The sequence below is a fragment of the Pantherophis guttatus genome, chromosome 5 (assembly GCF_059756535.1).
Source record: "Pantherophis guttatus breed Tessera chromosome 5, ASM5975653v1, whole genome shotgun sequence".
In the NCBI taxonomy this organism is placed as follows: domain Eukaryota; kingdom Metazoa; phylum Chordata; class Lepidosauria; order Squamata; family Colubridae; genus Pantherophis; species Pantherophis guttatus.
In genome coordinates, this window is record NC_142067.1 from 650,185 (window position 1) to 772,080 (window position 121,896).

The 121,896-nt window shown below is 48.0% G+C and overlaps 17 protein-coding genes, 2 non-coding genes and 1 pseudogene across 20 annotated transcripts in view; 11 read left to right on the forward strand and 9 right to left on the reverse strand.

Moving 5' to 3' along the window:
- CDCA8 (cell division cycle associated 8) overlaps positions 1-2,431 on the reverse strand; it is a 5,905-nt gene extending 3,474 nt beyond the window's left edge. The window contains exons 1-5 of one of the 2 annotated variants that reach the window (XM_060682678.2): positions 2,080-2,431; positions 1,863-1,991; positions 1,728-1,768; positions 1,527-1,602; positions 321-445 (exon numbers count right to left, since the gene is read on the reverse strand). In XM_060682678.2, the coding sequence (XP_060538661.1) occupies positions 321-445; positions 1,527-1,602; positions 1,728-1,768; positions 1,863-1,991; positions 2,080-2,179 (471 nt within the window). In that variant the 5' untranslated portion in view covers positions 2,180-2,431. The remainder of the gene's footprint in view (positions 1-320; positions 446-1,526; positions 1,603-1,727; positions 1,769-1,862; positions 1,992-2,079) is intronic. The other variant, XM_060682679.2, reaches the window with a different exon arrangement.
- Positions 2,432-6,668: 4,237 nt separating this feature from the next.
- LOC117656765 (hemoglobin subunit beta-1) lies at positions 6,669-8,472 on the forward strand. Its single transcript, XM_034404934.3, has 3 exons — positions 6,669-7,483; positions 7,584-7,806; positions 8,242-8,472. Exons 1-3 carry the CDS (start codon positions 7,392-7,394, stop codon positions 8,368-8,370), a joined length of 444 nt encoding a protein of 147 aa, XP_034260825.1. The 5' UTR covers positions 6,669-7,391; the 3' UTR covers positions 8,371-8,472.
- A 9,316-nt stretch (positions 8,473-17,788) lies between these two features.
- On the forward strand, positions 17,789-19,548 carry LOC117656766 (hemoglobin subunit beta-2). Its single transcript, XM_034404935.2, has 3 exons — positions 17,789-18,535; positions 18,646-18,868; positions 19,323-19,548. Exons 1-3 carry the CDS (start codon positions 18,444-18,446, stop codon positions 19,449-19,451), a joined length of 444 nt encoding a protein of 147 aa, XP_034260826.1. The 5' UTR covers positions 17,789-18,443; the 3' UTR covers positions 19,452-19,548.
- A 7,050-nt stretch (positions 19,549-26,598) lies between these two features.
- Positions 26,599-27,555, forward strand: LOC117656763 (olfactory receptor 51G1-like). Its single transcript, XM_034404932.3, has one exon. The coding sequence runs from the start codon at positions 26,605-26,607 to the stop codon at positions 27,553-27,555; it is 951 nt and encodes a 316-aa protein (XP_034260823.3). The 5' UTR covers positions 26,599-26,604.
- Positions 27,556-30,495: 2,940 nt separating this feature from the next.
- LOC117656764 (olfactory receptor 51I2-like) lies at positions 30,496-31,419 on the forward strand. The gene has a single exon (XM_034404933.3). It carries the CDS (start codon positions 30,502-30,504, stop codon positions 31,417-31,419), a length of 918 nt encoding a protein of 305 aa, XP_034260824.3. The 5' UTR covers positions 30,496-30,501.
- A 16,343-nt stretch (positions 31,420-47,762) lies between these two features.
- Positions 47,763-53,160, reverse strand: LOC117676457 (ubiquilin-1-like). Its single transcript, XM_034435936.3, has one exon. The coding sequence runs from the start codon at positions 49,620-49,622 to the stop codon at positions 47,829-47,831; it is 1,794 nt and encodes a 597-aa protein (XP_034291827.2). The 5' UTR covers positions 49,623-53,160; the 3' UTR covers positions 47,763-47,828.
- LOC117676460 (ubiquilin-1-like) lies at positions 51,350-53,160 on the reverse strand. Its single transcript, XM_034435938.3, has one exon. It carries the CDS (start codon positions 52,965-52,967, stop codon positions 51,612-51,614), a length of 1,356 nt encoding a protein of 451 aa, XP_034291829.2. The 5' UTR covers positions 52,968-53,160; the 3' UTR covers positions 51,350-51,611.
- Positions 53,161-55,261: 2,101 nt separating this feature from the next.
- LOC117676458 (ubiquilin-1-like) lies at positions 55,262-57,123 on the reverse strand. Its single transcript, XM_034435937.3, has one exon. It carries the CDS (start codon positions 56,891-56,893, stop codon positions 55,385-55,387), a length of 1,509 nt encoding a protein of 502 aa, XP_034291828.2. The 5' UTR covers positions 56,894-57,123; the 3' UTR covers positions 55,262-55,384.
- On the reverse strand, positions 55,262-62,781 carry LOC117676461 (olfactory receptor 52B2-like). The gene is made up of 3 exons (XM_034435945.3): positions 62,684-62,781; positions 61,444-61,655; positions 55,262-60,772 (listed from the first exon to the last, which is right to left on the reverse strand). The coding sequence occupies exon 3, from the start codon at positions 60,736-60,738 to the stop codon at positions 59,785-59,787; it is 954 nt and encodes a 317-aa protein (XP_034291836.1). The 5' UTR covers positions 60,739-60,772; positions 61,444-61,655; positions 62,684-62,781; the 3' UTR covers positions 55,262-59,784.
- A 4,279-nt stretch (positions 62,782-67,060) lies between these two features.
- LOC117676476 (olfactory receptor 52P1-like) lies at positions 67,061-68,834 on the forward strand. Its single transcript, XM_034435959.2, has one exon. It carries the CDS (start codon positions 67,118-67,120, stop codon positions 68,078-68,080), a length of 963 nt encoding a protein of 320 aa, XP_034291850.2. The 5' UTR covers positions 67,061-67,117; the 3' UTR covers positions 68,081-68,834.
- A 3,023-nt stretch (positions 68,835-71,857) lies between these two features.
- On the forward strand, positions 71,858-72,808 carry LOC117676475 (olfactory receptor 51V1-like). The gene has a single exon (XM_034435958.1). It carries the CDS (start codon positions 71,858-71,860, stop codon positions 72,806-72,808), a length of 951 nt encoding a protein of 316 aa, XP_034291849.1.
- Positions 72,809-77,834: 5,026 nt separating this feature from the next.
- On the forward strand, positions 77,835-78,771 carry LOC117676474 (olfactory receptor 52P1-like; annotated as a pseudogene).
- Positions 78,772-79,694: 923 nt separating this feature from the next.
- Positions 79,695-82,599, reverse strand: LOC117676456 (small ribosomal subunit protein uS17). Its single transcript, XM_034435935.3, has 6 exons — positions 82,503-82,599; positions 82,160-82,351; positions 81,924-82,055; positions 81,765-81,840; positions 80,904-81,033; positions 79,695-79,862 (listed from the first exon to the last, which is right to left on the reverse strand). The coding sequence occupies exons 2-6, from the start codon at positions 82,172-82,174 to the stop codon at positions 79,739-79,741; spliced, it is 477 nt and encodes a 158-aa protein (XP_034291826.1). The 5' UTR covers positions 82,175-82,351; positions 82,503-82,599; the 3' UTR covers positions 79,695-79,738.
- On the reverse strand, positions 80,390-80,484 carry LOC117676478 (small nucleolar RNA SNORD35). The gene has a single exon (XR_004594425.1). It is a non-coding gene; the product is annotated as a small nucleolar RNA SNORD35 (small nucleolar RNA).
- On the reverse strand, positions 81,130-81,216 carry LOC117676477 (small nucleolar RNA SNORD35). The gene has a single exon (XR_004594424.1). It is a non-coding gene; the product is annotated as a small nucleolar RNA SNORD35 (small nucleolar RNA).
- A 2,034-nt stretch (positions 82,600-84,633) lies between the features above and the next one.
- LOC148113268 (olfactory receptor 52P1-like) lies at positions 84,634-85,584 on the reverse strand. Its single transcript, XM_034435934.2, has one exon. The coding sequence runs from the start codon at positions 85,582-85,584 to the stop codon at positions 84,634-84,636; it is 951 nt and encodes a 316-aa protein (XP_034291825.2).
- A 9,893-nt stretch (positions 85,585-95,477) lies between these two features.
- LOC117676473 (olfactory receptor 52P1-like) lies at positions 95,478-96,523 on the forward strand. Its single transcript, XM_034435957.2, has one exon. It carries the CDS (start codon positions 95,528-95,530, stop codon positions 96,521-96,523), a length of 996 nt encoding a protein of 331 aa, XP_034291848.2. The 5' UTR covers positions 95,478-95,527.
- A 6,037-nt stretch (positions 96,524-102,560) lies between these two features.
- LOC117676415 (olfactory receptor 51G2-like) lies at positions 102,561-106,472 on the forward strand. Its single transcript, XM_034435867.3, has 2 exons — positions 102,561-102,757; positions 105,158-106,472. The coding sequence occupies exon 2, from the start codon at positions 105,284-105,286 to the stop codon at positions 106,280-106,282; it is 999 nt and encodes a 332-aa protein (XP_034291758.1). The 5' UTR covers positions 102,561-102,757; positions 105,158-105,283; the 3' UTR covers positions 106,283-106,472.
- Positions 106,473-110,152: 3,680 nt separating this feature from the next.
- LOC117676414 (olfactory receptor 51G2-like) lies at positions 110,153-111,526 on the forward strand. The gene has a single exon (XM_034435866.2). The coding sequence runs from the start codon at positions 110,153-110,155 to the stop codon at positions 111,125-111,127; it is 975 nt and encodes a 324-aa protein (XP_034291757.2). The 3' UTR covers positions 111,128-111,526.
- A 3,923-nt stretch (positions 111,527-115,449) lies between these two features.
- LOC117676453 (olfactory receptor 51H1-like) lies at positions 115,450-120,700 on the forward strand. The gene is made up of 3 exons (XM_087895658.1): positions 115,450-115,525; positions 115,937-116,094; positions 117,990-120,700. The coding sequence occupies exon 3, from the start codon at positions 118,363-118,365 to the stop codon at positions 119,356-119,358; it is 996 nt and encodes a 331-aa protein (XP_087751784.1). The 5' UTR covers positions 115,450-115,525; positions 115,937-116,094; positions 117,990-118,362; the 3' UTR covers positions 119,359-120,700.
- Positions 120,701-121,896: the final 1,196 nt, after the last annotated feature.

Below are 121,896 nucleotides of genomic sequence, written 5' to 3' on the forward strand. Positions count from 1 at the left end.
CTCTTCTTTGTGGCATCCCTCAAATACTGGAAGGCTGGTATCATGCCACCCCTAATCCTTCTTTTCTCTAGATTAGCCATACCCAAATCTGCAGCCATTCATTTTACAATTTTAATGCCTATTAACGTTCGTCCCTGGAAGTGCAGGGGACTTAGTAGAGAAAGATCCATTCTCAGGCAGAATCTTTCAAGCCCCCCCCTCCCCCCAGCTGCCTGCTTTGTTAAGGCAGAAACAGCACTCAAGCGGCAGGGATCTAGAGGGGAGTCACCACAGGGCCCTTTGGCCAAGGTGGAGGTCCCCGGAAGGACAGAGAGCCTTACCTTCCCCGGCTTCTGGGGTGCCACCTCTGGATCCACAGCCGCCTGGTTCTCCTGCCTGGATTTCTTGCCTGCGGGCAGCAGAGACGTCTCCATCTCTTCATCGATGGTCTCAATGGCCTGCTTGGCTGTGGGAGGAAGACGGATTCTTGGAGGAAGGGAGGGGAGCAAGAGATGCAGGCTGATGCAGGGAGGCAACCTTGAAATGCTCGGTTCCCAGCAGCAGCATCACAGCTGCCTTGGCGACGTAACATTTCTCTTTATTAAGGCAATGCAAGTAGTCCTTGACTTACAGCCATTCATTTAGTGACCATTTGAAGTTCGACAGCACTGAAAAAAGGGGACTTATGGCCGCTTTTCTCACTTATGACCGTTGCAGTATCCCTACGGTCACATAATCCAAATTTGGATGATTGGCAACCGGTTCATATTTATGACGGTCAGTGTCCTGGGACCACGTGATCCTCTTTTTGGAACCTTCTGGCCATCAAAACCAAGGTGGTCTATACTGCCAATTGAACAACTGCAGTGATTCCCGTAACAACTGTGCCAGGAAAAGCCATAAAGTGGGACAAAGTTCACTTAACAGCTGTCTCGGCAACAGAAATTTTGGGCTGTTGTGATCGTAAGTCGAGGACTACCTGTAACTTTTTCTTGAAGGACGGGGAAGTAACTTGAAGCTTGTTAATTATGACTATTGATGCTTATATCACCTATTACCTATGCAAATGTATGACTGTATCAGAAGACATGCATGTGTATGTATACACAGGCACATGCATACATACATACATACATATATATATATACGCATCAGAAGCCCTGAGGGCAGGTGGACCAAGGCAGTCATAGAATGGATCCCGCTTGATAAGAGAGGCCTAAAACAAGATGGACATCAGCAAGTATTGCTGGCCCAAGAACAAGGGAAGCCCAGGACTGCCTGGGTTGGAACCATGCAGGAGGGGCCTTCCTCCTCCAGTGGTCAGACAGTGGCTGGGATGATGATGATGATGCATGGCTGCACCAACCTCTCCCCCTCCCCTGAAATGTATAAATGTCAGTGCATGTTTTGCCTGGGAGAGCCCCTCCCTCCCCTCCGGCTGAGTAAGCATCGCAGGGGAGCCTGGCTTCGGGGTCCCGCGCTCGATTCCACAGCTGGGCGCCGTGAGGGCATCAGGCGGGCTCTCTTCCCCGCCCCCCCCCTCTGACCTTTCTTGGCGGTCCGGAAGGGCGTCCGGATGGCCCTGGAGGCCAGCAGGGTGATCTCCGCGATGTCCACCTCGCTCTGCAGGGGAGGCAAGGAGGCCGGGCAGATCTCAGAAGGGGGGGAGGCGGCCCCACTCGCCCCCCCCCACAGCCCAGCCCTCCTCCTCCTCCCCCCTCCCCTCGACCCCCGGGCTACTCACTGACCGAGGCCACCTGCTCCAGGGCCTTGTCGCTGCCTCCGAGGGCTGCAAGGGGGAGCAGAGGAGGGGGGATTAGCTGGGGGTGGGTGGGGGGGTTGGGGGGCGCGAGGCGGGCGGGGGGGGGGTTGTCGAGACCTACCCAGGAAGGCGACCCAGTTCATCTTGCGCAGCGCCAGCGGCAGCCGCAGCACCTCCATGTTGCTCAGGTTCTCCACGTCCTTCTTCAGGCTCTCGCCCGCCGCCCGCACCTGCGCCAGCCGCGCTCGCACTGCAAGAGGCGCTCCGGTCAAAGGCCGGCCCCGGACCCCCCCCCTCGCCCCCCCTCCCCTCCCCCTCCCTCCCTCCCTCCGCCTCACCCTCGCGGTCGAAGTCCTTCAGGAAGGCGTCCACCCGCTTGTTCAGCGCCGAGGCCTTCGGGGCGCCCCGGGCCGTCGGCCGCCTCTTGCCCTGCGCCATGGCGGGAGTGGAGCCGGAGGGAGGGAAGGTGAGGGCGGCGGTTCAAACTTGGCGCGCGCCCCGCCCGGCCAATCAGGAGGAGGCGCGCTCCGCCGCTCCCGGCCTGCCCCGCGCGCGAGAGGGGCGTGGCCGAGAGCCTCCTCCTCCTCCTGCCGCGTAGGCCCCGCCCCTCGCCCCGCCCAGCGGTGTTTTGCACGCCCCACGGGGGGTGGGGGTGGGGGCTCCCGGGGCGGGGCTTCTTCCAGGGTCTCTGCCTGGGCTGCGCTCGCGCTCAGGCGCCCCCGCCCCTCGCCCCCCCCTCCTCCTCCCTCCTCCTCCTCCGGCCAAGCGGGGCTCCGGCTCTTCCCCGGGCTTTCCGCCAAGGAGCCAGCAGAGCGGCGGGGCTGGGGGTTGGGGGGGAGGGGAGGGGCCAGAAGGGACCCTGGAGGTCTTCTAGTCCCGCCCGGGGCCCCTGAGTTCAAGCCGCTCTGCTGGGACAGCTGCGAATCGGCTCCCCTGCCCCCCCGAGCCCCCCCCCGCGAAGCCCCCGAGAGGGCAGCCTGGCATGCTGGCTCCAGGCAGAGCAGGGAGGGCTGCCCCACTTCCCCCCCTTACCCCCCCTCCCCCCACGTCTGGGCAGAGGGGCAGAAGCCCCGGGTGGGCCCTCTGCCCCCGGCTTCCCATCCCTGCCGCTCTTGGGGCAACAAGGCTCTCTGGAGGGAAGGGCTCCCTGGGCTTGGACATCCCCCCCCCCCCCGGGGCCTGGCCTTCTCTGGAGCTTGTCAGGCGCTTGCAGACCTGGGCCTGGTGCTGAAGTGGGCGATGCCAGGGACCGGCTACCCTTATCAGAGCCTGGCAGCCTCTTGCCTCCTCGCCCCCTCCGATCTTGTCCAACCCAGCTTTGCATCCCTTGAGGCGTTCTAAGTCCCCTTGCCCAGTAACCATAACCATAAGCCTACATTTCCATCTCAGAACAGAGGGGGTCCTCAAGTTACCACCACAATGGAGCCCTAAATTTATATTGCTAAGTGAAACATTTGTCTAGAGACCCTAGAGCTGCCACAAAGAAGAGGGGGGGTGTGTGTGTCAAATTATTCTCCAACGCACCTGAAGGCAGGACAAGAAGCAACGGATGGAAATTGTAACCAAGCAGAGACGCAACCTGGAATTGAAGAGAAACTTCCTAACAAGTGGGGACAATTAACCAGTGGAACAGCTTGCCACCAGAAGTTGTAGGTTCTTCATCACTGGAGGTTTTTAAGAAGAGACTGGACAGGCATTTGTCTGAAATGGTATAGGCTCTCCTGCTTGAGCAGGGGGCTGGACTAGAAGACCTCCAAGGTCCCTTCCAGCTCTATTCTGATTCTAAAATGAGTTTTGCTCCATTGAATGACTTCTTGTCACACTGACTCAGTATGTGGTTAAGTTAGCCAATAGTCCACATTGAGTTTGCTGGCCAGGTTGTTGCAAAAAGTGATCACATGGCCACTGTGGCCATCATAAATATGCCAAGCTTGCCAAGCATCCGAATTTTGACTATGTGACCATAGGGATATTGCAATGGTCATAAGTGTGAAATGTGCATCCTTCTGACAAGCAAAGTCAATGGAGGAAGCCAGATTCACTTAACAACCGTGTTACTCACTTTGCTATGTTTCACATAGCAAGAGAAATTTTGGCCTCAATCGTGGTCGTAATTGGTCCTTGTGGTCAAGGACTAGTAAAAAGGAAGAACAATGGAAAATCGTGTAAGCAGAAGAGAATATTAGAACAACAAAGTGAACGACGATGAAGGGACATAAACGGGAATAATGACATCGATATAATGACCGAGACTGTTTGGAGGCTGCTCCAGCAAGTGGCTCCGCCCTTTTAAGACGCTCGCTCGATTAACCGCTCTTTCCGGCTTTGCACAATTCACTAGAATGTGACCTAGAATCCGTGGCTCCTTAGTTAAGTCCGAAGGGGCTTCCGGATGGCTCAGCTCAAGGAAAGCGTAGGCGTCAGGGCTAGCAAATGATCCACGGGGTCACCACCACCACCACCGTCATTATTGCAACATTTTTTATACTGTAGTGGTGTAAAAGGGACATAACACATTATATTGTTGTGATCCATTGGTATCCATACGTGTTGAGGAAAGACTGTTAGCACTCTTAATAGTTTGAACCATGCAGGATACAAAAAAAGGATTATCCATCTTAGTTAATAAAAGTAGGATTATTTAGTTTTTTCAGCCAAAATAGAATGCAATACAACTTTCAATAGTTCATTTAGTGACTGTTGGAAGTTACAAAGGCACTGAAGGAAGTGACTTATGACAATTCTTCACACTTATGACAGTCACATGATCAAAACTGAGATGCTTGGCACCTGATTCTTACTTAATAATGGTTGCTGTGTCCTGGGATCATGTGATCTGTTTTTGCCACCTGACAAGCAAAATCCATGGGGAATCCAGATTCACTTAACAACCATGTTACTAACTTAAAAAACGCAATGGTTCATTTAACAAAGGTGGCAAGAAAAGTCATAAAATGGGGCAAAATTCACATAACAAATGTCTCACTTAACAACATAAATTTTGGGCTCAATTATGGTCATAACTCGAGGACTACCTCTACTAAATAACTGCTGCAGATTTCACTAAAGTATTTGTTATACAGCACAATAAAGCTGTCAGTCTTAAGCTGATTACCCGGTATTAAAATCTCCAGAGCATATTGAAAAAGAAAAGAGAAGTTAAAGCAAATTTGACTGCAATTAAAGTATCAATAGATGAAAAAAGGAGGAAAAAGAAAAAAAACCTATGCGGTTTCTGACTTACTTCCTTTTTGTGTTTTTTACTCATTCAGTTTTTATAAACATTTGTACCCCTTAGAAGTCAACCATTCTTGCTTAAATTTGGTTAAAGTTCTGTTGTCATTCCTGCATGTTCTCCAAATTAACTTCCCAGTCACATATTTTCTAAACTGTGTCTTTCAACATTGGGCAAAATTTACCACAAACAAAATGAATTTAAGTTAAGGATGAAAATAGAAATGTGAAAAAAGACAAAAGAAGGCGATTTCCAATCAATAAAAATAATCTTCCATGGCATTTCCAACATTTATTACTTTATAATTTATCTCATTTATTATTGATGGAATTGCATACTCTCTCTAGAGTATTTTGTACCCCTTTTGTTAGGTTTCGTGTAAATTTTATATATTATAGTCCATAATTCTTAGCAGAATAACAGAATCAGAGTTAGAAGGGACCTTGGAGGTCTTCTAGTCCAGCCTGCTCAGTCAGGAGACCCTCTACCATATCAGACAAATGGTTGTCTAATCTCTTCTTGAATACCTGCAGTGATGGAGCACCCGCAACTCTTGGGGACAAGGCGTTCCATTTATTTATTGTTCTCACTGTCAGGAAGGTTCTCCTTAGTTCCAGGCTGCTTCTCTCCGTGGTTGGTTTCCATCCGTTGTTTCTTCTCCTGCCTTCGGGGCTTTGGAGGACAGATTGACCCTCTCTTTGTAGCAACCCCTCAAATATTGGATGACTGCTATCATTATCGCCCTGGTCCTTCTCTTCATTAGACTAGTTCCCTTACCATTCATCTGAAAATTTAGCCTCCAGGCCTTTTATCATCTCCAGAGGGCTCTTCTCTGCACTTTTTCGAGAGGTCAGTGTCTTTGTATTGTGGCCACCAAAAGTTGGATGGGGAATTCTAGGTTTGGGCTCATCATTGCAGTATAAAACAGCACTAATGCTCATGTGATCTTGAAACAAATGGAGTCTCTGCCCCCATTTTATTTGTGAAGATGCTATTACAATATCTTGACACGAGAATATTTGTATGACAATGGAAGGATCTGCATTTCAAGGACTTCAACCAATTTGTTTTTTAAAAAAAACTTTCCAAATTATGAAGATAGGCTGGAACATCCCCTCCCATAGCATTTGCAAAATATCATGCCTCGTGGGGCATGGCAAGAGGGTCTTTGTGCCCTCCAGCCCCTCCCCCTCATCAGGCATCCTTGCTATTCCACTCTAAGAATCCCCAGCACTGAGCAAAACTCAGGCCTCCCCCTCATCCCCCTTCAGGTCTAGTGCTTTGTGGCAGCGGCTGCCTAGACAATCCTAGACCTTGTGCAAGATGCAATGAAGAAGGGATTGAGCTATTCTTAAAGGGCAAGAAAACTAGAAGTAAGGAGGAATTTCCTGACAGTGAGAACAATCAAGCAGAGGAACCTCCTGAAGTTGTGGGGGCTCCATCACTGGAGGTTTTCAAGAAGAGACTGGACAGGCACTTGTCAGAAATGGTCTAAGGTCTCCTGCGTGAGCTGGGGGTTGGACTAGAAGACCTCTGAGGCCCCTTGTTATTCTGTTATGCCTCCCTACTTGCCCCCTCCCCCCCCAGAAGTGGGTCTCATGGCTTTTGCTTCCTGACTCATCAAGTGGTCGATGATGCCCAGAAATGGGCTGGGCAGCTGAAGCACATCTGAAGCCAGTGGAGCCAAAGGCTGAGGTGGTCAGGAGGACCCTGGAGATGAAGACCCTCCTTTCACTGGCTGGCTACTATACTGCCTTTGATAGGAGCTCCCCTTCCCTCAGTTTCCCTTACTGATGCAACATCTTTTTCTTCAATGGTGTTTTTCCTATTTGGGCCTAAAAGACGATTTCACCCACCATAAACCCCCTTTCAGGCAGAAGGCTGGGTTGAGGGGGCACCCTAAGGGCCACCCTGAACAGGACCTCCCCACCCCAGTGGCTCCCTGGCATGGACCCTGAACCTTCACCCCATCCCACAACACCCCTCTTGGGCCAGGGAAGCACAGGAGGAAGGAGCAGGGACCCTCTCTGCGGTGGGGAAGGGGACCGCAGCTGACCGAGGGGAGGGCGGCTTTCCCACGAGCCCTGCAGAGCCCACCAACAGCCAAGTTGCAGGTGAGTTTTCTGGAAACCGCCCCCGGGTCTGCTGGGGACTCCCAACGTCCCCGCTCAGCCAGCCCCAAGGAAGCCCCGAGCCCTGGGCGGCCTGGCCAAAAGAGGAGGGCCCGCGCCGCCATGCCCCCGGCAGCTATCTTGGGCTCCGGCTGGCCCGGCAGGGCCACACCCGGCGGGCTCCCCCGCCCCCCGGGCTCCTTTCCCGGCAGGCAGGGTATAAAAGGCCGCCCCGGAGCCGGTTCCGCAGCGTTGGGCGCTTCCCTTCCTTCTGTCCCGAGAACAGCACCCACAGCCGCCCGTCATGGTGCACTGGAGCGCCGAGGAGAAGAGCGCCATCACCTCCGTCTGGAGCAAGGTGGACGTGCCGGCCATCGGCGCCGAGGCCCTCTGCAGGTGAGCCCCGCGGAGGGGAGCGGGCGAGGGCAGGGGCGGGAGGGCGGCGGGCGCTGCCCTTCTGCCTGTCGGGCGCTGACCGTCCCCTCGCCCGCTCCAGGCTGCTGATCGTCTACCCCTGGACCCAGCGCTTCTTCACCAGCTTCGGCAACCTAAGCAACGCGGCGGCCATCCAGAGCAATGCGCAGGTCAAGGCCCACGGCAAGAAGGTCTTCACCGCCTTCGGGGACGCCGTCAAGAACCCCGAGGGCGTCAAGGACACCTTCGCCAAGCTGAGCGAGCTGCACTGCGACAAGCTGCACGTGGACCCCGTCAACTTCAAGGTGGGGCGGCCCCTCCCGGCAGGGCTTCCCCGGGGGGCGGGAGGGGTAGAGGGCCGCTCCCTCCTAGCGCTGCGGAGGGTCCCTCGTTGGGGCACGAAGCGTCTGCAGGAAAAGCGCCCAGCTCAGAGGCCCCCAGGCCCCCTCCAGGCCTCCGAGACCCACCCAAGCCCCCTCCCCAGCCTTTCCAGGGGGCCCTGGGGATTCGTGGCCGCATGCAAAGACGGAGGTCGCGGCCGAGGAAAGGGGCTCCTCGGCGCAGGAGGAGACTTCGGATACCCAGCGGGCAAAGGCGGCTTTCTTCCGCACCCCCTCCCCCTTCATTCCTTCCTCGAGCTCTTTTTGCGGGGGGGGCACTGCGTCTGGCCGGGCCCAGAGCCCCCCCTCCCCCCCCGCCAACCAGCCCAGGTATAACATGGGCGCCTCTTTCTCTTGCAGCTGCTGGGCCAAATCCTGATCACAGTGCTGGCGACCCACTTCGGGAAGGAATTCACCCCGCACGTCCAGGCCTGTTACCAGAAGCTGGTGTCGGTGGTGGCCCACGCCTTGGCCCACCGGTACCACTAGGCCTCCTCCGCAGCGGCTGCGCCCGCCCTTCGTCCCCTCCGACGGGGCCACTCCAGACCCCCGACCTGCTCAGACAATAAAAGTCACCGTTTGCAGACTGAACTGACTCCGTCCGTGGCTTTGGGGCGGGGGGGGGTGGGGGCAATAGCCGAGGGGCGGCGGTAGGGGGGGAGAGAAGCGGCCGGGATCTCCCGCTTGCTGGGGCGGCGCGAGGAGGGCCTGAGAAGGAAAAGCCGGTGGGAGCGGGTCGTCCTCGGAAGGGAAGCGAGCGGAGGAGGGGTCGTTAGAGGTGTCATTCCACCCCCTTCTCTCTTTCTAAGTAACTGAGGCTGCCGGGCCCCTGCCGCACACGAAGCCGTCGGGGAAGGGTGAAGCAGGGAAGACCCGCCGCCGGCTTCTCTTCGTGCCTCCGTGGCCCCCTCCCGCCCTCGGTGCAGCGGCTGCGCCTCTCCCTGCCCGGCCCGCTGCCTGAGCTGAGTTGGGGAGGGGGCCCTTCCCGACCCCGAGGCTGCCGGCTGCCTCCCTTCTGAGCGAGGGGGGCTCGGTGGGGCCGCTGGAAAGGGAGAGTTTCCGGGAAGGGAATCTGAACAGGGACACTTTCCCCCAGCTGCGGGGTGGGGGGCTCGGGCTCCTCTTCCTGGACAGGCCGGCTGGGGGTCAGTTGCACCTGATTGGATATATAGGGAAAAGCCGGTCCAAGGGAAGAGCCGAACCACAATGGGCCGCTTCCTCTGGAGGCTTTTGAGAGGAAACTGGGAGATGTCGTTGGTTGGGTTGCAGTTTGCAGAGGGCTGGACTAGATGACCCTTGTGGTCATTTCCACTCCACCGTCCCATGATCCTATGTTCTGGGGGGGAGTATAAACGTGGAGGAATTGCCCCCCCCCCCGATCATCCAAGACAGGGATCGGCCCCTGGGAGCGAGTTCAGAAGACGGAGCAGAGCCTGGAAACCATCCACGGGAAGATGCTGAAGGGATCCGGCCTGTTTGGAAGGCAGAGGAGGTGGGGGGAGGGGACAGCAGCCTTCAAAAGGCTTTGGAGACCCCCACAGAAGGCGGAGGGGGCTTGTTCTCCATGGGCCCAGAAGGCAGGGGCAGAACCAGTGGGCGAGAAAGGCAGGGAAGGAGATTTGGGCTGGGGATCAGGAGTCACTTTGGCCCAATCTTGCTCTCTCAGCCCAGCCCACCTCACAGGGTTGTTGTTATGGGAAAATAGGAGGGAAGGAGGAGTATTGTGTGTATTTGCTGCCTAGACTTAGTTATAAAAATAATAAAGGTGGGATATAAAAAGAAACTTCCTGACTGGAGAAGCTGTCAGCCTGCGGTCCGAGCAGCCGCACAATGCAATGAGTTGGGAGTTTCCCAGCAGGTCCTGCGTGGTCATTGGTGAGATGTTCTAGTGTGGGGCATCCCAAACTTCATTGACCAAACCACTTATAACAGAATCACAGAGTCTGAAGGGACCTTGGAGGTCTTCTAGTCCAACCCCCTGCTCAAGCAGGAGACCCTAGACCCGTGATGGCGAACCTATGGCACACATGCCAGAGGTGACACGCAGTGCCCTCTCTGATGGCATGCAAGCCTTCGCCCCAGTTCAGCTCTGCTGCGCATGCGCTCGTGCCTCCCACCGGCTACCTGGTCTTCGGGTCTCTGCCGCGCATGTGCTGGGGTGGGGTACATGCAGGGGGGTACATGTGGGAGGTGCATGTGCATGCGAGGGGGAGGGTTTGGGCGTCCACACATTCATTCGCGCGCATGCGCACTTTGGGCACTTGGTCTGGAAAAGGTTAGCCATCCCTGCCCTTGACCATTCCAGATAAGTAACTCTTCCTAAAAACCTCCAGTGATGGAGCATTAGCAACTTCTGGAGAGAAGCCCTTCCACAGGTTAATGGTTCTGTCAGGAAATTTCTCCTTAATGCTAATTGGTGTTCTCCTTCAAAAGTTTCCATCAGAAACTTATACGTTTCTTTAAAAAGTTTTTTTTTTTAATCAGAAAGTCCTTTTTACCCAAGAAACATAAAATGCTCTAAATTCTTTAAATATCTCTCTTCTGATTGGTTGTGAGTTTGTGTGTGGTAAGTTACTCAGGTTTTGGAAGCCCCAATGCAGTGGATTCTGCACTAAGGAGGATTGGACTAAATAATCCCTAGGGTTAATTCAACGTTCACGATTTTACGTGGAATATGGAACATGAATATGCTTCAGCTGGTGAACAGGATTCAGAAAACAAGCGGTGCCTCAGATTCTGCTGTAGGATTTCTTAAGCAAACACACACACCCCTCCATGTCATTTTTGAAGCAGCAAAGAAGGGCAGAATGCAGGACTTTCATTTTCAGGATAATACAACCAAAGATGGAATAAAGTTTCCCCCCCAACCCTAACCCTCACTCCTCATCCCTTCTTGCACTGCCAGAGGCCCCCAGAAAGGGGGGGGGCAGGGCCTCTGCATGGACCCATTTCCTAGGCTCAGCCAACACATCAACAGGTTCAGCTCAAACAGGCTACGTCCACCCAAGATTGTAAGCCATAAAATCAAACCAAGATACTTCACCCCAACATGAACCCAACATAGCCAGTGATGACCTAATTGGGTCATGAAAAATCTGCAAGAAAACCACCCAGCTCAGAGAGCACCCAGGACCCCACACTCCTCCTCCCCCCTCCCCCCTGCAAACCCAGTTCCCTTCTAGCACGGAGGATGTTCCCTAGTTGGGTCATGAAATGCCTGTAAGAAAACAGCCAAGGTCAGAGAGCCTCAAGGACCCCCCAGTTCAACCCTGAGCTCCATGTATTCTTTTTTTTTTTGAATTTTTTTTTTTTTACAGTATATACAAACATACATAAATAAAACCATCTTCAATTGCAAACAGTGTGTCGGTTGGTTACAAGTCTTTTGTGCCTCTTTACCAAATTCATAGCTTACAATTTACAGTGTCCCTAAATTCTCATATCATCGACCTAATATATATCTATATATTATTACCCTCAATCATTTATTTGATTATGACTATTTCTTCTCTCATTATTATTCAAAATATTCTTAAATTTGAGTTAATTTTTATTATAACATTCATTTCATCCTCCTAAATCTGTCTACTAATACATCTTTATATTTTATTTCACATAGTTCAATTCTTGTATTGTGCAGAGCTCTACCATATTTCATTTCCATATTTTTTTTATCCATTGATAAAATAGGTCCCATATCATAGTATTGTTTATCTTCTTGTTCTCTAATTTCAAATGTCAATTTACTCATTTCAGCACATTCCATTATTTTCTTAATATCTTCATCCTGAGTTGGTATTTTTTCATTTTTCCAATTTTTAGCAAACACAATTCTAGCCGTTGTTAATACATTAACAATCAAATATCTCAACTCTCTATTATATATTTCAGGTACAATCCCCAATAAAAAAATCTCTGGTTTAAAATCTATGTGTTTTTTTCTCATTTATTCCAATCATGTGTGGATTCTAGTCCAGTATCTTTTAGCTCCTACACATGTCCACCACAGATGGTATATGAATCTGGTATCTGCTGGCATTTCCAACATTTTTCGGATTTATTCTTGAACATTCTGTCTATCCTCGTCGGGGGTAGATGCCACCTGTAAAACATTTTATACAAATTTTCTTTGTATACAGTTGACATTGTCATTTTATAATTTTTCGACCATAATTTTTGCCATTTCTCTAAGTCAATTCCATATCCAAAGTTTTTCCCTATGCAATCATTGTTTCTTTAACTTGGCCTGGCCTAACTCTCCCTTTTAAATTTTTAAATCATTTAATCTGTTTTACAAATTGGGTGTTTTAAATTTGTTTTCGGCCAAAATATTTAATAATTTTAATGGACTTTTAATGTTTGTATTATCTGTATTTTATCTTGGCTGTTCACCACCCTGAGTCCTCCGGGAGTAGGGCGGTATAGAAATTTGATAAATAAATAAATAAATAATAATTCTAGCTTGACCTCTAATAAATGTCCATATAGTTTTTTAATTATGTTTTCATCAATACCTGTTAAAATTTTATCTAAATTAGTCAAATTATTATAAAAACCTTCTGTCTTAAAGTCTTTATCATATCTAGACTGTATTTGCAAATAGGAAAACCAATTCATCTTTATATCTTGTTCTTCTAATTCTTGCATAGATTTAAGTTCACCCTTTTCACTCAATAATTCACTATATCTAACAATTTGTTCCTTTCTAAACGTTATTGAATATGAGAATGCTTCAATAGTTGATAACCAGACTGGAATTTTTAAATAATATTGTCTTCTGATCTTCTCCCAGTTTAGTAGCAAAGCCTCATGTATAAAATGTCGTCTAAAATACCCCTGTGTTTTTGTTCCCTTGTACCATACAAAAGCGTGCCATCCCAACAACAAATCGGCTCCATGTACTCTTTTCCATGGATAGCCAGTCTCGCCCCCCCTTCCCCTCCCTCACTGCCCCATGGGAAAGGGATGCTTGACTGCGTGGGCCCTTGGCAACAGGGTCTGTCATTGGCAGCCTCTCTGCCCAGCCTGCCAGCTGCCCCCTTTATCGCCACCAAGGAGCTCTTCTGCCCAGGCCTATCGGAGGCAGCAGGCCTGACTCAGCTGTGACTCAGCAGAAGAGGAGCCCGGGCACTTCTGCTGAGTCATCCCCCCTCCCTGCCGCTCTGAGCTGAACCAGCCTTTGCGAGGAGGTGAATCCTTGGCTTCCCCAAAGGGCCCATCCGCCAGACACACAAACGCAACCCTCTGCCTGCCCTCTGCCCAGGGAACACTGGGGAGCCGGTCACTCCTCCTGCCCATCCGTTGGAGCAAGGAGAGCTGCTGGCTGCTGCTCGTCCCCCAGAGGATGGCGAAGTTGGGCCACCCTTCCTCCACCCTTGCACCATTGGCCAAGGGTCTCCCCCCACCCCCTTTGCTCCCTCTCCTAGCCAGAGTTCCCAGGGAAGGATCCCTGGCTGAAAGTGGGGGTGCTGATGGCTAGTCCAGCCTTTCCAGAGGATCCCCAGTGGGGAGAGGATGCTTGCATAAGACCCCAAAGAAGATTGCAGAGGAGGGAAAGGGGGGGAAGTGCCAGCCTTGTGAGGTAGACCAGACTCTCCCCAACCCCTTTACAGTGGAAGAAACTAGGGAGGGTCCCTTCTTAGTTGCTTTGCCCATCCCAAATTCTTGCTGTGGGCTTAGCTGCCTTTTATCTGAGGTCTTTCCCCCAGACTGTTACAGGAGGTCCCTCTGGGTGGGCTTGGCAGGGTTCATCAGAAGGAGCCCTCTCCAAGAAGCCTGCTTATGCTTTGAGCCCTCTCTTGTGGCCCTGGGCCTGGAGGGGCTGGTCCCCAGGAAGTCTGGACAGAGCAGCAAACTCCCCCCACCGTGGAGAGGCTTTTCAAAGCAGACGTGGCGAGGTAGCTCCAACTGACCTTCTCTGGAAGTCACTACCAGAGGGGTTTGGGTGGGGAGAAGGGTTCCCTGGTATGAAAAGGGCCATCTCGTTCATCTGGAACTGAGTCTAACCTTGGAAGTTCAGAGGGAGACATTTCCAGGAGAAAATTTTAATTGAGCAATTCCTCACCTTTTATATGACTCCCCAGTCGACAATCCTGAGGGCTTCCTCCTCTGTAGGACACCAACTGTGAAAACCCCGAGGGCCACCAGCCCCAAGGCTTCAAAGGGAGAGAGGCCAGCCTCCTTGAAGGGGTGACTAACTCTGGCGGTTGCTGGAAAGCTAAGGGAGTCCAGGCCTGGTCAGTGATGGAAAAGAGACACCTTGGAGACTCCAGGCTGTGGGTTGGGCAAGACTTCCCAGAAGAAGCTGGCCACTGTCATACCACTACCCCAAAGGTCCATGGGGCTTTATTTTCAAAAGGGGCTGGAGAACCCCTGGCTCCCAGGCCTCTTTATCGTGATGGAGTTTGTTCCCCATGGAATCCCAGCCAGTTTCTTCACATGTGTGGAAGCAAAAAGATACTGGGCAAAAATTTGTATGTGGCTGGAGAAGATGACTCAACATTGATTTAAAACTGGAATTGTTCCTGTTGGGGATTTTACCGGGAATTTATAGTAAAGAAACTGTATATTTGATTATTCATGTAATAACCACACCTAGAATTGTATTTGTACAAAATTGGAAAAGCGAAGAAATCCCTATAGATGAAAAAGTGATCAAGAAAATATTAGAATGTGCGGAAATGAACAGATAAACACTTGCAATTCAAGAAAAGGAAGAATCAGGTTATATGGGAGTTATTTTATCAATGGTTAGAGAATAATTATGAAAAATTTTATAATGTATTGTAAAAATAGGTAAGTAAAGAAATGTTAGGTTTATGTTATTTTATCAGTATTATTATTATTTATAAGAATGAATGTAAGAAATGAATATGGTGGTAAGTTTAGTTGTTAAGACACAAATAATTTTATACTCAGACGTCACACTGTTTAATGTAAGATGGAATGTTTGTATTAAAAGAAAAATTTAAAAATTTAAAAAAAAACAAAAGGAATCCCAGCCAGTTGCTGGAGGACCAGCGTGGTTCTGCTTCTCAGCTTCCCAGGAGGCACCTACCTACCTGCCTCCTCCACCCAACCCATCCTTGGGGCCCTGCAGAGCCCAGGCAACCCCAGAGGTGACCCATGCTTTTGCAAATTGTCCTGGATTCTCCTGGGGCCATTATTAATTATTGTTTGTTTAGCGTATGGCGAGCACATAACAGAGGGGAAATAAAGATATACATACAATCCACGTAATTACATAAGAAACTGCTCTGGGTGTAGGGCAGTGGCCTCCTTCCTCGATGTTCAATTCAGCTCTCCAGGCCTCTGGCATTGCTTCGTGCAGATCTTCCAGGAAACCAGGGAACGCAAACTGTGGGCAACCTTGCACAATGTGTTTAATAGTTGGCATATCAGCATCACAATCGCAACAAGGGGAATCTTTCCATCTTCCCCATTGACACAGGGCAGGAGTTTTCTTCCAGTACCACACCAAATTCTCTTCCATTTCGAGCAGACACAGCGAGGCAGTGCCTCTCCAGGTGTCCTCTGGACAGGCACATGCCAATGAGTTGATGCCCAAGGAAGAGAAGGGCCTTGGGAGATGCCTTGCACCCTTTTGCCAAGGGGCCTCAGTGCCCCCAGCTTGGGGGGCTCAGAGAGTGGAAACAGACTGGGAGAGGGGGGCCTGGCCTGGCCTGGCTGCCTCCTTGGGGCCCCTGGGGACCCCTGCTGATTCAAAATGCCTATTTTCAAAATGGACCCCTACATAGAATCAGAATCACGTGACGTATTAGTGCTGCTTTATAAAGCCTTCGTAAGGCCACACCTGGAATCCTGCATGCAGTTTTGGTCCCCACATCACAAAAGAGACGTTGAGACTTTGGAAAAAGGCAGAGGAGAGCAACTAAGACGATTAAAGGCCTGGAGACTAAAACATATGAAGAACAGTTGCAGGATTTGGGTATGGCTACTCTCGAGAAAAGCAGGACCAGGACTGACGTGATAGCAGTATTCCAGTATTTGAGGGGCTGCCCCAAAGAAGAGTGGGGGTCCACCTATTTTCCAAAGCACCAGAAGGCAGGACAAGAAATCACGGGTGGAAACTAATCAAGGAGAGAAGCAACTTGGAATTAGGAGAAACTTCCTGACAATAAACAGTGGAACAGTTTCCCTCCAGAAGTTGTGGGTGCTTCATCACTGGAGGTTTTTAAGACTGGACAGCCACCTGTCTGAAATGGGGTAGGGTCTCCTGCTCGAGCAGGGGGGTTGGACTAGAAGGTCCCTTCCAGCTCTGTTCTGATTCTGGTTCCTTCAGCCTGACTTCAGAGGCCCCTCTCCTCAATAGGAGCTGCTCTTATCACCTTCCCCAGTGAGGGTGGGGGGAGCTATCAGGGGACTGACTGACTATGCCCAGGCCCGGCTGGCTGAAGCAGAGCTGGTCCCGAGAGATAGACCAGGCCAAACACAGCAGTGCTCAGGCTGCCCCTCCCCCCCCCCCCCCGGCACACCCAAGGCCTGCTGGTGGGAGAGATAGCTCTGCCCCACCTCCGAAGCCGAGGAGAGGTTGATGGCTAGCAGGACAGGGAAGGGACCCGAGGCAGATTGAACCCAGATTCAGGGGTGGGGAGCAGAGGCAGAATTAGGGGTGGGGCTGGCTTGCAGTCAGCCAGTGAGGTAAACTCTGAAATCCTTGGTGGAATCAATCCCTCAGAGAGTCCTCCTGCCCCTGCCCCAAATTCCTCACTGCTTAGAGACAGGAATCCCTCTTCTAAAGCCTGAGTTCTGACTAGGACCCACAGAATAGGCGGGGAAGCCCCTCAAGGCCCTTTCTGGAGGCTCCAAACTAACACTGTGAGATGATGGCTTCCCACACTCCCTGTTCAACAGGATGCGCAATGCACATCCTACCCACAACAACCACCCTGTGGAGTAGGCTAGTCCCTTGCCCTCCCTCTGGGGGAGCTGCAGGGACTGCCCCAGACTGGCTTTGCTGCTCCCTTGAGCTGATGGCTCTGACATTTGGACTCCTCTGTCTGGGGAGGGCAGAAGCCCCGGCCTCATCATAATATTCCTCACAAATATTGACAGGTGGTCACCCACTTACAACCACAATTGAGCCCAACATTTATGTCGCTAAGCAAGACAATTGTTAAGTCAGTTTTGCCCCATTTTACGACTTTTCTTGCCACAGTTGTTAAGTGAATCTGGCTTCCCCATGGACTTTGCGTGTGGGAAGGTTGCAAAAGCGCATCACATGACTCTGGGACACACTGCGACCGTCATAAACATGTGTCAGTTGCCAAGCATGACCCTGGGGATGCTGCAATGGTCATAAGTGTGAAAAACGACTGTGCCACTTTTTCAGTGGCGTAAGAGCTCACTAAGCAACCTGTTGTAATTCGAGGACTACCTGTATATCCGTTCAGACGAAACTGTTTGCTGCCCATCTCTGCAAACCCTCCTCCAGCTTCACCCTCTCCCATTTCTCAAAAGGGGAATTGGGGAAGGGTTTCTCTGCCGCTGACCGGGGTGGGGAGGTACCTGCTCGCGGCTGCCTGTTCTCCCCCCACCCCTCCAAGGGTAGCTGCGGGCTCCCCGCGTGTCAGAAGGAAGCCAGAGGCGCCGCCGCTTCCCCGCAGGGCCCAAAGAACTCCCGAGAAGCGGGGGGGGGGGGAGGCTGCGCAGCCCGAAAAGGGGTCACCGAAGCTCCTTGACGAACCCAAGCGGTGTGGGGGGGGATTTGCCCCTCGGCTCTCACTCATCCTAGATGCCCTCCCAGTCAGCCCCCTAAATGGCGGGCAAGTCAGTGTCCTATAGTGGCGGAGAGTTCCATCGATGCCTGACGCTAAACTCCTCGGGCTTCTTCGCCCCCCCCCTCTCCCCCTTCCCCAGCTCTGGCAAATGTTGAACAACCCGCTGTAGAAACGTTTGGTGGGGCAGCTAAGAAGGCTCCCTGTGTCCCCCCCCCACCCCCGATTATGATGGGACAGAAGTGAAGTTTGGGCTTCAGCCCCCCCCCCCCCCCGCTAAAAGTGGCCGGAGGGTCTTCAAACTTGGCAACTTGGAGGGCTGCGGACTTCAACTCATCGCCCTTTGTAGCCCCCGCCCCGGCTGAGGGAAGGACATCGCCCCCCGACCTCCCGGGCCCGGTCCGGAAAGCGCCGGCCTCTCTCTGGCGGCGGGACTGTTCCAGGCTGCGGCCTCGGCCGGGGTGCCCCCCGCACCCCTCCCGCCAGGCCAGCAGCCTCCCCGGACGGTCTCCCAGGAGCGGACCTGGGCGGCCACGGGGCTTAGAGCCGGACGCGGAGCCGGCCCGGACACGCGCCCAGCCGCTGAAGTGCGGCCGCGGTGCGAGGTGCCCGTCCAGGCTACGGGGGCGCCCCCTCCCCAGCAGAGCGAGCCGGAGGGAGATAAGGAGCTGCGGGCAGGAGAGGCGGCGGGCGCGGGCGAGGCCCGATCCGGGTAGGCGGGGCTGCCGGGCGCAGGCTATAAAAGTCGTCCCCGCGGTCGAGGCTCAGCTCCCTCCGTCCTTCTCGCGAACAGCCTCTCGAGCGCTCCCTCCTCCAGCAGCCAGCATGGTGCACTGGTCGGCCGAAGAGAAGCAGCTGATCACCTCCCTTTGGGCCAAGGTGGACGTGGCCGAAGTCGGCGGTGCCACTCTCGGGAAGTAAGAGCTGCTCAAGACTGGCAGGGCCGGGGGGGGGGCCTGGGGCGGGGACCCCGTGCCCATCTCCTCCTCCTCCTCCTCCTCCCCTTCCTCTCCCTCTCTCCTGGCAGACTGCTGGTGGTGTACCCCTGGACCCAGCGGTTCTTCGCCCACTTCGGGAACCTCTCTGGCCCCAGCGCCATCTGCGCCAACCCCCAGGTCAAGGCCCACGGGAAGAAGGTGCTGACCTCCTTCGCAGAGGCCATCAAGCACCTGGACAACGTCAAGGAGACCTTCGCCAAGCTGAGCGAGCTGCACTGCGACAAGCTGCACGTGGACCCCGAGAACTTCAGGGTGAGGTGGACCCCCTCCCTCCCTCCCTCCCTCCCAGGCTGGGCAAGGGCCCCTGCTGGGCACCTCAAGACTGGCTGGGCAGCCTTTTCCAGCCGGGTCCTGCCTGAGAGCTCTGAAATGATGGCAATGAGTCCTGTTTTTGAGCAGGAATCAGCAAAAGTCTCCTTGCTTCCCAGGAGAGGGACAGGTGTCCAGACACAGGACTGACCTGGGTCACATGGACAATTGACCCTCCTTCCTGGCCTTTTGGGGCAGCCCAGGAGGGAAAGAGGGAACATCTCAGCGTCTCCTTTCTTCTTTCTGTGCTTGGTGGGGAAACTCCTTTCTAGTCTGCTCCACTTGGGGATGGGGGTGGTGGTGTCAGGGCGGGGGTGGGTGGGGTGGGCAGAGATGTCAGAAAAGACTCCTCTTGCAGCAGCCTTCAGTATCCCCCCCCCTTTTTTTTCTCTTCCAGCTTCTGGGCAACATCCTCATTATTGTCCTGGCCGGCCACCATGGGAAAGAGTTCACCCCCTCCTGCCACGCTGCCTTTCAGAAGCTGACCGGTGTGGTGGCCCATTCCTTGAGCCGCCGGTACCACTAGGCCTCCCAGTGGGCATAGCAGCTGCCTGCGCCCCCTTGCCACATCTGGAGCCCCTCCTCACCCACCGATGATGCAATAAAAGTCCTCTTCAGAACAAGCAGAGTGGCACGTTTTTGTGGTCCTGGAAGGGAGAATGAGGGGTTTGGGTCACCCCAATGAAGCACAGTAGAGGGACGGAGGGAAAGGAATAGGATTTGTTTGGGGTGAAGTTGGGGCTGCAGAAAAACAGGTCCTGCCATTGGCCAAGTTTCTTGGGTCTCTCACCATTCTGCTGTTGCTGAGGGAGCCATCCTTCTTTTGCTGGGGGTGGGGGGCTGTCTCTAGAGCCCCCACCCTCTTCCATCTCAGGCTTTGTTGGTAAGGAAATAGGACTTCTCTTCAGCCCAGAAACGGGGTGTGTGTGTGTGTGTGTGTGTGTGTTGGGGAAGCCTTATTCAGAAGCCAATCAGCTTTCACACAGAAATCTAACTGGGTCCCTGAATTAACTTTTGCAAAGGGGGGGGAGCGCACAATACATTGACACAACTTGCTAAATTCTCATTTCCCCCCCCCCCATCTCCCAATATTCACCAAATGTAGCTCATGTGTGCTGGGTGACCTTCAGGAAAAGCTCTGAATATTCTGGCACGAGGCGGGGGGGAGGGGCAGGGGGGAGATCATGCTTGTTAGCCAACCTGCCCTGCCCCAAGTCCAGCGAGGAACGGAGCAGGTTGCCATTCCAGACAGGGGCACTGCTCAAAGCCCACCAACTCCCTTCTCAAGCCCTCGTGGGGGGGGGGGTTCAGAGGTCTCCCCATGGCTGGACCCAGGTACAGCAGTCTTGCATTTCAGAAGCCTTTTGTTTATTTATTAGATGCAACTCAACCCTGGGGGAGGGGGCTCCCAAACAACAATGCAGCAATAGCAACAACGTGCAAGATTCTGTTCATGTAGCCTTAGAAGGATGTAGATTTTAACTCATCCAGCCGTGGTTCCTTTCTGGTTTGCCTGGAAGGGCTGAGAGCTATAAAGAAATGAAATGTTTAGGTATTCTGATAGGGAACGGAGAGGTGAAATTTGGTAGAAAGAAAATATTGGCTCTGGAAAAAGTCAAGGCTCCCAAAGCAAAGAAGGAAGCGCTTGATTTAATCCAGAGTTAGGAGAAGGGAGACCATCCAGTGGGGTATTTAGCCAAGGAGCCACGACCAGCAGAAGCCAAGCAACTCTGAATAGGGAGCCTTGAAATGGGCCCTCGATGCCCTCACAGTATATGGCTGTGGCTGGGAATTCCCAGTTAGATAGACCATCAGGCATCGGTCTGGACAATGCGGACGACAGACAAGGATCCTCAAATTCTCTGGTGGCGCCTATCATTACAACCCAACAAGTTTGTTATCCTGCACAGAACAGGGAGACAAAACATCCTTGCAGATTTTCTATTCCATCAGGGACAAAAAGAGAGGATTCCCTCTCCCACAGAGAGGGACTCCTCAGGGTGCCTTCGGCCAGGCAATGTCAGCTGGTGACCCCCAGCGGGAGGGCCTTCTCTGTGGCAGCACCTGTCCTTTGGAACAACCTGCCCCGGAGATACGTAGGATCCCAGATCTCCATGCTTTTTGCCGTGCCCTTAAAACTTTTTTATTTCATCAAGCTGGGCTGGCTTGACCCCCCCCTTAGATATTTTTAATTATTAATTGTTTTTAGTTGGGGTGTTTTAAATTTTATATTGGGCCAAAACTTGTTTAATTCTTTTAAAATTAATCTTAAATCCTGGACATAAACTGCTTCAACTCCTACCCTCAAAACGACGCTATAGAGCACTGCACACCAGAACAACTAGACACAAGGACAGTTTTTTCCCCGAACGCCAGCACTCTGCTAAACAAATAATTCCCTCAACACTGTCAAACTAGTTACTAAGTCTGCACTACTATTAATCTTCTCATCGCTCCCACCACCCATCTCCTCCCACTTACGACTGTAACCTTGTTGCTGGTATCCTTAATATTTATATTGACTGTTTCCCTATGACTATCATTAAGTGTTGTACCTTATGATTCTTGACGAATATATCTTTTATGTACACCAAGAGCGTATGGACTAAGACAATTTCCTTGTGTATCCAATCACACTTGGCCAATAAAGAATTCTATTCTATTCTATTCTATTCTATTCTATTCTATTCTATTCTATTCTATTCTATTCTATTCTATTCTATTCTATTCTATTCTATTCTATTCTATAAGATTGAAATAGGTATAAACTTATTAGTAACAGGAAGACTGTAGAACAAATAGGAAGAAAAAGAGAAGCAAGTACAGAATTAGCATTCATTTAGAAATAAGGACTAGGAACTACATTTTCTGCAATTAAAGAGTTTTTGATTAATTAAACAATTAAACAGTTTGTGATCTCCTGCCATCAGCTCCCAAAGGTCGGGATGCACCGAGCAGTCCCAGCTGTTGGCTCTGGGCAACTCAGGGGCAGGTCCTGGCCTGGGGGAGGCCTCCCCTGAGGAGGTTTGTGTCCTCTAAAGGGATCCAGGCTGCTATGCCTCTGAGCAAGGCTGTTTGGGTGGGGGGAGCCTTCTGGGGACGAGGAGTGGTGATGACAGCCAGAAGTAGCTCTGCAGAATACATGTGTGAGGTAAGAATGAGTGTGAGGTTGCATGGAAGATGGTTCTCGTAGAAGTCACTCTCTTCACAGGACTCAGGGAGCCGTTCCTCCTTTTTCTTCGGCTGGCTCCGAATTCATGGCTCAGTCAGCCTGGCGGGTCTCAAATACCTGTGACAGGAAGGCGAAGAAGGAGATTGAGGGCTTCTCCTAACCAGTTTGCATGGGGATGAGTTGGTCACTGAAGAAACAGCCTCAAAACTCCATCGTGGTGGGGAAGTGGTATGTGTGTGTGTGTGTGTGTGTGTGTGTGTGTGTGTGTGTGTGTGTGCGCGCGTATGTGTGTGTGTGTGTGTGACTGTTTATATACAAGTGATTTGTGCTGTCAATGTTGGTGGGAATGTTGTTTTCTCCTTGGTGGTTCCTTGATTAGGCTGTTGTTTACTGAATTGGTAGTTCTATAAAGGGGTATAATTTGCTGCTTGGTGTTCATCTCTGCTTATCTGGGTATTGATTGCTAGCTAAGTGGCACTTTGATCTTTTTGTTTCCTTTTTGATTTTGGTACGTAGATGGCATTTATCTCTATGTGTCTGTTGATGGCTGGTATGTCTGAGTGGCAGGTCTGCAGGAATTCTCCAGCCCTTTTGGACTTGGCTTGGACTAGGATGTCGTGCAATTAAGGCATTTTTGTTGTGTCTTCTGACTGCTGGTTAATAACCGTGACTGCTGTGCTGTGGTGGCAGAAATTCTGAGCCATTTTTTTAAATTTTTGTTTCAACCTGGAGCAAATCTCTCCCCCTCTCCTTTGGGCTGGTTTCAATTTCCCCTGATGGGAAAACAGGGCTGTTTTTCACTCTGTCTCATGCAGCAACAACACCATGAATTTCTAGGGGTGGGGTGGGGGGGTGTTGCCTGGAATGAGGAGGAGCTGCCATATTTGCTGCTGCACCAGCTGGGGCTTGAACTAGGCACCGTGAGGTTCCCTCCAAGCCCAGGTCCAGCTTCTGTTTGTGGCTGGGGGTGGGGAGAGGCAAGTGGGACCCTACAGAGATTGCTCTGCTTAGGAATGCCCCAGGAATTGGCTGCCCCTTGGCCAGGTGCCCCTGATTCCTTTTAAAGCCCACCTGATTTGATCGATCCAGACTCAAGAGAGACACAAAGGACTCTGGGCCGGGGGTTTCCTTTATACCTCCCCAGAAGGGGTAGGGAGGCTGAGAAAAGCATTTTATGAAAGTGAGGTACAGGAAGTCCTCGACTTACGGCCTTAATTGAGCCCAAGATTTCTGCTGCCAATGAACCATTTGTTTAGTGGGGGGGGGAGGGCTGAAGGTTGAATGTTAGCCCCTCCTTCCTCTCAAGGACTCACAAGTGAAGTCAAAACTAGACATGTGTCCCAGGTTAGTGGTGCAGGATCCAATCTGAGTCAGTCTCTGGGGCCAAAGGTTTACCCCTCCAAGTTTTTGGGCTCATGCTGGAGCCCATCCTCAGGGAGGTTCTGTCTCTGCAGGAAGGGTGCCCTGAGCTGTTCCACATGTTTCATTTATTGGTTCCTGGTTATGTGTACCTTTTAGGTGTTAATTAGGGTTTTGATGACTGGCTATTGTTGATTGTTGTTTCCTTGTGCCATTGTGCCCTCGACTCCTAAGTACTGGATAGGCTGGTGGTACATCAGCACTCCTTTTGACTGACAGGGGCCCATTTCCCAGGCTTCAATTATTTCCCTGGCTATTTTTGTCCTTGCTCAGCCAACAATCTTAGCAACTGCAAAATTGAATGCATGTCCTTGTTCATTGCAATAGGAGGCTACCAATGAGTATAAATATAATAAAATGCTTGGAATAGCCCACTGCACATATTCTGGAGAGACCAAAGTTCCCTGATGATGGACTCCAGCATGAGCCCGAAAGCTTGGAAGAATAAACTTTTGGTTCTGGTGACTGACTCAGATTGGACCCTGCATCTGATGCTCAAGCGATGGTCCATCAACAATAATTGTAGCAGGTCATCTTGCCTTGCCTTGCCTTGCCTTGTTTCGCAGACAGGACCAAACATCCAGCAACACAGACTCCATGTTAATTGTTAATATATTTTTTTTGAATCAAGTTTTATTAATTCCCCCCCTCCACATTCACCTGCTTATAAACTTATACAATCTATCTTATTAACATACATTTTACTCAGTTACAATTTTTGCCATAATCTTCTTTTTCCATTTTTTGATCATATCTTAAAATTTCTATGCTTATTTGTATAAACAACATCTTTATTCGCCCTCAAATTCTAATTTCTCTGTTTTTACTCATATTTGTTCTCTTTTATTTTTTAATAATTCATTCTTTATCGTAGTGCATTTACACATGTTCGGGGTTGCCTTTCTTCCATTTCATCTTTTTTATTGTACAGCAATCTTTCTTCTCAATCTCTTCCATCTCCCTCCCTTCTTTCCTTCCTACTTTCTTCTTCCCTCCTCTACTCCTCCTTCCCTCCTTCCCCTTCCTTTCTCCCTCTCCTCCTCTCTTTCTCCCTATCTAACCCTCTCTCCTACTTTTATTTCCCCTCCCTTCCTTCCTCCCCTCTTTCCTTTCTTCCCATTCCTCTCTCTCCTTTTCCCTCCCTTCCCTCCCTCTACTCCTCTTTCATCTCTCTCTATTGCTGTATTCATTTTTAGTTTACTATTTTCCACTATGGTGTCCAGGCAACCCCGACTTTTTTTAAAATATATTTCTCAAAATTTCCCTTTTTAATTATTAACAATGTATTTCAACTTATTCCATTTTTATCTTAATCCTTTGCTAGGACAGCCTTCCAACCCTTAATCTGTTTTACTTTTAATGATATCTTTCTTCTATTTTACTTCTTGCGTATATTGCTTTATTCTTACTTACATCATTTACTAACATTTCAATTTTATTCAATGTTATCTTTCAATTTTCCACCTTAATTTCAATTAATTCTTTTGTTACTATTATTTCTCTCGAATTTGTACATTCTCCGACAACAAAACATATAATCCATTCTGTCTTTCACATTGCATCTACTGATCTATTTTTCATTAAATAGCGTATTTTTTCTTTTTTACTTACTCACATTTCATTTTATCCTTACTTATATCCCTTTTACAATAATCTATATCTTCCTTCTAAATTGCATCTTTTAATCTCTCCACAATTCCATTTCTTGACACTTTCCTCCCTTTCTCCCATTCCCTTGCCTTCTTCTTCTTTTTCTTATATTTCCCTTTCTGCCTCTTTTCTTTAATTTTAACTCTTTTAATTTTCCCTCTCAATATTTCCCCATTTCTTTCTCTTCTCTTCCTTTTTGAGATGTATTCCCCCTTATCCATTTTTATTCTGTCACTGTTAATCCCAGTGTAATCATCTGTATCTTCATTTTCATTTATTTCTGTTTCAATATTGTCTCCTTATTTCTCTTGCTTCTTATTCATATTTCCTCTTTCCTGTTTTTGCATTCTAACCAATCCTCTGCTTCTTTATTTCCCTTAAACACTTCTCTTATCTTTTGAAACATCTCCCTTTAATATCTCATACTCATCCTCCCAATTCTCCATGTTATCTATTTAAAAGGCAAGGATTTTTAAATTTATTATTTTTCTTTGCACATAATTGCACATAATTCAAATTCAAAGTCCATGTAGTGTCTCTTTTTTCTTTCTTTTTTTCTTTCCAGATAGTGCCCAATTCAGATGTTCATTTGAGCCATTCCAATTTCAGTCTTTGTTCTTTCTACTCCTCTTGCAATCTCATTCCAGTTGTTTAAACAAAACACTCCTACAGTACTTTCTCACGGTGATTTAAATAAGTTTAGTACAATACTTTCTTTTCACCAGCAGATGTCTCTCTCCAATTGACAAATCCTCCAGCCACAAAGTATCCATTTGTAAATCCACAAAAATGATTATTTCCTCTTCTCCAAATTAAATCCTTTTTGTTGTTTAAAGAATACTTCTCTGTCTCCTTTTTTCTTGTCGTTTTAATTTCTTCCGAATCCAGTTTTAAGTCCAGGTGGAAGGTTCCTTTCAGGGCTTTAGTTTTAAAGTTCCTCATTTGTTTTTTCTTCCTCCACTTAAATTTCTGAGTGCCAATTACCTGCTAATTAGCCGTTGGGACTTCTTTCAAGCTTTTAAAAGTTTTTTCTTCTTACCTGTGAGTTGGCCAATTACTAACCTGGTAACAATACTCTGTTCAATCTCCACTCCTGCTCATATCTTAATCTGGTTGCCCCAGTTTATAACGGTCATAATGGCCGCCTCCGCACCCCCACCCCCCACCCCACCCCCCAGGTCAAAGAGCTGTCTCCAACCTTCCGAGGAACTTGCCTGCTCCTCTTTGGTCTCTCAAGATGCCTCTCTCTCTCCCCCGTCCCTCCAAGACGGTTCCGGTCCGAAGATTCCCTGACAGCGGTTTGTCTGGCTGGGTTTTCACGTAGCTCATCGGAGCTTCGCTATTTCCCAGCCAGTATCGCCACAACGCTTCTGGTCTCTCCATGTTAATTGTTAATTTTCATGTACCCGCAGGTGCTGGAGGGGAAAGAAAGACACTCATGGCCCCCCTCAGAAACCAGAGTTCCACCTCTCCTACCTTCTTCCTGGTCGGCATCCGAGGACTGGAGGCCACAAGCCCCTGGATCTCCCTCCCTTTCTGCTTCCTCTATGCCATTGCCATCTTGGGAAACAGTGCTGTTCTCCTTGCGATTGTGAAGAACCACAACTTACACAAACCCATGTACCTCTTCCTCTCCATGCTGGCGGTGAGTGAGCTGGGGGTGTCCCTCTCCACCCTCCCCACCGTGCTGGGCGTCTTCCTCTTCGGTGTCCGGGAGATTGGCCTTGACGCTTGCCTCAGCCAGATGTTCTTCATCCACTGCTTCTCCATCATGGACTCGGGGGTGCTCTGGGCCATGGCCCTTGACCGCTTCATTGCCATCTACAACCCGCTGCAGTATGCCACCCTCCTGACTGCCGACCGGATTGCCAGGATAGGCTCGGGGATTACTTTGAGGAGTGCTATTTTGATGATCCCATTGGTGTTTCTTTTAAGAAGGCTTCCGTTTTGCAAATCCAAATCCCACCTGCTTGCTCACCCCTATTGCCTGCACCCCAATTTAATCCGGATCCCGTGTGCAGATACTACACTCAATAACAGAGCTGGCCTCTTTGTTGTCGTCATCACGTTTGGGATCGATTCCCTGTGCATTGTCTTGTCTTATGTCCTGATTTTTAGGACCGTCCTGAGCATCAGCTCAAGAGATGGTCGCCTGAAGGCCCTCAACACCTGTGTGTCCCACATCTGTGCAGTGGTGGTTTACTACACGCCAATGATTGGTCTCTCCATGGTACACCGATTCAGCAAGCACGCCTCCCCTCTGGTGCACTCCCTCCTGGCCCACATCTACCTCCTGGTTCCTCCAGCCCTCAACCCCATCATCTACAGCATCAAAACCAAGGAGATCCGGAAGACTCTCTCCAAATTTCTGACTTGCAAAAAACCCTGATGTTACCAATAAAGGAGAATATTTGTAGCTTTAGGATTGAGATGAGGGGTCCTTGGTGCTCCGTGAGCTTGGTGGCTTTCTGGCAGACCTTCCGTGAGCCAAACTAGGGAAACATTACCAAACATTACCAAAATTACCAAAACCAAAACCAAAAACATCACTTGGTTTCTTCCTACTAAATTTTAACTGCTTTTGGATGCATCACTGAACTCTTTGCCCTGCAATGTCAGGACTGAGGGGTCCTGGGGGCTCTCTGAGCTTGCTGGTTTTCTTGCAGACGCCTCATTTCCCCAACTAGATAATTCTATGGGACTAGCCCTGATGATGTTACCTAGAGGTGCTTTTTCAAGAGGCAACTGGATTTTCTTTGTTTCTCCTTGAAGACGTTTCGCTTCTCATCCAAGAAGGTTCTTCAGTTCTGACTGAATGGTGGGGGATGGAAGGATTTAGATTCCTTGCATTCATTAGCGCTCTCTCTGAGAGTCATTGAGGCCACTTGGAGGGTTATCTGTGCCCCCCAAGTCCCCCGAATCAGAGTGCAAATGGGTGTGGAACCTTCTTGGAACTGCTAAAAGGACCATATTGTAAACAGGAGACAGGTGGTGTCCTATTCCTCCTCCTCTGGTGAGAGAGGGCCATTCAGTTTTTGGGAGTTTACAGAGATTTATTTATTTTATTCGTTTATTAATTTCCTAGACTGTATATCTCTCCTTTAAGGAGACTCTGAGTGGCTTACAAATTATTGAAACAAGTGAAACATAATTAAAAGGTTAAAGCAAACCAACATTAAAACATTTCAAACCGTGCTAAAATTTATTTTAGTTACTCTTTAAAAAGCCACAGATTCCTTGTAACTCATTTTATCCGTACAGTTTATGTTGCTTAGTGGATCTGTGCTCACAAGTGACCTTTGTAGGGATCTTTGAGGATCAGGAGGAGCAGAAATGGGGTCATTGATGAAGATGTTGAAGAGTACTGGGCCTAAAACAGAGCCCTGGGGTACTCCACTGCATACTTCCCTCCATGTAGATGCAGTTCCATTGAGGACTCCGCGTTGAGTGCAGTTGGTCAGCCAGTTACGAATCCAAATGGTGGTAATGCTGTCTAACCCACATTTTTCAAAGCCTTTGAACACCCAAGGTGACATTAAAAATTAGAGAAGATTCTGGGGACAAGAAGCCAAGTTATTATTCCATGGTGGCAAAAGCCAGGACTCACCAAGGTCCTGATGCAACAATTCCAATTTTATTGAAAGCAGAAGCTTTCACAAGAAGCTATCGATGGAGAAGGTGGCCCACCACTAAAGGTGTGGGCTGTTCTCCCAGGCCTTGGACGAGACTGACTGGAGCCCCTTGTGAGTTGTGTAGATATATGTTACTGTGGGGTGTGTGTGTGTGTGTGTGTGTGTGTGTGTGTGTGTGTATATAAACTCCTGCCATGCACTCTTTAAGGGGCTGCCTTTAAAGGCTACTCAGGAATTACAACTGGTCTGGGAACAGCTGTATGGAATTAAAGGTAAGACCCCAAAAGCAATAATCAAGGCTCACTGCAATACAGGTAGTCCTCGACTTACCACAATTGAATCCAAAATTTCTGTTGCTAAGTGAGAAATTTGTTAAGTGAGTTTTGCCCCATTTTACGACTTTTCTTGCCACGCTTGTTCAGTGAATCACTGCAGCTGTTAAATTAGTCACACGGTTGTTAAGCGAGTCTGGCTTCCCCATTGACTTTGCTCATTAGAAGGTTGCAAAAGGGGATCATGTGACTCCGGGACACTGCGACCGTCATAAATACGAGTCAGTTGCCAAGTGGCTGAGCTTTGATCATGTGACTACGGGAATGCTTCATAAGTGTGAAAAACGGTCATATAAGTTACTTTTTCAGTGCCTTTGTAACTTAGACCAGTCACTCAATGAACTGTTGTAAGTGGAGAATACATATTTATTTATTCAAGAGGAATTGCCTTCAGAAAATAATAGGAGGGATTTCTAAAGACAGAAAGATGCACTCAGATATCTCAAAGGCTGCAGATGTCCTTCCTCCTCCTCCCTCTCCTCCTTCCCCCTCCCTCCCTCTTCTGGGAATCCCAAGAAAGCTTCATAAACATCAGGGACGCCATCCGCCCATGCTGGATTTCTTCCTGCTGACCAAGGCTTCCCATACAGGTGGGTCTTCTTATACTTTTACCTGGCCTTCCTCTTCATCTCGCAGAGCCCACTGCTGGCTCCTTGCAGACTTGAGATTCTGGGCTCCGGCTGACTTGGGGAGGAGGCTGTACTGAGGAATCCCCAGTGAAGCCCAGCCTGCCTGGAGGGCAAGGCTGCCTCTTTGGGAAGGGCGGGTGAGCAAGCGTGGGGCTGAGATGACCCACCAGCAGAAGAGCCTCTGTCAGCCGAACGGCTCTCCTGTCCTCCGAGCACATTGGGCTCCTCAGGAATTCAGAGAGCGGCTGCCCAAAACCATTGGGAAGAAACGGTTTCCCGAAAGGGAGGATGGCACCAGGGCACCAAAAGAGATCTACCTGCCCGTAGTCCTTCTCTCCAGCTCCATGTTTGGGCAAGGAGATGCTGGATGAGGACAACCAGATTTCTGGTCCCACCAAGCAGCCACAATGCCCCCTCTTGCCCATTCCTCCTGACTGGCATGCAGGGATGGCAGGCAAGAAACAATTAGGGTGCTACCTCTTTCTGCCACCACTGTGCCATCTTTGTCATGGGAAATCCTGGCTTCCTTTGTTTCCACAGACTTTACGCTCCAAAGTCCCCGTGAAGAAACACCGGTAGCCACAGAGAACCGTAGCCTGCTCTCTCCCCTTGGCTCAGCTCCTGGGTAGGACCAGAGCACCAGAAACCTGGTCTCTCCATGCTCATTGTTAATTTTCATGTACCCGCAGGTGCTGGAGGGGGGAGAAAGACACTCATGGCCCCCCTCAGAAACCAGAGTGCCATGTCTCCCACCTTCTTCCTGGTCGGCATCCGAGGACTGGAGGCCACAAGCCCCTGGATCTCCCTCCCTTTCTGCTTCCTCTATGCCATTGCCATCTTGGGAAACAGTGCTGTTCTCCTTGCGATTGTGAAGAACCACAACTTACACAAACCCATGTACCTCTTCCTCTCCATGCTGGCGGTGAGCGAGCTGGGGGTGTCCCTCTCCACCCTCCCCACCGTGCTGGGCGTCTTCCTCTTCGGTGTCCGGGAGATTGGCCTTGACGCTTGCCTCAGCCAGATGTTCTTCATCCACTGCTTCTCCATCATGGACTCGGGGGTGCTCTGGGCCATGGCCCTTGACCGCTTCATCGCCATCTACAACCCGCTGCAGTATGCCACCCTCCTGACTGCCAACCGTATCGCCCTGATAGGCTCGGGCATTGCAGTGAAAAGCATCGTCTTGCTTGTCCCACTGCCTCTTCTCATGAGGAAGCTGCCCTTCTGTGGGGCCAACGTGCTGGCTCACCCCTACTGCCTGCACCCCAACCTGATTCGGCTCCCGTGTGTGGACACAACCCTCAACAGCCTTTATGGTCTTTTTGTCTTGCTGTGCAGTTTTGGCCTGGATTCCCTCTTTATCGTCTTGTCCTATGCCCTGATCCTTAAGACGGTCCTGCGCATCAGCTCGAGAGAAGGTCGCCTGAAGGCCCTCAACACCTGCGTCTCCCACATCTCTGCAGTGGTGGTTTACTACACCCCAATGATTGGTCTCTCCATGGTGTATAGATTTGGCCGCCATGCATCCCCTCTGGTGCGCTCCCTCCTGGCCCACATCTACCTCCTGGTTCCTCCGCTACTCAACCCCATCATCTACAGCATCAAAACAAAAGAAATACTCAAGGCTTTGGGCAAACTCTTTTCACCAAAGACTACCTAAGAGGGAGGAGCAGGGAGGAGAGTCAGCGTGGTCTGGCTGCTGTGTTGTAGCCTCTCTCCCTCTCTCTCCTTGAATGCCAGAACAGAAGGTGAGCTTGAAGAGAGGCCTTCGGTGGTCCAGAAGGGACAATTAGTCAAGTTGGCCTCCTGAACTCTGGAACTCCGAGGCAAAAGGGATCAAAGGCAATTCTGCAGAATGTAAATTATGTGGACTCTTCCTCACAGGCCAGGCAGGGTCAGGATTAGGTAAGGAAGCCCCGAGTCGAAGAACTGGGGGCTTATGGGTAGGGTGGGGCAGTGGGAGGAGAATTGGAAATAGGAAGACACCAAAGAGCTGGGCAAGGGAGAAAGAAGGATGTGAAAGAAATCAGGACATAAAAGAGCTCATGTGACAATCTTCCTGGGTTGATTGCATTAAGCAGCATCTTTTGCAAAAGAACTATTTATGATCCTATATTATTGACTTGTATAAAAGACCAGGTCCACATGTGAAGGTCCAATTAAACTGGCTTATTGCTAAAACGCCTATGCACAGGAATCTTCTCAACTCAGGTCAGAGACCTGTTTGGAGTTAGAAAGGGGTCAACGAAACTCAAGGGAGGTTGGGCCTAGTTCGCTTGTGGCTACATAGGGATTCTGGGCTAATGCCTCTTACGATTCTGCCCCAGGTTCTGCCAGCCCTTCTGCTACAATTATCTGTTTGTAAAATATTTTTTTAAAATAATTTATATTTTATTTTTTAAGACAGGCAAACATTTAATACATCAATCCTCCCTTCCTTGTGACGCCCCAGTGTTATCTTCTAGGCTTCTTTTCCATCTTCGGTAAGTTTATTCTATCTTCATATTCATCCAAACCATTCTAACATTTCATTTCTAAATCAATATTATAACCATCATTTGTACATAATTATAGTATCAATCATTTATATCTCTTTTCCAACCAACTATAAAAATAATTCCATGTTTTAAAATATTCTGATTCCTGTTTATCTTTAATCATCAAAGTTGATCTATTCATTTCTGCACAGTCTAAAAATTTTTTTATTACTTCTTCTTCCAAAGATATTTTCTCTGATTTCCAATTTTGAGCATACACAATTCTTGTAGCTGTTATTACATGTATAATCAAATATACATTTCCCTTACTATTTTTTTCTGGAAAGATACCCAGTAGGAACAATTCTGGTTTAAATTCAATACATTGCTGTATCATTTCTTCCATCCAGATTTTAATCTTGTACCAGTAATTTTTTGCTTTGGGACAAGTCCATCACATATGGTAGTAAGATCCTGGTGTTTGATGACATTTCCAGCATTTAGCTGATTTATCTTTAAACATTTTTGCTAATTTCTCCTGTGGCATATGCCATCTATAAAACATCTTATATTGATTTTTCTTATATGTTGTGGACATTGTTAATTTATAGTTCCTTTTCCATAGTTGTTGCCATTTTTCAAATTCAATTGAATAACCAAAATTTCTACCCCAGGCAATTATCGTTTCTTTTACTTGCTCCTCCTCCAATTCAATATACAACAAAAAATTATTAAATTTTTTTGTTAAGTTTTCCTCTGTTCCCATGAGTATCTTATCCAGTTCAGTCTTCTCCATATAAAAACCATATAGTTTAGCATCTTTTTCATATCTTGCTCTTATTTGCATATACATGTACCAATCTATCTCAATTCCCTGTTGTTCCAATTCTCGTTTCTCTTTCAGTTCCCACTTATCTGTTAATAACTCATTATATCTGACAATATTTCCAGAATTAAAGACATTTGGGTGTATCAAAGCTTCTGTTATTGATAACCATGTTGGTATTTTCACATAAAATTTATCTCTAACCTTCTCCCAGACCAATAACAATGCATTTCTTATATAATCAAATTAAAAAAAAAAAATGTCTATGAAAATATGTGTGTATCTTACTTCTACCATGCCATCAAAAGGCATGCCATCCCAGTTGTAAATCATACCCTTCCAGTGTTGACAACCTTGTGTTTCTTAATTCAATCCATTCTTTCAATCATGTCAATGTTTCTGCTTGGTAATATAATTCCCTATTTGGTAAACCAAATCCCCCTCGTAATCTCCTGTCTTGCAACATTCTTAAACTTATTCTTACTTTTTTCCTTTGCCATATAAATTTCCTCATGACCTTATTAAGATATTGAAAGTAAGTCTTTTCAATTTTTATTGGCACAGTTTTGGAATAAGAATAATAGTCTTGGTAATATATTCATCTTTATCAATGCAATCCGACCCATAAGTGATAGTTGAAGATTCTTCCATTTTTCCAAGTCTTTTTCAATTTGTTGCTTTAACTTGTAGTAGTTTTCTTCTTTTATTGTTGCACATTTTGAAGTTAAGTATACTCTCAAGTGTTTCACTTTTTTCACCGCTTGTATGTCTAGATTTTCTTTTATCTCTCTATTTCGTTTTTCTGTTGTATTCTTCACCAAAATTTTTGTTTCATCTTTGTTTATTTTCAAACCAGATACTTTCCCATAACCTTCTATCTGTTCCAGTCATTTAGGGCCTGTTATTTGCGGTTCCTCTGTGTCAGATGTAAATGCCTTATTCCCTAATGTGTAAATAATGTATATATGGGATATCAGGGGTTAACTTATTCTTTGTTTCTTAATGTATTCATAATTCACCACTCCTACTCTTGGCTCCACCCTTTGTATATATAAGGAGCCACCTTCGCCATTTTCCTTGCTTCTATCTGTGAATATTCAGTGAATATAGAATGCCTACTATAATTAAAGAGAAATATATTTGAATCTCTAACTCTAAATATTATTATTGAGTCTGATCCTAAAAATATTGCAACAAACTGGTAGCAGAGGATGGTTAATTGACTCAATAAATAACTAAAAATGTCTAAGAAAGATAGGCCCAACACCAGGGCCTACAGCAAAGAAATAGAAACTGAACAAGAAATAATCAACGAATCCACAAACGCGATTTCGAGAGAATCCGAAGAATACACCACTGAAGAAGAAGAACTAATAAATGAAAATGATGGCCAGGAAGAAATCGAAATAGAAAATAACGAACTCAGGTCAGAGATACTAAAGATTTTAAAAAGCCAGAAGAATGATGAAAGCCTCATCGCGAACCTCCAAGAAATGCTGAAGAACAGCGGAGCAGCGAGAGAGAAAAACATCGCTAAAGAGAAACCCAAAGACCAAAAAACTGTGAGTGATGTGACTACAGAGAAAGTCGTTATGAAAAAGAAAAGATGTGATCCCGCGCGAAATTTTGAATGGCAGCCATCTTGGTTTCAACAAGCCTCCAAAGTGAGCGAAGCAGAGCCAATCAAAATGCTCAGTTCAAAATTTCTGGCGCCAAAAACGTTATCAGACAACGAAAGTGAAAAGGAGGATTCAAACTCTTCGGAAGAGCCAGAATCAGAAAATGAAAACGACTTAACGAAATCCCAAGTAAAGTCAGCAATGAAGACGCTTTTTGCCGCATTCGGGCCAAAATTAAAAATTTCCAAAGCGCCAACGAAGAAGCAAGCGAACAAGCCGATGCTTCAAGACCTGCACGCTCCCATCCTGACTTCGAGAATGACGACGCCCGAGCCCAGAGAGCCATGTCGATTCCGCCCTACACCGCAGACCGAAGCAAGTGCCAACGCACCCAAAAGAAAGAAAAGAACAGCCGCCGCCATCAGAACTCCTAAGACCGAGCCAGAGACCGACTCGTCTGAAGAGGAACGGAGCGAGCGAGCTGCAATGGAGAGAACCTTCCACGACGACGTCAAAGAAGAAATGAACAACGCGCATGTGCGAAACTACGTAGACGGTCCGGAAAGACTTGAACTGGCCAGAGAACCGCGCAGACTCGTTGCGAGCATTCCCATGCCGTTTTGCAATTTTCTACACTTGCGAGACCACGGACTGCCTCAGGTTGTAAGTAATGGACAAAATAATGTGGGTAACTTACCCAGTGACTTCCCAAAACTTAGAGTTGATGGCATTAATTTACAAGAATGGTATCAACAGCTCCAGGTTGTCTTTATGAAAGAAAATTTACTATTCTTTATCACTAGTCCCCCAAGAAGACCTTGGACTTTAAAAATAGATTGTTTACACCATAAGGCATTTTTCTTAATAATATCTAGCGTGTCTCCTGCAATGTATCATAGCATCAAACCAAACCTAACTGTTTCAGAAATAATTCAATGCATGTTTAATTTGTTTCACAGCGATAGTGTAGCTACCACCACAAGAATGTCTAAGGACTTCTTTTCTTCCAGAGTAAAACCAGGGGTTTCCATAAGTGAGCATTTAATATCTTTAAACAAAATAAGAGCTGAGCTGCATTTGAGGGGGGAAGTGATTTCAGATCAAACAATGAAAAGTGTTATTATCAACTCACTTGATTCATCATGGGATAGTTTTATGTCACACTTAGACACCATCAATCTAGGATATTTGTCAATAGAAAGTCTATCTAACAAATTGATAGCAGAAGACAATTCAAGAAAAAATCGTTATAGCAATCACACAGAACACAAACCTTTTAGGAAGGTAGCTTTCCAAGAAAAATATAATGAAACCCTTAAATGCCACAATTGTGGGTCCAGAGAACACAATAGAAGAGATTGCCCCAAAATCTCAAAAGAAAGACATAGGTCAGAATATAGGAATAAATACAATTATAGACAGTCTTCCACAGACAGACATAAATATAGAAGCCCACCAAATTACAGAGAAAATAGAGGGGGCAGAGAAAATTCAAAAGAGAGAAAATCTGGTTCACTGAATGGACTAAATAAACAAGATAGCACCAAAACGCAACCAAATGAGAACAATAATTGGCTTATTGATTCTGGAGCAACTAATCACACCACTAATAACAAAAATATATTGTCTTCATTTACAGAAGATAAGTTTGTAATAAAAGTAGCTAACCAAGAAAAAGTTCAAGTACTAGGCAGAGGGAATGTGACCTTGCCTGGTCTAGGAAAAATAGAGGGGGTATTGTTAATACCAGAAATACCTCATAACATACTAAGTGTCATAAAATTAAGCAGAGATTCTGACATCAATATAGTTTTCTCAAAGGGAAAAGCAACTTTAGAGAAGAATAAAACTAATGTAGGCACTGTGATGATTAAAGGAGGCCTACCCTATCTGATAACAAAAGAAAGATGGTTACATAACATTGATTCAAATATGGAAGATTGCATTGAGGCAGATGATGAAAATATTAGTAACAGTGACAATGATGAATGTAAAATATCTCATGGTCACACAGATACACACAATGAGAAGAAACCAAAAATAGGTAAACCAATACATGACGAGTGTGCTCATATCTTACATAGGAAGTTAGGACATGCAAGTTTTCCTGTAGTACAAAAAATGATTGAACACACAGAAGGTGTCAAAATAAAAAATTGTGAAAATTATTTGGAATGCTCAGTATGTAAATCTACTAAATTAAAAACTAGTCCCAGGCCAAAAAAATCCACCAGATCAACTAACAAAATTTTTGACTTAGTACACATGGACTTAGTTGGTCCATTAACTCCATCAATCACTTATAGAAAACGTTACTTCCTAACAATAGTAGACGATTATAGTCGCTATGGTTTTGTTTACACATTAAAACACAAGGATGAAACCTTTCAAAAATTTAAGGAATTTTATAAACGCATAGAAACACAACATAATATCAGAATAAAACAAATTATGACAGATAGGGGATGTGAATTCATGTCTAAGGAATTCTCCCAATGGTTAAAGGATAGAGGAATGTTACATTACACATCTAGTCCATTTTCTGCGTTCCAAAACGGGATTGCAGAGAGAAAGAATTCCACATTACAAACCATGATTAGATGCACATTAGAGGATGCTGGTTTAGGCAAACAATTTTGGTCAGAAGCCCTACATTATTCAAATTACACTCAAAATAGAACCTGGTCCAGTATTGTGAATAAGACACCATATGAGGTGATGTATAATAGGAAACCAAAATTAGCACACATGCACATATTTGGGGTCACTGCAGACGTACACATACCCAAACAATTGAGGAGAAAGGGAGAAAACGTATCCAGAAGATTAAGATTTATGGGATATGAAACTGGCACCAAAGGGTACAGATTCATTGATAATAATAATAAATTTATAGTTTCCAGAACAGCTGTGTTCCATGAACAGGCCAACTGGTCTAAATTACATCTTAATGAAATATTTCCGAATAAATGCAAGGATACCAAATCTCGTGAGGAAGGGACGATAGAAAATCAAAATATTAACAGAAGCAAAAACAAAACCAAAACATGGACAAATAGTAAACACAAAATAAAGACAGACACATTAACAAAAAAGGAAGCAAGATATTTGCATGACTACCATAGCAAACCAGAAAGAACTATTAGGAACAACAGAAATCAAATACCAAATAAATACAAAGATTACATAATGCATATGGATGGTGAACAAATAACACCTAATACATATGAGGAAGTATTAAAACTACCTCGTGAAGAAAAAGAAAAATGGGAACTAGCTATGAAAAAAGAGATGGAGAGCTTACAAGGATTAAATGTATTCACACCTGTGATTGCACCCAAAGATAAAACAATTATTGGTACCAGGTGGATTTATAAAATTAAGAATCTAGAAGGAGGCAATACCTTATACAAAGCTAGATTGGTTGCACAAGGTTATGCACAAAAATATCCGGAGGACTATACTGACACATACTCCCCCACAGTAAGAACAGAGAGTGTTAAAACAGCTCTAGTAGTAGCATCCACACTCAATCTTGATGTATTCCAATATGACATACAGACTGCGTACCTACACGCAAAACTAGATAAGGAGATATACGTAAGAGCACCTCACAGTCAATACACTAATAAAAATGAAATTTGGCTATTGAACAAGAGCTTATACGGATTAAAGCAATCTGGCAAAAGATGGTACGATTGCTTGGTAAAAGTACTTAAAACCATGGATTTCAACGCTACCACTGCTGATAACTGTTTCTTTGTCAAAAAGAGTGATGATCACGTTGAGTTTGTATTGATCTACGTAGATGATATTTTATATATAGGAAAACACAGAGAGAGAAGAGAAATCTTTGTAAACAAGTTAAATGAACATTTCTCGTTGAAATCTCTAGGTAAAATAAACAAATACCTTGGTGTACAAATTAACAAAACTAGAAAGGGTTTCAAACTTACTCAGAAAGATAAGATTATTGAACTTCTAAACAAATGTAATTTAAACAATGCCAAACCCTGTGACACTCCTATGCAAACTGATTTCCTTAGAAATACTGATGAATCTTCCCCTGAATTCAAGGATAATACATTCTATAGATCAGTAATAGGTTCACTTCTTTATATATCTAATTGGACCAGACCAGATATTGCATTACCACTCAATTTATTATCAAGGCACGTTAGTAAACCAACAATGTATCACTGGGAAGCTGTCAAAAGAATTTTAAGATATCTGAAAAGTACATTGGACTTTTGTCTAGTATTAGAGCCTAGTGATAACAAAGAACCAAGACTTACATGTTACGCAGATGCGGATTGGGCTGGAGATACATCATGCAGAAAAAGTACCTCTGGTTATATTTTTCTGTTAAATGACTGTCCAGTTTACTGGTACACTGGTAAACAAGAATTGGTAGCCACTTCAACCACAGAAGCGGAGTATGTTTGTTTATCCAAAGCTGCAAATAACCTTGTATGGTTTAATGATTTAATTTCAGATGTTTGGAAAAAACCTGCTTTGCCTTTTGTTATGCATGAAGACAATAAAGCAGCCATTGAAATATCTAGATCCGATGCCATTGGACAAAGATCCAGGCATATAGATATAAAATTTAAGCATGTGAGACAATTGTCCCAAGATGGATTTATCAAAGCAGTACATTGCGATACCTCTGAACAATTGGCTGACATATTGACGAAGCCTTTACCTTCTAAACAGCACAAATACTTAACTTCCAGATTGTATGTATTATATTGTCCTGAATCTGAATGTAATTGGTGTTGTATAGCGAACCGGCATTTAGAGGGGGATTTGTCAGATGTAAATGCCTTATTCCCTAATGTGTAAATAATGTATATATGGGATATCAGGGGTTAACTTATTCTTTGTTTCTTAATGTATTCATAATTCACCACTCCTACTCTTGGCTCCACCCTTTGTATATATAAGGAGCCACCTTCGCCATTTTCCTTGCTTCTATCTGTGAATATTCAGTGAATATAGAATGCCTACTATAATTAAAGAGAAATATATTTGAATCTCTAACTCTAAATATTATTATTGAGTCTGATCCTAAAAATATTGCAACACTCTGTTTGTAAAATATGTGGGGGAAATCAGAATAACAGAGTTGGAAGGAACTTGGGGGTCTTCTAGTCCACCCCCCTGCTCAAGCGGGAAACCCTGGACCATTTCAGACAAATCCTTGTCTAGCCTCTTCTTAAAAGCCTCCAGTGTTGGACCACCCACCACTTCTGAAGGGAAGCTGTTCCGTTGGTTGTTTTCACTGTCAGGGAATTCCTCCTCAATTCTAGGTTGGATCTCTTCTTGAAGAGTTTCCATCTGTTGTTTCTTGTCTTGCCTTCAGGTGTTGACCCCCTCTCCTGTGACAGCCCCTCAAAGATTGGGAAACTGCTGTCACGTCAACCTTAGTCCTTCTTTTCACTAGATTAGATAAACCCAATTCCTGAAACCATTCTTCATCTATTTTAGCCTCCAGCCTCCTAATCATCTTTGTTGCTCTTCTCTGCACTTTTTCCAGAGTCTCAACATCTTTTCTATAATATGGTGACCAAAACTGGGTGCACTATTCCAGGTGTGGTCTTACTAAGGATTTATAAAGCGGTACTAATATTTCAGGTGATTTTGATTCTATGTGTCTGTGTATTAGTTATTGTTTTTTTGCTGTGATTGCAAACTACTAGCTCATGTTTAAGTGATCATCCACTAGGACTCCAAGGTCCCTCTCACAGTTACTGTTTGTTCTGCCTCAGCTACAGACCACGAAGAACGCAGCACACACGAAGTCTGTGCAAACCTTAGTTTACTAATTAAGGACTACTAATGAGCTTTCTTAGTAGTTGTTAGAACACAAGTACAGTTTAAATCAGTCTTTTCTGAACAAGGGCTGTTAATTTAACTTCATTAACAGCCGACAAGAGTCCAAGGAATAATAACTCAATTCTGAGGCACAGTCTTTCAGATAACCGTAATCTTACTGTGGTTGGCAGAATGCCCAGAAGCAATTTGCAGGAAAAATGACGAGAGAAGCAAGAGCCAATCAGACATTTCTGGAGTCAATACGTGAAGGAATATGAATGAAGTTGTTTCCTGCAAATTGCCTCAGTTGTTGTCATTCCTTAAATAGGCTAGGGGAGTGGCCAATTGGCCCCAAGCCTTACTCTCGAGGAGACCTCCTCCTGAGGAACCACTTCTGCCTTTTGGAAGCTCTGCAAGCCCGTGCATCAAAAAGAGACGCCTCTTCTTTGTCCTCTTCACTTAAAGGAGCTTCTGGAGGTTCTGAAGGCCCTGGCTGAGTCCCCACCTCTGGCACCACATCTTCTCCAGCCTCCTCATTGTCTGACTCAAGTGCCAGCTGCACAGGCCGCTGGCAGGCCACAACAGTGTTTTTGAGACAGGTTTTGCCTAATCTCTATTTGTACCTTGATTTTCTTCTGCCTAAATGTAAAATCTTGCTTTTCTCCACATTGAATTTCATTTCATTGGATAGGAACCATTGCTCAAGTCTGTCAAGATCTTTTTGGATCCTGAACTTGTCTTCTGGGCTGTTGGTTATTCCTGCCAGCTTAGTATCATCTGAAAATTTGATGCATTCCCCTTCTGTTCCCTCATCTAAGTCATTTATGAAGATATTAAAGAGTACTAGGCCTAAGACAGAGCCTTGGGGTGCCCCACTGCTTACTTCCCTCCATGTAGGCATAGTACCGTTAAGGACTACTCATAGAGTATGTTTTGTCAGCCAGTTACAAATCCATCTGGTGGTCTTAATATTTATATGTATGTTCGGGGTTGCCTTTCTTCCATTTCCTCTCTTTTGTTATACAGCAATCTTTCTTCTCCGTCTCTTCCATCTCCCTCTCCTCCTTCCTTCTTACTTTCTCCCTCCTCTCCTACTCCTTACTATTTCCCCTTCCTTTCTCCTCCTCTTCCTTTCTTCCTCCCTAACTAACCCTCTCTCCTACTCTAATTTCCCCTCTCTTCCTTCCTCCCCTCTCTTCTATCCCTCTCTCTCCTTCCTCTTCTCTCCCATCTCTCTACTTCTTTCATGTTTCCCTATTGCTGTATACATTTTCAATTTAATATTTTCCACTATGGTGTCCAGGCAACCCCTGGAACCCCTAAAGAAGGAATTGTTAATAAATAAAAGAGAATAAATGTGAACAAGTAGGAAAATTAAAATTTGAGAGCGAATGAAGATGTTGTTTATACAAATAAGCATAGAAATATTGAGATATGAATTAAAGAAAAAATAGGGCAAAAAGGGAAGATTTTGGCAAAATTGTAATTGAGTAAAATGTATTTGAACTTGAAAAATTATATAAGATAAGATATGGCCAATTCTCTGTTCAAAAAAAAGATGCGGGTGAATGTGGGGGGAAAATTCAATAAAACATGATTCAAAAAACAAAACAAAACAAATCCATCTGGTGGTGATGCTGTCTATCCCAAATTTTTCTAGCTTACCAAGAAGTAAGTTGTGGTCTACTTTGTCAATGCCTTACTGAAATCCAAGTATACTAGGCCCACTGCATTTCGCTGGTCCACAAAGAGCGTTCTTTATTGTCCCCAGTCTTGAAAAGAGGTAGGCAATGACTTGGTTGCCTGAAAGGCTTCTGTCTTTACCTGAGCTGAGTAGAAATCTCAGAAAGAGGGTGGAACTAGGGAAGACTAGGGGAGCCAGGTGGAGTCTCCGTGGATGTTTCAAGGTTGTCTTCTGTCTCCACCAGCTCCTGAGAACTCAGTCCTTCCTTTAGGTTTGCATTAGGCTGGCCAGGTAGCACCTGCAGATCCTGAGAGTGAGCTATTGGCGCCTGTGAGACTGGAGACTCTGGGGGTTCTTCATCTTGCAAGAAAGAGATGGGCCTCTCTGGGCTGGCATTTGGCGCTTCAGGTAAGCCCTCAGTCTGGCTGCTTTCTAAACTAAAATCCACTTGGGTCCCCTTTGACACCTTCTCTAGACGGAGAACGTTCCCCTCTTCCACAGCACCTCTCTGGTGGTTGACCTTGCCCATCTCCTGAGGCCTGGTCTGCAGCTGCCGAGGGACCCAGGGGTCCGGCAGAGGCGTTCTGTTCTCTATTCTGGGGGGAAGAACGGCCTGGTTTGAAGCTGGACCCTGTGTGGCAAAAGGATTTTCATGCTGTTCTTCCATTGCACTCCAGATGGGCTCCTCAATCTCCTTATACATGCGTTGCAAGATGTTATAGCCTCCTGGGAAACTTTCAATGTTCCTCAGGATCCGGTCACAATGTCTGTCCATTTCCTGCTTGACTTCTGGCTTTCGGATGTACCTGATTATTTCTCCCACGATCTTCGGATTGCTCAGCAGCTGGCCAATGCTGGCGTTTTCTTTAGCAAGTTGGATTAAGGAAGGGCTAGTTTCGATAGTGCGCCTCAGCATTCTTTCCTCGAGTTCATCCTGGACCTCTGGACTGGAGAGGACCTGGCGGATGTCCACAAACAACTGGCGGAAGGACTGCAGATCATCCAGCATGTCCGCATCAAGGCTGATGTCTAGGGTGATGGTGCCCGCCAGTCGTGGAAGCTTCTTATAGGTGACCATCATCTTAGTTAAGCCACTGAGGCTCAACAGTCTGCCAAACTGTGGAGTCTCTTGAGCAAATGTTTTCAGATCTGGGTTCTCTGACAAGAACTGGGCCATCTCCTTTGTGTTGGCGAGGATGTTCTGAACAAAAGGTTTCTCCAGAACCTCAGCGACCACCCTGCCACTAAACTCCTCCTCTTTCTCGTCTCTTGATTGCATCACTCTCAGACTGACCAGGCTGGAGACTCCCAGGACGAAGGCGGCTGTTAGAGGGTTGCACTCCTTGGAGAGCAGACTCTGAACGGTGGCGCTTTGCAGCACCTGGAACATGAGTTCTGGATGATGCTGGAAGTGCTGAGGCAACTCACTAAAAATGTCTAGCAGGGTCAGCAGGTCTCTCCTGAGGCTTCTCAGCAATGGTCGCAAGTTAATCCCTCCAGAAGACTCGGAGGCACCAGCAGCTGGGTCAGGAGCACTACAGCTTGGGGCTACGGAGTCTGTTTGCAGGGCATGGTTGGGTCTGAGTTCTGGCCTTTTCACCACCACATGCACTGTGTCCCCATTTTGGATGCCATGCTGAAGAAAAGTGTCCTGGTCTTTCAATATTTTCCCCGCAAATATCAGAAGCATCTGTTCCTTGCTGACCAAGAAATGGCGTCCGGCCTCATTCTTGAGCTCCGCAATGGTTCTCTTCTCATCTACCAGGCAGTCCTGTGTTTCCCCCGAGCTTTTCAAAGTCACCCTTATGAGTTTGGGTTCACTGGTGCTCTCCACAGGGCTGGCACTGGGGTCATTGCTCATGGCTGGGGTGCCACCACCGGTCCATTCCTAGCAAAAGGGCAGGCAAGGCCAGGGGGTCCTGGGGAGGCTCCCAGATGCTTTGCCCTGCCTTCCGAGAGCCCCGAGCCCCTTCAGCAGGCATGCCTTCCCCTGGCCTCGCTCCCAACCCAGTCGCCAGCTCTCTTCTTTCCCCCAGGAATGTTCACCCTGCTCCCCCAAATCCACTGTGGCATCATGGCCGTGACATCACAGTCCTGAAATGACAGCGGTGCCTGGGGGTCTCCCAGATGGCCTTTCAAAGCACCCTCTGCCCCCAGGCCCTTGAAGGACAACCACCCCAGACGCTCCTGAGGCTCATTTGGGGAAGTGACAGAGAAGAGGATCCCGGAGGGTAAGAAAGAAAGTGCCCCCTCGTTTGGGTATTTCCCCCATGTTCGCATTGTGTTCTGCTTCATTGCAGGATCTGTTTGCTTCCGTCCTGGCCCTGTTCAGTTCTCACAAAAGAGATTTAAGCCAGGGGTTTCTTGGCAACATTAAGGCTTGTGGACTTCAATTCCCAGAATTCCCCAGCCAGCATGGCCACAAGTCCACAAGTCCTAAAGTTGCCAAGTCTGGAGACTCCTGGTTTAGATCACGAGGAGGGTTTTTCTCAGCCTGCTTGTTGCAATCCTGGCACTGCTTGGACAACATTTAGGGTCTCCTGCTTGAGCAGGGGGTTGGACTAGAAGGCCTCCAAGGTCCCTTCCAGCTCTGATTAGGGTGGAGATCATGAAGCTGGCTCCTGTACCTAGGAGTGGACTAGAACTAGTTCTCCCCACTCCTAGTTGATTAAAACCAGCAGACCAAGGAAGGAGACCAGCTGAAAATGGGAGGAAAGGCTTGTGACCATGAAGTCCAGAAGGCAAAGTGGCCACTGCATGTAGGCTGGCATGCGGGACAAACTCTTCAGACAGAACAAGACGATGGCAACCTTGCCAGGTTGTGGAAATTGCCAACTTGTGAGCCTTCTGTCACAACCCAGCCCAGGAGTCAGATTCTGAACTATTTGTTTATTTAGTTATAATACAATATATAAGATAAAATAAAATATCAAATTAAGATAAAACCATAATGAAATCGTCATAATATAGCACCATAGAGTCTCAATGGGACGGATGTGATGGTTCTTTACCTAAGGAAGCTAACCTTCTGGTGTGGCTGCTGTGAGATTGTCCCAGGTGCCTTATTTCCTTGCATGACCCAAACTTTCATGACCCAAACTAGGTAACATCATCAGTGCGAGTGAGGATGACGCCAGTACTGATGATATCATGAAACACCTGCAAGAAAACAACCAAGCTCAGAGAGCACTAAGGATCCCACCCTCCTCCTCCTCTTCCTCCTCCTCCTCCTCCTCCCTTCTAGCACTGATGATGATGAAGTGTCTACAAGGAAGCCACCAAGCTCAGAGAGGACCAAGGACCCCACAATTCAACCCTGAGCTACAAATATTCTCCTTTGCTGCTACTTTCATAGTTCTCGTAACATACTCGACTCTCACTTCCATGTGATGAAGGGAGCAGGAACAAGCTCTGTTACCGCTGGCTTTTATTTACCACTGGCTCTCTGGCACTACTTTCCCATCTTAAAGTTTTATTTATTTGTTGGTCTGTTTATTTGTTCAATTGCTATATCTGCCTGTCTCGGTCAATGATTCTGTGTAGTTTACAATTCACACACACAAATACTAAATAGATTTTAAAACAATAAAAATGCTAAAAACATCCAGATATGTATCTTCTACATAGGAACAAGATGCCAGTTAGCAGTGCAGCCAAAATTTGTACCATCCATTTATTTTATTAAGCATTTTACCAACATGTGCATAAATTCATCTACTTCTTTCAGTTTTTCACTCTTTAAATATATCTTATGATTGCTGAATTTTCCTTCTCAAATGCAACTATTTTGGCTTTTGATACATTACTATTCAGATGCATGTTCCTAATTGCATCATACTATTCAGACTAACAGGCAATCTTCAGCCTTGCTATTTTCCAACCTCCTGACACCACAGCAGCCTCCCTTTTAATTCCACCTGTAATGTTTGTTTCAATTCCACTATTTGACATATCACAATCATTCCCATATAAATCCCCATGACCCCCCTTTCCCACACTTCAGCTTCACCCCAGCTGAGTTCATCACTTTTATTTTCGGTGGTTGGAGTGCAGCATTGCAGGCTGACTCTGCCCACTGCCAGGAGTTCGATCCTCACCAGCTCAAGATGGACTCAGCCTTCTGTCCTTCCAAGGTTGGTAAAATGAGGATCCAGATTGTTGGGGGCAAGAGGCTGACTTTGTAAACTGCTTAGAGAGAGGTCTATAAAGCACTATGAAGGGGTATATATCAAACTCCTGGCAGTGGGCAGTCAGTCTGCAATACTGCATTCTAACCACTGTGCCACCACGGCTCCTAACTGCTGTGGAAGTCAAGCATTTCCTTGCAAGCCAATCGAAAAGATTAAAGGAAAAATGGCTGGCTTGAGACCTTAAGAAGGGGATCCATTCTTTGGAACCTACAGTTTTCTACTCCTCCCCCCAAATGGGCAACTGATGATGCTTAAAGACAAATGCTTTGGGCAAGAAACTGATAAAAGGTTGGAGCTGAGCCCACATCTCAAAATGTTGTTTGCCCTCACAAAATACCAAAACCACACTGCTCCCAGAAATGCATCCACACATGCTCACCTAAGCAACACAAAGAGAGACTTTCTGTCTTTTTCTTTTAACCACCCTATAATCCCTTGCACTGGGGTGAAGATGGGGTGACTGAACAGAGCTAGAGTGTTTACTGGCCAGATGCCCTTCTGACGCCTACGTGGAGTTCACAGCAGACAATTGCTCATTGTGTCCAGAGAAAGAAATATCTGCTGCTACTTAGGATTAAACTCACAGTCTCCTGATCGTGAGGTGAGAGCTCCATCTCTAAGCCATGCACAGCTCATCAACACAGACATTAAACACCTACAAAATTCTGGTAGAACCTCAAGCAAAATATAAGCGATAGCAAACAAGCAAAATATAAACCATGGTAATCAGGATGCTACCAGAAAGAGAGAGGGGGAGAGGGAGAGAGACAGAAAAAGACAGAGAGAGACAGAGAGGGAGGGAGGGAGGCAGAAACAGAGAGGAAGGGAGGGAAAGAGAGACACAGAGAGAGAGACAAAGAGGGAGGGAGGGAGACAGAGAGAGACAGAGACAGACAAGGAGGAAGGGAAAGAGACAGAGACAGAGACAGAGGATGGAGGAAGAAAGAGACACAGAGATAGAGAGACAGAGACAGAAAGAGAGAGAGGCAGAGAGAGAGAGAGGCAGAGAGAGGGAGGGAGGGAGAGACAGAGAAAGAGATTTGTTGCTGCGTCCTGATTATTTTTTGCATTGTTTGTCTCTGTGGCTGGAGATGCTACCGAACACAACCAGGGGCTGCATCTTCCTGGCAGCCCTGGAAAGGAGAGAACCGTGGTGGCTGGAGGCCGTCCCTTGGCTTTGCAGCAAGCAGATTCCCACCTAAAAATGCTGCTTTTCAAACATTCAAAACCTGGAGGGGCCAAGAGATGGCAGTGGGCTCTGACGGGATCCACTTTGGGAGGCTGAAGGGAGCAGCCCATCTGCCAGTAAAGCTCTGCCTGTCCCGGCCGTGCCAGGAGAGCCATGTCGCTGCCCAGGGTTTCAACCGGAGGAAAGGAGCACCAAAGGCAGTTTATATCCACCATGCTGACTTTAGTGTGTCAGATGACCCTACAAGAGGCAAAGGTAAATCTGTAGCTAGGATGCACGAGAGTTTGTTAGCTTTTCAATTGCCAAACTGATATCTCCTTCTGTGTCCATTAGAGCCTGAAGGTTCAGTTCCTGGTTGGGGAAGCCCATTGCTCTGAGCTGCTCCAACTGGATCTGGTAAAGGGCCTCTGGAGCTTGCTGTTCCATGTCTTCCTCTTCCTCCTCCTCCTCCTCCTTTTCTTCATCATCTGCTTTGGACGCGTTGCTCTCCAGCTCCAAGCTTTCTTCGATGGAGATGAAGCTTTCTGCTTCGGAAGACGGGCTGTCCCCCTCCTCAGAGTCTTCCATGCTTTCTAGGTCAACATCGGGGTCTGTCAAAGCTTGCAGGAAATCGGGGACTTCCCTGGTGAGAATCAGCAGGCTCATTTGCAACTGGAGGAGAGCCTGGACCGCTCGGGGGTTGGTCAGCAGCAGGGCAGAGGCTGACTTGGCCACTTTGGACGGGAGCTGCTGTGCCCACTCCTGAGGCGGAGGCCCCTCATTCCTCATCGGGGAGTTGCAGTGACTGAGGAACGTCTGAGTGGGGCCGTTAGGCTTCGTGAGGGCGTTGGAGATGTTCTGCATGAATTCCAGGTTGTCTGTGAGCTGATGAACCATGTTTTGGATGCTTTCCGTCTTGCTAGGTCCTGGCCGGACTCCGGGGCCCAACGCTAGCAGGATGTAACCTTGCTCAGCGCCATTACCAGCATTGCTGATGTCACCGTTACATATGTTGTCACCACCGCTGCTATTCGGTTGGGGTGCCCAGGGGTTCGGCAGGGGTTCCCTGTTCTCTGTCCGAGAGAGGGGGCTGATCCCCCCAGGGGAAGGTTTGGTGTCTGAGAGAGGAAACGAACTGCCCTGGAACTGGGCCTGCACCGCGTTCAGCATTGGTACCTCGATGTCGTTGTACAGCTGTTGCAAGGCACTGTAACCCCCCGGGGTGCTCTCCAGGTTGCTCAGGGCTCGGTCGTGGTTCCTGATGATCTCATCCATGACGGCCGGGCTGGTGGCCACATCAATCATTTCCCGCAGGAATTCGGAGTTGTTGAGGATGTGGTTGATCTCGGGGTTCTGTTCGGCCAGCTGCTGCATCTGAGGCACAGACATGATCATCTGCCTGACCTGTTCGGTGTCCCCAAAAAGGTTCTGCACAAAGGGGTGCTGCATCACTTCAATGATGAGTTCCTGCCGGGTCGCATCCTGCTCCTGGGCTTCACTGACAAAGTCAGAAACGTCTTGGGCATTTAAGTCCAGCACATTCATGCCGGTGACCCCGATGAGGAAGCCCAGGAGAAGCGGGTTGCTGTTCAAGGCAGGGGCATCCAGGTTCAGCGTAACCATCTGGAGCAGAAGGTTCTCCATGGTCTGGGCCACAATTTCGTGGCAGGAGGCCATCAGGTCTTCAGGCTGGTTGCTCCAATCCGAAAGGTCCAGACTGTGTTCCGAGGAGATCTCTCGAGTGGCTGGCATTGGCGGGAAGGCGGTGGGCGCAGCTGGATTGTCTCCTGGGCTGCCCGAGGGCTTCCTCTGGGACTTGATGAAGAGATGGACTTTGGATCCATCGCCAATCTTGCGCTGCACGAGTGTATCCTGGTCACTGAGAATCTCACCAGCAAAGATGAGGGACAGCTGCTCAGGGGGTGTCTTGAAGCGGTCAGCGATCAGTTTCTTGAACTCTTGGACGCGGGTGCTCTCGGCCACCTCAAATTGCTCCTTGCGCTTGAGGGTCTTGACAGTGACTCTGATGACCCGGCTTCTATGGTTCGTAGTGGCCCCGGGTGCTCTTTTGCTCTCGGACATGGCCGCTCAGAGGCTGCGGCCACGGTCTGGATGGTGAGGAAGGCCCTTGTGAAGAGAGCAGAGGCTGAGGGAGAAAGAGGAGGGAAGCAGGAAGTCTCTTTCCAGTGAGGCGGCGGTGCTTGTGAGGAGGTGGGAAGGGGCCAGTGGTCTCCTGCCCCCTTGTGTCTCAGCACCAGCCAAGGCCAGAGCACACATACCAGCGAGATGTTGCCCTTCTCTTCAGTGGCTCACAACCTGGCAGGTTCCTTCATTTTCCTTTTCTCCCCTCTGCTGCTGCCCTGGGCATTTCTTCTCCCTGAACTTGGCTGGACTGTGATCTCACTGCTGACCTCACAGAGATCTGTGACACAGTTGGTGGACCACATCTCCAGGGGTTTTGCCCTCATGAAGTTTGGCCATCATCCTCCCCCTATGCAGGGTGGAGTCCGCTCTTGGGCACTTTGCTACTCTGGTCTTGCACCACACAACCCCCTGATATCACAGATTCACGGATGACTTTGGGAAGGACCTTGCCTCTCTTTCCAATCACTTATAACCAACAAAGGAGAATATTTCGAGCAGGGTTGAAATGAGGGCTCCTTGGTGCTCTTAGAGCTTGGTTGTTTTCTTGCAGAGGTTTCATTACCCAAACTAGGGAACATCACCAGTGCTAATGCTTTTTTGCAGGCATTTCATGACCCAGTTAGGTAACATCTTCAGTGCTAGAAGGGAGTGGGGTTTGCTCTCAGTTTGCACTCTGCTATCTAGCACTGGTGACGTTCCCTAATTCGGTGATGAAGTGTCTGCAAGAAAACCACCAAGGACCCTGCAATTCAACCCTGAGCTCCAAATATTCTCTTCTAATGACACATTTATTTTATTGATGATAAATTTTATTGATGATGCCCAGCCTGAACTGCCTTCTCTTGCCCTTTGGGGCACAAGAGACTATGCCCACTCCCTCCTCGGTGTGATCTTTGAAGGCTGCTCATGTGTCTCCCCTCAGTCTCTTCTGCAGGCCAAACATCTCCAAACCTCCTAGGTCTCTTCCAGCTCCTTTACCTCCTGGAACTGGCTTGGGGGAGGGGGGAGCGGTAATGGCTTGGGGCTTCACCAAAGGGACAAAGCAGCTGGTCCCTGCCAAACTCTCCAAGAGAGCATGGAGTGTATGCTCCTTTCAAGAGTGATTGATTGAATGATTGATTTGCTCATTCCATTTGGATGCCATGGGATGCCAACCAACTTGAGTTGCTCCTGCAGTTTTTCTTCCAGAAGGGAATCATTTGGGGCCTCCTAGAAAACCATCATTGCAGATTCCTCCCCACATTCTGCTCTGAAGTTCCTCTGCGGCCTCAAGGGAAGAACCCGTCTGCTTCTCTCCCCACCTACCCACCCACCCCGCTCTGGAGGAGGAGGAGGAGGATGTCTCAGCAAGGTTCTGCCAATCCATGCCTGGTGCCACTCCCTCAATTCCTGAGGCCCAGCTGGTGCTTGGGCTGAGCCTTCCAGAGTACAGCATAGAATTCAGGCCCCAAACCCAGCCTGAGTGTCCCCACTACATTCTCCTGGGGCAGCCAATGCTGACCGTGGGAATGGAATACACCCCTCCCCCCAGCTCTGAACAGCCATGGGGCTTCCTCTTCCCAAAGTGGCCATCAATGGCCAATGAGTCATTCAGGCCGGAGCTACTGAGTAGCCTTTTAGTGTAAGACTCTGACCTGGTGGGAATGAGCAGGCAGGAAGGCTGCTTGTCTTTCAGTTTTGGTTTATAACGTGGAGCGGATGTTGAAGAACATGTGGCAGGAATGTCACCCCCAGCGCAGAGGAGATCTCCTGGTTTCCCTCTGACTTCCTGGAACTGCTTCTTCTGGTTCCCAGCAGGCCAGCTGTGTGGGAATGGTGCCTCTCCAACTTGCACCCGGGGCTGCCAATCTGACCTTGGAGTTGGCGCAGCCCCTGCCTTCCTGGGAGAAGATGTGAGGCCCACCCAAGAGAGGAGGCGTCATGCCTCTACTCCAAAGCAGCCGGTTCTTCTTCTGAGGGAGAGCCGGTGGCCATGGCTCCCGTCGCAGACGTGTGCCCCAGCCCCTTCAAGCGCAGCAAGAACCAGGGGATGAGCACTGGGGCTTCCTCCATCAGCATCTGCAGGCCCTGCTCCATCTGCACCCAGGCCTGGATGGCCTTGGGGTTGGACAAGGCCGCCACCATCTCTGGCCTCTGCATCTGCCGATAGAAGTTTTGCAGCTGCTGCTGGACGTGGTCCTGGCGGGCGGCCTGCATCCCTTCAGAGGCCAGCAGCGCATTCTGCATGAGGGAGAGCATCACGCGCTGGGTGTAGGCGTTGCAGAGGTTTACAATCAGGGCCTGGATCCCCCCTACGTTACCTGCTCCTGCCCCAGGGTTGGGCCCAAGGCTGGACAGGGAAGGCCCGAGAGGACCAGGAAGACTGCTGAAGAGGCCACTTTCTTCATTGCTCGAGTTGTTGGTGCAAAACCTCCCGTAGCTGTTGGAGATGGGGAAAGAGTTGGAGCACGGGGAGCCTCCTCCCTCTCCACCCCTGGCCTTGTGTTCTGGACAAGGGTTCCTGGCCAGGGTGACATAAGGGCTAGGGGTGGCAAGGGGGTCCTGGCCTGCATTCAGCCCTGGCTCCTGAACCTCACTGTTGAGTTGCCTCAAGGGGTTGTCTCCACCGGGAGTGTTGCTCTGAACACTAATCAGGAGTGACTCTGGATTCTTCAGGTCCTGTTCCACGTCAGGGTTCTTTGCGAGGTCCATAATTTCTCTCATCTTGTCCAAGATCACCCGCATGATGCCCATGTTGTTCAGGATGTGGCAGATGGCAGGGAACTGCTGAGACAGTTGCTGGATCTCTGGGTTGGCCAAGATCAGCTGCCGTACCTTCTGAACAACCATCTCTGAGGTTGGCATCTGGTGCCACTCCAGAGGCCCCCAAGAACCCTGGGAGATTGGTGCCAGGGCGCAGCTTGAGGTCCTGGGCATGTAGGATGACTGAGTAGAGTCTTCTGGGCCACTCTTCAGGGATCGGATGACCAGGTGGACAGTCATCCCATCACTGATCCCACACTGCTGGAGGGTGCGCTGGTCCTTCAAGATCCTCCCGAAGAAGACCAACACCAACTGGTGTGTCTTACACTTGAAGTGCTTCGAAAGTTCCTCCTTGAACTGCCGGATGGTCGTTTCCTGAGGCAGCGCAAACTGGGCACTGCCCTTGGGAGATTTCGCAGTGACACAGATAAAGTTGGGGTTGGAGGCCAGGCCGGGGCAGGCATGGGGGCTGCCTTCTTGGTGCCTGTTCATGGTCTCCATGGTGCATGGAGGAGGAAGAGGAGGAGAAGGGGCCTGCATAGAAGAAACACGCCAGAGATCTCTCACCTTGCTGAACAAAAGGAATGTGTTGGTGTCAAGTCTCCAAGATGGATGGACTTTCTCTGATGGGAGGAGAACCGGCACCCTGAAAACAAAGCATGGGTGGGTGTCAAGAGCCCCTCCCAGGCCTCCGTTTCTCCCCCTCCTCTTAGTTTCCTTCCCTCCTTCTTGCTGAGCCAAGGAGCTGCTCCCTCCATTATCCCAGCCAGGTGGGGGCGTCACTGTGACATCACCCAATGTCACCCCATGGCCAAGCTGGTCAAAAGAGCACCCAGGAGCCGGTCTGGGGCCCTGAGCTGATTTGCAAGGCCAAGCCCTCTTCCCTCAGGCAAGGCCGCCTCACCTTCTGCTCTGCAAGGAGCCGCTTCTTGGGTTGGAGGGTGCAGGAAATGGGGGGGGGGTTCTCGAGGTTGAGGAGGGTATCTTTTATCTCTCCAGAAGCTAGAATACAACTGGTTGCCCAGATCTGCCATCCCATAATAGGCTGGATGATAGGCTTCCCAGAGGGAGGAACCTTAGAGCGATGCTTAGAATGCAGCATTGGAGGCTGACTCTGCCCACAGTCAGGAGTTCAGTACTGACTGGCTCAAGGTTGACACAGCTTTCCATCCTTCTGAGGTCGGTAAAATGAGGGCCCAGATTGTTGAGGGCAAGAGACTGACTCTGTAAACCACTCCAAGAGTGGCGTATACCGTGTTTCCCTGAAAATAAGACCCTGTCTTATATTTTTTTGAACCCCGAAATAAATGCTTGGCCTTATTTTCGCAGAGGTCTTATTATTTTGAGGTGCATGGAGCAAGATGCGGCTCCTCTTGCCGTCTTACCTGATTTCCAGCTCTGCATTTAAATATTTTCGGGGAGGGCTTATTTTCAGGGGGGAGGCTTATTTTAGCACATGCGCTCAAAAGCCCGATTGGGCTTATTATCAGGGAATGTCTTATTTTCAGGGAAACAAGGTAAGTCTAAGTGCTATTGCTATGGCTATTTGGGTTGTCCTGCCTTCTTCCAGCCTCTTCCAAGCATGCCACCAGAATTATGTATGGTGCTCCACAGGCACTGGAAATTGGCATGTCACAATATTGGCAGTTTAGTTTTTATTCCCTTTTCTAGTAGTTCCTGCAAGTAATCTGAAGCCATATCATTCTATAGCCTCCCAGAGTCACTTGTTTGAGTTGGACAGCTATAGAAATGGAATGAATGAATGAATGAATGAATGAATGAATGAATGAATGAATGAATGAATGAACGATTAAATAAACAAATGGTGCTTAACTACTCTTTGATACATACAGTACTTTGCTAAGCCCAAGTAGGTCAACCATGTTATGACTTATGACTCCCTCACAACATGCTGGATATTAAATCTTAAATCTAGTGTGTTATTATGTGAGCTTAGCCACCAGCTTTACACAACCTCAAGATTGCTGTGTCCAGCTATCTAAAAGGGGGATTTTTATCTCCGAACTTGGAAAGAGCTCTCTTGGATGGATTTGCTCAGCTGTGGGGAGCAGAAGGACTTGGCCCACCCAGGGGTCCTCGGAGGCTTTGCCAAGTAGAGTCTGCACAAATCCTGCGGTTTCATCCGTCCACCGTCAAACAGGAGAGACAGAATGAAATAAAGTGGCTAAGGAACCTCCCCCACCCCGCTGTTGGCAGTGGTCCAACTCCATTCATGCCACTGTGGGGTTTTACATGGGTTGATGGATGCTTCCTTCTGCAACTGTGGACTGGGATGTCTACCATGACAATGGTCTCCTGTGGACCGGGTGCAGTTATGATCCATCACGAAACCAGTGGCCACCAGTGCAGACCATTGCAGTGTCTATGGAGGTTCTCAGTCGTCCAGGCCATGGTTGTCCCAAGGGGGCTTTTCCAAAAGGCAACTGGACTTTCTTGGGCTTTTTTTTTTGCTTGAAAACGTTTCGCTTATCAACCAAGAAGCGTCTTCAGAACCGAAGAAATGGATGAGAAGCGAAACATTTTAAAGGAAAACAATCCAGAAAGCCCAGGTGCCTTTTGGAAAAGCCCCCTTGGGATGACTCTTGCAGTGGCTTCCAGTGACTCATTGCAAGAGATGGGAGCATGGAAGAAGATGAGGGGGTTGCATCCCCCATGGAAGGTTGCCAGCCCAGCCCCAGATTTCTCTTCTTAGGAAAAAGGGCCAAACTCCCCGAATGTTGTTAGAGGTTTTGACCCCCTTCCCAAGAAGTGAATCCAACCTTAAGGACTAGAGGCCCAGGGCAGGGCCCAACCACAGGCAACAGGAGACGTGGTGAAAGATTTAAAGCTTTTAATCAGAAACCATGAAATCCATTCCTTTATGAAGCTCTAGCATCCGCCCAGAAGCTGCCCCCGAAGGGCCCCATCCACTCTGCCAAGGGCTCAGCCCCGGCACTTCAGAGCTTGTATGTCTGCTGCTTCGAAGGGGGTTGTTGTGTCGAGCAGCCCCGCAGACGGACACTGAGTGGGGGGCTGCAGAAGAAGTCATCCGCCGCCAGGCTCTGCCAGATCTCAGGAGCAGAGAAGTCCTCCTCATCCCCTGGGACAGGTGGGGGGACAATATCACAGAGAGAGGTGATGGAATACGATCTCCGGGCAGGACGCTCTGATCGGCCGCATCTCTCTGCCACCGGCTCATCGGTCGCCAAGGCCTGCAATCTCTGCTGAATTTCCATCAGCCCCCGGATCTCTTTAGGGCTCCAGCTTGCCAGAAGGAGATCTGTGTTTTGAATCTGCTGCAAGAGTGCCAGAATCTGCTCCCGGGAGCTTCTGGATCCAGCCATGTACCTCTGGGCAGCTTTGCCCACCACGTCTGAGCTGAGACCCTGACCGGTGGGGTTTCTGGAGGGGCTGCTCGCCATGCTCTGCATGAGGTGCTTGATGATCTGGTGGAACAGGGTCTTCACCGCTGCGGAGGCCAGCTGGCCCGTCTCCCCTCGCAAGTTACCACTTTCCCCTCTGCTGTGGTCATTGCCAGCAGCCATGCCAACGTTCTGGCCACTAGCCCTCGGGGGCCAGAGTTTGGGGGAAGGCAGCTGCTGCCTGACCCACCCAGACTTCTCGCCCTGGTCAAAGGAGGGCTGGTGGCCTCCTAGAGCTCCCGGCCAGACGGTGGGGGCCGATCTCTTAGGGAGGGCCTTCTGCAGCAGGCCCTGCACCTTGGTCAGCACATCCTGCAAGGCCGTGTTGCCGTCTCCACTGGGGACACTCCCGGGACACGGCTGAGCCTGGGGTGGGGATTTAATGATTTCCCGCACAGCCGCCGGGTTCCTGGCCAGCTCCAACAACAACCTCATGCCTTCAGGAGAGCTGAAGACGTGGCTGATCTCGGGGGCCCTCTGAATCACCTGCCGTATCTGAGGGCTCTTGGTGGCCAGCTTCTTCATCAGGTCGGGGCTCGAGAGTTTGCTCTGGATGAAGGGGTTCTCTAGAAGCTGCAGCATCAGGTCAGGGTTGGACATCAGCTGGTTCTGGAATTCTGTGAAATTGGCCGTGTTCAGGCCCAGACTGGCCGTCAGCTCCCGCAAACCATCACTCGTGAAAGTGCCATTCCTGGGGGCTTTGGGGTCTGGTCCCAGGTCAGCTGGAAGGGTGGGCACCTGCTGGGGTGGACACGCTTGTTGGGATCGGACGACGACGTAGACGGCAGCGTTGCTGTCCAGGTGGATCCCATGCTGGGCGAGGGACTTGTGGTCTTTTAAGATCCTTCCAGTGTAGACCAGCACGATTTGGGAAGGAGAAGAGGACAAGTGCCGGGCTACATGCTCCTTGAATTCCCTCACCAGCATGTCCTTGTGGACCAAAAACTCTTCCTTCTGCCAGGGCGTCTTCACAATTATCCGGACAACTTGTGGCTCTTTGGTGGATCTGAAGTCAACTCCTGGAATGACCTGGCTTTCAACCATAATGCCCCCAAGTTTTGCTTCTCTCTTCTGGGAAAAGAATGAAGGCCAAGCGGGTAGCAAGCAGGGCCAAGAGGTCTCCCTCGGCTGTGGCTGGTCAGAGTCAGAGTGCGCTGCTCATCCCAGCCCAAAGTGCCCCTGCCCGGCTTCCTCACTCTGCCCACATGCAAGCTAGAGTTCTCCTCTTCTACCTGTGCCTCCCACCCACCCACAGATGCACCACGCCAACCTTCTGATGCAGAATCCGTTGTCTGTGATGTCATTGTTGAGGCCACTGGCTGGACCTCTGCCTGGCCTTCTAGGCTGTCCAGGGGGCAGTTCTGTGGGCAGGGACCTCTCCCAGGGCCAACCTATGCAAGCCACAGGTGGCATCCCAGCACAAAGTTCCTTGCCTCAGAAGACAACTCAACAGTTGCACGTCCTGCAGCTTCTTCCCACAACTGGCGCTGGGCAGGAAATGGAGTGGAACGGTCACAAGCTCAATGCAGTGCACAACTATGGAAGTTTCCCCTCAACCGCCAGCAGTCTGGCCTCCCTCCCTTCACTAAAGAGCCCCACAGTTCACCCCCCATTAACAATGTCCTCAAGCAAGAGCCCCTTGCTGAAGTTGGAGTGACAACTGATGCCGCGGCAGCCAAACCCCTCAGCTCTCTCCAGCATGGTGCCTTCTACGCTTTATAAAGCCTTCGTGAGGCCACACCTGGAATGCTGCATCCCGTTTTGGTCACATCACACAAAAGACATTGAGGCTTTGGGAAAAAGTGCAGAGAACAAGAACTAGGACGATCAAGGGCCTGGAGACTAAAGCACATGAAGGACGGTTGCAGGAATTGGGGATGGCCAGTCTAGAGAAAAGAAGGACTGGGAGGACATGATAGCAGCCTTCCAGTATTTGAGGGGCTGCCGCAGAGAAGAGGGGATCAACTTATTCTCCAAAGGACCAGAAGGCAGGACAAGAATCAATGGTTGGAAACTGATCAAGGAAAAAAGCAACCTAGAACTGAACTTTCTTGACAGTGAGGACAATTAACCAGTGGAACTGCTTGCCTCCAGAAGTTGTGGCTGCTCCAACACTGGAGGTTTTTAAGACGAGACTGGACAGCCATTTGTCTCAAATTGTATAGGGTCTCCTATTTGAGCAGGGGGTTGGACTAGAAGACCTCCAAGGTCCCTTCCAGATATATTCTGATTGAGTGATCTAGATATGCTGGAGTCCCACACCGTCCCCCACCATCTCTGGCTGGCAGGACCCCCAGCCAGAAACAAGCAGATCCAGAAAGTTCTCGCCTCCTGGGCTAAAAGTTCTTTTTCGCTTGTGGCTGAAAGGAGCCCAGTTGTCCTCCTTTACTAGTCCTGGGTGTTGCTGACAAGACATACGCCTGGAAGCTGCCTGGCAAATGGGATTTAAATTCTCCCAACAGCCACCCAGGGACTTCCTCGGCTTCAGCCCCCAAAGCTTTCGTGCCTCTGCTGTGGGCTTTCCTCCAGCCAGAGGCCTTCGTGCCAGCTCTGGCAGTGCCCAGCTGTGCAATCTAGGCCAAACGTTGCCAAGGGTTAGGGTTAGGGTTACATCCCCCAGCCCAGGCCTCAGCCAACTGCTGGCAAGGCTTCTGGCACAAGAAGCAGCTAGCACCCCCTGCCCCGGCCTCAGCAGGCAGGTGCCATAGAACGTAGAATCCTGGGGCTGGAAGAGACCCTGGAGGTCTTCTACTCCAACCCCCTGATCAATCAGGGACCTTAGACCATCCCAGTCAAATGGTTATCCAGTCTATTTCTGAAAATTTGCAGTGTTGAAGCAGCCCCAACCCCAGGAGGGAAGCTGTTCCGTTGTCAGGAAATTCCTCCTTAAATTCCAGTCTGGATCTCTTTTTAATGATTTTCCACCTACTGCTTTTTGTCCTGCCCTCAGGTGCTCTGGAGAATGAGTAGATCCCCTCTTCTCTGTCACAGGAGGTGACTTGGAGGCTCCCCAAGGACGAGGTTTGGGCAGCATCTCCCCCCAGGAGAGAGTCCGGCTTTCTCAGCCCCTCCCTCTGCTCTTTCCCCAGCCTCTCCCGCAAAATGTGCTACTGAATGTCCATCTGAAGCAGGACAAGGGGACACAGGGACGTCAGCCAGTTGGGCACAGAGGTTGGCCTGGGGCAAAACAAGGGAGTCTCTGGCATTCTCATGGTGGGCCCCAATTCACCTACTTCCCCCTTGTGGTTCTGGGGGAGGGGTGTCCCCTTGGCCACTTGAGCAGGTTTTTGTGCTCACATCAGTCCAGCAGCCCCCACTTTCATGCAAGACAAAACCTCTGTTGGCTGAGCAACCCAGGGCAGGAGCCCATCGCCAGAGTTTAGGATGTGCCCAGCCCCCTCCCCAAATGCTTTCAAGAAAAGACCACCCAATGGGGCGGAAGCAAAAAGGCCCAGCCCATCCAAATCCTCTCCAGGGACAGCTTCAAGGAGGAGACCAGACGGGGTACCCATCTACCCTCACCCCCTGGCAGCCAAAGAAGCACCAGTTGTGGAAGAGTCCAGAAGAACCCTGGATTGAACAGGGCCCCACTTGTCCAGCACTCTGGGTCTCAGAGAGGCCAATCAGAGAGATCCGGAGAGTCCACAAGCGGCACAGGAGAAGGGCAGCTGACCGCAATACTCCTTCTGACTCCAGGGAAAAGGCTCCTCACCAGGGAAGGACAGGCAAGGAGGGGGCAGCTTGAATAGATCTGTAGCCACATTGACCAAGGAAGAAGGCGTTTTCCCCAGGGGAGAAGAGACAGAAGAGTAACCACCTCACAAGAATTCTTGCTTCCTCTGACCTGGGGGTCCATCTCCTTCCCCTAAGAAGGAGGCAGCTCTCATCCTGTAGCAACCTACAACCCAAGTCCTCCATTGGAGTTTGTTCGGGGCTTAGAAGCAGGTCCTCCCCATCTGTGAGAGCACATGGATGACCCTCTCCCGGATTGGCTTTGTTCGGACTCCGTAGACAATGGGGTTGAGCATGGGCGGCACGATCACGTAGAGGTCGGCCAACAAGATATGGATCCAACTAGGGATGTTGTGGCCAAAGCGATGGGTGAGGAAGGAAAAGAAGGCTGGCATGTAGAACATGAGGATGACCGAGATGTGGGAGCCACAGGTACGGAGAGCTTTGCGCCGGGCTTCCTTGCAGGGCAGCTGGAAGACAGCCCGGAGGATCAAGGCGTAGGAGGCAGCGATCAGTACCACATCAACACCAGAGGACAGGAGGGTAGTTGTGAAGCCATACCAGATGTTGACGGTGATGTCCCCACAAGCCAGGCGGGCGATGCCCATGTGCTCGCAGTAGGTGTGTGGCATTGTGCTGTGGCCACAGTAGGGCAGCCTCTTCAGGAGGAAGATGGGGGGAAACATGATTGCCAGACCCCTGACGGTGGCGGCGATGGCCACCTTGCCTATTGCGGAAGGCGTGAGAATGGTCATGTAGCGCAGTGGGTCACAAACAGCGACGTAACGGTCAAAGGCCATGGCCAGGAGAATGGTGGACTCCGCGATGAAGCTGAAGTGGGTGAAGAACATCTGGGCAATGCAGGCATCAAATGAAATCTTCCTGGATCCAAACCAGAAGATGGCCAGCATCTCCGGCACCGTGGAGGTGGACAGCATGAGGTCAGCTACTGCCAGCATGGCCAAGAAGAGGTACATGGGCTGGTGGAGGCTGCGCTCTGTGGCGATGAGAAAGAGGAGAAAGGCATTCCCCGTCAGGGCCACCACATACATCAGGCAGAAGGGGACAGAGATCCAGATGTGAGATTCCTCCATGCCCGGGATTCCCGTCAGGACGAAGGTTATGGGGTCAAAGCTGCTGTCGTTAAGGGCAGCCATGTGGGGGCAGCTTTGTCCAATGGGATCCTGGCTCCTGGACAGGGAAGACAAAATGAGAATCCCAGCATCAGCCCTCTTGGCCAACCATCTCAGGAAGTGAGCGGTCCTTGCTTTTTTTCTTGCAGACGTCTCATGACCCTAAGGACAGCAAATAGCCTCTTGACTAGCACTGATGATGTGACCTAGTTAGGGTAAGAAAACAAGCAAGCTTAGACACCACCAAGGACCCCTCATTTCAACCCTGAGCTACAAATATTCTCCTTTATTGGCATCTCAAGAAGTTCTGAGCAAGAGGACCCCCAGCCAGGACTGGTGAGAAGAACAGGAGGAGGAGGAGGAGGAGGAGGAGGGGGGGGAGGAGGGGGAGGAGGAAAGGGAAGATAGATGACCTCCTCACATGGTCTGGAGCAGAAGCGTCTCCAAGTTCTCCACCTCTTCAGTTTCACGTTTCAGTCTGGGTTCTCCCTTCAGCTGCTTCTCTGATTCCCTTTCTCGGGGTTGTGGAACGAGCTCTCCTCCTGGAAGGGCCCAATCCAGACCCTGTCCTGGACCCCCACTGGTGGGCGCATCAACCTCCTTTGGCTCAGAGCCGCAGCTGACCTCTTAGAGGCCCGGTGGACTCGCCAAGGAGAGGTCTCACCCACCTCTTCCCCTCCCTCCCTGCCCACCCAGCCTCAGTCCCCCTATTGCACTGCTTTCTCCTACCTGTGGACAGCTCCTGCTCCACCCTTCCTGGCTGGCTCCCCCGCCTTCAGCGCACGCCGGAGGACCCCGCTTGCTGGCCCGGGCTCCCTCTGGGGCTGCTGGGGCTGCCTTTCCCAAGCGCCTGGGTGCCACCTTCCCTCTTTCTCCTCCCGGCAGCAACTGGGTGTCCGTCCGGCTGAATCTCTCGGCTTCCGCTGTGGCTTTCCTGCACCCTGTAGTCAGGACATGGTGGAAATGGCTGTGGCTGTTGTGGCTGTTGCTTCTCTAAAAATGCACCCACGACCCTCCTGCTCTCTGCACCTTGCAAGGAGCTAAGCCAGACCCCACCTCAACCTGCTAAGAAGCAGCTGGCATCGTGCAAGGTGCCCAGTGAGGGAAGCTCATCCTACCCGCTGGAAGGTAGAAAGGCTGAGCCGGTAGGAATTCCACTCTGCAAGATTCAGAAATGATTAACCAGGTCGTTAGGGGGTCGCCCCAGGCTGTTCCAGACCCATTTGGGAAACGCGTCCAGGGACACACACACGCACACACACACACCCTCCCAGAATTAAGAGGCTCTGCCAAAGTAAACTCATTACATCTTTCTCTCCCTCCGCCCCCCCCTTTAAGATACGTCCTTGGCTTAGTTGAGCTGCAGATTGTGGGAATGCAGCCTTAGCGCCTTCCCTGACCCGGGTAAGGGTGACAGAGAGCCAAAGGCTGCCCGCCCGCCGCCTGCAACGTCTCCCTGCTGCTGGAGGCCAACTCGGGATGTCAGCCGACTCTGGATCCCCGCTGGACGGACAGAGGGTCCTCCAGCGGCAGCCAAAAGCCCCTTTCCGTGCTCCCTTCCCTTCCCTTCCCTTCCCTCCAAGCCCGCTGCCCGCTCCTTCTTGGCCGGATCCCCGTCCGAGGCAGCTGAAAAGCCGTCCAGTGACCGCGCAGCCGGCGCGGATCTCTGCTCACCGAAAGGATCGCGCCTCCCCCAACCCTCCGGCCAGGCTCAAGTCCCGAGTCCGGCGCCATCCCGTCTGCGCACAGCTCCGCCGCCCGGGGGTCTCATATGGGGCGCCGCCGGACGCTGCGGGACTTCCACCCCACCCGGGCAAAGGGAGCCCTCCCCGGGCCCGCTCCAGGTCAAGGCTCCGTTGCCGGAGCGCCGCCGCCCCTCGGGCGTGGCCGGGGGAGCTGCCTGCCCGATCCCGGGCGCCCGGTCGGCGGACAGGTGAGGCGGGCGGGGTCCCCGGCGGGGTCGGCTCACCGGTGGCTTCGAGGCGCCTCCGTGCTCCGTGCGTTTGCACTCGGGGCAGCTCCTCGGGAAGGCTCCGGCCACCTCGGGAAGGGAGCCGCTATTATTGCCCGCCGCCTCCCCGCCTGGGAACCCACCCCGCATCCGCCCAGAGCCCCCGGGGACCGTTAACCATTAACCAGGGCTGCGCTGCTTCCCGGCTGGCTGGCTAAGTTTTATTATATCCTAAAATATTGGCTCCGCTTCCTATCTGCAGAGCAGCTAACAAGAGGCTGAAAAGGAAGGAAGGAAAGCTGAGCCATGAAGACCTTTGGGCAGAGAAGATGCTGAAGGGAAGGGAAATAAGGAGAAGACCTTCCAGGCCCTTGTGGCAAAGAGCCGGTCAATGGGTGGAAGAGGTCAAAAGCAGAGCCGAGGAAACACCCCCATCCCAAAGCTCTGCCTGGAAAAGACTAAGAAACTGGGCTCACAGAGCACCCTAAACTCTAAGCGCAGGTTAACATACACAACTCAACAGTGTTGCTTGATGGTGAGATAGGTAGCATATCAAAAAACCAATTAATAAAATAACCTGGGATGTTCCAACCAATAAACCGTAAGACAGTGGGATCCTTGGTGCTCTCTGAACTGGCTGGTTTTCCTGCAGACATTTTATTACCCAAACTCTCATCAGCACTGACGATGTTCCCTAGTTGGGCCATGAAACACCTGCAAGAAAACCACCCAGCTCAGAGAGCACCAAGGACCCCTCAGAGGGAGAGAGGGAGAGGGAGAGGGAGAGGGGGAGAGGGGGAGAGGGGGAGGGGGAGAGGAAGAGGGAGAGGGAGGGGGAGAGACAGACCCCTCAGTTCAACCCTGAGCTGCAAATATTCACTTCTATAAGGTGGAGGCTGCTGTCTGCACCAAACTGGTTGGCAAAGATGGAGAAGCTGAGACATCAAGCAGGATGCTGAGGATGAAGATGACATTTATTTCCCACCCATCTCATATCTGACTCTGAGTGACCAATGAAGATAGAAGCTTCACAGATGGGGTTGAATGTAACAGAGGACATTCCGAACTCTGTTAACTCCAGAAGTCAAGAGAGGCATGATCAAGCCTTCCAGATGTTGAGCATGATAACTTCATAAGCAACCCTGGGGACAGCCCTCTGGTCACGGATGGGGAGAAACGAGGTCCCAGAAGGGCCCCTGGAGAAGGAGAGTCACAGGCGCCCTTAGACATCCTGTTCTGGTGATTGTGGCGGCTCCTCCCTTTGCTTTCTGTGAAGGTTTCACGGTGCAGCGACTGAAGGCCACGGCTGCTTCAGCTACAAAAGCAAAACAGAAGCTTTGGCCACTTGAGAAGCACTTGAGATGTTCTCTTATTTCATGGAATCCATGTTGGAAGTTAAATTCAGAGTCGCTCAAACTGCAAGATGGATGGCAAATAAATTTGATAATAATAACACAGGCACCTACCACATAATACCCCAGACTTAACATCTGCCAATGAAAAGAACCAAAAAAAACAAAACAAAGTCTGAATAGTGGACGTGGCAATACCTGGAGACAGCAGAAGAGAAAAGAAAGAATATAATACAAAGACCTGCAAATAGAGATAGAACGACTGTGTCAAAGGCAAGCAAGGGTAGAACCGATCGTGATAGATGCCTTGGAAAAGGCTCTGGAAAAAAAACCCTTTTCTTTTGGGCTTAATGGATAAAGAACTTGAAAAAAATCTGGAACTTTAAAGTTGCATATGCTGACAGCATCAGAAATACTCCATGCACAAGAATGGAAGGCTACTCTGATTCCCACAATGGATGAAGGGAGTTAGCAGAGATGGCTAAATTGGCTACTTTGATTAAAGAAAAGAACACAATTACTTTTGTGTTTACTTGGAAACCGCTTTTGGACTGGAAAAAAATGAAACTTTGACTTTGGGTTTTGCTAATTACAATAGATAGGTTCGTTGTTATAGAAAGTTATCTTATGATTTATGATGATTGTATTATTTATTTATTTATTTATTTATTTATTTATCTATTTATCTATTTATCTATTTATTTATTTATTTATTTATTTATTTATTTATTTATTTATTTATTTATTTATTTATTTATTTATTTATTTATTGGTTCGATTTATATGCCACCCTTCTCCGGAGACTCAGGGTGGCTTACAATGCGTTAAGCAATAGCCTTCATACTTTTGTATACACCTGTTTAGTAGGGCTTTCGGGCCCCCCTAAGCGGTGTTCTTTTTTATACAAAGTCAGCTTATTGCCCCCACAATCCGGGTCCTCATTTTACCTACCTCTGAAAGGATGGAAGGCTGAGTCAACCTTGAGCCTGGTGAGATTTGAACTCGCAGTAATTGCAGGCAGCTGGCAGCTAAGTGCTACTTAACAGCACCACCAAGGCTCTTTATGATAATGATTTATCACTTACTGCTTGTATGTACACTGAGAGCATATGCCTCAAGACAAATTCCTTGTGTGCCCAAACACACTTGGCCAATAAAAAATTCTATTCTATTCTATTCTATTCTATTCTATTCTATTCTATTCTATTCTATTCTATTCTATTCTATTCCACTCGGTTTCCAAAACCTGAGAATGTAACCCAGAGAAGGGGATGGTTTCCTTGTCCCGACCAAGATCATATTTTCTCTTCCACTATTTCCTTTCTTTAAAATTCAATGGAGCCAAAGGAACGCTAGTTTGCCAGTGTTTTGCAATCACACCTCCAGGGACTAACAGAAAAAGTCTGGATCCATGTGGTGCCTGAGGAGATGGCTTCCAGTCCACCCATGTGCCCAACTGCTCCCTCCGTGCCAGTCTGCAGAGGCTCCTGCCCTCACTGGGCCGACTTCAGGGCTGGCAAATACTGCAGGGAGAGCTCTTCCCTTTCTCCCAGAGTGGAAGACTTAAAAAAGCAACAAGGAACCAGAAAAGGGCAGAGCTTGAATTCCAGGCAAGGATTTCGCTTGGTCTGTTCAAGACAATAAAGAATTCTTTCTCATGGAAGGCGCAACACTTGTGCTACACAAGAGGGACCTGCAGGATGCATGACACCCCACTCTAAAGGACCCCACAAAGCTGTCTCTGCCTGGTGAGTGTTCAAGCCCAAGAGATGCAGAAATTCAAGCATCCTGTTAGCTAACATAGTTGGCTTCCTGGTTCAGTTTCTAAATTGGCAGCCAACATTTGTCTGCTTTTTCAGGGGATTGGAGGCTAAAATATATGAGAATGGTTGCAGGAATTGGGTACGTCTGGTTTAATGAAAAGAAGGACTAGGGGAGACATGATAGCACTGTTCCAATAGTTGAGGGGCTGCCATAGAGAAGAGGGGGACTACCTGTTCTCCAAAGCACCTGAAGGCAGGACAAGAAACAGAGGATGGAAACTAATCAAGGAGAGAAGCAACCTGGAATTGAGGAGAAACTTCCAAACAGTGAGAACAATCTACCAGTGGAACGGCTTCAGAGGTTGTAGCTGTTCCATCACTGGAGGACAACCATTTGTCTGGAATGGCATAGGGCTTCCTGCTTGAGCAGGGGTTGGACTAGGAGACCTCCAAGGTCCCTTCCAATTCAGTTATTCTATTATTCACTTCTGAAGTTGCCCCTTTAATCCCCACCCCTCCCAAAGCACATGGCTGCCACTGTGAGACCAGAGCTGCCCACTTCTTTTGAAGCTCTTCCAAGCTTCTGCTGGAGAGGATTTTTTTTTACAGGACCAGCAGTCCCTAGTTTAGCCTAGCCCTAGAACAAGATTTGCATGGTATCCTCGGAGGCTGAGACTGAGAAGGTTTCCTGCAGAAGGGCCCTTGGTGCTCTCTGGGCTTGGTAGTTTTCTTGCAGGCTTGTTGCTTGTTTTCAGCGATAGATTACAACTTAGCTAGTGTGGGTAATGAAACGTCTTCAAGAAAACAACTAAGCTCAGAGAGCATCAAGGACGTCACTGTTCTCCTCCTTCTCCTTCTCCTTCTCCTTCTCCTTCTCCTTCTCCTTCTCCTTCTCCTTCTCCTTCTCCTTCTCCTTCTCCTCCACTGTGCAAACCCCACATCTTCCTAGCACTGGATAATGTTACCTAGTTTGATAATGAAACATCTGCAAGAAAATAACCAAGCTCAGAGAGCACCCTCATTTCAATCCTGAGCTACAAAGATTCTTGGTTTCCTGCAGCTCTAAGCTTCCTCATCTAACAGCTTACTTTCTCAAGTAAAAGCCACCCACAACCAGGCACCACATAAACACTACACATCGCTCAGTGCATACATCCTGGAGGGAGAGAAGTTCCCCAAGGAGGGGCTCCAATGCAAGTCTGAAAGCTTGGAAGACTAAACCTCTGGTCCCAATGACCAACTTCATCGTCCATCTCTTTCTCTGTTTTAATTGACAGGTGCTATGATCTTCAGTGAAGCTGGTGGCCAAAGTGATGGGTGCATCTTGCATGATCTGAATGATGGGCAATCTGACATACTCCTGGTCCTTTATTTTTGTGTTGCAAGGCATCCCAGGGCTGGAGGCATACCACCTGTGGTTCTCAGTGGCAGTGTGCACTGGCTATGTGATCATCATTGCTGGGAATTCTATCATTTTATTAGTCATAGTATCAGAACCAGCCCTCCACAGGCCCATGTACTACTTCCTCTGCATGCTTTCCACTATTGACTTAGCAGCCACTACCTCTACATTGCCCAAGATGCTTTCCATCTTCTGGTTCCAGGCTGGGGAGATCCAGTTTAATACCTGTTTGACCCAGATGTTCTTCATCCATGCTTTGTGCATGATGGAGTCAGCGGTGCTGTTGGCCATGGCCATAGATCGTTACGTGGCCATCTGCTTCCCTCTCAGATACAACTCTTTCTTCACCGGCTCCCTAGCTGCCAAGATGGAGGTAGCAGCTGTTGTCAGGGGGACCCTACTGATGTGCCCATGTCCTTTCCTGATCAAAAGACTGTCCTTCTGTCAGACAAATGTTATCCACCACACCTACTGTGAGCACATGGCTGTGGTGAAGTTGGCCTGTGGAGACACCAGAATCAACAGTGTTTATGGGCTAAGTGCGGCCTTGATTGTCATTGGGGGGGACCTTCTAGGCATTGGCCTCTCTTACTTCTTCATTGTCCGTGCAGTGCTACGCCTTTCCTCCAGTGAGGCCAGGTTCAAGGCCTTCGGCACTTGTGGTTCCCACCTCTGTGTCATCACAATATCATACAGCCCAGCACTCTTCTCGTTTTTCACCTACCGCTTTGGGCACAACGTGGCTCCCCATGTTCATATCCTGCTGGCCAACCTTTACCTTCTGGTTCCTCCTATGTTGAATCCCATTATATATGGAGTGAGAACCAAGGAGATTCGGGAACAGGTCATTAGAGTGTTCCTCTCAAACAAGGTCATTGTCCAATCCAGATCTGTCTGAATTTGCTCCCCAAATCTCCTTCTCCCTCTTCTCATCTTAGCTGCTTGGTTGGGGATCCAGTGTTTGTAGGCTGCCCTGGTGCCTCAGATATAAGGTGGACTCATGGCTCTTATCTAGAGGGTCCCTAAAGCATGCAAGTAATAGTTGGCGAAACTGCTTTGGCTGCCAAGGGTTCCAAAATGTATAATCACCAGAGTTAGAACTTCATTTTCTCCATTCACCTTGATGGCTTATGCCAGAAATAAGATCTTGGGAGAAAGAGATGAATAGAAGTTGAGAAAAGATGCAGATGGGCAGAGTGGCTACATGCACTTGTGCTCAAATCCTGCTTGTGATGAGCTTGTGAGAGGCTCACTCAGAAGGAACTAGGCAGGTCCAATACAGCAAAACCAAGGGAGCCTCTGGACCAGGTCTGGGTCCTCCCAGCTCCCAAAGATCAGAACTGCCGTGGAGAAGAAAACGTCCATCAAGAACAGGCAATGATCACCGAACAACCACCAGTAATAAGTTAACTGTTAACTGCCATTCAGTAAGTCACAACTGACGCAGCAATTCTCACTGAAAAGCTGAGGTGACCTGAAAAGGAATATATGAGGGATGGTTTTGGCCAAGGATAAGAGGACAAGACCCCAATCCATGGACATAACTGTCATCTGCAGAAGATGCCCCTCTCAGACAACCCCTGGGCCTGGGTGTGGCAGGGCAAGAGAATATGATGCTAAAGAAATTGTGAATAATAAAGCTTGTGTAGGTTGACAGAGATTCTGTGTCTGCTTTGTGTCCCCCTCATCACTGCTTACGATCCTGAATTCTTCTGCCTCCAATGAAAGCGAGTAACTCTAAAGGAAGGAAGGATAGACTAAAAGAGTGCATGCAGATCTTTTCTTTTGGGGGGGGGGTTTCCACCATTTTACTGAAACAGTTTTAAGTTTGGTATCATCTACACCTTCTTGTTAGCACCTAATTGAAAACTGGGCGTTGTCCTATTATTCTCCAGCCCACCTCTGCATTCATTTTGCCCAGTGCACTTTGAACCAATATTTATTTATTTAGCATATGGCAATGATACATTAGCCAGGAGAGACTCCAGGGTTAATACAGAGTAGTTGTTTGGCTGCCTCGTAATCCGTCCGGTTCGTGCTTCTGCTCTGTCCACTGGGCACCACAGGGGACGAACTGGCATTCAGAATGGCTAACGGCATTCGGCAGCCTCATCTGAGGCTTTTCCCCCCACCAACTTGGAGAAGGTTCATCACTGGCTGGATTCACTGTACTGCATGAAACACTACTATTTTCCCACCACATGGTACTTATTTATCTACTTGCTGTAACATGCTTTCAAACTGCTAGGTTGGCTGAAGCTGAGGCAAGATGATACCCAACTTTTTATATCCACCCCAAATCAGCCCAATGATGCCCTCGACGTGATGTCCCGGTGCCTGGAAGCGGTGCGACTCTGGATGGGGAGGAACAGGCTTCAGCTCAACCCTGCCAAGTCGGAGTGGCTGTGGATACCGGCATCTCAGTTCCAAGGGAATATTCCATTGCTGGTTATAGGGGGTGAGGTGTTGCCCCCTGTTGATAGGGCGCGCAACTTTTGCGTCCTCCTGGATTCACGGCTGACTCTGGAAGATCATGTTACGACCATGACCAGGGGGGCATTTGCCCAGATTCATCTGGTGCATCAGTTGCGCCCCTTCCTGGACCGTGATGCCCTATGCACAGTCACTCATGTGCTCGTCACCTCCCGGATCAACTATTGCAATGCTCTCTACATGGGGCCGCCCCTGAAGACCACTCGGAGGCTTCAGCTGGTGCAGAATGCGGCCGCGCGGGTAGTGATGGGAGTGTCCCGACACTCTCATATTACACCCCTCCTGCGGGACCTGCATTGGCTACCAGTTGCCCTCCGGGTGAGAGTCAAGGTGCTGGTAATCACCTATAAAGCCCTACATGGCTTAGGCCCGGGGTATTTGGCGGACCATCTGCGGCCAGCGACTGCTCCCCATCGCCCGGTGCATTCCCACAGGGAGGGCCTCTTTTGGGTGCCATCGGCCAGACAATGTCGGCTGGCGACCCCTAGGGAGTGGGCCTTCTCTGTGGGCGCACCTACCCTGTGGAATCAGCTCCCTCTGGGGCTCTGGGTGGCCCCTGACCTTCGCTCTTTCCGCCGTGGCCTTAAAACATGGCTATTCCGCTTGGCCGGCTTGGACTGAAGGGGTTTTAGAGGGGATTTTAATGGGTTTTATAGTTTTATTGGGCATTTTTTAAAAATTGAACTTTGTGTGTTTTATTGTTGTGAGCCACCCTGAGTCTTTTCGGAGATAAGGCGGCATATAAGTCTAAATAATAAATAAATAAATAATAAATAAATAAATAATAAATAAATAAATAATAAGTACTGGGGGCTCATCCCATCATGTGGTGCTGGGACTTGAACCCTGGAGCACAGACCTCCTCTACTATGTTCAAGCCACCACCCCACCCCACCTCATTTGAATCAATAATCAGATGTTCGGCTGTGATTTTTTTGTTTTGTGAAGTTTGCTGCTTCCCTCCCCACAAAAAAATCAGGCCCAGCAATCAAAATCGAAACAGTAAAGGAATTCATCTTTCTGGGCTCTAGAATGACTGTTGACTGCATCCTTGAGATCAGAAGACGTGTAGCACATCATAAATAAAAGAATAATACAGATGACTAGAAGATCACCTCCATATCATATTCCTGCCCCCCCCTCTCTCACTCACACACACACACTAAAGCACAGGGACTCAACCCCGTCCCACCCTTCCTATGCCAAGGCAAGGAGAACAACTAAGTTTTAATTGTTTATGGACAGTCCGTAAGATGGGCACAGGGTGGCCCTCTGGGGGAAGGTCATCCCAAGGGCAGGGGACACACAGGAAAATGGCAGGGCTTCTCCCACCTTTAAGGCCACTTCACAATTGTTCAAAGTTACAACTGACACCCCAAAACTATATATGACTAAGGAAGGAGGGAGGGAGGGAGGTGCTCCAGCAACAGCTTAGTGAGGCCAACAGTAGACAGCCTGGATGACCCAGCAATCCATTGTATGTTCCCATTATGGGACTGCAGCACTCTTTCCTGGCCCTTCCTTCACCTGGGAGACTGCATGAGGCACCTGAGCTGAGGTTCAGGGCTGGGAGATGTTTGTGGTAACCCAGAGAGCCGAGACACATCTCTCAGTCCCCATGGATTCCCCTCTGCTCCTGGCTGAAGAATCCCAGATGCCTCACCTCAACCGCCATCTCCTTTTATAAGGACTTTCAGCAACTCAGGTTACAACCATCACTAGGAATAAATCTCGTCCAAAGAAGAAGGGGAAAAAATTGAATTGTCCCTTCTAGTCTCTCATGCACCACTTCTTGATTGCCTGGTTTGGAGAAGAGACAAGGCTCTCTTGAAGAAAACTTGCCTTGATGCACTGAAATAGACAACTTCCCACCAGTTAAAAATCAGGAAGAGGTGATGCTTCTGGGACAACCTCCTGGCTCAAGGAGGAATCAGGGGAGATCGTCAGCATGATATTCAAGAGCTGCAGAGTTCACTCGGTTCTTCTGTGGAGGACAATCTCAAGAAGGTTGTGTGATAATTCAGCCTTTTACAGAGACGCTGATTTCCTTCCATCTTGAAAGGTGAACACGGAGGCACGAAGCTCTCAAGGGCAGGTAGGTGAGGGAAGGCAAAGCTTGGACCACCTGGGGCACAGAGAAGGAAGGGCATTAGGGCACCAGCAGGCACGTGCTGTACTCACCATGGCATCAGCTACCCTCACCAATGTCAGCACGGCAGTGTTTGCCCTGGGTGGCTTTCCTGGCCTGGAGACAGCTTACGGCTGGATTGGCATCACCATCTTCTGTGTCTACTTGGTTGCCGTGCTGGGCAACTGCTCCATTCTCTACATCATCTGGTCAGAGCCAAGCCTGCATCGGCCCATGTATCAGTTCTTGGCCATGCTGGCTGCCACCGACTTGTGCCTCTGTGTCATCACCATGCCCACCGTGCTGGGAGTCCTCTGGTTCCGCCTAAGGCAGATTGGCAGCCAGGCCTGCATTGCTCAAGCCTTCTTCCTCCACTCCTTTTCCCTCATGGAGCCAGCTGTGCTCTTTGCCATGGCGATGGACCGCTTCGTGGCTATCAGGTACCCTCTGAGGTACTCTGAGCTGCTGACCACCACCAGAGTCATGCAAATTGGACTTGCCCTCTTTCTGAGGAGCACCGTTTCCTTACTGCCTGCCTTCTATTTCCTTGCAAAGTTCCCCTACTGCAAAGACCCTACGTTGTCCCACTCCTACTGTCTGCACCAGGATCTGATTCGCTGGGCTTGCAGTGACACCACTTTCAACAACTGGTATGTCCTGATCCTGATCTTCCTCAGCATGGGCTCCGACCTCCTCTTCATTCTCCTGTCTTACGGCCTGATCCTGAAGGCAGTCCTGGACATGGTGTCCAGTGGCGGCAGCCCCCTCAAGGCCCTGAGCACCTGTGTCTCCCACCTCTGTGCTGTCCTGGTCTTCTGTGTCCCTGCACTTGGACTGTCCATCATACACCGGTTTGGGCAGCATGCGCCTCCCTTTGTCTATGTCCTCATGGGCAATGTCTACATCCTCTTCCCACCATTTATGAATCCCATCATTTATAGCCTGAAAACCAAGGAGATCTCTGGACGGCTCCTCCAAATGCTCAGAAACCTCTGGAAGATGTAGCCAAAGGGAGGACAGGGGGACTTAATCTCTGCACAGAAAGACAATGTCAGTCACCTTCATTTTCTTTGTCTCCTGCAGGCCAGTTCTTTCCTTGTTAGATGGCCAAGCAATGACTAGAAAGACCCTGTCTCACCAACCTTCCAAGGATTCAGTACCACCATCTTTGAATAGGTTTTGCACAAGAACAGTGAGATATTCTAGGATCTTCATTTTTAAATATATTCCACAGCTTGAGACGATCAACAAAATCAGAGGCCTTTTAACCCCTTCTTCTTTGTGGCAGCCCCTCAAATATTGGAATACTGCTGGGGGAGACATGATAGCAGTCTTCCAATATCTCAGGGGCCCCCACAAAGAAGTAGGGGTCAACTTATTCTCCAGAGCACTTGAGGGCAGAATAAGAAGCAACGGATGGAAACTAATCAAGGAGAGAAGCAACTTAGAACTAAGAAACTTCCTGAAAGTGAGAACAATGAATCAGTGGAGCAGCTTGCCTTCAGAAGTTGTGGGTGCTCCATCACTGGAGGTTTTAAGAAGAGATTGGACAAGCATTTGTCAGAAATGGTATAGGATCTCCTGCTTCAGCAGCGGGTGGGCTAGAAGATCTCCAAGGGCCCTTCCAACTCTGTTATTCTGTTACTCTGAATGTAACATATTGATATCTTTTTGATAATTTTTCCTTTCTCAGTTATCCTACCTACTCTGCCATCGTGTTTCATATTCTTCAGCATTTTCAAAAACCATCGTGAACATATCTTTTCTAATGTCAGGCTCTAGTCTGCATTGAATGACCCTAAGCATTATTTTGTTAGTATGTGAAATCAAAGATATTAAACAATAATATGCACACTCTATCAACTCTCCTCTTTTTGGTATTGTAATGTAGATGGTGTCAAGCACTGTGTCATTCTCCAGATATGCCTCCATGCTTTGGTTGGAACCTGCAGAGATTATTCTTTTGTTGCTTGTCATATTTCCATAAATGCACCATCAATTCCCCTATGGAGAGGACGTCAATTTTGAAAAGACCTCAACGTACTAAAGTTTGCAATCAAATTTTCTGAACTGAATATAATCTTCTTCTAGATATTGAAGTCTGTGAGTTATAATGTAAGATTATAAAGAGTGCCCTATGCACATGTATTTCAGAAAATAAAGCTTTGCTGTTGAGCATTCTGGCTGCTAAATGCAAAAAATTGTATTTGTTCTGTTGAGCTTTGCAGCAAAAACTGGTATTTTGCAACTGGACAGTGGAGAGAATTCGGCCTTCACATTAAGGAAAATCTAGGCTGTCAGGCTCTGATTTCTTGTTTTGTGAAGTTTGCTGCTTCCCTCCCCCAGAAAAATCAGGGCCGGTAATCAAATTTTCTCACCTGTCACTCGCTTGTGTCAAAAGAGCAAGGGCACATATGGCACAAATTTCCATGAGTGCAAAAGTGAAATAGCCACTAGGCAAGGTAACTCTCTACCACCATCCTGGTACACGTTGGCGCTACAGCACAAAAAAACCCCTCACTTCTTGTATTCGCATATACCAGAGGTCTCCAAACTTGGCAACTCTAAGACCATGTTGGCCTAGGAATTCTGGGAGTTGAAATCCACAAGGCTTAAAGTTGCCGAGTTTGGAGATCCTTGACCTATATGTATAGTTTGCAGGAAGCCGGTGGCAGTCAACTGTGTGTTTCATGCAAACTGGCCCTTCAGAGTTGCTCTGGTATCATCTCCCAATTTGCTCAAAGCTTCCCATCCCTCTGTGATATCCCTCCATCCTCCAAAAAAGGAATTCTTGGTTGAAGAGTAACAGTTAGGTAGGCTTCATAATATGATGGAGGCAAGGTCCCCTTTCTTACTTTCCAATTTTATTTGCAAATAAATTTACTTTTTATCATTGCTAAGCAGAACTCAATACAATTAGCAAGGTAAGAATAGCCCTGCTTGATCCTGCAAGTATTTCTCACAAAGCTTGAGAGGACTGGCAAGCAAGAGACCGAAGCAGATCCTTTTCTCTTCATCTAATCCCCTGGCCGTCACAGCAGGCAACTTTCTACCAGCTTCCCACAACCAGTGGAACGGAAGTTGCCTTCAGCAGTTGTGGGTGCTCCGTCACTGGAGGTTTTTAAGAAGAGATGGGACAAACATTTGTCTGAAATGGTCTTGGGCCTCCTGCTTCATCAGGGGGTTGGACTAGAAGACCTCCAAGCTCTCAAAGGGTCACCACCTCCAATATGCACTACATAAGCATGACAAAATAAATAAATAAATATATGACATAGAGAAACAACACAGTCTAGTTCGGGTGTATACATGGACAAATGAGAGGCTTTATTACAGGCTGACCCAACATGTAGCAAGTAACAGCTAAAAGCCCAGTGCCCTTCAAGGTCCAGTGACTAGGCATTGGGGAAGAGAATTGGGGCTGGTACATGACACTGAGGCCATGTTCCTTCAAGAGAGGCTTATCCCAAAGTCTTTCACCATTTCTCCTCTGTCTACAATCCCTCCCGATCCCTACCAGCACTCCCCAAGGTCAAAGGACCCCGTGCAATCACCCTATCACTCCCATTCAGAGATTCTTTCCGATTCCCGATCAATTCTGCATCAGCCCCAAGCCTGGGCCTGCCTCTGAGGCATCCCATGCTTCATTTAATGACTGCATCAGGGAGAGAAGGTATGGGGGTTCATTAAGTGGGGCAATCCTAACAATCATCACAACCTGCTACTGTAATGGCTCCTTATGGTCGTAGGACAAGGACTATCTGTAATTTGATTCTTGTCTCTGACCAACTCTTCCTGGGTGACTCTTCTGGGCAATGGGAAGCCCAGTCCACCATCACGATGGGCAACCTCTTCAGCACTACAGGAGACGAGCTCATCGCTCCTTGGATGGCAGCAGGAGAGGGAGGCCTCTTTGAGGAAGGCTTTCAGTGACTAGGAGTTTTCTTTGATTAATGTTTCTAGTTCTTTGAAGTAATGTCACAAGTTCTCCATGAGGAATGTAGAGTGTGGTAAGAACTGCCAAGGACAAAAATTCTCCTTTATCTCACATAGAATTGAACTTTAGTAACTTGCAAATTTTTTATAATGTAACAACCGGAGACTTGACTCACCTCCCAGCATCTTCTGCCCCATTTATCAGTTGGCCTGAATGTTAGGAGGCTAAATTGATGGGGATCTTAGGTTTCCAAGACCTGAGAACATAAGATAGAGAGGGGCATGTTTTGCGTGTCCCAAACACGACCATATCTTCTCTTCCACTATTTTCTTTACTTTTAACTTCAGTGGAGCCAAAGAAAGAGAAACGGTATTTGCCAGGGTTTTTTGTTTGTTTTTGCAATTACATCTCCAGGGACTGAGACCAAATGTTGGATCAACCTGGTGCCTGAGGAGATGATCCATCCACATGCCCACAACTGCTGCTCCTGCCCATGGGCTACGTAGGCCTGCAGAGGCTCCGGCCCTGCAAGATCAAGACTTGATTGTCTTCAGGGCCAGCAATACTGCAGGGAGAGATCTTCAGCTCCCCTCCCCTTCCCCTTCCCTCTGGTGATCTACTTAGAAGGTCTGCTAAAGTCTATGGAGATTCTCCGTCATCCAGTCATGGTTGTCCCAAAGGTGCTTTTTCAAGAGGCAACTGGACTTTCTTTGTTTTACCTTGAATATGTTTCGCTTCTCATCCAAGAAGCTTCTTCAGCTCGTGGTCTGCTATGCCTTCTGGGAACCCCCAAAGCAGCCTGGAGCTTCTCCAAGAGGGCCAGGCTTAAAAACCAAAGAACCTGAACAGCAGAGAAGGGCTGAGCTTGGATTCCAGGCAAGGATCTTGCTTGGGCTGGTCAAGACTAAAAGGACTCCATTCTCATTGAAGGTGCAACACTTGTGCTACACAAAGGGTGCCCTGGAGGATGTATGACACCGGTGGTGGGTTGCCCCCGGTTTGCACTGGTTCTATAGAACCGGTAGTAAAACCGGCGGGAGGCCCCGCCCACTGACCCTGACGTCATGAAAATGCTTCTGCGCATGCACGCGGCCCCGTTACAAACCGGTAGTAAAGGTAACTAGAACCCACCCCTGTATGACACCCATAATCAACAAGGCTGTTTCTGCTTGGTGAGTTTTTTGAGCTCAGCGGCCTTCAGATGCAAAAAGTCACACATCATGTTTACTAGGCTGGTCGTTTGCTAGTTGGTTGTTTCAGTTCCAAGATCTGTAGCCAACATTTTTAATCTCCGAGAAGGGCTTGGTGTTCTCTGAGCTTGCTTGAAAATATTTCATTATCCAACTAGGCAACATCCTCAGTGCTCATGAGATTGGAGTTTGCTTCTTGTTTATATACGGTAGCTTGCTCTGCCAATGTTGCCGATGTTTCATCCTTCATAGTTCCTTGATTATTGTTTTCTGCTTGATTGTTTGTCTGGTGTTTATTTCTGCTTCTCTGAGTGTTGGTTGCTAGGGAGGTTGTGTCTTTTGCTTAGTATTTTTATTGTCTCTTTTGAATGGCGTGTAAATGTGGTTTATCTGTATGTGTCCATTGATGGCTGATTTGTCTGAATGCCAACCTTCAAGGAATTCCCTAGCATTTCTGGATTTAGCTTGGTCTAGCATGCTTACAGTTACTCAGTTGAAGCTGTGGCTGAGTCTCTACCTGTGTTGTGAGATTAAGGAGTTTTTATTGTGTCTACTGACTGCTATTTGGTATTCATGTTTGTGTTCTGCTAGCTTTTTGCTTGTCTGTTCTCCATAGTGGCTTTTTCAGTCCTTACACTGTATGTTGTAGATGACTTCTCTTTTCCTACCACTGTGAGACCAGAGCCACCCACTTCTTTTGAAGTTCTTCCAAACTTCTGCTGAAGAGGGGCTTGGTGCAAGAACGGCCCATAGATTAGCATAGAGCAAGACCTATACCGTGTTACAGGAAAGGTTTCCTGCAGCTCCAAGAAAATTTCTATCTCTTTTTCTGCTTTGATTGACAGGTGCTAGATCTTCAGTGAAGCTGGTGGCCAAAGTAGTTGGTGCAACTCTGAATATCTGAATGATGGGCAATTTGACATATTTTTGGCTTTCCTTCTTTGAGGTGCAAGGCTTCCCAGAGCTGGAGGCTTATTATATGTGGTTCTCAGTACTAGTTTGCACTTGCTATGGGGCTATTATTGCTGAGAACTGTAGCATTTTACTAGTCATTGTACTAAAACCAGCTCTCCACAAGCCCATGTACTACTTCCTCTGCATGCTATCTGCTACCGAATTAGTAACATCCACTTCTACATTGCCCAAGTTGCTTTCCCTCTTCTGGTTCCAGGCTGGGGAGATCCAGGTTGACAGCTGCCTTGCCCAGATGTTCTTCATCCATGCTTCAGGCATGGTAGGATCAGCAGTGCTGTTGGCCATGGCCGTAGATAGTTATGTGGCCATCTGCTTCCCTCTCAGATTCTTTCTTCACTGGCTCCGTAGCTGCCAAGATGGGGATGGCAGCTGTTGTCAGAGGAATTCTGCTGATGTGCCCATGTCCTTTCCTGATCAAAAGGTTGTCTGTCGGACTAATGTTTATCCACCATACCTACTGTGAGCACATGGCTGTGGTGAGGTTGGCCTGTGGAAACACCAGGATCAACAGCCTTTATGGGCCAAGTGTGGCCTTGATTGTCATTATGGGGGACCTTCTAGGCATTGGCCTCTCTTCTTCATTGTTCATGCAGTGCTACGCCTTTCCTCCAGTGAGGCCAGATTCAAGGCCTTCGGCACTTGTGGTTCCCACCTGTCATCACAATAACAAAAAGCCCAGCACTTCTCCTTTCTTACCCGTTTTGGCCACAACATGGCTCCCCATGTTCATATCCTGCTGGCCAACCTTTATCTTCTGGTTCCTCCTATGTTGAATCCCATTATATATGGAGTGAGAACCAAGATTTGGGAACAGGTCTTTAGTGTTCCTCCCAAACAAGGTCATTGTCGAACCTAGAACTGTCTGAATTTGCTCCCCAAATCACCTTCTCCCTCTTCTCATCTTAGCTGCAGCTAGACAATGTGATGGGTTGGGGACCCAGTGTTTGTAGGCTGCCATGGTGCCTCAGCTACACAGTGGACTCAGGCTCCTTTTCTAAAGTCCACCAGGGTACATAGGCAAGAAATGGAGAACCTGCTTTAGCTATCAGTGATGTCAAAATGTACAATCACCAGATTTAGAACTCAATTTTCTCCAGTCACCTAGCTTGCTTATACCAGAAATGATTGTTGGATTGTTCTTTGTGCCTTGGCTTCTTGGACCTCATGCTGACTTCGTGCTTTTGACCTATGGACTGGTATTGACCCCTTCGACTTCATGTGGAGCTCCTCATGCTTTGGACCCATAGACTTCTATGGACTTTCTCAGGCTGTGTTAACTTCATGATTTTGTCTACTTACTGGACTTTGGATTGTTATTTTCAGGCGTCAAGACCTCCTCCCCAGAAAGCTCCCCAGCTTGTCCCATTTCTACTTTCTATTGCATCTGCAAATCCTTTCCTTGATTACCTTCCAATGGGTGGAAACTAATCAAGGAGAGAACCGAGCTAGAACTAGGGAGAAATTTCTTCCTAAGAGAAGAACTAACCAGTGAAATGGCTTGCCTCCAGAAGTGCAAGAGGTTGCACAGCCTTTTATCCAGAACAGTACGGGGGCTCCTGCTTGTGCAGGGGGTTGGACTAGAAGCCCTCCAAGGTCCCTCCCAACTCTGTTAATGTTATCCTTAGCCCTTCCACTCCTTCTTCCCAAGGCCCTCATCACAGCACCCACGGCTCATTTTTCCCCTAAAGCCACCAAATCAGGTCTGCCAAGAGGTATTTTTGCACCCATTTCCTAGCTGTTCCCAATGTTGAGGAATGCGCCTGCCGTTAACGAAAGGACAGCATTCAAATCACACCAGCCTGTTTATTGATACAAAGAAAGTACAAATAGTCTTTAGAACTTCTGGAACTGTTTTTTGGTGCCAGCAGCCTTGGTCACCTTGAGGACGTTGAACCGGACGGTCTTGCTGAGGGGGCGACACTCTCCCACCGTCACGATATCCCCAATCTGCACATCCCTGGGAGGGGGAGAAGAAGAAAGAGATTTAGACTTGCCAACAAGATATGGAAGCATGCTTGTAAGCAGTTGACGCCTCAAGCTGCCCAATCTGAAAGTAGCTGCCTGCAAGTCAAATGCAGCTCATTGGTGCTGAAGAGGCTGAGCTGGAAGGTGGGGTTAAAGGTGTCATTAGTTTAAGACTCATTGCATTGTCACAAAAGAACTAAATCCCGCCTCCCTTGAATTCTGTTGACCCTTGATGTTATCCATTCAGCCGTGTCAGACTCTTGATGATTCTCCGCATCTGCTGATCTTGCACTGCTTCTTTGAGTTGTTCTATGCTCTGGCTGGTGTCAGCTGTGATGATATCCAGTCCAATAGTACCACAAAAAGTGATGAGCTGAAAGGCGGATTTGCAACTGCAGGACCAGAACACTCATCACCAACACATGGTGGACAGGCAAGGCCAATCCCTTTGTGCCTTATATGCAATGATTGCCAAATTGCCAGAAGTTTTGGGGCCGTGATAAGCCAAAGCAGAGCAAGCTCTTTGGTTCAGTGAGTGCCAGATTGGCGTTTTCAGCAATGCCCCGTTCACTCTAGGGCTCTGCAGACCATCGTGAGATTATACATCATCACCAAAAGGCTTGCTGTTGGCCAGAGATATCCACCCTGGGCAACTTTAAGACCTGTGAACTTCAACTCCCAGAATTCCCCACCAGCCATAGCTAGCTAGGGAGTTCTGGGAACAGAAATCCACAAGCCTTAAAGCTGCAAAATGGGATGCCATAAAAATGCAGGCTGCCACTGCCCTAACTTCCATGGCAGGGGGCCACGCTGCCCGGGTTCCAAATTTTACAACATATCTCAAAGCGTAACAATTTTTGTCTTTCTGCACACAGGACCAAAAGATGCATGCTAATTATACAACCCGACCTGGGAAAAGCTACCCTGAGCCCTCGCGCAATGCAAAATGGAGACGTCTGCAAGGACCCCACAAGGCAACCAGGTCACCAGCCCGTTGCAAGCCCTCTGGGAGTCTCTTCTGGCATTTCCTCACCTGAAGCAGGGAGACAGGTGCACCGACATGTTCTTGTGTCGCTTCTCAAAGCGGTTGTATTTGCGGATGTAGTGCAGGTAATCCCTGCGGATGACGATGGTGCGCTGCATCTTCATCTTGGTGACAACCCCTGGGGGGAGGGGAGAGAGAGAAGTCCAGTGAAGGCCACCAACCCTACAGAGGTCCATCCGGGGCTTCAGGGTGGATAGGAAGGGCCCCGAGGCTAGACAGGGCATCAGTTTTGCCAAAGGGCAGCGTCGACAGCACCCACTCAGGGGCTCCGCAGACCATCGTGAGAAAAGCATCCCTTGCCACAGCAACCTCAGAGTTGGGGGGGGGGGGAGAGCCGAAGCAGAGTCTGGTAACCCTCTGGGATGTCCCAAAGGGGCTTTTTCCAAAAGATGAATGGACATTGTTTTTTTCCCCCTTTGAAAACATTTCGCTTCTCATCCAAGGAGCGTCTTCAGTTCTGGCTGAAGGGGGGGCATGGAAAGATTTATATTCTTTGCAGTCATCTGGTCGTTAGCTGTGATAAGTGGTTGAGGCTGCTTGGGGGTCCAAATCACTCTCTGATTCAGGTGACCCTGAGGACACAGATAAACCCCCAAGCGGCCTCAAGGCCTCTCAGACCCCCTCAGAAAGAGCGCTAAGGGCCAGAGAACTATTGCGAGGAATAAAAATCCTTCCGGGGGGGGGGAAGCATCTTCGGGCCAACCAGGACCTGGACCTCGATAGGAGTCTCCACAAGGCCTCCAACCCTCCCAGGAGAAGGAAAGAGGGGCAGAATCCCGGGGGGGGGGTCGGGGGGTCTTAGCAGGGCGGCGTGTGGTGCCCCCCCTCCCTCCTTGCCTGCCTGCCTACCGGAGAGGATGCGGCCCCGGATGGAGACGTTGCCGGTGAAGGGGCACTTCTTGTCGATGTAGGAGCCCTCGATGGCCTGGAGGGAGAGAGGAGACCCCTGGCGTGAGCCCCGCGGCCCTCCCCACAGCCCGCCGCCCCCCTCCCGCCGCCCGCGGGCACCTCCTTGGGGGTCTTGAAGCCCAGGCCGATGTTCTTGTAGTAGCGGGGCAGCTTCTCCTTGCCGGCGTCGCCCAGCAGCACCCGCTTCTTGTTCTGGAAGATGGTGGGCTGCTTCTGGTAGGCCCGCTCCGTCTGCAGGGGAACCACAGCGCGCTCAGCCGGGAGCCACGACCGCCCCGCCGCCCAAAGCCCGGGCCTACAGCCCCGGCCGAAGCCCCGGCCCGCGGGGGACCCACCTGCGTGTCCGCCATCTTGGCCGCGCGGAACGAAAAGAGACCGCGCGCGCGGCACGCCGGGAGGTTTATCTTCGCTGGGGGAAGTGACGCAATGCGCCGCACCTCTTCCGCCGGCCGTTCGGACCTCTGCTCGCGGCCATTGGCCTGGAGACGAAAGGGGGCGTGTCTCCATGATCTCGGGGGGGGGCGTGCCTGGGGGAAAAGGAGAGCCGCCTAAGCTGGGAAGGGCATGTGAACTTCAACTCCCAGAATTCTCCGCCAGCTTTGCAGGGAGAGGGGCCCAGAACGGTTTCCCCGGATGGGTGGGGAGAAAGCATAGGGAGGAGGAAGAAGGGGGGCTCACGGGGATTGTCACGCCGGGGTGAGAGACGCAAGCCCTCAAGGCCTCGGCCTGCAGCCCCCGAAGTAGTAGCCGTAGTCCGGTCAATATAAGGCCAAGTAAGAGGAGGAAGAGGCGGGCCTTCCTCCGACCATGAGGCCCTCCTATTGGTCGCCTCCTCGCGGCCCGGAAAGGGGGCAAGATGGCTGCTCTCCTGAGGCCGATGAGGGGAGGCCGCTTGTGGCGCTGAGGAGCCTCTCAGGCCGAGGCTGGGCCGCCTCTCTCAAGGCCTGGGCCGGGACTGCAGCCATCGCCCCGCCTGCCCGGCGGAAGAGCCGCTCCGACGGCCCTTTGGGCTGCCTCCGCGGTCCTCATGCAGCCTCGGGCGGTCGGAGCGTACACACACACACACCCCACCACGGCTCTTCGGACCCAGCGCCCAGTGCGGCCCTCGCAACACCTGCGTTGACAACCACAATAAATTTCCGAAGATGTGTGTGTGGGGGGGGGGGGGTTGTCTCAAGCACGTTTTGCTCTCGGGCGTCGTTTTCAAAACACACCAGTTGGGGCGGGGCTTCTTCAACCCCCATAATTCCCTGGGCAACCCATGCTGGCTGGGGAATTCTGGGAGTTGGAGTCCACGGGTCGTCCCAAAGGTGCTTTTTTAGGCGGCAACTGGACTTCCTTGTTTTTTCTTTTGAAGACATTTCGCTTCCCATCTAAGAAGCTTCTTCAGCTCTGACTGGATGGTGGGGAATGGAAGGATTTATGCTCCTTGACAGACAGCCGATCATTGGCATCCTTTGAGAGAGAGTGGTTGAGGCCACTTGGAGGTTCATCTGTGTCCTTCCATTCCTCCTCCTCCTATCAGAGCTGAAGAAGCTTCTTGGATGAGAAGCAAAACGTTAAAAGAAAAAGTCCAGTTGCTGCCTGAAAAATCACTTTTGGGACAACCATGACCTGAGAGGACTGAGAATCTCTACAGACTTTAAATCCACAGGTCTTTTTTAAAAAATTGACAAACTTATACAAAATATTTTATAGATGCCATTTTTCCACTGGTAAGACTAGCAAAGATGTATAAAAACATGTCTGCCAAATGCTGGAAATGTAATCTGACACCTGGCAGGTATTATCATATGTGGTGGACATGTGTCCACAGAAATATTGGACAAAAATACATACATGGTTAGAAAAAATGTTAAAGCTGCATATAGATTATAAGGCAGAAATATTTTTGTTAGGTATAATACCAGGAAATTATGATAAGGGGAATTTGTATTTAATACTACATGTATTGACAGCAGCAAGGATTGTATATACATAGTATTGGAAAAATGGGGAAACAGAGAGAAGATGTAATTAAAAAAATATTAGATTGTGCAGAAATGGACAGATAAAGATAAAAGAAAAAAGATGCAGAATATTTTCAAACATGGGACTTATTTTACAAATGGTTGGATAATAGAGGTAGAAATTAGGAATGGGGACAGTATTACTATGTAAGCAAATTGACCCAGACAATACAGACTGCTTGTTTACCAAGCAGTTAATGTATGTTAAATGAAAATGTATAAACTCTTAAATAAAAAAAAGTTGACAAGCCCTGCCTCACAGTGTTATTTTACTTCTTAAATTTAAATGCCTCCCAATTCTGGGAGTGCAATTCTGGGCACTCTCAACAGTATAAAAACAATCCAAAACGAACCTTAAAAGATGAAAAGCCTTCAATATTAAGAATGAAAATATTAAAATTAACCAGGAACTAGATAAGAAAGGACCAGTGCATAAACAGGGTGTGGATGAGATCTTCTGCTAAGCCACTAACCATCTTCAAAGCAGTTATTTTTCTGATCCTTTTCATTTCAAAAGCAACGATGGATCGGCTATGGTTGCTGTGTTTGTGAAGTTCATGCTAAGCAAACAAAATACATTTAATTTTTATTTTTAGCTGTTTAACTATTTGTATATTACCCAGAGTTGCTCTAGGACGGAGAGGGGCAATCTCTAAAATTGATCTATAAATAAATATTTAAATGATTTATGGAGTCCTAAACTTACAATATCAAATGGGCTTGATTTGATTTCTAAAACTGCCCATCTCAAGAAGTGATTCTTGTGTAAAAAGTTGTGTAGAAAGTCCTTGTGAAGTCCTTCATGAAAGGCCCTTCCTCCTAAGGACAATGGTGACCACTTGGTCTCTGATCTCCTTGGTCTTCACTCCATAGACAATGGGGTTCAGCATGGGAGGAAAGAGGAGGTAGAAGTTGGCCAGGAGAATGTGCACATGAGGTAACACATGATGGCCAAATCTGTGTGTCAGGATGGTGAAGAGAGCCGGCGTGTAAGACACCAGGATGACCACCACGTGAGCTGCACAGGTGCTGAAGGCTTTGTAGCGGGCATCTCGTGAGGGCAGGGCCAGGACTGCCCTGGTAATCATGCAGTAGGAAAAGGTGATAAACAGCAGATCAGCCCCAACCACCAGCAGGGCCACCAGAAGCCCATAGACCACGTTGGGCAGGATGCTTGAGCAAGCCAGTTTCACCACCGCCATATGCTCACAATAGGTGTGAGCGATGATGTTGGTCTTGCAGTATGAAAGGCGTGCCGCTAAGAAGGGGATTGGGGCGATGAAGATGGTGCCTCTCAGGACCACCACGATGCCAATCTTGGTCAGCAAGGGGGTGGTTAGGATGGAATCGTATCTCAGGGGGTTGCAGATGGCCACAAAACGGTCAAAGGCCATGGCCACCAACACACTGGACTCCATGACCGAGAAGGCGTGGATGAAGAACATCTGGGCAAGGCAGGCCGTGGAACTGATTTCTCCAGCTCGGAACCAGACAATGCAAAGCATCTTGGGCAGGGTGGAGGTGGACAGGACCAGGTCTATGGTGGCCAGCATGCAGAGGAAGAGGTACATGGGCTTGTGAAGTCTCTGCTCAGTGGTGATCACGTACAACATGGTGCTATTCCCCAGCAGTGTCACAACGTACATGGAGGAGAGCGGGATGGAGATCCAGTGGTAAAGGGCTTCCAGGCCCGGAATCCCCAGCAGGATGAAGGAGGAGGGAGTTCCATGGCTCCCGTTAAGCGCAAACATCACTTTGGTGAGGCATGGCGCACGCTGGATGCACAGACAGCTTCATCATCTGCTGCAGGGAGGGAGAACCACAAAGCAGGAGGGGGTGAACTTTGCTGCACCCACCTGCCCCATCAGAATATAGAACCATAGTTGGAAGTGACCTTGGAGGGCTTCTGGTCCAACCCCCTGCTCAAGGCAGGAGACCCTACACCATCCCAGACAAATGGCCATGGAGTCTACTTTTGAAAACCTCCAGTGTTGGAGCAACCACCACTTCTGGAGGCAACTTCCGTTCCACTTGTCCCACTGGTGCTTTTTCCAAGAGGCAACTGGGCTTTTTTGTTTTTGTTTTTTTCTTTGAAAGTTCTTCTTTGAAAAAGCTTCTTCAGTTCTGGTTCTCAGCCAAGCCTCTCTTGGATGAGAAGCAAAACATTTTCAAAGAGAAAAAAAAACAATCAATAAAAGTCCGGTTGCCTTTTGGAAAAGGCACCTTTGGGGCAACCAGGACCTGGGTGATTGAGACGCTCCATAGACATCAAGCCATTCCACTGATTAACTGTTTTTACTGACAGTAAATTTCTCCTTAATTTTAGGTTGGATCTCTCTTTAATAAATTTCCATCCGTTGCTTCTTATCCTTCTTCTTCTAGGGAGAATAGGTTGACCCCTTCCCTCTTCTCTGCTGGACGACTGCTATCCTGTCCCGTCCCCCGATCCTTCGTTAGACTAGACTTCCCCAGTCCCTGCAGCCATTCCTCATACATTTTTGCCTCCAGTCCCCTAGTCATCGTTGTTGCTCTGCTCTGCTGGTTATCCCTAAGGTGGGCCTTCGGAGGTTTAATCTCCACATGAATCCCTTTCAGGTGGACTTCACAGCAAACTCAGCCTGCCCTTCATGGATTATAGGCCTTTTAATGGATGGAGGATATTTCAGAAAATTTTGTGAGTCCCCTTCGCCTCCCCCCCCCCAAAAAAACCCCACGATCTGAAGAAGCTGCATCTTTGATTAGAGAAGGAAAGGTTTCCCCACCCAAAATCAATATTTTAAATTTTTCCTCATCAGGTGATTCCAAATGCTGGGGGGGGAGGGGTGCTTTCAGGGTTCCAGAGTGGAGACTCACAAAGCCTTTGGGCTCACAAGGCTCTGCACAAACTGTTGGGGCCCATTGACAATCCAGGGAAGCCCCATGCTCTGCCCCATGGCAGGCGTGGGTAAAGGCAGAAAGTCATTGGCGGAGGCCGAAGCTTGGGGGCCAAACCTCTGCTGTATGCCCTCTGCATTGCTTTCTGGACAGCAGTAATATGCAAGCCACGGCTCCAGTCTTTACACCTTCTTTAAACCTAGTTCTCGATTTATAACAGTTCGTTTAGTGACCACAGCACCACAGCACCACAGTTACCGCAGCACTGAAAAAAGTGACTTATGATAGTTTTTCACACTTAGAGCATCCAGGTGGTCACGTGAACAAAATTCAAACACTTGGCAACTGACTCCTATTTATGACGGTCGCAGTGTCCCGGGGTCAGGTGGTCAGGTGGTCCCCTTTTGCGCCCTTACGACAAGCAAAGTCAACGGAGAAACCAGAATCACGGGGTGACTACGTTTTGACTAACTTAACAACTGCATGATTCACAACAACCGTGGCAGCAGAGGTCGCAAAATGGGGCAAAATTCACTTCACAAATATCTTTTTTAGCAACAGAAACTTCAGGCTCAATTATGGTCGTAAGCTGAGGACTGCCCGTATTTAACACCCATGAAAAACTGCAGGATAAAAAAATCGAAACGGTGGGCAATAGCTAACTCTTTCTTTTCCTCCAAGGACCGACTGGAGCTGCTTTAAAGCTGGCAACAGGAGGGCATTTAGAGGTGTCAGTTCAAGGGGAAAAGGGAAGTCCAAAAAAACAGCCTTGAAGTGGGGGGGGCTTCAGGGGGAGGAAGGGGACAGATTCACACCAGCTTCTCCATTTCTCTGAACTAACCAGCCACCCCACTGAAGCCTGGCCAGTCTGTAGCTCTGCTGCACCCAGTACCCTGGTGGTCGCAAGAGCAAGGCGCTGGCTATGATGGCACTCTGTGATGCGTAACTGGAACACTCACAGACCCTGCCTCACTCACCCCAGGTTGTGGGCAGCCGGTCGTGGCAGCCAGCCCTGCCCCAAGCAGTGGATGGAAGAATGAGCTGCTCCTTTGGGCTCCTCTCAAGGCTTGAGGGCAAGAAGCCGAGAAGGGAGCCTTTATTTATCTGTGTTGCCCCCATCGGTGCTGGACCATGTTCGGAGAGCATCCAGGATCTAGGCACCTCCTTGGAGGTTCCTCTCTGGATCAATCGCTGAGCCACTGTTTTCTCTCTCCTTCCCTTGGGCACCAGATTGTCCAGGGAGAAGGGGTGGGCTCCTGTTCTCTGGGCTGCCGTGTGCCCCCTCCCTCCCTGGTCTGGGATGGGCCACCTGCAGCCCAGGGCCTTTGAGATTCTCAGGGCTCTGTGGTGTGGCTCTGGCACTCCCTCTGACCCACAGAGCAGAGCTTCAGGCCGTTGCGAAGTAGGAATTGTGTTAAAGCTCCAATGGGTAGATCCCACTGAAAACAGAAGGACCCTCACACGCACACTAAAAGAATGCCCATTCCAATAGAGTACAGAGGAGGAGGAGGAACCTTGGAGGTCTTCTCAGAATAACAGAGTTGGAAGAGATCTTGGAGGTCTTCTAGTCCAACCCCCTGCTCAGACAGGAAACCCTATACCATTCCAGACAAATGGTAGTCCAGTCTCTTCTTGAAAGCCTCCACCGATGGAGCACTCAAAACTTCTGGTGGCAATCGGTTCCACTGGTGAATTGTCCTCACTGTCAGGAGATTCCTCCTTAGTTCCAAGTTGTTTCTCCCTTTGATTAGTTTCCATCCATTGCTTCTTGTCCTGCCTTCTGGTGCTTTGGAAAATAGGTAGACCCTCTCTTCTTTGGGGCAGCCCTGTAGATATTGGAACTGATCTGATTTGGGTCCATCTGCATTCCTCATGGATTGTTGGATGCTCCCTGACCGTATTTCCTTCTTCGGATCCTAAACCTGTCCAAATAGATCTATTACTCCAGCTTGATTGAGGTCTTCACCCTGACCCAGGGCATCCCAGTTCATTGCAAGGCCTTCGCCGTACTTAGGCTTAAAACCGGACCATGTCTCTGATTCTTATTTTTAGTGTAATTTTTTAAACATTGCAATTAAAAGGATATAAACTAATACAAACAAAAAAAAGAATAAAAGCAAACAATAGAAAGTGCCGAAAAGGAATAAAAATATAAAAGAAAGAATAGTGTTATTTCTAAAAAAGAAATTCTATAAAGAAATGACTTCCTTCTTCATTGCAACTAATGTAAGCAGTTTTAGCAACCTATCACCTTTGCTTGACTCTCTTCTTCCTGAATCATTGGGACTTTGGAACCAGGTCATAAGTACCCCCAGGGAGGTCCGTCATAACTTTGAATCGGTTGTAAGTCGAAGACTATTTGTATCTCTCTACTGATAATATGTATTTTTTTTCCTGGCCTCTATCCGATCAACTTAATAACTTTGGTTCTTTTCCGTGTCTCATGAAATGGGCTCTGAAGTTGCTCCTTTGGCAGCTCTTATGATCTGTCACAGCTTATCTCGCCTTTCCGCTTGCGAAGGCACCAACCTCTGGGATTACGGCAGAGCGTCATGTCTTTCGAAGGAGTCACCTCAAGAGAGCTGGGAGAGATTGTTCTACCTACTTTTTCTCATGGCCAATTTTTGGTGTTAATCCGGTCTACTTACAGCTGAATGATCCATTTCCTTGATCCATCAGCAGTTTTCAATACCCTCAATCCTTCTGGACTGGCTACATGGCCTCTAATATCTCCAGCCAAGAATACCGAATGACTCAGAAAAGAGAATCTATGTTTGAATGGAAGGGAACTTCCTTATGACTTGCCCAGCAAAACACTTTTCTGGTGTTCCGGAGATTGCGTTCAATAAACTATATCTTGAATGTTCAGTCCCAGTAGATGGTGTCCATCTGAACCCACTGGCAGGAGACCATGGACAGACGCAACGATGTGCAAAGACTGCAGGAGACCAAAGGAAGACTGGTTGATAAAAGTAAGCTTCCATGATCCATGTGAGCTTCCAGGATCAAGAGCACTCACTGGTTTGGAAACAGCCTTCCCTATTACGGCAGCCCTCCCTCTACCTCCAAGAGGAATGTAGACTGAAATGTAAATAAAACATTTGTTAAAGTGTGTGGGTGTACATGCCTTTGCATCATTCTTGATTCCTGGTGACTACCTAGAGGAGTAACAAGTGGTTGGCCATTGCCTCCTTTCTGGGCTGAGAGGGAAGGACTGGCCCAAAGTCACCCATCCAGCTTCATACCTGAGGAAGAACTAGAACTCTTGGTCTCCTGGTTTCTGGGCTGGCGTCTCTTAATAGATACTAAGAGAGAAGAAATGGTATCCAAGAAGTGGATGTGGTAGGAACAGAGCCTAGAATTCAGGAAAGGTCCACCAAGCTCCATCACTCTATTTCCAGAAGCATTTTTTTCCACGTCAAAGGAGGAGGCAGCCAAGGAATCTAGTCTACTTCAAGGAACAAGCTGCAGCCAAGGAGACAATGCTAGCCTCTTCCCTTGTGGGCCACTCATCCTTTTCTAGAAGCTGGAAGCCACATCTCTCCAGGTGACCAGGCCATTTACAAACCCTGTCATCCCAGCTATCTTGCATTGGGAAGGTCCAGGAGCTGAACCTGGATCCTTCTGCAGGCGAAGTAGGGAGTCTCCTGCAGCTGAGGCTCCATCCTAAGGGTTTTCTTGCTGCCTGGAGGTCTGGGCCCCAGATGTGGGAATGGACTCAAAATTGTCCTGGTACCAGCTCCTTCCAATTCATCCTAAAGTCTGAGGTGGATGGTAGAACTTTCTAGAGCAGAAGTCCAAGAGAGAAAGTATAAAGATATATTATTTCTTCTATTCTCTGAAGAAAAAAGAAGTTTTAGAAGATGTCTCCTGGGATCTTTGTGGACCTCCCTCAGGAGACGTTGGGGTACACCATGGATGGACATAGGACAGAGATATAGCCTAAAGTCATCAATTGAGATGGGCAGCTGTACAGAAAGAAAGAAAGAAAGAAAGAAAGAAAGAAAGAAAGAAAGAAAGAAAGAAAGAAAGAAAGAAAGAAAGAAAGAAAGAAAGAAAGAAAGAAAGGAGGGAGGGAGGGAGGGAGGGAGGGAGCGAGGGAGCGAGGGAGCGAGGGAGCGAGGGAGCGAGGGATAATAAAGTGGACGCTGAGAGCTGCTCCCTGACCAAAGTGGTGGGTGAGAAATGAAACAAATGCTGGGTGTTATTTATTTATTATTTTATTGCTTTTAAAGTAATGGCAGAGAAACAGAAAAACAACCCACAGATTTTAAAAAAAACATCCTGCTTTGTCAAAGAAGAGGGGGGGAAATATAGAAGATGCTTTTTTGAGGAAAAAATAAGTAAAAAACAACAAAATAAAAAGAGGCATACATAATACAAATAAAACATGTTAGTAGTTACAATTCTATATATAGTTCTTTAATGCAATTATTCATACATAAATACACACACACACACTTAGGGCGTGTCAATTTTTTTCAACTTTCAATTTCCAAACCTTGGGGGTGCTCCAAAGTTGTGACCTGCCTTGGGGATTGCAAAGATATTTTGGTTACTTTAATATAATTTAGATGTGCTTGTAAGTAACTACATACATATCATAACTTTTTAAGACTTTGTTTCTTTCATCCCGATGGTGCAACTCTGCTGGGACCTGGTCTTCTCCAAGGGCAGGACTTATAAACCTGGTGGACCCAGAAGCTGCCTTGTCCTCTTGTAACCTCTGCAGCTGGTTGCGTTAGAAGCGCCAGGAGGCCTCCTCCTGACACAGAAGCAGGTAAGGGAAGGGCAGGCAAGGGTATCACAGGGTCTTTGTAGTGCGTGGTTCTCAGGTCAACAACGGGAGCGGGGAGTTGGTGGTTGAGTGGGATCTTGTGAAGCAAGTGGGTTTTGGGGTGAGTTCATGAGAAAGGGGAATCTTCTCACAAAACCCTCTAGCTGGGCTAGAGTCTCCCCAGCAGCTGCACAAGATTGTCCTTCCCTTTGTGGGTGAGCGTACGGGAAGGAGCAGAGATGAAATGAGAGCATCCCAACCATGGGCAACCTTGAGTCTCTCTCAGGACAAAGATCTGTCTCTGATGAAGGAGCTTTCGCCCCCGCAAATTGGCCATTCCTCTTCCTCCTTCTCTGCTCCATCTGACATGAGGATTCCCCCCACCACCACCTACCCTTAGCTGTAAGGTGGGTAAACAAACACAGCAAAGGAAGATGGTCCTCAAAGTCCATGGGACCCTTGGACCTTCCGGAGTTTGAGTGTGAAGAGGGAGGGACCTTCCCTTCATTTCCCAGCCTTCGTGTGAAGTGTGTCAGGGAGCAGTGAAGTCTCGTCCTGAGAAGGGCTCTGAAAGGGGGAATCTCTGAGTTCATTTAGCTGCCCGAAGATGATCAATAATTCTATGTAGACACGAACCGAAAGAAAGGTTAAAGAGAGGCATACATAAATAAATCGAATCCCTTATTTCATGTTGGCCCCCAAGGTCTGGATAGGTGCAGTCTCACCAATTCATTTCTGGGGTCTTCCCTGAACTTATGTTTTGCTCAGAGACTCTACCTCATCCCAGGGTGTCCATAGGATGCCCTCCTTCTCTGAGTGTTGAGGGACTAGGTGGCACTAATCGATAGATTAATAGCATGTATCAATACTTCTGCTTCCTTTCAAGAGCTGGAGTGAGATGGATACAATAAAGGGAATTAAAATTAGACAGCATGAATATAAGTTACGAGCATTTGCGGATGACCTGGTTGTTACCTTAACCCAACCGGTACAATCGATTACAGCCTTGATGGATATAACCTGCTTATATGGACAAGTATCTGGTTTTAAAATAAATGTAGCTAAAACAAAAATAATAGCTAAAAATATGGTTAGAAGCCAGAAAGAAGAGATAGAAAGGTTAACAGGATTTGAAGTAGATAAGAAGGTTAAATACCTAGGGGTTTATATTATGACTGCAAATATAAAATTATATCAGCACAATTATGAACTATTATGGCACAAAATACAAAAAGATGGAAAATTGGAAAAAACTACAATTGTCTTTGCTGGGAAGGATAGCCGCTGTAAAAATGAATATTTTACCAAAATTTTTATTTCTTTTTCAAATGATACCTATATTAAAAAAAGATGAAAATTTGAAGGATGGCAGAAGGGCATAAATAAGTTTGTGTGGGCAGGGAAGAAACCTCGAGTTAAACAAAAGATAATGCAAGATATCCGAGAAAGAGGTGGTCTTAAAATGCCCAACTTAAGACTGTACTATGAAGCTGCTGCCCTCTCAGCAATCACAGACTGGATAAATTTAACGGAGGAAAAGATATTGAATATTGAAGGATATGGTTTGGTCTACGGCTGGCATGCTTATTTAGTCTATGACAAGAAAGTAGATAAGGCTTTTAAAGCCATATATTAAGAAATTTTTTTAAAGTCATATATTAAGAAATTCTCTATTACGGGTCTGGAAAAAGTATAAATATAAATTAAGTGATAAGTTACCAATATGGACAGTCCCCAGACATGCGATAGAGAATATAAACTTAGAGCAAAAGCAAGATAAGATTACATATAAGGAACTTCTCTATAAGGAAGGAGTCAGATTACAATTAAAACCAATGGAGCAATTAAGAGAAGAAGGAATTATTAGGACTTGGTTTCAGTATGGACAGCTGCAGGCCAGATGGAGAGAAGATCAAAAAATTGGTATTTTGCAGCAGGATGAGAATTTGATAAAGCAAACAAGAGATAAAGGTCAAATGCATATAAAAAGGTTGTATAATGCACTAGTGGAAATAGATTCAGAAACAGAGTTAGTCAAGGACTGTATGATAAAATGAACCAATAATGATGGAAACATGGGAAAAGATATGGGTCAGAAATGTAAGATTTACACAAGCACAAAATCTAAGGGAGAATTTTTATAAAATGTTTTATAGATGGCATTTAGAGCCCAAAAAATTAGCCTGTATGTATCCAAATTTACAACCTAAGTATTGGCGATGTGAATGTAAAGATGCTACATATTTTCATATATGGTGGACGTGTAAAAAAATTAAGGCTTTTTGGATAAAAATATGGTGGATTATTCAAAACATTTTAAAGAAAAAAATTAAATTTACACCACAGTTCTTTTTGTTGGGAATAGTCATGGATTGTACTGTAATAGAGACTAAGTTGGTTTTGAACTTAATAACGGCTGCCAGGTTACTGGTGGCACAATACTGGAAGAAGGAAGATCCACCCACCATTGAGGAATGGACATTAAAAGTTGTGCATTTGGCAGAAATGGCGAAAATTTCATCATATCTTAAAGACCATTCAAATGAAAGATACATATCGGAATGGAGAAGATGGATCAATTACATACAGAAGAAGTATCCGAATAAGAAGATTCATATAGCATATGAATGAAATAATTTTAAGTAGTTTATGTTTATGTTTGTTTTTTGAATTATAAGGAGTTAAGGATCTAGGGAGAATATGAAATGTAATATATATAGTTCTTTAATGCAATTATTCATACATAAATACACACACACACACATTTAGGGCGTGTCAATTTTTTTCAACTTTCAATTTCCAAACCTTGGGGGTGCTCCAAAGTTGTGACCTGCCTTGGGGATTGCAAAGATATTTTAGTTACTTTAATATAATTTAGATGTGCTTGTAAGTAACTACATACATATCATAACTTTTTAAGACTTTGTTTCTTTCATCCCGATGGTGCAACTCTGCTGGGACCTGGTCTTCTCCAAGGGCAGGACTTATAAACCTGGTGGACCCAGAAGCTGCCTTGTCCTCTTGTAACCTCTGCAGCTGGTTGCGTTAGAAGCGCCAGGAGGCCTCCTCCTGACACAGAAGCAGGTAAGGGAAGGGCAGGCAAGGGTATCACAGGGTCTTTGTAGTGCGTGGTTCTCAGGTCAACAACGGGAGCGGGGAGTTGGTGGTTGAGTGGGATCTTGTGAAGCAAGTGGGTTTTGGGGTGAGTTCATGAGAAAGGGGAATCTTCTCACAAAACCCTCTAGCTGGGCTAGAGTCTCCCCAGCAGCTGCACAAGATTGTCCTTCCCTTTGTGGGTGAGCGTACAGGAAGGAGCAGAGATGAAATGAGAGCATCCCAACCATGGGCAACCTTGAGTCTCTCTCAGGACAAAGATCTGTCTCTGATGAAGGAGCTTTCGCCCCCGCAAATTGGCCATTCCTCTTCCTCCTTCTCTGCTCCATCTGACATGAGGATTCCCCCCACCACCACCTACCCTTAGCTGTAAGGTGGGTAAACAAACACAGCAAAGGAAGATGGTCCTCAAAGTCCATGGGACCCTTGGACCTTCCGGAGTTTGAGTGTGAAGAGGGAGGGACCTTCCCTTCATTTCCCAGCCTTCGTGTGAAGTGTGTCAGGGAGCAGTGAAGTCTCGTCCTGAGAAGGGCTCTGAAAGGGGGAACCTCTGAGTTCATTTAGCTGCCCAAAGATGATCAATAATTCTATGTAGACACGAACCGAAAGAAAGGTAAAAGAGAGGCATACATAAATAAATCGAATCCCTTATTTCATGTTGGCCCCCAAGGTCTGGATAGGTGTAGTCTCACCAATTCATTTCTGGGGTCTTCCCTGAACTTAGGTTTTGCTCAGAGACTGTACCTCATCCCAGGGTGTCCATAGGATGCCCTCCTTCTCTGAGTGTTGAGGGACTAGGTGGCACTAACAAAAAAGGTCCATGTTTGACCTCGATAGATTAATAGCATGTATCAATACTTCTGCTTCCTTTCAAGAGCTATCAGGTGGTAGAACTGGATGGAGCCACCACCAATCATAGCAACTCAGCCATGAACTGGACCACTCGCCACCCTTCCTACTTTATCCTTCTTGGGATCCCAGGCCTACAAGATTTTCATGTCTGGATCGCCATCCCCTTCTGCTCCATCTACGTAATCTCCCTTTTGGGGAACATTCTTCTTTTGGGGGTCATCAAGAGTGAGCCAAGCCTCCATGAGCCCATGTACTTGTTCCTCTGCATGGTGGCGGTTGCAGATCTCACCATTTCCACCTCCGCTGTACCCAAAATGCTCAGCATTTTCTGGTTTCAGGACAGCAGCATCCGCGCCAATGCCTGTTTAACCCAAATGTTCTTCATCCATTCTGTATCCACTATGGAATCCGGATTCTTTGCCGCCATGGCCTTTGATCGCTACGTGGCCATATGCAATCCTCTGAGGCACTCTGTCATCTTGACCCACCGGGTCATCGCTATGGTGGGCTTGACAATTTTGGTCCGAGCGACTGTCCTCTTCAGCCCCCACCCCTTTCTCCTCAAGTGGCTCCCCTTTTGCAAAGGCAACACCATCGCTCACACTTACTGTGAGTTCATGTCCCTGGTAAAACTGGCATGTTCCGACACCCGGATTACCAACATTTTCAGCTTGACGATGGCCCTCCTAACGGGAGGCCTGGACTTCCTCTTCATCGTGACGTCCTATATCCTGATCCTCCAGACGGTGTTCAGGCTTCCCGCCAAGGAGGCCCGAATGAAATCTCTCAGTACTTGTGGCTCACACTTCTGTGTGATCTTGATAAGCTACACTCCGGCATTTTTCTCCTTTTTCACTCATCGCTTTGGCCATGGGATCACTCCAGGCGTCCACATCATCATTGCCAACATCTATGTCCTGGTTCCACCCATGATGAATCCCATCATCTATGGAGCAAGGACAAAGAAGATCCGGGAAGTTCTACTTCAGACCTTCTGGATCTCATTTTCAGAAGACCAAAGAAAGGGAAAGATTCCCTCCCTCTTTAGGATTCTTGGAATCCTAAAACAATAATCCCAGGTTACTGTTACTATCCTAGGATTGCTATACATTGATTAGCAACAGTTGGTTAAAGGTGTAGTGAATTGGAGGCAACCAAGAGTATCAATCTTTATCAGTTCTCAGTGAGAGAGGGGCTGTTTCCCAGGAACTCCTCCCCACCACTGGCAATTTCACTTCTTTCTTTAAGATGCATTTTTACAGCCTCTTTCCTGCAAAGAAATGGAAGGTGGGTGGGATTTATAGATGAGACAGACAGACTGAGCTGTCTGGGTACTGATGCTTTCTTGAAGAACACTTTTCAACCATATCAAGGGAATTTCTCTTCCTTAATACTCAAAAAAAAGAGAAAACTTAAGGTAGGGGTCTATCAGGAGATGAGGGTGAGCGGTGGCTCTCGCCCTCCAAGTCCAATGCTCAGCATGGGACACAGAAGGCAGGCACTTGTGATCCGAGGGACTGATCGAATCTTGGGATTCATTTGCTGTTCTTAACCTGGCAAATTCACAAAAATGTCCTGGGAAATGAGATAACTTGGGAAAAGGAGAGCGGGGAGATGGTGATGGTTATTACAGTATGTTTTTATTATTGTTGTTGTTTATTGTCTTTTCAAAAGACAACTGGACTTCCTTTGTTTTTCTTTGAAGACATTTAGTTTCTCATCCAAGAAGCTTCTTCGCTTCAGAACTGAAGAAAGTTCTTGGAGGAGAATCCAAATGTCTTCAAGAATAAAGAAAGAAAGTCTAGTTGTCCCTTGAAAAAGCACCTTTGGGACAACCCTGACCTGGATGACTGATAATCTCCATAGACATGATTATTTATTAAATTTATGTGCTATCCCTCTCACAGATAAGGCAACTCTGGGCATTGTTACCACCAGAGCTTCTACTACCGGGCAGATGATTTAGCCCTGAGATGGCCCAAAGCTGTCTCTGCACAATTGTCACTAACTGAAGTTGCCACCGATGTGGCTGGAAGTACCAAGGCCGAGACTGGGGAACGTTCTCCTCGGGATATCACAGTCAAAGGTCCAGTGGGAATTGGCCATAAGGTTATCCTTCCATTGGCCTCTGAGTGTGAACACTCCCCTCTTCTGCAAACAAGTCTTCTAGTGTGCAGAAACGGCAAATCCAGCTTTTCATTGCAGTCCAAGAATCTGCTGTAAATCTGAGGACAGCCAATAAGACAACCTGTTTTATATCCATCCAAAATGATCTCATCCTTATGTGAAAGTACATTAATGAGATTTGGGAAAGTTCTCAGCACAGATGTGTAAATATCTTTAATCTGAACTATTACATCCCATCCTTAATGCTACAGCTAGTTGACTGGCCTCTATGCTGCAAAATGTTTGAGCCTCATAGATCTCCCTGTGGGTAACATTTATGGCTGAAACAGACCCAACGGGGGGGAAAGGACAACCTACTTCAGGCCCCCTTGAACCTAGACCAGTCATTTGTGTTCCAAGGCCCTTCCATGCTTATTGGCTACAATTTTACATTGATGGTCTTGTCTTTGTATTAACAGAGGGATAGGATCAAGATCACGTGAAGTGTTAGTATTGCTTTATACTGCACTGGTAAGGCCACACTTGGAACCCTGCATCCAGTTCTGGTCACCACAATACAAAAAAGGCGTTGCCAGACTTGCAACAGATAAAAAATTACAGACCAATCTCTCTGTTGAATGCGGATTATAAGACATTTGCTTCAATTATAGCAGAAAGACTAAAGAGATTCTTAAATGGGTTTATACATACAGATCAAAATGGATATTTACCTAAGAGACAAATTAAAGACAATATGAGAATAATCTCGAACACACTGGAATATTATGAAGCGCATCCAGGGGAAAAAATGGCCTTGATTTTCCTTGGTGCTCAGAAGGCCTTTGACAACGTGAACTGGCAATTTATGCTGGAAAAGCCGGGGATTGATATGGATTGGTATACAAAGTTGCAAATACAATCTAGATATGAAAAGGATGCTAAACTGTATGGTTTTTATATGGAACTGACAGAATTGGATATTGACAGGAATAGAAGAGAGAATGATTTAAAAAATTGTATAACTATTGAGTGTTAAATTAGAAGAAGAATAAGTTAAAGAAACAATGATAGCATGGACGAAAAACTTTGGTTATACGATAGAGCTAGATAAATGGCTAGATAAATGGCAGACATTATAGGATAGGAACTATAAATTAACATTGTCAGCTGCATACAAGGAAAGCTTATATCTTTTACAGATGGCACTTGTATGTTTTACAGATGGCATTTACAGGGGTGAAATGCTTCCGGATTGGACCGGATCACCCAATCTGGTAGCGATCTTGGCCGCCCACACGCCTGGGTGTCATTACTTCCTGGTTTTAACCAGGTTTTAACCAGGGAAGCAATCTGTGTTTTTTACCTTCTGCTCATGCACAGGAGGTTTTGCGTATACGCAGGAGGCCTGCGTGTGCATGTGATGCATGTGCAGGCAAAGGCTTCCAAACCGGTAAGGAAGGTAAGTAGATTTCACCCCTGGGCACTTAGCACCAGAAAGACTGGCCAAAACGTTTAAAGACAAATCAACTAAATGTTGGAAATGCCAACAGACACCGGGGTCGCATTATCATATGTGGTGGACATGTGTGGAAGCAAAAAGATACTGGGCAAAAGTTCGCATGTGGCTGGAGAAGATGATGCAACAACATCTTGATTTAAAACTGGAATTGTTCCTGTTGGGGATTTTACCGGGAATTTATAGTAAAGAAACTGTATATTTGATTATTCATGTAATAACCACAGCTAGAATTGTATTTACACAAAACTAGAAAAGTGAAGAGATCCTTACAGATGAAAAAGTGATGAATAGAATAGAATAGAATAGAATAGAATAGAATAGAATAGAACAGAATAGAATAGAATATGAATTAGGAATAGAATAGAATAGAATAGAATAGAATAGAATAGAATAGAATAGAATAGAATAGAATAGAATAGAATAGAATAGAATAGAATAGAATAGAATTCTTTATTGGGCAAGTGTGATTGGGCACGCAAAGAATTTGTCTTTGGTGCATATGCTCTCAGTTGTACATAAAAGAAAAGATACGTTCATCAAGAATCATAAGGTACAATACTTAATGATAGTCATAGGATACAAATAAGCAATCAAATCATATTAGGAAACAGTCAATATAAATCTCAAGGATGCAAGAAACAAGCAACAAGATTACAGTCATAAGTGGGAGGAGATGGGTGGTGGGAGAAGATTAATAGTAGTGCAGACTTAGTAACTAGTTTGACAGTGTTGAGGGAATTATTTGTTTAGCAGAGTGCTGGCGTTCAGGAAAAAACTGTCCTTGTGTCTAGTTGTTCTGGTGTGCAGTGCTCTATAGCGTCGTTTTGAGGATAGGAGTTGAAACAGTTTGTGTCCAGGATGCGAGGGGTCTGTAGATATTTTCCCAGCCCTCTTTTTGACTCGTGCAGTAGACAGGTCCTCCATGGAAGGCAGGTTGGTAGCCATGGTTTTTTCTGCAGTTCTAATTACTGTATCTAATTATAAAAAATATTAGAATGTGTAGAAATGAACAGATTAACACTTGCAATTCAAGAAAAGGAAGAATCAGATTATTATAATATATGGGAGTTATTTTATCAATGGTTAGAGAATAAATATGAAAGCAATGTATTGTAAAAATAGGTAAGTAAAGAAGAGAAATGTTAGGTTTATGTTATTTTATCAGTATTATTATTATTATTATTATTATTATTATTATTATTATTATTATTATTTAGTATTAATATAAAAATGAATGTAAGAAATTAATATCGTGGTAAGTTTAATTGTTAAGACACAAAGAATTTTATACCCAGATGACCCACTGCCTAATGAAAGATGGAATGTTTGTATTAAAAGAAAATAATCTTTTAAAAACCAAATACAAAAAAGGCGTTGAGACACTGGAAAGAGAGCAGAGAAGAGCAACCAAGATGATGGGGGGGGCTTGTTCTGGAGGGTCAGGGGAGTTCAGTCCAATGCCCTCCAGATGCCTTTTCTCCTCTCCAATAAATGTTCTTTGAAAAAAATGATTCTCTGGGTTTTGCTTTGAGTTGTCATCAGACTTGTTGATCTACTTATTTAAAATCATTGAATCTTGGTCTTGGGAACATTGTAGTAAGACCACATTATAAAGAGTGCCTGCATTTGACACACAGCAGTTGCACAATCCTCTCCTAGTAGCTTCTTTGCAATAAATTTCCTGATCAGAAACCAGAATTCTGGTTTCCGTGTTTCCTATACAGCCTGCTGGGCAGAATAGCAATAACACTTAGACTTATATACCGCTTTACAGCCCTCTCTAAGCGGTTTACAGAGTCAGCCTTTTGCCCCCAACAATCTGGGTCCTCATTTTACCCACCTGGGAAGGCTGGAAGGCTGGGTCAACTTGGAGCCGGTGAGATTCGATTTGCTGAACTGCAGCTAGCAGTCAGCTGAAGTAGCCTGCAGTACTTCACTCTAACCACTGCGTCATCTCAGGATAATGGCCGGGCACCCCAGAATTCTGGCAAGCACTGAGGATGTTACCTAGTTGGTTCATAGCCAGACCTGCCACCACTTAAACCTCTAAACAGAAACGATCCTTGGCTCCATTTGTTGAGAAAGGCATAGTTTCATTAGAAGTCAAGTCCATTGCTGCATTGCATAGCCAGAACTGAGAATTGCCTGTCCAAATCCCCCAAATTCAACTTCTCCCTCCCTTAGCTACTTCCCATTGACCACTCCCATGTGACCAGTCAGGTTCAGGCAGGATGTTTTCCTAATGGTCAGTTCAAGCCCAGGTGTTGTATACAGCTGATATGCCGGGTGACCCTAAAGCAGCGTCTGGCAGGGATACAACACTTATTTTCTCCCTCCCCCTCCCCTTGCCTCCCCCCCCCCCACGTTCATGGCAGTCTGTCACTGAATAGAAGCGAAGCACAAGCAAGCGTGAGGTGGCAGCTGACATACATGAAACATCTTCCCAAAAGCAACCAAGGTCACAGAACACCAAGGACCAGTGGTGGTATTCAGCCGGTTCTATCCGGTTCGGGCGAACCGATAGAAGCAGAGGCGGGAGGCTCCCCCCACCTGCCCGGATTTCATCATACCTCTCTTGGTCCCCAGAATTCCTTAGAGACGACACGGACAAAGAACGCTGCCCTGAGCAGCTCCCAGGGCCGGTCTCTCTGGGGTAAGCAGCCAGCGCCTCCCTGCGGGACCTACGTGTCCTGCAGAACACAGAGATGTCCATTTCCCAGTTGTAATATCTTTTCGCTGTATTGGCTAGGAACTACTACCTGCTCCAGAGCCTGCTGAGGGAGGGGGGAGGGACAGAAGTGCCCAGGCCAGGGAGCCTTTCTCTTCTTCAGCATTCAGGAGGAAGAGAGGATGACTCAACCAGTATGGAAGCTGCCTTGGTGTTCTCTTTTCCTGAGGGTGGGGAGAAACCATGGAAAAACCCGGAGCAGGGGTCCCCAATCCCCGGTCTGTGGACTGGCACCGGGCGGTGCAAACAAGCGAAGCCCCATCCGTGGGATGCAGGCAGCATGTGAAAAAAAACCCTGCTGGTCCCTGGTGCCCAAAGGTTTGGGGGCCACTGTTCTGGAGGCCTCAAGGGAGGAGATGGCTCTCCGTGGCTGCTATTCCCTGACCTCGCCCATCCTGACAGGGGAAGGGCAAAGTGACCCACGGGCCCTGTGGTGCCCCGGCTGCCCTTGCAAGGAGGCCTGCATTCTGCATCTGGGTGGTGAGGCCCTGGTGACCAGGAGGGGCTCATAAAGGCAGCTGAATCCGTCCGCCCAGCGTCTCTCCAGCCTTCTTTCCCAGCTAGACCGAAGGAACCAGGAAAGCCGTCCAGGACACGCCAAGCATCAGCCTGATGCGAAGAAGGCTCGGATCAGCCCACCAGCCTGCCTGGAGGGGGGTGTTTGGTGGGGAAAATGCCAAGGGGGCAATCAGGGGAGGACCGAAGGAGAATTGCTGCTGAGCCATCGGGGTCATTTCACTGAAGGGAAGCTGCATGTAAGGGCCTCTCTGTGGGGGAATCCAGCCAGACACTGAGTCTGGGGGCTCAGCAATGCAAGCAGCCCCCATGTGAACGGCTTAGGGAAACGTGCAGATCCCTTTGCCTACAGCTGAGCCAACCGTGGGAAGACGGGTTTAGCTCAGCTTTCCAGATGCTTCTGAGGAAACACGCCTGAGCACCCTTAGCCACCCCAAGGTAAGAGAAGCTTATAAACTAAAGTCCACGTGCATAGGGTGCCCCTCAAGCAGGTCAGTCAAAGGACCAGTTAAAGTGCCCAGCCTGGTAAGGGTCAACCTTGCTTAGTTCTTTTCTGAGTTTGCATGTTCTGTGCACGGAGCCCTTCTGACAGATTGAGGATTCTGTCTCTGGAGCACAGCCCCACAATTGTCTGGTCAGTTAAATTTGTTGCTTAACTTCAGCTGGGGAAAAATTAAAAAGGAACTTTGAGTAAATCAGCAGAACTTACACGGGAGGACTGTGCTTTCCCCAGAAGCTTCTGCTTGGGGATTTTTAACTTCTGGGTGAAGTTGGTGCAATGAATCTGCATATTCAGGTTAGGCGGATGGGGCTTTGAGGTCCTGATTGATCCAGAGGGGGATCTGCTACGGAGAGAGGGCAGCCCAAGGAATATACCAGCTGGGTCAGATGTGGAACCCCTTCTTGGAGACCCAGGATTCTAGCATTTTCAAACTGGAAGAGGGATGGCTCCAACACCCCTGCAGAAATCCAAATTCACCCTCAGAGAAGGCAGCCTGCATGCCTCCAACACGGGAAGCCAACTCTCCTCAGGCTTCTATCATCCAGCTGCTCACCGTGCTAGGATGTTCTCCTAGTATTTAGCCAGGATCTGACTTCTTGCAACTGAAACCCAGTATGTTGAATGATGAATGTTTCTGGATTTCAGGAGAAATTTCCTGACAGTGAGAACAATAAACCATCACTTCAGAAGTTGTGGGTGCCCCATCACTGGAGGCCTTTATAAAGAGACTGGACAAACATTTGTCCCGAATGATCTAGGACAGGGGTGCCAAACTCGATTTCACTGAGGGCCGCATCAGGGTTGTGTTTGACCTGGGGGGGCGGACATGGCCAGGGTGGGGGTGGCCAGCTCAACATCACTCGTGTTGGGGGCTCCTGTGGTGGCTCGAGTGCTCTGCCAGTGAAAACAGGCTCCTGAGTTCTGTTTTGGGCTGTGACGGCCTCCTGCAATCCTCTGCCAGCGAAAACAGAGCTCTGGAGGGCCACACGCAACCCTCCCGAGCTCTGTTTTTTGCTGGCAGAGACATTGTGGGCTGGTCCTTTGCTGTTTCCAGGGCAGCTCCGCGGGCCAGATCTAAGCATCCCATGGACCGGTTTTGGACCCCGGGCCTTGGGTTTGACACCCCTGATCTACGATCTCCTGCTTGAGTGGATGTTTGGCCTGGAAGAACTTCAAGGTTCCTTCCGACTCTGCTATTCTGTTCTATCCTGTTCTTCTTGGAGAAAAAGCAAATATATAAGAGTTCTATAACATGGGTGGAAAAAGGATCCTTTTCTGCTTCTCCTGTAAGGCCTGAGTCCAGGGTCACCCAGGGAGGGTGATTAGGGAAATCCATAAATGCCATTTAATACTATGAAGGTACCTATGGCTGCCCCTGCTGTTGGTATTTTCTAGATCAGCATGCTGGCTGGGAAATTCTGGGAGCTGAAATCCTCACATCTTAAAGTGTCAAGGTTGAAAAAACAGAGCTCTAGATGAATTCAGTCAAGAAAACACTAACTAGAGCTTATCTCCAATCCTAGGCAGCACGATTTACAAAACCTGTGCCAAAGGAAGGTGACTTCTTTGTAGTTTTGTCCTGTTCAGTTACAGTGGGACCTGACGGCCATGGGAAATGGACCTTTGATCTGATTCTAGACAGCTCTTCTATGGGTGTTTACATTTCCTTCTCTCAGTGTCACCACATAGTTTGGGGGACGATGGTCCCTACAAGTGGCAGCTGGTGTGATGGGCTGCAGTGAAGCAGAGTTTCCCAGGAAAGAGGAAACACATTCCAGAAGGGAGGAGGAGGAAAAGAGGCAGTACAGCCCAAAGACAGAAAGGAGACAGAGAGTTAGAATAGCCACTTTTTAGAATTTCCAAACGGATATCCATTAGGGTGAGAGTAGTGAAGATTTAATCTGGCAAGATTCTGTCCCTTGTGTGTAACCAAATACAGAACTGAACTCTGGCAGAATTTTTCTACATTATTTAGTCTGGCAAGACCAGACAAGAAACGTGACCGGATTACATGACCAGATTAGTTGACCATAAAGCTACATTAACAGAATCTTGCGCGTCTGAAAGTACAACCCAAGGAACTAAGATGGGTTCAGTTGTCTCTTCTCTAAGCATTTCCCAGGCAGCATCTCTCCACCCCATCTCCCAAGGTCTTCCCCATGTAGCATTACATCAATTGAGAAGATAGATAGGGAAGTAGAAAGAGAAATTGGCTAGATGAAATCTTGGCATCCAAAAGAAATCTAGCTAACACATTCCATTGATGTGTGCCTATATGTTCATATTATTTTCAGGAATGCACCCCAACTAATATTTATCTTTCTCGTTTTTCTCAGGATCAAAATCCAGCAAGAAGTGAAAGGCAAATGTCAGGAGGAACCCCAAATGTTTCTTCGGGTCCTTCTCAATCTCAACTTTCCATGTTCAGAGTCAAAAAGGCATCATTCATCGTCTGAAGGAACATGTCAGGTTCTCCTGAGGCTGCCCTCAACTCCTTGGCACTCCTCAACAGTTCCAAATTGAATCCATCGGTGGTCTGGCTGACTGGGATTCCTGGCATGGAATCCAACCTTGCCTGGATTTCCATCCCATTCTGCTCCATCTATCTCATTTCTGTTTTGGGGAACTCGGTTATTCTTTTTGTGATCAAAACAGAGCAAAGCCTTCACAAGCCCATGTACATCTTCCTCTCCATGCTGGCTATCACAGACCTTGGTTTATCCATCTCCACCATGCCAACCATACTAGGCGTCTTTTGGTTTAACACCAGAAGGATCAGTTTTACTGCTTGTTTCACCCAACTGTACTTCATCCACTCGCTCTCATTGATGGAGTCCTCTGTGCTCTTGGCCATGGCCTTTGATCGCGTTGTGGCCATCCGCAACCCCCTCAGATATGCCTCCATCTTGACCATGCCAAGAATAAGGAAGATGGGCCTGGCATTTGTGGTCAGAGGCGTGGCCTTGATCTTCCCGTTGCCCTTCCTTCTCAGAAGACATCACTACTGTTGGGTCAACCTCCTCTTCAACTCCTATTGTCTTCATCAGGAGGTGATGAAGCTGGCCTGCTCGGACATCACTGTGAACAGCATTTATGGCATGGTTGTCATTTTCTCCACAGTGGGGGTGGACTCACTTCTTATCCTGTTCTCTTACATTGTGATCCTCAAGACTGTGTTGGGCATCACATCACGGAGAGACCGCCTCAAAGCCCTCAGCACTTGTGGCTCACATATCTCCGCAGTGTTGCTCTTCTACACACCAATGATTGGCCTAACTGTGATACACAGGTTTGGGAAGGATACCCCGCTCTTTGTCCGTATTTTTATGGGTTATGTGTACCTTCTGGTGCCACCCCTCATGAACCCCATTGTGTACAGTGTAAAAACCAAGCAAATTCGAGACAAGATAATCCAAATTTTCTTCAAGTGGTACACAAAAAGTAGAAGCTTCTGTTCTTGATACCAAATATGTTTTTTATAAAATTCCTTGGAGGAAATATCATGAAAAGCAGATCAGATCTTCCAAAAGATTCAGAGAGCCTTTCTCTGTGGATCAGGTCACATGCACAAGTGTAGGGAACATAAATTTCAGGATTGAACTGTGAGGTCCTTGGTGCTCTCTGAACTTGGTTGTTTTCTTGCAGAAGTTTCATCACCTGATTAGGTAACATCATCAGTACTAGGGACACTAACATCTAGCACTGATGATGTTACCTAATTTGGTCATGAAATGTCTGCAAGAAAGCAACCGAGCTCAGAGAGCACCAAGGACCCCATAAAAGTTCATAGAAACTATGGAGTTGGAAGGGGCCATGAGAATCACCTACTGGAAAACCAATTTAACTTCCACACAAGATGTCTGTTCAACCTCTTCTTAAAAGGCTTCACAACGTGGCTATTATGTCTGCGTGCAATCTTCTTTTCTTAAGACTCAGCATTGTCTATTCCTTCATTCTCTTCCTCACAGGACATGTCTTCAAGTTCCTTTTATTATCTCTGTTGCTCTTCTCTGAATGTCTTCTAATCATTCAATATCCTTCCGGAAACATGACACCCAGAACTACGTGTAGTCTCTCCCTTACGGAGCAGTGGGAAAAGGGACTTTGAGTGTCTTTGATGTGATGCGTCCTCTGACACATCTCAGAACTGCAGCAGCCTTCTACACACTGTCTCACACTCACACTTTCCTCCCCAAATTTAATACTTTATCTTCCTTGCTGTTGAAAGGCATCTGGTTCTTCTTGGACAACCTCTGCAGGTTCAACTGTCCAGGTTAAATTCAGTCATCCTCAATCTTTGCCCAAATATCACTATTTTATATGATCCACAAATCTGACAAGAAGCACCTCAACCCCATTATCCAGGTCATTGATAAAAATATTAAATAATACAGGTTCCAAGAGGCATCACCATGGTATCCCATTGGTTACTGCCATCTATATCTCAATGTACAGTGTTCTATTTAATCACCATTTCCACAAAAAGGTCAGAGGCAGGAAGGCGGGAGGATCCCACCCAAGAGGGGAATAGGGAATTAATGTCTCCCTCCTGACCCGAGTATAATCTGGGGCTCTTAAAGTTGTTCAAAACCTCTGATGGACCCAGAAGTCATAGAGGCATCAACAGATCTCCAGATGCTGAGCCCTGGCCCATCTATCCCACGTTACCGGGACTCTACAAAAGATGGAGGCCTGGAGACTTTCCTACTTGGGCTTGTGATTACCCTGCTGGAGTCCCACACCTCTCACTCTCCTCGGCTTTCTTCCTCCTGAAGCAGAACTTCTGAGGCGACCTCCCTCCTGGCCCTTCCTGGTCCCTCCCTGGACTCTCCTCAGCCCCTCCCACTTTCTCCCAGACCGCCCTTCTTTATTGATCCCAAATGGCAGGTGATTGTTCTGGGGTGGGGGTCAGGGGAACCCTTCTCCAACCTCCTGTCCTCCAGGTGTCTGGTCTTCTCTCCAAATAAAGATTCTTTGGGGAAAAATGATTCCCCGAGTTTTGCTTTGGGTTGTACTCAGAGCTGTTGGTATTCTTATTTAAAATAATTAAATCTTGATTTGAGAACATTGGAGTAGTAAGACTTTAAAGATCAACCCCATTATAGTTTATTATTTATTTAGCATATGGTGATGTTACATCAGCCAGGAGACTACAATGCTAATGCAGAGTAATAGTTTGACTGCTTAAGACTGCTAGCCACTCAGTTCACACTCGTGCATTTTCCAAGGTTCACCACAGGGGGCGTGCTAGTTCCACTCCGGAAAAAAAGACTGCTATGTGGGGCCTTCTCCCTCCACGGAAATCACCTTGTAAATGGGCATTGCATCTGGGAACGTCCAGTGCCCGCAGGGTCTGACCACCTGCATGAAGCGCTGGCTCGTCTCCGCACCGAAGTGGTTATCTATTTATCTACTCGCATATAGCATGCTTTCAAACTGCTAGGTGGGCAGAAGCTGAGGCAAGTGACGGGAACACATTCCATTACATGATGCTGGACTCGAACTGTTGGAGCAAAGATCATCTCCAGCTCCATTAAGCCACTGAATACCATGCCTCTTATTGTGACGAGTGCCTGCATTTGACAGACAACAGTTACTGACTCCTCTCCTAATAACTTCTTAACTTTTTTGCAATAAATGTACTTATCAGAAGCTGTTGAATTCTGTCTGCTGGTTTAAGTGTTTCCAATCAATTGATAGCCAGATAATTAGTTGGGCTCTCTAGAATTCTAGCGAGCACTGAAGTTGTAGCTATTTTGGGTCATGAAACGTCTGCGAGAAAACAGCCCAGCTCAGAGAGCACCAAGGAGCCCACAGCTCAAGCCTGAGCTACAAACATTCTCCACTCTTGGTCCCCAGAGTTCCTTAGAGACTCCATGGACAAAGAAGGCTGCGTTGACCAGCTCTCAGAGGAGTTTTCTCTGGTGTAAGCAGCCAATGCTGCCCTAAGTCATATAAATCTCTTGTCTTGTGGAAATTTTAGGGTCTTTTCCATCAACCGTGGTGATGCTGAAAAGATAAAAACAAGAGATCAGAAAAGGTGTGAAAAAGGATCTTCTTGCTAGTTTGAGTGCCTTGAAGTCCCCGGGTTCTCCAGATGACATTCCTTCCTGCAGAATATTTAAGAAATGGGCTGAATAGATGTTGGAAACTTCTAAGAGCCTTGGAGAATTAAGGAGGTACTTTTCTTTTCTTCCATTGATTATGTCCAATCTTGACAAGTCCTTGAAGTTTTCTTTCAGAAGTGGTTCACCATTGCCTCTTTCCTGGGGCTGAGAGAGGAGGACTGGCCCAAGGTCACCTGGCTGGACTCCCAGTATCCAGCTTGATTCCTCAACCACAACGCCAAATTGCCTCTCAGAATGAGGGGAAAGGGGGTTGATCCCAACCTTGACACAGTATTATCTGTTGATTTTAGGATGCAGTTAACAAAAGTCATTTATTTTCTATTTATTATACAAAGCTGAAGGCACTTTTTAATTGTCCTTTTTGCAATTTAAATTGCCATTGCATAGTTGGGATGGGTAATAGGTCCATTAATAAGATATTTGAGAGGTTTGAGACAATGAGTTTTGGGTTTAGCTCTCCATGCTTTAGAAATCTCTCAGAGTCATCAGGGGATATATCAATGTAATAAATCAGTTGATTTTGTAATACCCTGTTTCCCCTAAAATAAGACATCCCCTGATGATAAGCCCAATCGGCCTTTTGAGCTCATGAGCTAAAATAAGCCACCCCCTGAAAATAAGTCCTCCCTGAAAATATTTAAATGAATACGCAGCCGGTCCGCCCCATTTTCCCTGGTTAAGGTTAGGGAGAGAGAGCTGGAAATCAGGTAAGACGGCAAGAGGAGCTCCATCTTGCTCCAATTAATAATAATTACAAAATAATAAGATATCCCCGAAAATAAGGCCAAGCACTTATTTTGGGGTTCAAAAAATATAAGACAGGGTCTTATTTTCAGGGAAACACGCTGTCATGGTGTTGTCCAAATATTAGTGACCTCCATGGATTGATAAAGTCACTCTCTATCATAGATCATCCTCTTTTAACAACCCCATAATCCCTTGCAATGGGGTGGAGTCTGGGCAACTGAATGGAGCTGAGTGTTTACTGGCCAGATGCCCTTCCTGTTGCCGGTACGGAGTTTTATTCAGCAGATACATTCTCAGTGTGCCCAGAGAGAGAAATATCTGCCTCTACCTAAGATCAAACTCACAGCCTCCTGATTGTAAGGTGAGAGCTCCACCTCCAGGCTACCACACCACCCCCAATCTATCATAGATAACCTTTACCTTTTACTTTTTATTTTCCCCTTGACTACAGGTGACATGTCTTGGGACAGCATTATGACATCTTCTAATAGGACTGCCAGCCCCCCAATTTTCCTCCTGACAGGCTTTCCTGGCCTAGAAAAACTCCATTTCTGGATTTCCCTCCCCATCTGCTGCATGTACTTGGTGGCCATCACAGGGAACTGTGTCATCCTCTTCGTCATCAGGACGGATGAAACTCTCCACTCCCCCATGTACTATTTCCTTTCCATGCTGGCCCTCTCGGACCTGGGTTTATCCTTTGCCACTTTACCCACCACGCTGAGCGTGCTGTGGTTCAACCACCGTGAGATCCACTTTGAGGCCTGCTTGGTCCAGATGTATTTCATCCACACTTTCTCCATTGTCGAGTCTGGTATTCTCCTCTCTATGGCCTTCGATCGCTTGGTGGCCATCTGGAACCCTCTGAGATACACAAGTGTTTTGACCTATGAGACGGTCATCAAGATCGGGGTGGGGGTAGCCCTTCGAGCTGCCTTCCTTGTGTTCCCAGCCTCCTTCCTCCTGAAGCGCCTGAAGTATGGGAGGATAAATGTCCTCTCCTATTCCTTCTGTTTGCACCAGGATCTTCTGAAGGTGGTGCTCTCGGACAGGAGAATCAGCAGCATCTACGGCTTGATGGTGGTGGTGTCTTCTATGGTTCTTGACTCTGTATTGCTTGTATTGTCATACATTATGATCCTCAAAACTGTGCTGAGCATAGCCTCCAAGGCAGAACGTCTCCGAGCTTTGAATACCTGCATCTCCCATATCTGTGCTGTCCTGACCTTCTACACGCCAATGATTGGACTCTCCATGATCCATCGCTACGGGAAGAATGCTCCTCCGGTGGTTCACATCCTCATGGCCAACATCTATCTTTTAGTGCCACCTCTTATGAACCCTGTCGTGTACAGTATAAAGACCAAACAGATTCGGATGAAGATCTTTAAGGGTCTCCTGAGAAGGAAAGAATCTGTTAGGGTCACTTAGAATTAGCTCTGAGGACACGGCAAGACATCTTCAAGAGGAGGGTTGTCCCAGGAGCAAACTGACTGAGCTACCATCCTAGTTTGGTGTATGGCTACTACAGCGGGACTGCGCATTGAAGGTTTTGAATTTAGATGCTCGGCTGGGTCATAGCCTGCCTCCTCCTCTTGCCTTCGAGGACATCTTATGTGAAGTGGCCCAAAAAAGAGCAGAAGAAAGAAGATAATAGCCGCCATCTCGAGGCCAAGAAACGGAACAAATCTAAAGAGATCGGCCTGTCATGACTGTGTGCCCAGCACTAAGAGACAAGGACGTTTATTACTGATTCCTTTAGAAAGGAGAAGAAAACATTAAATAGAAGAAAAAGCTCAAGTACAGAACAAAGTGTGAACTAAAACTGTGAAAAACTATGCATAAAAGATGGACAGAAGTTACTGAAAAGCTGAGATTTATCTTCAAAAAGCTATTCTGAATCTCCAAGATTACTGGCTAGCAGATGAAAATTTCCTTCCTTCCTTCCTTCCTTCCTTCCTTCCTTCCTTCCTTCCTTCCTTCCTTCCTTCTTTTTTCTTTCTTTCTTTCTCCCTTGTTTCCCTCCCTCCCATCTTTCCCTCACTGCCTTCCTCCTCCCTTGCTGTCCTTCTTCCTTCTCTCTCATTCTTTCTTTCTCTTTACTTCTCTCACTGTCTTTCCTTCTCCTTCCATTCTTCCTCCCTTCTTTCTTTTTTCTTCCTTTGCTGTCTCTCTCACTCCTTTATTCCTTCTTCTCATTCCCATCTCCTTTCCTCTTCTTCCTTCTTTCCTTCTTCCTTCCTTCTCTCTCTCTCTCTCCTTCCTTCCTTCCTTCCTTCCTTCCTTCCTTCCTTCACTCCTCCCTGGTATATCATGCACCGAATATGTTCTAATAAAGTTGTTAACCAAACTGACCTGCTGCTGGCGTGCTCAGTGAGAGATCTGCTCCTGCCTCTTCTGAGGCCTAAGGGTGCGTTAACACCAGCACTCCATGTTCTCAGGGAGCAAAGGTGGAGGACTCCACACAGAGACACAGACACACACACACAGAGACACTACACAACTTCTTTGGGGGAATCCCAGGCGAGTGAACGGCTGAGGCTTTGGCCAGCTGGAGTGTCGCCCTCCCTTCTTGCTTTTAAATCGGCTTCCTCTTCTCCTCCCATTTCCCATAACTGGAGAAGGACATACCAGGAATCTCATGGAACTGCAAAGGTTTTGGGTTAGAAAATTTTGTTGATTCCATTTTGGGGCCTGCCGACTCGAAGATGACTCTGAAAGGCCTACAACTAATAAAGGACACTATGTAGATGGAAAGAAAAAAGTCACAGCCAACCAGAGCGCCAGAGATGGCAAAGCTGAGAAATGGGCGGCTGCCACAACTGAATGCAGAACTCGGCCGGCTGGCAATGCTTCCCATGAGTCAGCAGAGGCAGGAGGGGCAGGCAGGCTGGGCGAGGTGGTGGTGCCCCAAACCTAGTGCCAGAGAAAGGACCTGGCCAGGACCGGCACCATTGGCAGCTTTGCCAGCCGGCTGCTTCTCCAATCAGGAGACGTGCAGAGCAAAGCTTTCACCAGCCTCTGCTCAGTTACCTGGACTCACTTCCTGTTCATGGCATCGATTGATTGGCATCGACTTCAGTGGGCTGCAAATAAGAGCCCAGAAATGACAGCAGCACTGAACGAAAGAACATAACGGCCGGTATTCAAGGTCAGGGTCCCCGCAGCAGCCCCCTCCCCAGTCATGAGGTCACCATCCAGGCACTTGGCAATCTATGCGTCCTTGCAAGTGACTGCAGAGGGACACGGCAGCTGCCCCCGCTCACTAATCATTTATACATTTACATAACGGTTAGCCATATTATATAGGAATCATAGGTTAACTAACCCAGTTTTCCACAGAGTAACTGATTAACAGGAGGGAGGGAGGGCAAAGTAAAGGTCTCCGTGAATGAGGATTTGCTGTCCTCTGCTTCCCATTCAGTTTGGGATTCGTGGCATCTTTAGGTAGAGGCCATAATTTCTGTTTCCAAAATTGGATCCAGGAATCGCAGCTCCTCACTTGGACTGCCTGTCAGGGCATTTATTAATCCCATGTTTGGCTCTGGGACAAATCACCCTGGTTTAATTAGAGGAGATGGATCGTGGCTCCTCCTTGTTTGCAATATTCTGGAAAAGAAACGCGAAGAAAAGTTTCTAATAAAACTCATTTATTTGTTATAAAGAAAATAAAGCACCTCACTAACTAAGAAAAGATAATGGTTACATTTTGAAAGTAAATCGGGCCAGTTGCTTTTCACAGCAACCAGCACTCCTGGCATGAGAACAAAGGAAAGAGTGTGTGAAGCAAGTGAAAGAATGCGGACATGCGTAGTAAAATACTGATAAGGAACTTGGCAAACTACAGTAAGTCTATTAGTCCAAAAATAATGAAGCTCAGCTGGGAAATAAAAAACGCAGTGACACTGCCCTGATGGGGTGGACAGTGGGCCAGAGTTGCAAGAGGGAGGGGTTCTTTCCCAGCGAGCAAGAAAGCTTGGAATCTCTAGTGGGCAGAAAGAGAGCGAAGACGGACCCTCCCTAGCAGTTCACGCAGTATGCCTAGTAGTTTTGTAGATAAGTGCTTTAGTCTGGCAAGATTCCGTCTCTAGGAGAGCAGCAATAAAGAAACTACTCAGAAGTAACTCCTTGTGTCGCTCCTGATTCCTTGAGGCTTTGATTCCCGGACTCTTTTGGAGTCTCCTGCAGACTATTTTTTTCCCTGGATTTTCTGTTTGTGCTGATATGCAAATAGCCTTCTGATGGCGGCCTCTGCTGCTCCCTCCTGGCTAACAGTTTCATGGGATGGGTCAACCAACCTGGAACTGCTCCCCGTCAGTCCCCTGAAGGCCCCAACTCATCTGCTCTCCAGGTCTCTTAAGGCCCCATTTCCAGCCTTGCTTGCTTTGGGGCCAAAGGGGGGGGGAGGAGGAGGAGGAGGAGGAGGAGGAGGAGGAGGAGGAGGAGGAGGAGGAGGAGGAGTGCCAAGGAGAAGAGGCTCTGCTGGCCAGTTTGGAGGCCTCATCAGGATCCTCTGGTCTCTTCCCCCACCTACCCCCCAAAACCCCTCCTCTCCATCGTTGTTCCCAGGGCAGGTCTAGGATGCCTCCCCTCCTCACTGAGAAGCCCTTCAGTCCCTGATGTTGCCAGCAGGGGGCGTCAGAGGCCCTCGGGTTGTGACTGCTGCTTTCCTGCCTTCTGAGCAGAATAATCAAAGCAAGAGAGATGATGGGGCTTCCAAGGTAACCTCCTTGTGAAGTCTCAACGTTCGTTTGCACATTACGATCAAATCGGTAAATTTCAGTATGCCTTTGGACCTGGCTAATTGCGAGTAGCTATTATGGAAAGTATTTAGCAAAATAATTTCCTTTTATGGCATTTATATTGCGTCTGTCCTATGGTTTTCATTGGCTTTGTGTTTTGCAGTTGCCTAGCTAGAGTATTTTCGTTAATTGAATACATGTACACTAAAACAAATTGTTCAGGTCTTGTGGTCAGAAAACATTGTGCAAGTCCAGTGCTGAGCAATTCACCCCTGCCAGAATCCCAGGCGACCTGAACCCTTTCGGCCTTCTCTAACAGGGCCTGGGGACTTGGATGGTGAGGTGGCCCTCCGTATACTACCTTCTGAGATATTTGCAGGTAGTCCTCGATTTACAACAGTTTGTTTAGTGACATTCAAAGTTACATCAGTGAAAAGGATGACTATGACGTAAGTACGTTTTTCACACTTGCGACCCCTGTGTAAATCTCCTGGTCACCTGATCAAATTTAAATGTTTGGCAGCTGACTCATATTTATGACGGTTGCAGTGTCCCGGCTGATCCTCTTTTGCAACCTTCTGACAAGCAAAGTCAATGGGGAAGCCGGATTCACTTAACAACCACAGGACTAAGTTTAACAACTGCAGTGTTAACAAAGGTGGCAAGAGAAGCCGTAAAATGGGGCAAAACTCACTTAACAACTGTCTCGCTTAGCAACTAAAATTTTGGGCTCAATTGCGGTCCTAAGTCGAGGTATTGGAAACCACCAGGAGCAGTACAGGTGCAGTTCGGGTAGAGAAGTAAATAAGCCATATTTCTTCCAGAGACCTGCTGAATCTTTGCTGAGCTGAATCCCGTTTGGGCAGGAAAGGGTTAACCTAGGAAGTGAGTCTGTGGGACTTTTATCAGGGGAGGAAAGCACTTTGAGTGCCCGATGTCTGGGGAGAGTTTCCTTCAAAGAAGGAGCCGGTTTATAAGCCTGTTGTCCAGCAGCCCTGGGCTCCGTCTCCTGGTCCCTTTGGAGTGGAGGGAGGCGGGAGGGTCTCGCCCCTTCAGCAAAGGTCGGGCGGACTCACTTTCAGTGGCTGTGAGTTTATTTATTTGCTTGTTTGTTTCTTCATTTTACTTGCCGCCTTTCTCACCTTGGGGCTATTCTGGGTAGCTTATAGTGATAAGAAGGAAGAAAAACGAAAGGAGCAGAAATAAAATAATAGGACAATAAAATAAACAATGACAAAGGAATCCAATGAGAATAATACATCCCTAATAATAATAATAATTTTATTTCTATACCTAAGTTCTATAAATTCTATACCTAAGTTCTAAGTTCTATACCTAAGTTCTTTCAGGCCCTGCTCGGTGAGCATATAGGATCTTTTTCTACTGAGCTTAGGGGGATGCAACGTGCTAGATATGGGGGCCCTGATCACTCTGCATCCAGTCTGTGGGTTAAGTTTTAGAAGTTTTTAAAAGGTTTTAATGTCTGTTTTTCCCCTAGCAGCCGGAGTTATTGGCATGTACGATCTCAATCTCATGGACTGAGGCGGCATTAAATGCAGCCAACAAACAAATAGGAATTTGCAGATGACCCAGCATTCAGAGAGGTCTCTAAACATTAGAGGATGAGAAGGGAAAAACTGAAAATGTCTAGACCAGGTAAGGCTGTGGGCTGAAATGTATAATTTATTTATTAGATTTTTATACCGCCCCCTCTCCCGAAGGACTATAAGATGGAAATTAACAGGGGGAATGTCAAGTTGTACTCATTTATGATAGATGATAGATAGATAGATAGATAGATAGATAGATAGATAGATAGATAGATAGATAGACAGACAGACAGACAGACAGACAGACAGACAGACAGACAGACGGATGGATGTAGTTAGGTGTGTGTGTGAGAGAGAGAGAGGGAGAGAGGGAGAGGGAGAGGGAGAGAGAGAGAGAGAACTTTTGCAAGCAGAGAGTTGTAATTTGGAGAAATAAAGCTTGGGGAGAAAATCTGACCATCATAACATAATTCTGGATGGCAACCAAAAAAACACAATAGAACCAATTCTAAAAACCTAATCAAGCCCCCCCCCCCCACTCCCCAGGGCATTTCTTTAGCAAAATAAAGCCAGCACTCAGATTCTGGATCCACTAACATCCCAGCCCAACACCTGGACGAGGGCAATAAGATCTTCAGGACAGCCTGGAAGGCCAAAAGGGTCAGGGCTGTCTGGAGTTCAGAGGGGACGTTGTTCCATCAGGCAGGTGCCACAAAAGAGAAGAGCCACTTACTAGGTCCTGCTAGGTGCCTTTGCTTCGCTGAAGGAACCCAGGGCATGCCCACCCTTCCAAAGATCTGGTCGTGTGGGCAGAAACCACACGTCAGCTGACTCCTTGTTTTGTGGGGTTTTCAAAGTGATAGCCAGCATCCTGAACGGTATCCAGAAGCCCCCTGGGAGCCAGTGCAGCTCACAGAGCAGTGGTTTTACAGTTTGGGTACTCTGTGGCATAGGGGTACCATAGGGTGTCCAAACTGTACACGGGATTACATTGTGGACCAGATGAAGCTTCTAAATGTCTAAGGAGATTCTCCATCATCCAGGTCATAGTTGTCCCAAATGTGTTTTTTCCAAAAGGCAACTGTTTTGCTTTGCTTTGCTTTGCTTTGCTTTGCTTTGCTTTGCTTTGCTTTGCTTTGCTTTGCTTTGCTTTGCTTTGCTTTGCTTTGCTTTGCTTTGCTTTGCTTTGCTTTGCTTTGCTTTGCTTTGCTTTGCTTTGCTTTGCTTTGCTTTGCTTTGCTTTGCTTTGGATGTTTCCCATCTCATCCAAGAAGCTTCTTCAGTTCTGATAGCATGGTGGGGAATGGAACATGCTCCATTCCTCACCATTCAGGCAGAACTGAAGAAGCTTCCTGGATGAGAAGGGAAATGACTTCAAAGTAAAAATAAAGAAAGCCCCACCTTTGGGACTTCCAAATGCTCTTAATGGGCAGCCTTGTGTGTCGCCTGGAGCTTTGCATTTGGATAGGAAAAATGGATGGGGGGAAGGCCCCTGTCTGGGCACTGGTCCATGTGGAAGAGATCTCCGTGTATCCGTGTTTAGCCAAAGTTAAACATAACCCACGAGTATGACGCGGCCACTAAAAGGTCTGATGCTGTCTTTGGGTACATTAGCAGGACATAAAGTTCAGACTGTAGGAAGCAACTGTCGCTCTCTACCCCGTGTGGGTCAGATCGTCCTTGCAGTCCTGTTTCACTGCCCTTTTTGAACGGTGGTGCCCAGGACAAGTGGCAGGTCACATTTAGGGCCAGGCCAGCAGGCCAGAAGAGAAGAATTAATCAGTGGAACGGCTTTCCTGCAGACGTTGTGGGTGCTCCGTCACTGGGGGTTTTCAAGGAGAGCTTGGGCAACTGATAGGGTCTCCTGCTCAGCAGGGGGCTGGACTAGAAGACCTCCAAGGTGCCTTCCCATCTTGTGGTTCTATGTTCTGAGATGAATGAGGGTCTGGAAACCAAGTCCTATAAGGAACAACTAAGAGATCTGGTGTGTTTTGTCTACAGAGCAGAGCTGAGGAGATATGTGATGGCCGTCCCCAGATACCTGACTGATTCCTAGCTACAAGAGGAAGCCTTTAAGCTCAAAGCCACCAGGAGCCCTAAAACATCGAGGTCTCCAGTGGTTCATGATGGCCAAGAACTGAGAAAAGGAACAGGACTGCATTTTAGAACCAGAAGAGGACACCGATGACCAGGGAGGAGGAAAGCTGAACAAATTACCAGGCTGAGCTCCATTCTTTAAATTAGGTCGTAACCTCTCATAACCTAGTCTGTCTGAATAAACTGAAACATTTGCCAATTTCGAATGACTGTGGATATTTTCCAAAGAACATAACAAGCACTAGAATTTCTATATTCCCCTCTGTGGCTTCCCAGCATGGCTGCATCAGATGTTCCTGCAGGAGGCATGTCAGATGCCACGATGTCCAATAACAGCAGCCTGAACCTGCCCACCTTTGTCCTGACCGGCATTCCTGGGGTGGAGGAGAAGAACGCTTGGATGGCCTTCCTCCTGTTCCTGCTCTGTGTCTCCGTGCTGCTTGGAAACAGCCTCCTTCTCTTCGTCATCAAGACCGACCGAAGCCTTCATGAGCCCATGTACATCTTTCTTTCCATCCTGGCCTGCTCAGATCTGGGACTCTCCGTGTCCACCTTCCCAACTATGCTGAGCGTTTACTGGTTTGACTCCAAGGACATCAGATTTAATGCTTGCATCACCCAAATGTTCTTCATCCATGCCTTTCAAGTGTTGGAGTCTGGCATTCTGGTGGCAATGGCTTTGGACCGCCTGGTGGCCATCCGTGAGCCACTGAGATACCGAACGCTCTTCCCAAACACTGTCGTGGCAAAAATAGCAGTAGCCGCTGCGGTTAGATGTATCTCTGTCTGCTTCCCGGTTCCCTTTCTGATTAAACGCCTACGCTTCTGCAGATCCAGGAGACTCTCTCACACCTACTGTCTCCATCCTGACGTAATGAAGCTGGCCTGTGCAGACATTGAAGTCAATGTCCTGTATGGTTTGATTCTTCTGATTTTGACATTCGGGTTTGATGTGGCCATCATCCTCGCCTCCTACGTCGTGATTCTGAAGACGGTTCTCGCCATTGCATCCCGCCAAGGACGTCTCAAGGCTCTCAACACTTGTGTCTCCCACGTTTGTGCCATCCTCATTTTTTACGTCCCCATGATCGGCGTCAGTCTGCTCCACCGGTATGGGAAGCACCTGTCCCCCCTGGTCCACAGGCTGATGGCCAACATCTACACTGCGGCCCCTCCGCTCCTGAATCCCATCGTGTACAGCATGAAGACCCAGCAGATTCGTCAGAGAATGTACAACGTTTTCCCAAAGAAGCAACACAGGATTTTATGGTAGGAAATTCTGAGAGTAAGAAAAAAGGACATGGATTGCGCTGAAATTAAAACGTTAGGGAAGAACAGAATGCCAAATAAAGTGTTTCTGGAAAAGGCTGCAGAAGCTCATCTGTCGTGACCAACATTTCTTTCCTACGTGAGAGTCTGATGGAGAAACTACCCCACAATGTTGGGGAAGAAGCTCGGAGTTTCCCCACCCCCACCCCCATCTCAGCTTTTGGAGAGCCAAACTAGCCTTGAATCTATTCCCCTGACTTGCTGTGGGATTTGATTTGGTCTTGCAGTCCATTTAAGGTCGACTTGATGTTTTGGTCGCCACGATATAAAAAAGCTGTTGGGAGTCTAGAAAGAGTGCAGAGAAGAGCAACAAAGATGGTTAGGGGACTGGAGGCTGAAACATATAGAAAACGGTTGCTGGAATTGGGTCTGTCTATTCTATAGTCTGATAAAGAGAAGGACCAGGGGTGACAAAAAAGCTGTCTTCCAGTATTTGAGGGGCTGCCCCAAAGAAGAGGAGGGGGTCCACCTCTTCTCCAAAGCACCCGAAGACAGCATAAGAAGCAATGGAGGGAAACTAACCAAGAAGAGAAGCAACATGGAATTAAGGAGAAACATCCTGTCAGTGAGAACAATTAATCAGAGGAACAACTTGCCTCCAGAAATGATGGATGCTCCATCGCTGGAGGTTTTCAAAAAGAAAGCCTTGCGTGGCTGGAATGGGATAGGGTTTCCTGTCTGAGCAGCAGGTTGGACTAAAGTCCCGTCCAACGCTGTTATTCCGTTTATTATAACATGAGGAAAAATCGCTGCAGAGGTGGTGATCGCTGGGCTTGGAAGGGACTCCGTAGGGCAGCCTTTCCTGCTGGGTGGGGGATTAAAGCCTCCAGGCAGGGGAGCCCTCTACTTGGGGGCGGAGGAGGCCTTACACTCCATCCCTCCAGAGAGCAGCTGCCCCTCCTAAGTGGGACCACCAGGGATCATCCCTGCTACCTCTGCAGGTTCTCAGGCCCCCAGGTCTCCTCTGCCTCTCTTTTCTCCCCCATCCAGGGGGGCTCAGCTGCCGGGGGAAGCCGGCAACCCACCTCCAGCCTCTTTCCCTGAACCTGCTTTTGAGTTCCCAAGAAATGGAGCAAAGTTCCCAAATGGAGCAAAACTTGGCCAACTGGAGCCCAGCTGCCCTTCCTGTTCACATTATTTTCCTTTATTTATAGAAAAGCCCCTGCTCTTCCTTTCTCCCTTACATGGGCTTCAGGCCATCCACCCCTGGCTTTAAAAATAGCAGCAGCCGCAGCAGCAGCAGATCAGCCTTTGCTGACTGCAGGACAAGAGCTCTCTGGAGCTGCCGAGGGCCCGTCCAGGGGCAGGGAGGGAGGGAGGGAAGGGGCCACGCAGGACAGCCTCTGACGCCGGACATTAGCACCATGCCTTGAGGGGCCAAGGGCAGCTGGCGGTGTGTGTGTGTGTGTGTGTGTGAAAGAGTCAAGATAGCAGCCAAAAACTTTCCCCCTTCCACAGACACCTGGCAGGGTCCGTGGGCAGGGAAGGACAGTCCAATGATGGGGGTCTGTCTGGAGCAACCCTACTTGGGGTGGAAATGCTGAGTTCTGCATTCACAGGCAGGGCTGAGCAGTCGAAGGGGACCCCCCTCCCTCCTCTCTATCCCCCTATTTCCAAGGAAATTCAGGCATTTCTGGGTCACAAACAAAATTATTCCATTGCGAGTTTCCCCTGGGAACGTCCCTCCTTCTCGTCAGCCAGCCTGGCCTCCAACCAAGGGATGGGAGCCAACCGACCGCCATCGCAATGGGAAGAGCTGGGACGGGGAAGTCTCGAAAGGGAGAAGAAGCCAGAGGAATGTCTGTATCTCCAAAGGTGCCGATGAGGTCGTGGCTTGGCCATCCTCAGGGCAACTGCACCACGGACACCCACACACAGTTTTTTCACCCCAGCCTTCCATGCCCTTCTCCATCGTCTCTGGGTGCCTGGTGGGAGATGCCTCCGGGGCCTTCCTACCTGGTGTCCCAAAGGTGCTCTTCAAAAGACAACTGGACTTCCGTGGTTTTTTCCCAGGAAAACAGTTTGCCTCCCATCCAAGAAACCCCCTCAGTTCTGCCTGCATACAAGTCCAGTTGCCTTTTAGAAAAGCCCCTTTGGGACAACCATGACCTAGACGACTGAGAATCTGAAGGCTGCGGAGTTGGGTTCCAACCTAGAAGTAAGGAGAAATTTGCTGACCAGTGGAAGGGCTTCTCTCCAGAAGTTGGGGGTTCTTCATCCCTGGAGGATTTTAAGAGGAGACTGGACAGCCACTTGTCTGGGATGGTATAGGATCTCCTGCTTGACTAGAAGACCTCCAAGCTCCCTTCCAACTCTGTTATGTTACTGTTCTGTTTTCCCCACCCCCAGGACTGACTAGCCTCTCCCCTCCGGAGCCTCCCAGTTGGAAGAGGCTGAACAAACAGACCCCCCCACCCCCGACCCCCAGCTGCCATTCACTTGTGGGGCTGATCAAAACTGAAGGGAAAGGCCAGGCCGGCCA

Excerpts from the sequence above, each read along its gene's own strand:
- LOC117656765 (XM_034404934.3), top strand. The coding sequence starts at position 7,392 with ATGGTGCACTGGAGCGCCGAGGAGAAGAGCGCCATCACCTCCGTCTGG. Across the intron at positions 7,484-7,583 it reads GGCGCCGAGGCCCTCTGCAG|GCTGCTGATCGTCTACCCCT; the intron begins GTGAGCCCCGCG and ends CGCCCGCTCCAG. Across the intron at positions 7,807-8,241 it reads TGGACCCCGTCAACTTCAAG|CTGCTGGGCCAAATCCTGAT; the intron begins GTGGGGCGGCCC and ends TTTCTCTTGCAG.
- LOC117656766 (XM_034404935.2), top strand. The coding sequence starts at position 18,444 with ATGGTGCACTGGTCGGCCGAAGAGAAGCAGCTGATCACCTCCCTTTGG. Across the intron at positions 18,536-18,645 it reads GGCGGTGCCACTCTCGGGAA|ACTGCTGGTGGTGTACCCCT; the intron begins GTAAGAGCTGCT and ends CTCTCCTGGCAG. Across the intron at positions 18,869-19,322 it reads TGGACCCCGAGAACTTCAGG|CTTCTGGGCAACATCCTCAT; the intron begins GTGAGGTGGACC and ends TTTCTCTTCCAG.
- LOC117656763 (XM_034404932.3), top strand. The coding sequence starts at position 26,605 with ATGGCCCCCCTCAGAAACCAGAGTTCCACCTCTCCTACCTTCTTCCTG.
- LOC117656764 (XM_034404933.3), top strand. The coding sequence starts at position 30,502 with ATGTCTCCCACCTTCTTCCTGGTCGGCATCCGAGGACTGGAGGCCACA.
- LOC117676457 (XM_034435936.3), bottom strand. The coding sequence starts at position 49,622 with ATGTCCGAGAGCAAAAGAGCACCCGGGGCCACTACGAACCATAGAAGC.
- LOC117676460 (XM_034435938.3), bottom strand. The coding sequence starts at position 52,967 with ATGCAGGCCCCTTCTCCTCCTCTTCCTCCTCCATGCACCATGGAGACC.
- LOC117676458 (XM_034435937.3), bottom strand. The coding sequence starts at position 56,893 with ATGGTTGAAAGCCAGGTCATTCCAGGAGTTGACTTCAGATCCACCAAA.
- LOC117676461 (XM_034435945.3), bottom strand. The coding sequence starts at position 60,738 with ATGGCTGCCCTTAACGACAGCAGCTTTGACCCCATAACCTTCGTCCTG.
- LOC117676476 (XM_034435959.2), top strand. The coding sequence starts at position 67,118 with ATGATGGGCAATCTGACATACTCCTGGTCCTTTATTTTTGTGTTGCAA.
- LOC117676475 (XM_034435958.1), top strand. The coding sequence starts at position 71,858 with ATGGCATCAGCTACCCTCACCAATGTCAGCACGGCAGTGTTTGCCCTG.
- LOC117676456 (XM_034435935.3), bottom strand. Across the intron at positions 81,841-81,923 it reads GCTTCAAGACCCCCAAGGAG|GCCATCGAGGGCTCCTACAT; the intron begins GTGCCCGCGGGC and ends CTCTCCCTCCAG. Across the intron at positions 79,863-80,903 it reads CACCTGTCTCCCTGCTTCAG|GGATGTGCAGATTGGGGATA; the intron begins GTGAGGAAATGC and ends TCCCCCTCCCAG.
- LOC148113268 (XM_034435934.2), bottom strand. The coding sequence starts at position 85,584 with ATGTTTGCGCTTAACGGGAGCCATGGAACTCCCTCCTCCTTCATCCTG.
- LOC117676473 (XM_034435957.2), top strand. The coding sequence starts at position 95,528 with ATGAACTGGACCACTCGCCACCCTTCCTACTTTATCCTTCTTGGGATC.
- LOC117676415 (XM_034435867.3), top strand. The coding sequence starts at position 105,284 with ATGTCAGGTTCTCCTGAGGCTGCCCTCAACTCCTTGGCACTCCTCAAC.
- LOC117676414 (XM_034435866.2), top strand. The coding sequence starts at position 110,153 with ATGTCTTGGGACAGCATTATGACATCTTCTAATAGGACTGCCAGCCCC.
- LOC117676453 (XM_087895658.1), top strand. The coding sequence starts at position 118,363 with ATGGCTGCATCAGATGTTCCTGCAGGAGGCATGTCAGATGCCACGATG.